Genomic DNA, 104120 nt, shown 5'->3' on the forward strand with positions numbered 1-104120 from the left:
ATGGTGAACTAGCACCTCTTGTATTATCCTGGATAGAGCTGGAACCCATTCTACTACGTGAAGTATCACAAGAATGGAAAAACAAGCACCACATGTGCTCACCAGCAAATTGGTACTAACTGATTAACACTTAGGTGCACACATGGAAGTAATATTCATCGGGTGCCGGGCAGGGGCAAGGGGGAGGAGGGGATGGGTAAATTCACAACTAATGGGTGAGGGGCACACTGGGGGGTGGGCACCCTTGTAGCTCTGGCTTAGGCGGTGCAAAGGCAATCTACGTAACCAAAATATTTGTACCCCCATAATATTCTGAAATTTAAAAAAAAAAAAAAGAAAAAAAAATTAGAACTAACTTCTAAGTGAACTCCCCAGGGCCTGACTAAATTATTCCCTTTCTGTAGACTCTCCAGCCATCTAAAATGGGAAAGTGGATTAAAACAAGGAAGAGGTTGTATTTGACACCCAGCAGAACGACCAGGATTTCGGTGGCTGACAGTGCGGAGTGCCAAGGATGCGGGGCTGCTGGGGCTGAGCCGGTTGCCGCCGCAGACAGCACTTCAGCAACGTCTCGTACAACTAAGGATGGACCCACTCCACAAAGCACCCATTTCACTCTCCGTATAAATCGGAGAGAAACTTTTACACTGACTTACGGGGATGTTCACTGCAATCTCAGCAAAAATTCAAAACAGCCTAGATGCCCATCAGGTGGAGAATAGATAAGTAAACTGTGGTCTTTTGCACAGTGGAATAGTATACAGCAGTGAAAATGAACAAACCGGAATGTGACTGTAGAATATGTTCCCACTTCTGAGAAGACAAAACTTGCTTGTGTGTGTGTGTGTGTGTGTGTGTGTGTGGTGTGTGTAGGCACAGAGGTCTGGAAGGACTCATACCAGGCTAATAGCAATAGCTACCTCCGAGGAAGGCATAGGATTTAGAGCGGATACATTTTAAACAGACTTGTGTTTTTCACTATGTAGCCTCCTCACCGTTGGGATTCTCCCAGAGGACTCTCTGTCACCAGAGGTCTGGATTGAGGGAGGCTGTGGCCATCAAAGTGTTCTAAAGTGAAGCTGGACCTCACTCCTCTGCCTAGCACCCTTTGTGGCTCCCCACTGCCCTTGGGTGAAAGTTTGAGCTCTTCAGTCTGACTTACAGAGCCTCTTTCCCTCCTGAATCCCACAATCCAACCACACCATGGCTCTTGGAATGGGCTATATGCTGGTATCTGGTCATTTCCCTTTGTGTTTCTTCTGTGTATGTTAAATTGATGCAAAACTGGCTCCAGTTTTGCACTCCTGCCCACAGCCATGCCCATTTGCAATGCAACTTTGTAATTCCTCCCACATCCCTTAAATCTGAGCTGGCTTTGTGACTTGCTTTGGCTAATGGAATATGGTGGGAGTGATGTTATGCCATGATGTTCGCGTTGCCGTGTGAACAAGCCCTACTGGCCCTGCTGGATGCTGAGAGGCCCATGGCCCAGTCTCCCTTGTCACCCAGCCAACAGAGGGCCAACCAGCCAGTCCCCAGCCAGCCCACCAGGTGACCACAGATGCTTGAATGAGCCCGGCCAAGATCGACCACACTTGGTCCAGAACAGCAGAACAGCTTGGCTGAGCCTCAGGGTAGTGAACAACAATAGGTGGTTTGTTGTTTTAAGCCATGAAGTTTCGGGGTTGTCACGGGGTACAAGCTAAATGATACCCTCGGCCCAGAAGGCCCCTCTGCCTTGCTTGTGCTCTGGGAGGGGAGCAGGGAGGACTGTGTCTGTCTCGTTCCTGGTGGTATATCCTGGGTGCCCAGCACAGCGCCTGGCACACAGTAGGTGCTCAATACCATTGCTGTGATGCTGTGGAAATTCCAGTGCCAGAGCCCAGCTTGGCCGAGTAGAGGGAGGCCTGGGAACCGTCTCCTGGAAGCTCGTGGAGCAGGGGATGAGACGAGGCAAGCAGGCAAATGGAAGCTGGCGCAAATGGGGCAGCAATTTTGATCACATTTGTGGGGCATTTCCAAGAATTGAGAAATAGAGAAACACTCAGCGATATAAACACTCCCATGAGCTTCATCGGAAGCTCTGCTCTCACGCTGTGCCAGGATAGAATTTTGCATTCAGAGGGAAGAAGTTCTAAAATGTGCTGTGTGATCTAAAAATTCCTCTAGAGGTTTGCCTTTTCACAGGGAAATGGTAATTCTGAGCGTCAGACTGCCGGAGAGAGGGCGGGCTGCTCCGTGTACTTCTGTGACTTTTTTACTGAGGCCTGCATGAAATGTAACTTCTGCTGAAAAACTTTTTTATTGTCATGGAACACTGACGAGGGTCCTCCTACACGGGAACTTTCTGACAGTTCTGAAGATTGTCGTGCTGAACTTTTCGAGGCCGTTATACGGTGTCTGCCTGGTGTGACTCCAGCCCTCGTAACATCAGGGCATTTGTGACTTTTCTTTCCCGACTTTAGGTCAATAAATGTATAAAGGGCAGGGTAGAAATAGTAACAGCTGCTACGTTCGATGTCCATGTAAATATTTTATATTCACTATTTTATTTATACATGAAGAAGCTGAAGTTCAGAGACGACCTGCACTTAGATCTTCCTGAGTTCAGACCCTGGGCTACAACCTAGAAACCCTCTATGTTAGTAAATAAATCAGCTGTAACTCCAAAATAACAAGTAGCTTAAATTAGAAACCATTTCCTCACAACACTTCAAGTATAAGTCATCTAGGGGTGAGGAGGCAGCATGGGAGAACCAGGCTCCTTCTCTCTTAATGCCTTGCTACTCTCTGTCCTCAGATTCTACCTCATGATCCAATATGGCTGCCGAAGCTCCGGTCACCATGACTACGTTCCAGCCGGCCAGAAGAAAAGAAGAGAGGAAGTGGAGGGCATTTCCATACTCTGAAATGCACCACCCAGCAACTGCACAAATCACTTCTGAGTACTCTCCAATGGCCAGATTTTAATGTCATACCACCACAGGTGCAAAGGAAGCTGAGTGATGCTGTGGGTTTTTTTCTTTTTCTTTTTATGTTCTTTTCTTTTCTTTTTTTTGAGACAGAGTCTCACTCTGTTGCCCTGAGTACAGTGCCCCGGTGTCAGCCTAGCTCACAGCAACCTCAAACTCCTCAAACACTCATCCTCCTGCCTCAGCCTCCCGAGTAGCCAGAACTACAGGCATGTGCCACAATGCCCAGCTAATTTTTCTATTCTTAGTAGAGATGGGGTCTCGCTCTTGCTCAGGCGGGTCTTGAACGCCTGAGCTCAAGCCATCCTCCCGCCTCAGCCTCCCAGAGTGCTAGGATTACAGGCGTGAGCCACCGTGCCCGGCCAAGAGATGCTGTCCTGTGCTGAGTAGCTAGGTGCCCGGCTGGAACTTACGGTGATATTACTAATAGAATGAAAGGAAATGAATACTGGGGACAGCTAGCATTTGCTTCCCCCTTTCCTGAGACCCCCTCACTATATCAATCTCCTTACATGTCCATCTCCCACCACACCAGGGGCTGCCTCCTTTGACCTTGGCTCGCACCGCTGGGAAGGGAACTCACATTGAACACCTAGCGTGCACAGCATTCTTCACACCACTCATCTCCTTAGTCCCTTTAGACAAGCCTACTAAGGGGGATGATTCTCCCCTTTACAGCTCAGGGGCCTGAAGCCTGAATAGCGGAGGGGCTGTATTCAAGGACTTGCCCTGAGGCCATGCAGGTAGGAAGGGCACCCGCTGTCTCCTTGGGGGCACCTTGCCTGTCAGGGGTGCATGACTGTCACTGGGATGAGACAGCTCTGTGGCCCTGAGGTAGCCCAGGTCACTGCCCAGAGACCTACCCCTCCAATTCATCTCCAAGTCTCAGTGCTTTGTGTCCTGGGGTTGGCTTTCTCAGGTTCGGCTGAATGCAGCTACAATTTGTGTACAACGTGCACTCCGTAAATCTGTTGGCTGCCTGGAGATGAGCTGGGGGACACCCTTTCTGCAGCGTAAGTCAACAGCACTTTCCCTTTATATATGGCAAGTGCCCAAGAAGTGGCTGTCAAATCATTTGTCAATGAAGGAGGTGAAGGGTTTTAAATTCCCCCCGGACATGAGGCTGGTGCAAACGTACCACCCCTCAGAGTACCATCTCTCAGACTGGGGTCTGGGAGGGCCCGGGCAAGCTGCTTGCAAGGCAGGACAGCTGAGAGACCACTGTCCCCCCTACTGCCACCCTGGACCAACACAGCAGCTTAAATGGAGGGTGAGACCTTTAGGACCACCCTAGGAACCCTCTCCCTCATGCCCCCCGTGTGGGAGGGAGGCCTGGCCCAGCCATGTCCCTGGCCATCACCAACTTAGAGTCCATCCCCTCTGGGCCAGTGTTGTTTCTGCCCACCCTGCCTCCTGCCCTCCTCCTTCTGGTAACAGCACCCAGGGTTTCCTCTGGAAACCTACCTCTCCCCACCCTCAGGTGCTTGGCTTATGTGAGGTTGACTCTATCTTGGGTTGCAGGGGTAAGCATGTGACCTAGGCACAGCCAGTCAGAGGACGAATCCCCATCCCAGCCATGGTAATAGGCTGTGGGGTGATCAGGTGACTCAGGCATGGCCAATCAGAGAATTAATCCCCATCTCAGGCTTGGCAATAGGCTTAAAGGTGATCAGGTGATCCAGGCCTGGCCAATAAGAGCCATACCTGGGACTTTTGCTGGAACTAACAGGAAGGGGAAGGCTGCTTTCTACAGGGCTTGCTGAAACTAGAACTGCTGGGGACCATTTCTGCCACCTCTTGGGAACAGTCGACCTGTGAATGAAGCCAACACAGAGAAAAGTGTGGCCAGCAAGGGAGAAACAGAGCTGATCACATCATCTGAGCACCTGCATCCAGCTGTGCCTGAAGCCCTGGGCTTTTTGTTTACGTGAGCCAAAAATGTCTCCCTTTTGCTTCAGCTCAGTTGAGTTGGATTTCCTATCACTTGAAACCAAAGTATCCTGACTGACATCACCTAGGGAGACAGAGCAAAGAGGGGCAATGACAGAGGTCCCATCTATTACCCGCCACAGCCCCACCAAGGCACAAGAGGGCATTCCATCTCAGGCTCCTGACCCCCTTCCCCACTTTGGAGATTGGGAGTAACTCTTGGAAGCTGTGTCTCCATCCTGTCCCCCTTGGGGATGGGGCCCCTGGTAAGGCCAGCTCTGAGCTGAGGCCTGGTAATGCCAAAGTCTCTCACCGTCTGCTGCGTACTAGGAAGTAGGCTGCCATTTAAAGTCCACAATGTCATCTAACCACCTTAAGATCAGTTTTAAGATTCCCTTTTTCAGATAAGGAGGATCAGAGAGGTGACAAAACTTTCTTGCAGTTTCACAGGTAACCTGTGTCTTTATGACTCCAATGTTGGGGCTTTTCCCAGTCCCAGGACTGCTCCCTCCACCTCCCCACCCCCAGGGGGCTCTGAGCTCCTTGACTCTGCCCATTGCCCAGTCCAGCCATCTCAGGGTCAGGGATCATGTGGAAGCTGCCAAGTTTAAATCCATCCTATGGATAAAGAGCTTGAGAGCAACAAAAACCACCACCATTAATTCCAATATAGGAGCTGAGCTTTTAATGCCCCAATTTGCCTTAGTCTCCAGGCAGAGCTGGGGAAAGCTAGAGCTTCCAGCTTTGCTTATGTGGAGAAGGAGGGGAAGTTACTGAGGCAGCTCAATTCTGATGCACCAGCATTCCAGCTGGCTTTTCAGAGCAGACTCTCCAGAATGGAGAATGGACTAGAGCTGTTGAAGATGGGCTCATCTGGCAAGGAAGCTGGAAACTGGGGTCCATGAGTATCCCCAGGGAAGGTGGGCCCAGCTGAATTTCCCACTCTTTGTTTGGAAGTGCTCTGAGACAAAGATGATATCAGGGACTCAGCTCTTCATTAAATGTGGACAGGTGAGCATGGCTTCTAGAAGTTCCATACTGGCCCAAAGATGCTGGGGTCTGGGTGCTGGGGCAAAAGAGCAGGTGGTTTCTAGAAGCTGAGAGAAAGGCCTGTCTCTTGATAGGCCACATTGGGAAGGGGAGGCACTGGGCCTGGTGCTCCACACTGGAGGTGAGACCCCAGGCCTTGGTCCCAGCCCCCAACTCTGGATGTGTTTTCAGGTCTGATGACTGTATTCTGAATTCCTGTGACTGTCCCTCCCTGCAGCCCAACCCCCAGCCCTGGGCTGGCCTTGATGCCTGGCTAATTCTTAAAAAACCTACTGTGGCTGGGTGAAGCCCCATTGTCTGAATGTTTGGGGCCTTGCCCAATCTCAAAATGGTCACTATCAAGAGGTGATGATCACAATAATTAACTATTATATCAATTGATATTGTTCATAACATCAACTACAATCTGTACAGCTCCTTACTATTTACAAAGTGCTTAAACACGCATGCACACACATGCATACACACACGCACAATCTCATTTGGTGTTTGCAGCAGCTGTGTCGGCAGGGCCAGGTATTTGGGATTCCCATTTTATGGGAGAAGAAAGCCCAGGATGGGAAAAACAACTGTTCTGGGTTATCAGCCAAGTATGAGTGCTGCTGCTAAGGGGGGTCTGAGGGGACAGACATTCTCCCTGTCTAGGCATTCCTTCATTCATTCTTCCATTCCTTCCTTCACCCATCTAGCATTTATTAAGCACCTACTGTGTGCCCCATTCTGTGCTAGACACTTATCCCTAAGCTGGGACACTTTTCCAGAGAGCAAGAGTTCTTGTGTTCCTGAGAGATGAGTTGGGGGGAGGAGGGGTACAGATCCCACCGGCCCCTGGGAACTTGGGACTCCAGACTGGGGGTCTTGGTGGATGTCCCTTCTCAGGCCATCCCTGTGGAGTGGGGAGCCTCATTTTCCTCTCATTGATTCTTTCTTAAAACAAAACAAAACAAAAATCTCAGGGAGCCAGTAAGACCGCGTTCCATCCAGGCGCCGCTCCTGCTGGGGTGGCAGTGTCTGGGGGTGGGGGAGGGGAGGGAGACTCCTACAGTCGGCCACACAGTCCTTGGCAGGGCTTAGGCCGGGGCCACCTGGCTGGTCTCCGTCTTGGAGGCGGTGGTGGAGGCCTCATCGTCACCCAGTGGGTTCTTGCCACAGCAGAGCGTGGTGATCATGCAGGTCCGGAACTGGAAGGCAAGGAGTATGAGTCACGGTCAGGCTCGACCCCACGGAGGTGGCAAACTAGCATGGCTGGCAAGATGCACCTCCGACTTCTCCCCTGCTCTGCCCCTCACAGCCTGCACCCCCTGTCAGTCTGGCTCTCTGGAGGGCACTTGCTAAGCTTGCATTCCCTATCCCCAGAGATGCCAGGGACTGAACACATGCAGCTGGGTCACCAACGACATTTCATGGTGCCCTCTGTGTGCCAAGGGTGACTGTAAATTATCTCCTTTAATCTAAGAGTGTGGGATTTTTTCCCTTTTATGGGTGAGTAAACTGAAGCCCAGAGAGGGGAATTGACTTGCTCGAGGCCACCCAGCTAGAAAATGGCAGAGCTCACCCCAGAAACCAGGTTCCCCCTGCCCCAAGTCATGGAGTCGAGTCTACAGAGAAACCCCTGGTCTTTGTTACAGGACTGCTTTGTCCCTTCATCCTGCAGATAAGACTTTTTAGCTCCTTGCTCAATTTTACAGCGCCTGGCACCAACCCCTTCCCAGGCTGGGGGCCATTTGACTTTTACAGCGGACTTCCGGAACCATCTGAACCTGTGTGTCTCACCGTTGAGTGAGCGTCTGAGCCACCCGGAGGGCATTAGAGCTGCAGTTCCTGGGGCCACCCTGATATTCTGATCCAGCAGGTCTAGGCAGGGCCCAGGAATCTGCATTTCTCAACAAGCTCCCCACCAAGGCTACTGACCCGTGAGCCCCGCCACCTGCAGCCCTGGTGGTGCCCCACTGCCCTGTCCCAGGCTTAGCTTGTCCTCGGCAGGCAGTGCCTGCAGCCTGGGAGACGTGGGCCCTCCCGCCCCCAGCAGGCACCTGCTTGTTCATCATGATATAGATGACAGGGTTGTAGATGGCGGCGCTCTTGGCAAAGAATGCCGGGAGGGTCATGAAGATGGGACCGAAGTTGGAGCCCTGGTGGGTGAAGATGTAGAACGCCACGCTAGCGTAGGGCACCCAGCAGATCAGGAAGGCGATGACCATGATGATGACCATGCGGGTGACCTCCTTCTCTGCCTTCTGTGTGGTGGCCGACTCCTGCTGCTGGGCGGCTGCCTGCAGGGACACAGGACTGGTGTCCAGACCACAGTTCCTTGGGGACAGGGGCTGGGGCTCAGCCCAGTGCGGGAGCTGTGGGTGCGCGTTGGGGACGGGACCCTCAGAGCCGCGCGGCTGCCCCCCGCCGTACCTCCTTGACCGTGAAGACCAGCTGCCCGTAGCAGAAGAAGATGACGAACATGGGGATGAAGAAGTGAACCACGAACATGTAGATGACAAAGGACTCGTTGTTGACCTCGGGCTTGAGCGTGTAGTAGTCGATCCCACACGAGCACTGCATGCCCTCGGGGATGTACCTGAGGTGAGGGTGCGTGGGAGGGTGAGGGAGGCCCCGCCTTCAAGGGACACCCCTGCCGTGTGGTTGGCCCCTCTCTGGGCCTCACATTCCCCCTCTGTGACAGATGATAAAATGTCCTCTGGGCTGGGAGTCTGAGGAGGGCATTGATGGAGATGCATCCTCATGCACGTGGCAGAAACCGTGCTGTGTTACTGTTTGTTTGGTGGCTGGGTCACCAGTGAGAGCACCCAGTCTCTCCCTGCAGTGCCCGCCCCGGCATCACCCCTTTCTTCTGCCACTGCTGACCTGCTCAGCACCTTTCTTCCTTCCTTCCTTTCTTTCTTTTTTTCAGACAGGGTCTCACTATGTTGCCCAGGCTGGTCTCAAACTCCTGGGCTCAAGCGATTCTCCCGCCTCAGCCTCCCGAGTAGCTGGGACTACAGGCATGTGCCACCACTCGGCTACTGCTCAGCTTTTCGTCACCAGACCTGCTGCCCTCTGGTGCCCCAGGCGGGCCCCAGGCCACTCAAGCAGGAGGGAAAAGGGGGCAAGGGACTGGGGGGCAGGAGGGAAAAGCCCCCACGCCCTGTTTGAGGCAGCCTGCACAAACCCGGGTCTTCCCAGTGATGGGGTACGAAAATTTTCTAGGACAAAGATAGACACACGGGGATGTTTGTGCAGCTCTGGAAGTAAGAGGCCCAGGCCGTGCAGTTAGGACGTTTCAGTGATTTCTGAGAATGGCGACGGGGACGGACCTCAGAAAACCCAGAGTGCCCACTGGCTGTGCTTACGGAGGACTGAACCAGGCCAGGCTGGAGAAGGTGGGGAAAGAGGGGAGAGCTTGGATTCAGCACGGGGTGAGAAGGGGACCCCAGGAAGACTGAAAGAGGAGGAAAGGGAGGAGTGAGTGGGGATTTTCCGGAAGCAGAGAAACATGGGGCCTTGGGAACCAGAGTCACCAGTCTGGTTGTCCAAACCACTGTCCCCACCTTGTCTCATCTCATTGGGAGACAATGGTGTGGAGGCTGGACGGGACCCAGTTCCCAGGGACCACAATGTCACCACCTGCACTAGGAAGGCTGGGCCTCCCCAGGTGCTGAGGTCCAAGGTCGGAGGGAGATGCCTGAGGCCCTGGACCAAAGAGGATTGGAATTTGGCCCTGGCTTAGTTGGGGATTAGGGGCACGCGGCCAAGGGGAAGGGTCGGGGCATCTTGGGCTCTCCTTGACGTGGGGGCCCAGGAGGTGGGACCAGCCCCATAGCAATATTAGGGCCTGTTTCCCTCCCCTTCTGTCCTAAACCCCTACCCTGGGAACGTTGCCTGAGTGGGCACTGGGGCCAGGGGACATCTGAGGTCAGTACCTGGAACCAGATAGCCCTGGGTTTGAATCCTGACTGGGGACCCTACAAAGGGTCCCTGGAGACCCTTGTCTTCTGCTCAATGCCATTACCTGGACCAGCCGACCAGAGGGGGCGCGGCACAGGCCAGCGCCATGATCCAGGTGAAGACGACGCCCATGATGGCGTGGTTCTCCCCGAAGCGGAAGTTGCTCATGGGCTTACACACCACCACGTACCGCTCGATGGCCAGGACCACCAAGGACCACAGGGCAATTTCACCTGCAAGGCAGTCGGCAGTCGGTCAACACACCACCCACCTGGACCCCACCGCCTGTCCTCCTGGATGGGGAGAGGGTGGCTGAGAAGGCGACCGGGAGTGGGACACGAGGGGGCCTTGAGGATGGAGAGGGCTTGGACGTTGAGAGGAGGAGGGAAGGGGCAGGGGCCACGTGCCGAGGGACAGTGAGCAGAGAAACTCCAAGGAATCGGGGAAGTTAGTTTGCGTAGAGCTCTGGGTTCGTGAGGGACCCTGGCATCAGATTGGGGGTCATGGCGGCACTGGGAGCCGCGCAGTCTCTGCAGAAGAACTCAGGCCTCACGGGCAACAGGCATTGTTCCTGTTGGAAGGAAGTGCGGAGGCGGCGGAAACCCAGAGCTGGAGTCCTTCCCCCTCCCTCCCCGGTAGGGAAATGAAATGACCCTCTTTTAGGGCCCATGAGGCGCCAGGCAGTTGTTTTGCCCAGAGGAGGGAGATGATGGGATTCACACATCTGCCCTGCTGCACCCTAAGAAATTCAACAGGGAGGGTGGCCACGTACTCAATCAACCGAGCTGTGACGTTTCTGAGAGTGAAAGGGGACACTACTAGTAATTATTCCTGGACGACAGTTGTAAACTAGGACTGACCGTGCAGAGGAATCATCACCTGTATGTGACACCCCCACCTTCTGGCCAGAGACTGGGTGGCCTGTGATCATTGGAGGTAACAAACACCCAGCCATGGCCAGAGAGTCCCTGAGCGTGGCGCGGAGGCAGCATCCAGGCCACCCGAGGGAGAGAGAAGACCAGGCCGGCAGAGAGGCTCTGGCTGTTGCTAAGCTGTCCCCATGCCCCAGCTGTCTCCTCCTGCGTCCCAGGGGTGACACCCCTGGATCTGAGCCAGGAGATCCGGGCTCTCATCCCTGCCCTGCTGCATCCTAAATGAGTCTCTTCCCTTCTCCCTGCCTCGGTCTTCTCATCTGCTGATGGGATCTATTACCCTGCAGCCCCGCAACCTCCATCAGTTTTCTAGTCGAAAGAGGAGAAAATATCTGGAAGCGTCTGTCAAAGCTGCAGATCGCCCCACAGGTCTAACGCCTCCCTACAACGGGGGTTGCTTCCTCCAGGGATGCGAGCCCCCAGCATGAACAGCACTCAACACATCGGAGAGGCCGGAGGGGCTCTCACGGTCAGGTGGTCTGGGAAGGGAGTCAAACAGTTGCTGGGGGGACGGGGCTCATTGCCCAGCGACTGGGAGACTGAGAAGCCGCCTCCCGCCTGGGCGCCCAGCCGGGGTCTGTCCCACCACGGCTGCTCAAGGGCAACAGAGGCTCGGGGTTCAGAACATGGCCTGAGGAGCCACATTGATGGGGATTCCAAACCCAGCTCTGCCCTCGTCCCCATGTGACCCCCAGCAAGGCCCTTGACTTCTCTGAGCCTCAGTTTCCCTGCTGTGAAATGAGACAAGAGCACCACTCTGAATGAGACCGATGCCCGCCCTCTGCAAACAGCAGTCTGGCCTGTCCCCACAAATAGTGACTGTTGACTGAATACGTGAGGGCTCTGGACAATGCCGATGGTAGGGAAGAGGAGGGGAAAAGGCCTCTCAGTCCCCACCCCCAGCCAGGGCCTGTCCCCAGACCCCTGCAGGCTCCCCGGCTCCTGTGCGCCCCCAACCTGCACCCCGGCTCGTACCGCCCAGTGTGGCAAAGAAGCCCTCCAAATTGCATCCTGTGGGCCCGAAGACGAAGTATCCGTGCAGAGAGGTGTAGAGGGTGGTGGTGAAGCCCCCGAAGACCATGAAGAGGTCGGCCACGGCCAGGTTGAGCAGGATGTAGTTGAGGGGCGTGCGCAGCTTCTTGTGCTGGACGGTGACGTAGAGCGTGAGGAAGTTGATGGGGAAGCCCAGCACGATGAGCATGAACATGTAGGCGGCCAGCATGGAGAACTGCCATGGCTCCGCCAGGTAGTACTGCGGGTACTCGAAGGGGCTGCGCACCACGCCCGTGGCGTTGGAGAAGGGCACGTAGAAGTTGGGGCCCTCTGTTCCGTTCATGGCTGCGGCCCCTGCGGCTGCCCCGAGGGCTGCTCCAACCCAAGAGCGCTGCCGAGGCCTGAGCTCAGCCTCCCAGGGCTCCGGCTGGACGACTCCCGGCTCTGACCCCCCCCAGACCCTTATAAAGTGACCTCCCCTCCCTAAGCTCCCGGCTGAATCAGCATCTGGGAGATTGGGGTGTCATAATCATATTAATCCCCACTGCGGCTACTGGGGGCCTAATTGGCTTCCAAGAGGGGCCAAGGTGACACCAGGCGGAAGCCTGGGGTCAGGGAGGGAGGTGTCAGGACCCTGGGAACGGGAAAGAGGGTGCCCCAGCTTGTCTGTCCCAAGGCCCCCCAGAATCCTCTGCCCAGCTCAGTCTGGGGCCTTGGCCTGGCATCGGGACCTGGGGCCTCCGTGCCATTTCCCACGGCCTACCACGAGCTGAGGTCAAGTCTGTTTCTGGACTGGACCGTGAGCGCCCAGTGGCCAGAGGCTCTCTGGTCATTGTTTCAGTCTCTCGTCCCTCACGCAGTGCCGTACCTATCCCCTCCCTCCCCAGGCCGCCACCAGCTCCCCTCGCCCGGCAGGAGCCCCGTGAGAGCAGGGCCGCACCTGCCAGCTTGGGTTCTCCGGTGCCAGACACACAGCCTGGCGCAGCCCGGGAGCTCCATCACGGTTTGTTGCATGGAACTGGAATCCACTCGCCCACTCGTTCATTAACATTCATGTGCAGGCCGCAGGGACACAGACGGGGAAAGAGACGGAGGAGCTCGGGGGCTGAGGAGGACGCAGATGTGGGAGAGGTCGACCCGCCCAGGGCAAGGCGTGTGGGAGGCCAGCCTGAGGACGCGGCCCAGGGAGGCAGGTCTGGGCCTCTGGGGAGGCGAGTGCTGTGCCAGATTTCTGGGCGGGGAAGCTCCCCCAGCAGGGACAGCTCTGATGGGTCCTCAATGCCAACCCCAGGAACCTGGCTTTATCCAGAAGGCAGTGGGCAGTGGCTTGGGCAGATCTTGGGGAGCAGAAACGTAACTTAAATTCCCCCAAAAATAGAGTGGAGGGAGGGAGGGCGGATGGAGGGGGCGACTGGAACAGGGAGGGGACAGAACCCCTCAGGGCTGGGGCCTGCAGTCTCAAGGGGTGGCTGGCCCTGGAGACAGGCCTGTTGGACGCTGCAGCAGGCAGGGCCCTGTCTGGGGGGTCCGCTCAGCCACGTGGGGCTCAGCTGCCCCACGGCAGGCAGCCCCGCGAGGGCTAGACCCGGGACAGCAGGGAGGAAAGGGTAGGAGCTTTGGGGGCAGGTGGCCTGGGGCAAATGGAGGCTCTACGCGGGCAGGTCCCCCCACCCTCAGCTGCACAAAGAGCAGGTCGACACCCCCAGGAAGGAAGTAGGGTAGCTGGGCTGGCCCAGGCCTGGGGGCGCTCGATGACAACCATCCAGCTACCACGTGTCTATCGAGCACCTGCTGTGTCCCAGACAAGGAGCTTGGTTCTGGGGGACACACAGGGGACAAGAAAGACCAAGCCTCTGCCCGCAAGAAGCCAGCATGTCTGGGGGTGTGGTGGGGGCCACAGCCAAAGAATGAAACAAATGACAACAGGGAAAGATCAGTGGTGACCTGCTCCCCACACGCTGCGTGCGGGAAGCCCGCTCTGAGGGGAAGCTTGAGCTGGGGACAGAGCGATGGGAGGAGGCTGTGGGGAAAGGCGTCCAGGCAGAGGGAACTGCAAGTGCAGAGGCCCTGAGGCTGGGGGAGGAGGCTGGCCAGCACGTCCCCGGCCCCAGGACCTGGGTCCCTAAGCTCTCTCTCGCCCAGTCTCTCTTCTCACCCGGATTCCCAGGTCTGTCTGCTCAGAGAAGCGCCCCTTCCCGCCAGCCCAGCTGGGCTGCAGGCCCTGCCTGTCCTGGGTGGTGTCAGGGTCTAGCAGGGCTTGGCACACGGGGGGTGCATGGGCTTGTGGGGTGCAGCCTCTCGCAGTTTAAGGCGCTTGGCGGGGATTAGGCCCAACGCTAATGAGGTCAAGGTGGAGGGTTTGATTCTGACGTGGCCCTGGTGGCCAGACGGGGGGGACGCACTGGATGCTCTGGGTCAGCGCCGCTCCGCCCGGGCCCCGCACAGCTCAGCAGCACCTCAGCGCCTTGCTTGTCACCTAGTGCTGTAACTGCTTGGGAGCTTAGTTGCGTTCTGTTCGTGTGTTTTGTGCCCATCTCCCAGGGGAGCCCCCGAGGGGGCCTGGGTCTGTCTGGAGCCCAGCGTGGTGCCTGGCGTGTAGTAGGAGCATCGTGAACGGTCTTCCCTGCACTGGAAGGCGCTGGGGTTTCTGTGTTTTGTTTACTGATGTATCCTCAGGGCCTGGCACATAGAAGGCACTCAAAGAATATTCGCTGAACGAGTGAGTGGGTGGATGGATCTAGATTATCTCAGTAAGTACCTCTTGCTGTCTCAGGTTCCTCCTCTGTGAGAGAGTTTCCCAATCCCAACCTCAGGGGGCACTAAGATCATTGAGGTGCTCAATATTCTGTAAAGTTTGACAGAAGATTTAAAAAAAAAAAATGGTCTTTATTCAGAGCAACAGGCACAAAGTGAACTGGAAAGGTCATTAGAAGTCACCTATGCTTGGCCGGGCTCTGTGGCTCACACCTGTAATTCCAGTGCTCTGGGAGGCCCAGGCAGGTGGATCATTTGAGCTCAGGAGTTCGAGACCAGCCTGAGCAAGAGTGAGACCCCGTCTCTATTTAAAAAAAAAAAAAAAAAGGAAAAATTTTTAAAAAAAGAAGTCAGCTACTCTGACCCTCCCTGCTACACCCATTTTGCAGATGGAAAGACTGAGGCCCAGAGCCGGCTGTGAGTCACCCAGGTCACGTTGCAGGTCAGAGACAGCCTGGGCCATAACCACACGGTCAACTGGGCTTGTGGGGTATCGCCCCCTACACAGGGGCAGCCAGCTCTCAGGAAAATCCACGCCACGAGAACAGCGTGGAAAGAAGGTTTAGCTGGGGAGGTGGGAAGGCCCCAGACTGAGTCGCAGGCCTGGGGGCGCAGTGGAAGCCCCGGGGGGAGAAGGTGGATTCCAGCAGCTCGTCCCACTGCCCCTCTCTGGGCCTCGGAGTGCTGGGCCCTGAAAGCCTGGGCGACTCACACACACCCGCAGGGCACACGGCCTGCCTCCCCCACAGCCCGGCTCTCGGCCCGGACCTTTCCGCTTAGCTTCCCTGTCCTCCCTCGTGGGCAAGGCCCCTCACACCTGCTTCCGCCCGGCTCCCCTCCCCGTGCCTCAGTTCCCCGCTCTGCAAGTGGGAATGACAGCAGTGCCTGCCTCGGCGGCTGCAGCAGTCCCCCTTAAGGACTCCTCTCTTCCCCAGTCTCCGTCGGGTCCCTGCCCGCACGCGTGTCCTAGGAGCGGCCTCCCCGGCTCCCGGCCACCAGGCCACCCATTGCGTTTGGTTGCTACGGGCTGCTGGGCACCGTCAGCGACGTCCCATTCGTCCTCTTACTGCCTGCCCCTCTCTGGAGCACAGGGCCGGCCTGATCACGGCGGCACCCGAGCTCGCAGCCCACGGTGCTCAGTAAACATTTGTCCACTGAGTGAACAACTCCTCTGACCCCTGTGAGGAGGGACCCATCCCCTCTGGTACCAAGGAATCTGCGGCTGAAAGGGTTGAGTTTCCTCAGCAGAGCCGGGGTTTGAACCCAGGTCTGGCTAGCACCCCCTCGTGTGCGGGGCAGCCAGAGAGGACCCACGGTGTGGGCGGTGACCAAGTCCAAGTGCGGGGGAGCTTCTGAGCCATTGCCCCCTCCAGCTCCCCCTCAGTTGGGGAAGAGCTGCGAGGAGCTGCAGGGGTGCGGACGGGGCCCTGGGGTCGGCTGTCTGAAGACAGGTGCAGCCATCTTGGAGCCCCTCTGGGAGCCCAGGTGCAGCTCTCACTGCCGCAGAGGATTAGGGGCTTAGCTGGCAGCGCACAAATAGCTCTTAAGCCTCCGCAGGAGCGGAGTTGCTGGGTCAGCAGCCTCCTCCTCCTCCTCCTCCTCCTTCCTTACCACCCCTCACCGGCTTAGCCCCACCTGGCTGCGTCACCAAGGCTACGTGTGGCCTTAGACAGAGCTGCAAATGTCAAGACAGAATAAGGGAAGGAGACAGACCAACCCTCCTTCCCTCCATCCCCCTTCCCTCTTACCCTAACGTTTGCCAAACTCCTTCCAAGCACGAGGCCCTGGGCCGGGCACTGACATGGATCCTACAGTCCCTGCCCTCCAGCAGCTCCCAGTCTCAGGGGCAGCAGACAGGGAAGAACTAAGAACAGTTGGAGATGGGAGTTTGCTCCCGGCCCTAGTGCCGGGGGAGCCCCAAGGAGCAGGAGGTGGACCAGGAGGCAGCTGGGAGGCTCCCCAGAGTGGCTGGCCTCGGAAACAGCCTTCCGGACAGGCAGCGGGGAAGGGCCAGCTGGGTGTGGAGGTGCTGGGGCCCCAGGGTGGCATGATGGGGACAGAGACCAGGCCTATGAATAGGGATGTGAGCTGGCTGGCAGTGTGGAGCCTCTGTGGGTGACAAGCAAGGAGAGGCGTGACCAGGTTTCCATCCTAGGAAAATGTTCCGGAGTCTGGGTGGAGGAGTGCCAGGGGTCCTGGGGCTGAGTGCCCCGCCCAGTGGTGGCCTCTGCTGAGGCCATCTGCCCAGCTCGCCTCTGCCATGGGCGCACCGACCCCAGCCAGGGAGAGACACGGCAGCAACCTTGGGGAAGAGGCGCCTGCCCACCTGTGCGGGAGCCGCAAGGAGCTCCTGGCTTCACAGCCTTGCCGAGGACAGATGGGAAACCGAGGCCCAAAGACACTCGCTGGCTGAGGCAGGACCAGCGTCAGGTCCACCGAAGGTTGCCAGTCCTCTTCTTCCTCCTCCAAGGATGTAGGCACAATGTTGAACACTTGGAGGCAGGATCAGGATCGAGTCCCAGCCTGAACCACCGCCAAACTGTGCAGCCCCCGGTGGTCGCTCGTCTCTCTGGGCCTGTCTCCTCTCAGTTAAATGGGCATCTCCATATCCCTGTGGTGCCTTCCTCGTCACGGGAGGGCTCGATGGGGTTCAGTCCCCTTGCCAGACTCAGACTGAGGCTGGCACCTCAGTGTCTGAGCAGGAGGGGGCCCTTTTGTACAGCTGTGGAAACTGAGCCTCAGCGAGAGCACCAGACTTCAGCAAGAGGCAGACCGGGTGGGGACGGGAGAGGGGCAGAACACGGTGCTCACAGGCACTTGGGTTAGCATGCCGCCTTGGCTCAGTGCCTATTTGGGAAGGAAAGAAAAGAGAACGTTGCCAAGCCTCAGTTTCATCATCTGCATGATGGGCAGCCTTGGAGGCTGCTGAGGACGAGACACGGTGAAGCGCGAAGTGCGTAGTGTGGGGCCGGGAACTCAGGAAGTGCTCCACGGAGTGGGCGCCACGGCCACACTCAGGCCTCCCGAGCTCAGCCCGCCCTGGGCAGCCAAGGGTGCTGCAGGCTCTGGCGGGCCCCTCCCCTGCCTCTAGCCAGGGACCATCTGATCTGTCACTGTGATTGACGGTTGGGGAGCTGGAGCTGTTTTCTTCTCCCGCTCCCCTCTTTTTCCCAGCCATATGCAAATGATTTCAGTTCAAGTAACGCGCTAATGGAAACCCTAACACATTAATAAATGTTTAGCGAGCGAGAGCATGCATGATCGAAGTAATTAGACACTCAGTGGAGGAGCTCTGTTGGCACAACTGTCTGGCTCCCTTTCTTCGTTTTCCTCCATCGTCTCCAAAGAGAGATGCCAACGGAGGCGGGGCGGAGAGGCTGGGCTGGGCTGGGGCAGGGTTCCTGGGCTCTGGCACTTTCCACCGGTGACCTCTGCAGCTGTTGCGCTCTCTGGGTCTCAGCATCCTTGTCCCCCCGTGGCACATCTGTCCCGCCCTGCCCACCTCACAGATGAGCTGTAAGGTACCCACACTGCATTGTGAGGGCTGGTTTTCAGTATGGCCGCGGACAGCCCAGTTCCCTTTCTCCCGCTTGTGTCTAGGGCTCTCTGGCTTTGCAGAAAGCCTCCATCAGGGAGGGCGTGGGCGAAGGGAGCAGGGCCTCCCCTGGGGACCCCAGGAAGCCCCCGCCCCAGCCGCACTGGCAGTCATGGCTCTTCCTTCACGGGGCTGCTGTGAGACCTGAGACCACACGTGAATGTGGCTGGCGCACAAAAAGTCCCCGATAAACGTGCATTTTCCTTCCCCAGCTTCCCACCTGCTGCCCCTCCCAGGCCCCCGAGCTGCTGGACTGGACACTGTTGGTGCCCAAGAGCTGGAGGGAAGGGGGAAAGCCTCGGTTGGGTTGGGGACCCTCTGCGGGGCTGGGGAAGGTGGCGGGAGGAGGGAGGCTCCGGAGCCCAGGGCAACAGCCCTCCCCTCGACCAGGTTACCACCCGGGAGTCTTTATTTCAACGTCTTCGCCATCTTCTTTGGAGCCAGGTATCTTCTTTTCTTAAGACGGATGCCCATTAAACCAAAATAAATAAACAAAAAAATACCCACTCTCCTACCCCTTCCCATATTGCCATTTCGATGAGATTAGATTTTAAGAGCACACAAATGTAATGTTCCTTTCGGATCAAATTAGAAACAGGTGCACTTTTGCATAAGGAAATTAAGTTGCAGACAATATGAAGATTTGCTAAAATGCAGACACTGATGAAAATAAGTAGCCCTTTTATTTGTCATTATTGAGGCAATCTGTTGGCAAAGTGTACGTGTTAACGGTCTGACAGATCTGTGGACTCCAGCAGGCTGCCACGAACAACTCGGAGCTGTTCTGCAACTAACAGATTTTTTTTCTTAGAAAAGATATGTACATTCCCTTCCCCATCTCCTGGTGCTATTTACAAGGCATGAAATGCCATAAATAGGAATTCCGTAGTTACACAAGGCCCCTCCCTAAAATGCAAACTTCATCTGGACAGAAGATACATTCTGACAGCTTAACTCTTTCTTCCCCTCCATAGCCCAGTGGACGCAAGGCGGCCGGAGGGAGCGCCGGCGGGCACGAGTCACGGGCCGGGGTCGTCGATGGGCCTGCGGCAGTAGGGGCAGCAGGTGTGCTGCAGCACCAGCAGCTCGTAGTCCTCCGAGTGGAACATCTGAGGAGAGATGGCCACGAGCCCTGAGCCCCCCGACGCTGCCACAGGGGAGGGCTTGGCAGTGAGGCGGGGCTTGAAACAAAGGGCCTGTCATGCCCTTGAGGGCGGGGGAGGGGAGGGGAGGGGAGGGGGTGCTGAGGCCCATTTTCTCCTGACTGAGGGTCAAAGGCACAGCACACTTGCCCGGCCCTCCTGGATTTGGGGCAGGTGCGGACAGCACAGGGCCAAGTGGAGTCCACTCCAGAAAGCACGTGGCATGCAGAGGGGCGAGGACAACCCAACCTTTTCCCCCAGCTCGGAGCCAAGGCCGTGGCCCTGCAGAGCTCACTTGTGCTGCTCCTCCCAGAGGCGTGGCCTCCGCAGAGGGACATCTGGGAAATGGACAAGCAGCAGAGAGAAACACGCGTGCGCTGCTGCGGCGGGCACTGTACCTGGAAGCAGGAGGGGCACATGGTGATGGAGGCGTCGGGCAGCAGCGAGCGGAAGTACTGCCACTGCAGGGGCGGCGGCCAGCGCTTGATGAGGACGTCCCGGCGGCTCATGGAGCGCAGCACCGACCGGCTCACCACCACGGGCACGAACTCCGAGCCACCCTGCTGCGGGGCCGGGAGGGAGGGAAGCAGGGCACAGGTGCCCTCACTCAGCCACGGTGACAAGTTTATGTGGATCACGATCCCAGGATCTTTGGGGGTGCCCTGGGAGGACTCCCTCACAGTGACAAGCTCCTCCTCATGCCAGAGAGGAAGCTGCCTCACCATCAGCACCCTTGGCCTCAGGGCAGCCCTGGCTCCCAACACCCCCCTCAGGCTGCCACATCTGGAAGTTTTGGCCAATCCTCCTTGGCCACAACCTGCAGCAGAGGGTCCCTGTGTGCACAGGAGAAAGGACCTGAGACTGCCCTCCCACAGGCCCCCGCAGCTGTCACTCAGGTGCCCTCACCTCAAAGCTCAGCTTTGCCGTGAACGGGTCATCGTCTCCCATGGAGTCCATGGTCTCATCCAGCCGCAGAGTCTGCGAATCTGTAGGGGTCTGGTCAGGGATGGAAACTGAGGCTGAGCAGGAAACAGGCCGCACCCTCCACCTAACGTGTTAAGACTCACGGGAGATCAGCCAGGCTTTGTGTCTCCCCACAGCTGTGGGGACAGTGGCAAGGCCTGTGGAATGGGTTTCTAGGTAGAGGAACGGAAGGGACACAGGCCAGGGAGGAGGTGGCCCCAGTGCCCAGGCTAGGGAGGGGACAGAAGGGAATCTGTGGGGCCCTGCTGCCCTCAGCCACCTCCCCACACAGGCCACACCGTGGCTCCTGTGGGCTGGCCGGCCAGAAGCCCCGTGCAGGCAGAGGCCTGCGAGCCACTGCGAGTGGGAGTAGAAATGATGGGCCCAGCCGCAAAGCGCGGCCAGCAAGCCCGACCTTCCTGCAAACACTCGGCAATCCCCACGTGGTCTGCAGGCACTCACGACGGCTCACAGGGCATGCTTCGCAGAGCAGAAGGGGCTGAGAACTCCAGCAGACCCCTAAGCCAGGTCAGACTAGGGTGCAGGCCCCTGGAAGCCACCCCTCTGTGGAGGACCTGATGTGACAAAGGCAGGCCCAGGAAGGGACACACCAGTGCCCACCCGGCCTGAGCATCTCATGGTGCTGCAGTCAGCCCACGTGGCAGGCACGAGTTTTGTGCTTCTGCAAACACAGCCACCTCTGCGCCTCACGGTGTGGACAGTGGCATCACCTGGGCGCCTGCTAGAAAGGCAGGCCCTCAGCCCCAGCAGGCCGGCGACCCAGCCGCTGGTGCTAACAAGGTCCCAGGAGATGCGCTGCCTGCGAGATGCCCCTCCCACATTCAGCCACAAGCTACAGTGTGAGCGCAGGACCCGGCCTGGACAACTACCACAGTCCCTACCACAGGCCAGAGGGACAAGCTGAGGTGTGCCCTGGGGCTTTTGCTGACACCGCTGGGAGAAGCGTCCGCTGTTTCCAGGGGTTGCGAGGCTGATGGGACGCAGGGTCAGCATTGCTGGTGGCCATCTCTGTCACCGTGTTGAGGGGGTGAGCGGGGTGGTGGTGCCCAAGAATGAAGCCACACTGAGGACAGCAGAGCCAAGAGAACCAGAGAAAGCCCCAGATGCACGGAGCGAGCACCTGGATCCGCCAGGCTGGGGCTACTGCTAGGCCTCCTCACACACCTTGGCTTGTCCAGCCTGAGTCACGGTTTCTGTCACTTGCATGCAGAAGCCACCTGACCAGGTGGTGAGAGCCACCAATACGGACATCATATACTGTGTTAGCCACTTATCAGCTGTGTGTGGCCAGGAGCCAGGGCGGGTGGGAGACCCTCACAGGAATGACGGACAGGGTAAGACCAAGGTGACATTCACCACTTCTGGGTCTGCAGACCCTAGCCAGCTCTCTGCCCATCTCTGGCCCCCGCCCCTGCCACCATGTGGGCTTCTCCAGTCTCTCTGAGGCCACAGGGCCAGGCTCAGCAGCAGCTACCACCCCCTGGGCTTGGCTCTCCTGCCTGCCGTGTTGCCCCCAGGCCCACTGCACAATGGCCAAGGGCACAGGATACTGTTGCTTGTGATTTCTTGCCATTTGTTCTCCCGCTTGGGTCTTGGCGCCTCCAGGTCAATGAGGGAGACAGCTTCTTCATCAGTGATCCCCTCCTCCAGGTAGAACTCAACCAGGTGCAGCACCTCTGGAGGGCACAGGGCACAGAGAGGGTGCTGAGGGGACTGGTGGCCAGGGAGGTGGGGTGACCACAGAGCTCCTTCTCCATCCCAGGCAGACTTCCCCCTCTCTGCGTGTGTGGTCTCTGCTGAGCTACTGGCGAGGGGCTTCTGACCCTTTGTCAACTTGAGAGCCCGTCTCAGCCTCCCAGCTGAATGCATGACCACGGGCCTCTATTCCTGGGGCATTTCATGACGCAAAGCCCTGCACCAGGTTCCAAGAAGTGAGTGCTTCAGGTTTGGGCAGCACTGGGTCCTATCTCTGGGGACACTAACAGTGACTCCGTGTGTCAGGCAGGGTGAGTGTCATACTGCCCCAATTTACAAACAAGGACATTCGGAGGGCTTTGGGCCTTGCCCAATGTCTTGTGGCCAGTAAGCAGTGGAGCGAGCCCAGCCGCCCCTGGCCACCTTAGCCACACGTGCAGGGACGCAGGGACTCACCATAGGAAGAGGCGGAGAAGACGAAGGGCTGGCGGCAGTTGATGCACACGTTGCCCAGGTTGTTCAGCAGTGGGTTGTTGGTGGAGCAGCGGTAGCACAAGGGCACCAGCTCCTACAGAAACAAGCACCACAGACTGCCCGAGGGACCAAACCAGGAGTGGGCACATGTCCGCCTCTCCCTCCTCCCCCTGAAAAGAGGAAAGGCCACCTGGGTGGGCAGGGAGGAGGCACTGGGCCTGGGCCCGGGGGGCTCTGTGCTGTGGTGAAGCAGGAGAAAGGCCTAAAGAAATATCCCAAGTCACCTGGGGCCCTCTTCACAGGCAGGGCTCTATTCTCCTGGCAGGAACAACAATAACCACTGCCACCAATTACCAGCCACTTACCATGCCCCAGGCACTGTGATAAAAGAGGGAAATCAAGGCTCAGAAAGATTGAGCATAGCGAGGAAATGGTGGGGCTGGGATTCGAATGCAAGTCTATCTGATGCCGAGTCCCTGCTCTGAGCTTAAAGGGGGGGACTGTGGGAAAGAGCAGCTGTGGGGTTGAACGACAGCAGGCTGGGGCACAGCACCCACTGCAGAGACCGAGGGGAGGATTTGCTGGAGAGCCATAACCTGGTTCCGGAAAGGAGGTGGGGAGGGCAGGGCCTCCTAGGTGAGGGTCAGCTCCGCAGTCAGGCCAGAGGTGCAGGCAGAGGCATCTGGGCACAGAGGTGTGGAGGGAGCCTAGGGGAGGGCTAGGCAGCAAGGGAGGCCAGGCTCAGGGGCTGGGGCTGTGAGCTGGAGCACAGCAGGCTGCGTGGAGAACAGAGGAGAGGGGAGGGAGGAGCAGGAGTTGGCCAACCAAGGCTTGGGCAGGGGTCGGGGGCACAGAGCCTTGAGAGAGCGTAGCCATCTTTCAAACAGAACCCAGGCCAGGCAAGAAGTCATCAGAAGACATCCCAAAAGGAGAGGAGGAGGAGGAGCCTCCTGCCCCAAAGGGGGCATGTCCTCACCTCGCTGTCGTGGAAGGGCTTGGAGCGGATGGTCAGGCTGCCCAGCTCGATGGACTTCTGGAATCTGGCAGGGATCTGCAGGCCCTGCAGCTTGTCGTAGGCATGCCGCGCCAGCTTGTAGGCACCCAAGGCCTTGCTCTGCTTGGCCAGGGTGAAGAGCGTGTTCCTGCCATCGACAGGGTTAAGGACAGCAAAGGCCAGCCCACCCCCAAGAGCTGGCACTGCCTATCCCTGGGGGGCCTTGTGGTGGTGCCAGCAGGGCACAGGAAGGAGCCTGAGGAATGCTCTGCTCATTTGTGAGATGTGAATGCATTTCTCAGCTAGCAAGGCCCAGGGATTTTTCCAGAGATAAACAGTGCAGTTTCCATTAATATTTTAACTTTGCTTAGGTTCTCTGGGCCTGCTGATGGCTCGTTTTGGATCAGGCCAAAATGGCTCTTCCTGCCTTGCTGAGCCTGCCAGCCAGGCGCTAGGACACCTGGCACCAAGTGCCCTCTGCTCCAGCCTTGCTGGGTGGGGCCTGGTCCCACACTGCCTGGGGAGCCACCCTCAGGCCCGGCTCACAGAGGCCCCTGGGCGCACAGCATTAGTCTCCCTGCACTTCACCAAGGGCCTGCTGGATGCTTTCTGGGCAGCGGCCTCACCTGTTCTCTAGGCCCCCCCACCCCCCTGAGCTCCTTGGCCTGAGGCTCTGATCGCAGGTCACCTCAGATGCTGCGCTCCCCTGCCTGGCTGGCCCTCCTGCAGTCCCTGCCCAGGGCTTCTGCACCGCGGCCCCCCAACTGCTCAGGGACTGTGTCAGGAGATATTTCCAGGTCCCCAGTGCATGGCACAGGGTGAGGCTCGGGGCAGGGATTTAATCAAACTCTGTCGACTTGAACAGGACTTGCTGGAAAGGCTGGGGACAGGTGCTGAGGCCCCACACGCACAGCCACGGCCGCCTGTCTGGGGCACAATGGACTGGCCAGTCGCAGGGGTCTGAGTCAGTGAAGGCACCTCTTGACTTCGGGGAGTTTGCCCTGAAATGGAAATGATGGGCCTGGAACCCTTTAGAGAGGCCAGCTGTCACCTACAGCACTGCTGGGCCCTCTCCTGGGAGGGGGTTTCCTTACAGAAAGAAGGTGGGGCTGGGGCTGGGAAGGGGCTGAGAGAACAGGGAGATTTAGAAGACGACAGGGATAATTATGTCACCTATGACTTTCAAGACCTTCAAGATTTTGGTCATTTCCTGGTAGTTTTGGGCCACATAGGCCCTTCAGCCCCTTCTCTGCTTCTTGCCCCTCAGTGGTCCTCACTGGCCAGAAGAGGAGAAACCACCCCCAGGCCAGTGTCCTGCGCCTCTCCAGCCCTCCCAGACACGTGCTCACTTCGCCTCCACCTCCGTGCCTTTCCACACGCTGGTCCTCCCCGGGGACGTCTGCTCTGCCATCTTCCCTGGCTGCCTCAGCCTGCAAGATGGACGTCTCCTCCTCCAGGCAGCTTCCCTGACCAGGGCCCCAGCCTCAGCCTCGTTCCACCCTCAAACACACCACACGTCCACTGAACCAGGCCCTGACCTGTGGCCTCCCCAACAAGACGGCAGCTTTGTGGCCTGGACCTGGTCCAGTGGGGCACAGCAGGTACTCTGCACACGTGGGCTGAACAAATGCTTCCCACTCCCCAACCTGAGCAAGGGCCCAAGATTCCAAGCCCGAAGGCCTGGTGCTTCCTCCATTTTGGTCAAACTCTCATCTGTGGATTCTGGAAGGGCTTGGGACAGTGTGCTGGCCAGAGACCCATTGCTGGGCTCAGCCCAGAGAGCCCTGAAAAACTAATCTTCTCTTGGCAGTGGCCCCTCAGCCTTGCTGGCTGAGCCACCTCTGCAGCAAAACAGCAGCGGGAGGACAGGCGTGCTCTCTTCCTGAGGGCTGCTGGAGAAAGGAAGGTCTGCCAGGAAAGTGCTCTGGAAAGAACTTCTTGGGGCCATTAGACAAGAGGAGTAGGACAGAGGGTGGGGTGAGAGAAAGGATACACTTTAGAGATGCCCAAGGGGGTGTCCTTGGTCAGGCTGTGCAGCAGGAACCTGGAGATGTTGAAAAGGGTTTCAGGAAGATGGAAACTGAACGGCTCCTCCTGCAGAGAGAGAACAGCAAACGGGCTGAATTCTCCAACTGAGCTGCTGCTGGCCCAGGCCAAAGGGTAGATACCAGTAACTTGGAGTTTACTCCAACAAAACAGTGGCTTTGTTTATTGAGCCATTACTGTGTGCTGGGTGCCATACAGCCACTATCTCATGTGGTCTTGTGGCATGCATTTTTTTTTTTTTTTTGAGACAGGGTCTCACTCTGTCACCCAGGCTAGAGTGCAGTGGCATCATCAGAGCTCACTGCAACCTCTAACTCCTGGGCTCAAGTGATCCTCCCTCCTACCTCAGCCTCCCAAGGACCTGGGACTACAGGCGCATACCACCACGCCCAGCTTGTGGTATGCATTTTTATCCTTGCGGTACTGATGAGGAGATTGACATCCAGAGATGATCTGTCCAAGTTACTGGCTGGAACAGAGCAGAGCTGGGATTCAAACCCAGATCTGATTCCAAAGCCCAAGCATGTCTTTCTCCCAAGCTGCACTGCCTCTGGGGTTGGTAGTGATCCTATGTCCCTGAGGTCAAGGTGCCTCCAATTAACTCTAAAAGGGAAGAGATATTATGCAATTTAGGACATGACCACTGATATAAGCCTGGCTTTAAATGGAGGCATTTGACCCTTTCCAGCATGAACATGAAATCACATGCCTGTTCTTTGCTGTCCAACAGCAGCCTGCCCAATGCACCACCATACACGCGCACATGTGGGGTTCCCCAACTGGTGATCCCTGTTTCCCTGGCACTGGCCCTCACAGGAGGCACTCAGCGCACATGAGTGGAATGAATTGGTCTTCTGCACCTAGAGGCTGCCAGAAGCTCTGCGCAGCAGACCATAGGGAATTTTCTATTAGGAGGGGACCATAAAGGTTAAAAACACCATTTTGGGCCGGGCATGGTGGCTCACGCCTGTAATCCTAGCACTCTGGGAGGCCAAGGCAGGAGGACTGCTTGAGCTCAGGAGTTTGAGATCAGCCTGAGCAAGAGCAAGACCCCATCTCTACTAAAAATAGAAAAATTAGCAGGACGTCATGGCGCGTGCCTGTAGTCCCAGCTACTTGGGAGGCTGAGGCAAAAGGATCACCTGAGCCCAGGAGTTTGAGGTTGCTGTGAGCTAGGCTGACACCATGGCACTCTAGCCTGGGCAACAGAGTGAGACTCTGTCTCAAAAAAAAAAAAGAATACCCTGTCTTGAAGGAGTCCGGCAGACTGTGCCAACTGAGACTGCTGATTTGTAACAAAGCTTTAGATGACGAGGGTTAAAATAGGCCAGCCACCCCTCCCCTTGTGAGCACTTAAATGGCAGTAAATGGACATTCCCTGAAGGGTCCTCCTAGGAGGCACTATCATCACTGAGCCACCAGGCCTTAGCCCCGTACTCCCTTGGTTCAGAGATGAGCACTTTCTCTTTGGTTCCTAAATTTCTATAGCCTCTATTAGCTCCAAGCACCCAAGAAAACCTGAGACCACATCCTTTTCAGGGTGAGAACCAGGATGAAGCCTGCCTCTGGTTCTACTGCACTAGATGTGGAGGCTGAGAAATGTCCAGAGAGAACAGGAGGAGGGGCATCCTCCAGCTCAGCGCCTCTCCTCTGGGAAAGACACCGTCATCCCAGGCAGGATCCAGCGCTCTCCTCTCCAGTCTTCCAGTCTGCGCTGCCAGGCCCTGATGCTGAACCCCACACTGCCACTCGCCTCCAGGCCTTCGCACAGCCTGTGACCTCTGCTAGGAATGCCCTTCCTCCTCCTCTTCCTCTTCACTTGCACATTCTTCCTGGTCTCCCTCCTCTTGGCTTAGGGGCCATCTCCTCCAGAAAGTCTCCTCACAGGCCTCTAGGCCTTCCCCTTGAAGGACTGCCCTGTTTGCTAGACTGTGAGTTCCTCTGGGTGGGGACAATGTAATGTCCACCACTGTGTCCCCAGGCCTCATCGCAGAGCAGGCATTTGTTGAATGAAAGAATGGGCCAATGAAGAAGACTCGGCTGGTATAAAGTCCCTCAGCTCCCAGCCCCACACAGGCCCAGGAGCAGAGCTCAGCTGTCAGAGAGAGGAGCCCCAGCCCTGTGCCTCCCTGTGTGGAGAGGATGAGGATGAGGAGCAGGGAGAGAGCTCAGAGACGGCAATGAGCACTGGGTTCCAGGGTGGCTTAGGCAAACTGAGGCTGAGCTGGGCCCTGACTTCCAAGCCTAAGTTGAGTCTGGACTCCTTTTGTGGTGGCTCCTCTCCAAGTGAGCACCTGATTAGAGACAAGGGACTCTGAGGGGGTCTCATCTCAGGGAAAGCAAATACCAAAAGGGAAGATGAGGTCCCTTGAGACCACCGACCATGCTGTGGGAAGAGAAGGAGCACAGGGCTAACCGCTGGCCTGGCAGAGCCCGTCAGAGGAGTCTTTCTTGCAAGACTTTCCCAAAAGGCAAAAAATGTGCCAAGAGGTCAGCACGGATTAGAGGGAAGAAAATGCCCAGGGTGGAAGGAAGGGCCTTTGAGAGGTCAAAAAACAGCGAGACGCTCCGCCTTCAGGGTGCAGCCGTGGAAACGTGGTGTAAGGCCGCCACCTGGGGCAGTAACAAGAATAACTGACACTGACCCAGGGCCACTCTGTGCCGGGCACTCTTCCAGGCGCTTTTCCAATATTGACTCATTTAACCCTCACCACAATCCCAGCAAATAGGTACTGTTATTATCCCCATTTTATAGAGAAGGAAACAGAAGTACAGAGAAGGTAAATGACTTGCCCAAGGTCACACGATGCAGCTGGGGTGTGAGGTCTCCTGAGTTCACCTTTTAAACAACATACCAGCCCACTTTCTCTAAATGAGAGGGGAGAGGGAGGGAACAGCTAAGAGCACAGGCTCTCGAGCCAGCCTGTTGGGATTCTAGTACTGGCTCTGCTACTTACTAGCTGTGAGACCTCCCTGTCAAGCACCTCAGTCTCCTCATCTGTAAAATGGAGATGACCACACTCACAGTATGGTTGAAAGGATGAAATGAGTTGATACAATAAAGCCCCTGGCACATTGCCTAATAGTAGTCAGTGATCAATACAGGCTGGCTATTGACACCTGCCCAGCTTATCAGCCAGCACAAGATAAGCTCACACTGCAGGAGCTTAATCATTTGTTGAGTGGCTGAGGAGACAAATAGGATGAAGAGGCTGTTGACAACCTGTCAACTGTTCCCCACTGCCACCAGAAAGATTTTAAAAGCCTTCATCAAAGGAATCAGGGAGTGACTAAAAAGAACTATTTGGGTCTCTGGAGATCAAGCCAATCCTCTTGTTTTATAGAGAAAGAAACTAAAGGCCAGAAAGAAAACAAACTGCTCAGGAGCATACACCATAACTGGGCCTTCGCCCTCCTAGAGGAGAAGCCCCCATGGAACTCCCACTCCCCTTGTCTGGCTAATCCAGAGTTTGCCCAAGTCATCAACGCCTGAACCAAGCAACTGGAAATACCCACTCCAGCTCTGGACTATAATTCAGAAGCCCATAGCTAGCTGCATGTCAGACAAGTAGATGATCAAGGAACACCAAACTTCTTCTCCCCAAAGGAGACTAGGATTCCTCAGCAGTCCACTGCCCAGTGGGTTACCCGCCCCCTTACCGTGTACCGCTGAATGGCATGGTAGCCGTGGTACAGCTCGGCCAAGTGCTGGAAGTGGTGGAACTTGCTGAGCATTGCATCCTTCTGGGCAGGATCTGCTGTGTGCAGAGGGGAGTGGGGCGAGAAGGGTGAAGACATGTCAAACGGTATCTGTGGCTGCCGACTGGCCACAGGAGGAAGGGTCAGGTGACGGCACTGTTGCCAGCACCGCTTCTTCTGCAACACAGGGCCTATGCCAGGGAGAGGAGCAAAAAGATGCAGTGATGGGGAAGGTATTCACTAGGAGCAGGGGCCATCCCAGGATGGTGAAGTCTCAGCTGGGCAGAGCACATGGCCAGGAAGAGTCTAAGAACATTTCTTTCAGGCTCTTCCAGATCTCACGCAACACTGTCCCAGGCCATTCCACTGGGGAAGCACCAGCTGCGAGAAGACACCCAGACATGCCACAAGAGCCTGGCAGGACTCGGGTGAGCAGACACCCACTTTATTCACACTCACCTCGTGCCTCTTCCCACTGCGCTGCTCCTTATCAGAGAAAAAAACCACCGTCCAGGACAGAAAAATGCCACCTTACACCTGGGCTTGACGGTTTTCAAACTAGAAGCACGGCTCCATGAGGCATGCTCCCAGCAATGTTATGAAGGAAGCAAGACAGAGGCACCCCCATGGTACAGATGGGCATGTGGAACCCAGAAGGACTGTGACTTGCTACAAGTAACCTTGTGGCCTCCATTCCAGTGTTTTCCCCACTCCTGCATGGGCCTGGTCCAGTGCAGAACAGCTCCCTGTCCCTCCTGCTTCCAGAACTCCATCAGTGCATGATGTGAAGTCTTGTGAAAGAAAGCAACACTGGGCCAGGCGCGGTGGCTCATGCCTGTGATCCTAGCACTCTGGGAGGCCGAGGCAGGAGGATCGCTTGAGCTCAGGAGTTTGAGACCAGCCTGAGCAAGAGCAAGATCCCATCTCTACTAAAAATAGAAAAATTAGCCAGACGTGGTGGCACATGCCTGTAATCCCAGCTACTTGGGAGGATGAGGCAGGAGAATCACTTGAGCCCAGGAGTTTGAGGTTGCTTCAGTGAGCTAGGCTGACCCCACGGCACTCTAGCCCAAATGACAGAGTGAGACTCTGTCTCAAAAAGAAAAAAAAAGCAACACTGAAACCATTTTTCTGCCTGGGATGAGTGGGAATCTGGAGTGTGTTATTGTAAAGCCATCTCTTGCTCATATTTTCATTTAATTAAATTTTTTTAAACCAGCACTCATCCAGGCCCAGCTATGGGCTCCCAGGTAGCAAGGAGAGATATGTTCTGAATTAGCAACACAGGCTGGACCTCCCAACCGTAACCCCAGGATGGCCCTCATACCATTCTTATACTTATGGGCAAACTGGAAAAAGATGACACACCAGATTAGGCCACTGCAAGACAGGCTTATGGACAATATACCCAATAAACAAGCTGAGGGCTTTAATTAAAATGTCCCAGCTCTTTTGATGTTTATCTTGGTGCCAGAGCAGAGCTGGGGAAAACAGTGGCCTGGCTGATGTTTACTTACCTTGAGCTATATCAAGGCACTGCATGGACAGCATCCAGTAGTAATAGGCGGCGTCACTGAACCTGCTCTCCACCACAGCATTGTGTGTGAGCTGCTCCAGCACCCTGACCGCTTCTCCCTGCCGCCCGGCCTTGTGGAATGCTGGAGTGGGAGGTACAAAAGCACATGCAATTCAGGGTGGGAGATAGGAGACAGGAGACAGGATAGAGTCCTGCGGGGCTTGTAGGAGACTGCTTTGGAAGTAGGACACTCATCTGCAGCACTTCGTTGCTGGGATGCCGCCTCTCAGGCCAAAGGCTATAAATAACCAAGGCTACGTCCTGAGAAAAATACAGTGAGATACACCACTTTTTGGCTGGGAAAAGACAACCAACTTTGGGAAGGCATGGCAGAAAGAAAAACCTGAGTGGTCAAAGTTCAGGGCAAAGTCTAGGGAGAAACTTGCTCATCTTCAGTGAGGTTTGCCCCCTGCTCTATTCCACGGCAAAGCTTTGTGACTCCTGAGGTGACACTAACAGGACTTGACACTTTATCAGGCTTGGAGGTTTACAACGTGCTTTTGCCAGACTTATGAGAAGGGAAAATTATTCCCTTTTTAAATGAGCAATGAAATGGGCTTTGCAAGGTGGAGGTAAAGTGTCACACCAAGGTCACAGAACCAAGCCCAACTAAACTGGGTGCTTTTTGATGACAACCTTGAAAGATCTGGCTTGCTTCTCAAAACCAAACATTTGTGAAAACAACTAAAAAAATTTCTCAATCGTTCCTACATCCATTTAGCAGAAATTTTCTCAGTACCTACTACATGGCCAGCCCCTCAGGATGTTGGGGCTGCTAGCAAGCACTCGTAGCTGTGACACTTGCCCACATGCAGGCATTCAGATGATCCAAATCCTCCGCCTTTAGCAAAGGAAAAGGTCTGGCCTTTGTTCCATTCTCATCTGCAATCTCTCGTCTGAGTACCAAGTTACTATGGTGATGGATTCTTGGAAGGGCAGACACAGACAGATGGATAGGTTGATGTGTTTTGCCCAAACATGCAGATACTTCAGCAACTGGGTGCTCTGGAAATGTTGAAGCAGTAGAGAACACACTGTCCTTCAATGGGGGCTTTTAGCTGAGGCGCTCCAACAGGAGACATTTGTTCTGCAGTGTGTCCGGTGGTGGCAACTGTCACCATATAGATGTGTAAATGACACGGTATTGAGTATGACACACCCAACTTCAATTAGAAGACTTCCTAACTAGGCAGTAAAACATAGAAGACTCAGGTTTCCCAGTCAGACAGATCCTGATCTAGTTCTGGCTCTGCTGCTTGCTAATCTGTGACTTTGCACGGCACATTTAGCCTCTTTGTCTCTGCAGGGCTATTGGCAAGATTCAAGGTTATGTAGGTTAAGTGCCCAGCCAGTGCCTGACATAGGGCAGTCAATTTTTTAAACTGTGATTAACATTATCAGTTAAAGCTCCATACTTGCTCTGCCTCCTATTTCAGATGGTGTCAGACCTCGTGTGCAGCCATTTTATCAGTAGAAATGCTGAGGAGCAGAGGTCACCTCATTTACCTGAGCCAGAAACAGAAACCGAGTTTCTATTCTCAGCAAAGGCAAGTGGAGGCAAGGCTGTGCCACACTCTTTGGCAGTCTCTACTTTTTGTCCTCGCTGTACCCTGGCTCCAATGACCTCTCTGCTACTTCCTAGCTATGGGACTTCAGGAAATCTCTTTACCTGTTTAACCCTCAGTTTTCTCATCTGCCAAATGGGAATAACAATAACGGTACCTATACAATAGGACTGTTACGAGGATTAAATCAGAAGATTCAGCGGACTGCACAGCACTTTGCTCAGTAACCACAGAGGCTCTGAGAGCAGACAGCACCCCCTAAGGTCCTGCAGCAAGTGAGTGATGGGCCACATGTGTGTGAGTCCAAAGCCCATGTTCTTTCCACTGGTCCACAGGTCCACCAAACACGTCACATCCCCAGGATGAAGTCACCTATCTTGGGACCTATGGATGGGAGCGGGCCTGGCAACCTTCTTAAAATGTGTGTCTTGGCAGTGCCTTGCCCTGCCCCTTCTGCGAGATGCCAGTCTGTGTGGCCTACCTTTCTGGGCTTCCTCAAAGCGATCGTTCTCTGCTAGCCACTGAGCATAGGGCACGTAGATGTCAACCTTAAACTCGGGATGCTTCTCACCCAAAGCGAAGGCCTGGAGGAAGGAGCAAACACAGTCTTAATAAAGCAGCCCCTGCAGCCCCCATGAAAACATGGCACTTGGCTGAATCCATTAGGGATGTCATATTTTGCCAACCTGACAGCTCAGAGGGGGAGAGCGCCTCCCTCCTCAACTACCCTCAGAAACGCAAAAACAAAGCAGCTCTTTGAAAACAAAAGGCAATTAACAGCAATATGCAAGCGACTGGATTCAATAACAACACAGTCTGTTTCTGGACCACAGAAGTGGCACAGAATCGGAAACATTTTATTTTGAGGGTTTGCGTGGGCTCCTGTAGCGCAGCAAGCAGATTTCTTTAATTGCAGGCGACACCTAAGGAAATAGAATTGACATTATCATCATCACTGCTTATTAGCTGTCAAAGATGACTGTGGGTTTGGTGCTGTGTGGGACCCAGGGCCTGTTTCACCTGAGCCCCAGAACCACCTGTCAGGCTGGGAGAACCAGAAACAAGCCACAGGAAGAAAGTTTGCCTGATGCACAGCCAGGACCGAGTGGTTTTAAGATGCTCTAATTTATGCTGCTTGAGAAATCTCCTGATAAATTTATCTTGCCATTATTGCCTCTGTCCCTGGCCCCACCTTCTCTCATCAGTGACCTTGTCACCTCACCAATTGGAGCTACCCAGAGTAAAGACAAGAGTCAGACAGCTCTTACCCAGAAAAGGCCTCACTATCACTCTGCAAAATAGACCACAATGGGTGGGTGGGGCAGGGTGAAGATCGTGTGCAAGGCCCCTAATCTAATCCTCCAGGGAATGGATTTCTCCCCCGGGAGCCAGGGAGCTGGAGGGTGAGAACTGAGCTGAAGAGGGGCCTCAGGCTGGCCGCCTCTCCCACAGGCCTGGCTGATTCTTCTCACCTGCCCCCACGCTAGAGGAGCCCAGGTTGGGGTGGGGCCAAAAATGGAGAAGAGCTGGCTCCTGAAATGGCTCTCACAGTCTGTATCTGAGAAGTATGGATGGCATTTTCTGCCAAAATGCTACCCAGCAGGTTTTAAATGTCACACAGGTAGGTGCATCTTCACATCAGAGATGTGTCTGAGCCTGTGGTGCTGGTCAGAGGCAGCTCAGACCAACAGCAGGCACTGAAGCTGTCATGTTAACACTCACATCCCTGGTATCTATCTGTTACGGGACTGGCACAGAGCTGGCAGTCGATAAAGATTTTCTGAATGAATGAAGGAATAAACAAATGGAAAGCTAGCATGGAAAGGCCCTCCAAGATACCCTGGTTCAGAGAATTGGAAGTTAAGTCTCCTGACTTCCAACGTTCATTCCATGATGAGAGCAGCTTCTCCCCATTCAAACTCCAAGAATCCCCTCTACTCACCTGTCTGTTTCCCAGGGCTCAGGTGGGGCCCCCAACCCATGAGGTGTGTTTTCCCCTCACCTCATCCCAGCGCTGAGTCTCCACGTGCAGCTGCACCAAGGACTTTAGGTCTCCAATCTTCAGGTAGGTCTCGGCAGCATAGCCAGAGTTATCCAGCTTCTTGAAGTAGTCAGCACACAGCAGCAGAGGCTCACGTTCAGCCTTGTCCAGCCTACGGGCGATGTCGATCAACCTGGAGGGGTAGGAAGGGCAGGGAGGAGAGAGACCACTGTGAATGGGCCTGATGGAAGGAAGTGGTGGGGGGACTTTGGATCTTCCAAGGGCAGGCTCTATGTCCATTCATTCTGCTGTCTCCAATGCTAATAGAGTGCCATGGCCCCTGGAAGATGCTTAATGGGTGGTTATTAAATGAGTGAATACATACTCCAGAAATATTGCCAGGGACCAGGAGAGGAAGGCTCTAAAAGATACTGTTGCCACCTTATATCTTTCACAGGAGTTACCAATCTATCCACAGCAGGATCTGGGGACAGAAACAACTGTTTACTTATCCCTACCAGGTACAAAGATGGCGCCATGAGCTTCCTCATGTGTGACCTCACTGAATCTTCACTACCTGAAGAGGCAGGTACTATTATTTCCATTTACAGATGAGAAGACTGAAGTCTAGCGGGGAAGGTGAAACATCCAGCCCAAGACTCCACAGCCAGGAAGTGGCAGAGTGCTCTTTCCGCCACCGTTTCAGTAATTCTCACAGGAAAGCAGAGGCCAAGGCGTGAGAATTCTTCAATGGCTGGCCCTCTAGAGGAAGAGGCACGTGCGGGGCCTGCTCTGAGCTCTGGAAGAAAGGCCTGCAGGAAGTCTTGACTGTATCCTCCTCCTGGCCAAGGTGCTGACCGCAGTGAGGAGCCACAGGGACCAGCTGGCTCACCACTTCTTCTCAGTGGTGACCAGCCTCCCACTGCTCATGGGGACATGAGGCCTGGATAGAATGTGCTTGTTCCCTCTGGTCAGGCTGGGGTTTGGAGTAAAACCAGCTCTCCCAGGAGAAGAGATTTTACCCAGACTGCTCTTTGTGAGAAAGGAAGGGGAAGCAGCTGTAGCAGATCCCTGCCTCAGAGACAGAGCAGCACAGGGAGGCCTGTCAGTCTGCACTTGGAATAATGGCAACTAAAAATAATACTGCTCAGCAGAGAAGGACACATTTTTAGGGAAAGGTGGCACAGGCAGCTCCTTGGAACCTTAGAAACCCTCCACCCATCAAACCAAATGTTCCTGGAGGAGAGGCACCTTTAACAGCCAGACCTGGAAAAGGGACTGATCATGCTAATGTCTCTTTCTTGAACTAGTTAAGTATCCCTAGGGTAACCTGATACATAGCACTTACAAATCAAAGTGACATATGAAAAACCGGAGGAGAGAATGGGGAGGCCCTAAATCTGCCTGGCTCTTTTTTGTATCACCTCCTTTGTGAAAACAATGCTGGGGGCAAAATCTATGCCTCCATCTTTAAGAAACTTTATTCTTAGACAAGAGAAAGATGGGGTGACAGGTCACCCACCAAGGTCCCTTTGTGAGGGACCCACACACAAACCACATGGTAGGGCTCAAGGGGGCAACCTGATCATTAACCAGCCCCTCCCCCTCCTCAGGTCCTGGTTGGGCCACTGCTACCTGTGGACCACAATGTTGCTTCCAGAACAACCCACAGCATTTAGGGCACAGCATTTAGCCAACTTCAGGAGCCCCTCCCATCCTCTCTTCCTTTGCCAGCTGCGGCAGCACGTGAGCGTACATGCGCATGCACACACACACACACACACGCACACACACGCACGAGCATGTGTGAGAGCATGAAACGCACTGTTTCTGACTGTGGGAGGACAAAGCTTTCCTGGGGAAGTCTGCTACACTGAGTCCCAACCCGAATCCCTCGTGCCTCCATGCAGCCCCACCCCTAGCCCGTTCCTCTCCCTCTGTTCTGGACTTTGGCGAATGACATTACCGACCAGCAGGTGCAGAGCTCAGAATCAGCCTGCCTGCCCCATGCCCCGGATGGATCCCTCAGTTCTAGCTCCTCTAACTTCTCGCTCCCTTCTGGTCTACTGCCCTCGCCAGTTATCTGGTCTCCTTCCTCTAGTTTTCCTCCATTCTACCCCTTCCTGCCCGAGGAGGGTCAGACTGCACAGCCCCAGCCATAGGTCCTCTCTCCCTGTGGAGGATTCGGGTTGGGACTCAGTGTAGCAGACCTCCCAGGAGCGCTTTGTCCTCCCTCGGTCAGAGACATGCGTTTCATGCTCACACACATGCACAAATTTGAACACTTCGGTTTCGATCTGAGGCCCTCCCGGTGTGGCCAGCCCAGTTCCCCTTGCCTGCAGCCCCCGCACTCTCCCCTTCCCACACACCTTTTATTCCAGCCAGAGCCAGCTGGCTCTGTTTGTGCTGTTCCCCCTGCCTGAACACCCTTTCCCTTTCTATCAATCATCTCTGCCCCTTGCAATGCTTCAGGTCCCCTTCATGCAAAGACTAACTCCTAAGAGAAGACATCCGTGGTTCTTCCCATGGGAATTCTCCTTTCCTCACGTTCTTGGAACTTTTCTTGTTCTTTTTTGGTACCTACCATTATACTATTAACGGCATTGAAATCACCCAGATCAGAGCCTAAACCTCAGCCTCAGCACTTCCTGGCTGTTTGAACTTCTGTGATCACTTGTCCCTTGACCCTCGGTTTCCTCATTTGCAAGAAGGGCTGGAAACACCATCCCAGAGGGTGCGGGGAAAGAACCAAACGCCTGCAAGATTATCGTAGCACCTGGCTTGTGGCGAGCACTCAGCACGTGGCAGCTCTGACTTGGGGTGTCTGCCTCTCCTCAGTACCCACCGCCCTTTCCCCCAGGGACTCGATAAGCTCCACAAAGGCAGCGACTGCCTTCTTCAATCTCTGTGCTCCCAAAGAACCTAGTCACCATCACATTTGATTAGATATTTAGAGAAACAGTATTTTTTCCCTTGTCAGTCAAAACCAAGAGTTGACATGACATGACACGCTGCCAAATGCTCCTTGAGGCAGGGACTGAAACCTACATGTCAACCCAGCCATGGCTGCCACTGATCTCGATGGCCTTGACATGCTCTCCTGCTGAGATGTACATCTCCACAGCAGCTTTGGGCTCATTGATATTTCTGGCCCAGTCAGCCTGTTTGGTGATTAGCATCTTTGTTTCTTTGGGGTCTCCAGATCCAAGGAAATCCTGAGGAAGCACAACAAACAAAAACACTCCGGATTAGAACTTCCTGTGCCAGCATTACGTCAGGCTGCTGAGAGCCGGAGCAAGGAAGGGCTCTATTTGGCTGAAGCAGGCAATCAGGATGCAGGCAGGAGCCCAGCCCTGTGTGGCTGAGTGGGGGGCAGTCCCAGGTGTCCAGGAGGAGTGATTATGGACTGCCCCACAGGTGTTCTTGGGGGATACTGGGACAGTGTCAAGGACTATGGCTCTCAATGTTTCCTTCCCTTCCCTTCAGCTAAACACTTTCCAGACACTTTAGAACTCTGCAGTGTAGAGGGTTTATGACTGGGTTACTTTGTGTGTGTGTCTCGCTGATATAGCTTCATATATATGTGACTTTTCCTAAATAGTGGCTAGACAACTGGTTGCACAATTTCAAATATTCATACCTAGGATCTTTGTTCAGATGGGGCTGAGCATGTGGTCCCCTAAACTCACACAAACAAAATGATTTCAAGATTTCCTAGTTAGCCCGCTGTGCCCTTCCTCAACCACCACCACACTGGAAGATTCTGTTTTCTGAAATGTTTCGCTGCCTGAATTTAGGGAATCATTCCAACTAGCTTTGCCTCAGGTATTTGCCTAGGACAGATAACAAGCAAAACTCGCTTTGGTTAATTAATTCTCAACTGAATGGTATGGGGTCCTGTTTTGAGGTCAGGTCTGCAGGGTGGACCTGATCCAACAGTGTACAGCAGGAGGCCATGGGGGGATCTGAGGCAGGAGAAGGGGTCCAGGAGAGAATCCGTGGAGGAAGAGAGGCCTGTGGTCCCAGAGGCTCAGGGGTCAGGCTGCAGAGCCTGTGTTCCTTCCACTACCACAGGGGGCCTCTGAAAGGTCAAGCTTCCCTGGGTTGGCCCTAGAGTGTGTGGTAAACAATCTCAGAAAATCACCTCTTTTCAGGATAAAGTTGTCCCAAATCTACATGTGGGAGTTTGCCATAGTTGAGGCAGCACTGGTGCTGACATTTTAAAAGGTGGGGATTTCAGAAAGGGAAATTGAGAGTGCTTCCAGCCCAGATCTGCATTACGAGTAAGAAGCGGTTTGTCTTAGGAATAATGTATCCTGCAGAGAGTGCTCTGTGTCAACCTCACAAAGTATAAAAAAAGCACTCCTTTCCCCACGATTAATACTCATTTGTCAGGAAAGTACAGTCAACATATGCTAAAAACCCACTTGAACAATTAGCTCACTTTTTTTTCCACTTGCTTTCAGGGTAATTGTGGAGCTTCTAAAATCATATATTAGGTCGGGCTAAGACAGCCAAGCATTTTAAGAAGGGGAAGAAGGGACATTGTTTACCCTGAAGCTAGGGTCCCAGTAAAACACACGCATGCCTCAGCCAGCCTTTGGTTCCCTCTGGAGTTCGCAAAGGGGAAGGGGCTTAGAATGTAGCCACTGACTATGCCTAGTTCGGGCCTTTACAGACACACCCTTTACCCTTGGCAGCTACTACAGGCACTCTTTATGCCAACACAAAGCTGGAAACTGCCTACCTGGTTGGTTAAATGAGGTTGCAGCTGGGGGAAACAAGCATCATAAGATAACAGAAATAGCCTTCAAAAGGACTTCAGCGAGTGCTCAGTGGACTAGGGACGACTGTAGTAAGAAGGATCAGAGGCTAAGGAGGAGCCATAAATTTGGGTCCTCACCCCAGGGAGACCATTCAGGCACGTGGGTCACAGGCTTGAAGGAGCTTCCTTCAGCCCCGCAGTCCAGCTCAGGGAGCTCTCACTTAATTGAAACTGAGTCTAAATGGTTCCTTCAAGACTCAACAAACTGGGTTTTCAAAGGCTTTTTGGTTCCATGAAGCTAATTTACACGTTATCTGGGGGATATGGCAAAGACTTTGTCCTGAAGTGGACAGAAAGAGGCTGTGCTGAGTGATGAATGAGACTAAACAGTGTTCTCATGCTTGGTGATTTTGATAAGGACATACTACATAAGAGTTAAGAGCATTATAATTCCCTTTATCACCATATAAACATGTCACTTATCCGGAAAGCATACAATTTATTTGTACGTGGGAATGTAATTTAAAATTTTTCTGAAAACCAGATTGAATCTTGGGAAGCAATTTTCAAGTAAACAAAAACATGCCACGTTAATAAGCACTGGATCTCCCCCACCCCCCAACATAATGTGTATGTACACATTTTCTCAACCTCAGACTACCGGGCGGGGGATGGGAAGAGGGATTGAAACAGAACCAACCTACTTGGAATTACGATCAAAAACTAAAACCAAAAACAAGTCCCAGAGTATTTACCTTCATAGAGAGACAGACCAGATGGAGTGTGTAAATGGGCTGCTTTTCTGGGTGGGAGACTGTGGGTGCATGAAGCCCACCTGAAGTGTCAGGAGGGGCCTCAGAGCAGAGGCAGGAGTGGGGCCAGCCAGGGAGAAGTCTGAAGAACATCCACTCCGTGGTCATGCTTGGCCCCTCTCATTTTCCTAATCTTTCTATAACTTGGCATTTGTAAAGGGTTTTCCCATAAATTATTCTGTGCAATTCTCAGAACTAAACTGAACTGTCGCTATGTCACCCTCTGAGGAGGAAACGGAGGCTTAGCAAAGTGAAAAGCCTTTCCCCAGGTCACCTGTCCCACAGGAGGGACCGAGATTCACACCAGCTCTCTGCATGCCAAGGCAAGGCATTTTCTAGCGCACCACCATGCCTACTTGGGGAGGCTTCAGGGGTTCTAGGAAGTGCCGTTGGTCGCAAAGGACAACCAGATCCAGCTGTTCCTGATGCCTAAATTCTACCTAGGAATTTGATCCTTCAGTTAAAGGTTTTGTCTCCAGTTAAAATTTTATCCCCAGAAAGAGAGATGTACTGATTTAGGTGTTCTCACTATCAATGTATTAAGAAATCTTGTACGTGTTTGTGGTGGGAGCATGGTGGAGGGTAAGAAAGACAAAGAGGAAAGTGTAGAAGGAACCTGAGGTACCCTAGATCTGAGGTATGGCGTGAAGGAGGAGCAAGGTAGAAAGACAGGCTGGGGCCCAGGGGCTTGTGCAGGTACTGATGAACAATAATTTCCGGGCCCCATCACAGGGAGCCACACACAACCTGCAGCCCTGGGATCTAACAGATGGTAGAAGATCACAACCATCTTTGAGAACAGAAGAGCAGGAAAAAATGGGGAAGATTTTCCATCTTGAACTTGAGAGCTAGATAATTACCATTAATAGCCACTAATTGGTTGTGGCTGATGACTCACTTAATAACATTCTGAGAGCCTCTTCTGACACTACCGGGAAAGGCAGGTTAACAAAGGCACCTCTGTGGAAAGAACCTCCTTGCTCGATGCACCCAAGGCTCTTTTAACCTTGCATTAGGCTGAATTGCAAATGTCTTCACTGTCTGGGCTACTCAGTGTAACTCATTCTCACACAAGCCATCAGGAACCTGGTCCAGGAAGCTCTTCTTCCACATGTACCTTTAAAGGCCCAGATACCTGGGGGACTAACCTTAATGGGGACCCTCCAAATGCAAGAGGGAATCTCTACCACCACCCACCGAGACCACATGGGAGCGACCCTGCACCTGCAGGGGTGGTATGAGGCACACTGCGCTAACACCTGGCTGGAGTGAACCCATCGTGTGGTTGGTAGCATATCGATTCTTGGTGGCTCTTGACAAGGTTTGAGAGAATTTGTGGGAAACAGCCCTGAAGCCGTGAGCCCTCAACACTGAATGAAGGGATACACTGGTAAGGACTCACAGCCCACGTAGCTCTGTTACTAACAAAGGTATGAACTGTCATACTGTGTCCCTTTGGTATCAGCCTTAAAGGTCATTTTTGGGTCAGATTCAACCAGTGGCAATAGATGGTTCCTCTGTTTACCAATTTGCTCACACCCTTTCCAAAGCCATTGCTATTTTTCATCTGCACCACCTCTTGGGGCAAACAACTTGGACACTGACTCCAAATGGCAGCCTGGGCCTGGGATGTGGGGTTTACCTTGGCATACTCAAACATGCAGAGGTCAGTGTACATGTCGAGTGCGAGGTTCTCGTGCCCACTCCTCTTGTACAGTTTGGCGGCCTCATGGAACTTCCCCTGGTAGGAAAACACATCTGCCAGAAACAGGTCATTGTTGGTTTCTCCCCGCTTCTTCCTCTCCTGGAAAAATTAGAAGCACAGGAAATGGCCTCTGCAGCCATGGGCAGGAAGCAGCCTTTACAAAGTTTCGATGTTGCTATTTCAAGTTAAGCCCATGGGCCTTCCTATTGGAACCTACGCTTGGCTCCTGAGCTGTTATGTCTCTCACCTAGGTTTCTGGTGGGAATGCTTGACAACAAAAGCAGATTTTTTTTTTCCAGACAAATGAAGATCAAAAAAAGATGCAAACCTTTGTTTGTTTAATGGAAATTCCTCAGGGCTGCTTTCCTGTATATTCTTCTAAGGCTAAAACTGGATAGTTTGGATTGTGTGTGCTGCCAACTCGTTGGTGACCCCTAAGGTCGTCCCAAGACCTCCCAAATCTGCAGGCTTGGTTTGGCAGAGTTGTGACCATGATGATGACAGACAAAGAGAAATTTTAGGGCTTCTGCCCAAGATGGGAGCCAATTAAATAGGATACCAAGTCTTTCCATGTTCCTATTTCTTTCTTCCTTCCTTTTTTTTTTTTTTAAAGACAGGGTTTTGCTATGTTGCCCAGGCTGGTATCAAACTCCTGGGCTCAAGCAATCATCCCGCCTCAGCCTCCTGAGTAGCCTGCACCGTGTGCCTGGCTCGTTCCTATTTCTAAAGAGAAGGTAAGAAATACCACACACTGAACATCTACTAGGTGCTAGGTATATACTTTGTACAAAAGTATGGACTCTGTTCCTTTCAATGACCCTCAGCATTGGTATTACCACCCAAGTGTTACAGCAAAGGAAGCTGAGATTCAAGGAGAGGGACAGGTTAAGGTCAGATGGAGCTGGCATTTTGACTCAGTCTGTCTGACTGCAGATGCTCTTTGTATCACATAATACTACCTTCTGAAGCAAGCGATGGTCCCAAACAACACAGCTGTGTGCATACACACACACACACACACACACGTAGAGGCTTAACAGTGCGGAGAATAAAGAGAAGTACCATGCATGCTCCTTCCTCCTGTGTTAGGGAACAGTCATTAGTCTGCAGCTCAAGTATTTGTAAACACTCAATAGCACCAATCCCTCATCCCCAGCAGTTTCCTTTTGCTTGTTTTCCAGCAAGTGTACCACAGTGGAAGATGAGACATTGACTCAAACTCCTAGACAAGCTGGTGAAAGTTTTAACAGCTGGAGGCAACATGCCTCCCCACTGACAGAAATAATTTTTTTAAAAACCTATACATAGTTCAGGCAATCAGACAAATTAACTCCTAATAGCTGGAAATAAATTAAAATCTTGCAGTGAGATAAAAAAAAAAAATAGGTTTTCCTAGGGCATGAAATTTAGGCCATATCTATTCTGGACCACATAATATCACCATGTCAATAAAAATGACCTGTGTGTGTCCAGTAGGTACATATCAATATTTTCCTCTTGTTACCAGTACAGAAACATCTCACCTATCCAAAAGGAACTACTGAGGAACCTCAGTTCTCTGGAATAATGCTCAACACCTAGCAGCATGCAACTAAGGCCTCAGAGTGGTCAAAGACACCTTACTTTTTTCAAAAGACAATCTTACAAGTTTACTGTTTTAAACGATTTCCCAGCTTATATAGAAGAGGCAGACACTGTGAACTTAGTAAGACACAAGAAATGGCAAGTCTTGGTCTTCAGAGACACCAGTTACTTTTTTATACAGAAAAATTACGTTCCGTGGCTTCAGATTAAGACCCCTAGATCCAGGACAGTTGATTTATAAATGCCAGCCCTAATAGTAAGCAGCACTGGACATTACAGATAGATGGCTTCAAACAAGCCCTTTGCCACGCAGGTAAGTAACAGAAGATACAGACGCTCCTTAGGCCATGCTTGGGAAGGTAGTGGGTGGGGAGCAGGTGCACGGCCTAGAGAGCATGAGCTTAGGAAACAGACAGACTGGGTCTGAATCACAGTCGAGCTTTTGGCTGTGGCCCCTTGGGCATGTCACACAGCCTCTCTGGGCCTTAGTTTCCTCCTCCACCAAATAGGGATACCAATGCCTGACTCATTAAGTTCTTATGAGGCTTTGGAACAGAGTACCACTGATCTTGCATGAGGCACAGAGCAGACTCCACACATGGCAGCTATTGTTAGGCTTAGCAGGCTGTGAGCTCTTGCAGACCTCTCTTCTACTCAGCTCTCTGCCCACTGGGCTCAGCACATGGGTTGGCCCACAAAAGGTGTTTATTATGTTGAACTGAATTAGAGGGACAAGACATTTGCTGCTTTCCTCACTGTTCCCATCTGGGAATTAAAATGTATCTCACATTCCCATAGCCTCACAATAAATCTGTTCAGGAGAAAAAATATGTATGCCTTTTTACAGAGGAGTCAGACAGCACTGAGATACACAGAAATTAAGAACAGTGTCTACCAGCACCCAGCACGTGGTGCACCCAGAACCAGCTCCTCCGGCCCGCCCAGGCCTATCTGGATATGGCTGACAAGGGGGCTGCTCCGGAGCTCCAGGGCACTCTGTGCAGTCTGCAGACCTCTCTCCCCAGGGCCATTTCTGGGGGTGGCACATGGGTCATGTGCATGTGGGAAACACCTCCTACACTGCCGGATTACTGGGGTCTGAGAGCATGGTAAGCAGCTAACCGCCACCACAAAGATGCGCCAGTCACTGAGAACCTACTTAATCCTCACAGCAATCCCACGAGGTAGGTCTGATCCCATTTCACAGACAAGAAACCAAAGCTCAGAGAGATTAGGAACCCATCTGCTTCACCCACCTACCAAGCAACAGACTGCACTCCCTGCTCTAGGGCACTTCTTCCCCTACGTGGCCACTCTGCCCCTCAGAGCAAGGCTGTGGCCCAGGTGCCCAGACACCAGTGGGCTTATTCACATGTCCGCAGGGTTCTTGCCTGCTAGAAGGGCTCCCTGTAAATGACTGATACCAAGTCGGTGCTTTCTGGAGAAGGGAAGAATACTTCATCTTTTACCTCAATGCTGGTGATGAGCTCTAAATATCGGAGGTCTTGTACTCTGGTGAAGGCCTACAGGGGAAGAAATAAAGAATAAAATCAGCTGCCTTCGTGGCTTCAAAAGTGGGTGATTGGCTGGGGGTAGGAAGTCAAGCTCTAGAAAGTGAGCTGGTAAGGAGAGACTAAAAAGCAAGCATTAATCATCTTGTGTTTGGGAGGGTTATACCACCCAGTGAGGCATGGCTTTATCCATAGGATTAGACCATAAAAAGAACAGCAAAGAAGCCCTGGTTGCATCAATCATTTTGGGATTAGGTAAAACAAAACTATGACACTGCAATGTGTAATGGTGCCTCCTTGGAAGACTATCCAAAGAAAATTGAGCTGGTCTGACACTCTGGGGCAGCGACATCAGAGCAGGAGTGGGTAAGATGTACCGGCTGATAAGAAACTGCATGCACATCTTGGTGACTGAGATGGAAAGCAAGAGACAGCTATGTTACCCAAAGGTGCCATAAACACCGGGCACCCAGAGCCCATGGTCTCAGCACAGAGCGAAAGGAGGAGGGGAAAGCTGAGAAGGAATAAAAATGGTTTCTGAAAGGAGGGGGGAGGTAGGGGATGAATCACTCCAAGTCCCTGGAAGGCAAACTCTTGGACTCACAGTAAAGCCAGGGACTTTAACTCATGAACTGCTAGAAGTTTCTGAGGAACAGGAAGACTGATGTTAGCTAAACTTCATTTGCTGCTTTCAGATTCTGCAGGGGTTTAGAAGAATGCAACCTACCACATCAGGCTGATCTTCATTTTGCTGTCAACATTTCTACTTAGCCAGTGCTTCTCTACATTGTCCCATTGGAAATGGGCTGACACACGCCTAGAGGAGGCATCAGCTCCATGAGCCCTTAAAATTTAAAATACAGAGAAACTTTGGCCACTTGCAGCCTCTAGTTAGCTGCATGACATGGTCTCTCCTAAAAAGACTTGGGGAAATGAGCAAGTCATCCGGCCTCTGGCTGCCTCACAGATGACCACAATGTGACTTCATCTTTTCATCCCTCAAGGCCAAACATCCTCTCAAAGGCTGGGGACCCAGAGATGAATAAGACTTGGCCCCTGTCCCCCTCCCCAATTCAGAGGCTCACATTCTAAAAAGGGAAGCAGGCAGATTAAACATATCATTAAATCTCCCTGAGCTAAGAACTATACAAGTACGAACCAGATATCCTTGAGAACATAGATTAGCCATCTGAGCACAGGCAGTGACAGAAGGCAGGGTTAAATAAGGTATCACAGAGTAGGAACCTGGCAAATGGGTTTTTTTGGAAAGGAATTTGTAGAAAAGGGCAAGGTAGGCATCACATGAGCAAAGGCACAAAGGACTAAGAGCACCTGTGTTCCATGCTGAAGGTCTGATACGTTATCTTCTAAATCTGGGTTTCCTTAAAGCACTACGAGAGGGAAATCTGAAATGCCCAGCAAAGTGGCAGTGAGGGAAAGAAGGAGCGTTCTAGGCCTCAGTCCTGGCTCTGAGGCTTTCCATCGAGGGAGCCCTGAACCCACTTCTTCCCTGCTTCCAGGATTCAGCCATCTTCTTTGTGGAAAGGGGCAAGCTAGTGACATGCTCTCCAAGGGTCTTTCTAGTTCTGCTGTGCTGGATTCTAGGATTTACCCAACGAAAAATCTGTTTCTGAGTTCCTTCCGCCTGACACATTCTGCAGAGTCAGGGTGCCTGGTCAGAGTGGTCGGAGTCACAGGGCCTGTGAATAACCTCAGCAGAGGGAAATACGGGAACAGGGAAGCATCTGCAGCTCTGCTCAGGACAGTGGTCTGTGGGCTAAGCAGCTCTCCTCTGCCATCTAGTGGGGACGCTGGTCTATTGCTAGGAACCACCCTTTACAAGCACGTGCGCCAGAGTGGCACGGCTGAGAAAGAAAGGGATTTGGGATTTGCGAAAAATAGCCAAGTTCTAGTCTATGGTCAAAATCCTGTGGCTTTTTCAAAACATCGTGTAGTACATGTGCAAATACATACAGTATACAATTATTTTTTAATTAAAATAAACATATAAAAAAATCTTGTGGCTTTAATACAATCATTTCTATTTTCAGGGAGTGTTTTGGGGATCCAGGACAGGAGGGTGAATAAATGGAGAGTAATTCCAGTTTAGTTTTTGCCCATTCAAACGTTTGCTGAGCACTGAACCTGTCTAAGGCACTGTGCTAGGCAATGTAGGGTGACACTAAGACCAGGTACGTGTTTAGTTCCTGGGTGTAAGGAGGTGACAATCTAGACTAGAGGGAAGACTTTTAATTTCACTCCACGCTAAAAACAGACAAAACATACTCTGGAAATCCTTTGTTATTCTTCATCCCTGCTGGCATTCCTGGGTGGGGCAGGAGAGAGAAGCTCCCTCCAGGGAGATGCTTCTTCTCTCCTGAATTCTGAAAGCCCTCCTCTATTGCCACTTTCCTACACTTAGTAGATCTAAAAATATAATACAGATAATTATCATATAACAAAAATGTTCCTTGTTTTAATAATGGCTAGCAATTGCATAGCCACTCCAAGTTTTAAATTCCCCTTTATGTCTCAGATAAGCTTACTGACCCTGTGGGGGTGTTTTCACCATCCCCATTTTAGAAATGGGAGGACTGGGGCTCAGAGAGAAGTGGCTTGCCTGAGGTCGCAGAGCCCCTTACATAGCACAGCTGGTTCTCAACCAGGCTTCTGAATCCTAGTGTGGTCCAATCTACCCTCTTTTCACGCCTACAAGCCTTGACTTAGCAAGAGGCGGGCATCACATACTTCTTTGCAACTCCTTCAGTTCAGCCCAGTAGTATGGACAAAATGAGAATCTCATTAATTGACTGGGAAGGCAAGGAGGCAAAGGAGGGGAGAGGGGGCTGGAAGCCATTCCTTCATTCACCTCAGTCAGGTTCTAGATGGAAATGCAACTCAGAAATACACCTGGGCTTCTTCCAATGTGAGGAAAGGGGTCAAATGGTTTCAGCCATTTCTCTAGCTTTAACAGAGCAAACCAGGGAATGACACAACGAGTCAAGTCCTTGAATTGTGCCATGAAGGTATGTGGGAAGGGACCCACATTGCTGTGAGAATCAGAGAGCTTGACCATCTCTTCCATCACTCTTAGCAGAGTGCTAAGAAAAACAGTATTGCCTAATAAATGGCCTAATGATTACACCAATAAAAGCTACCATTTACTGACTGCATATTATGTGCCAGGCTTTTAGCTAGGTGCTTTACATAAGTAATAGTAATAAGAGTGACAGCCAGAATCTATCAGACATTATTCCTATGCAGGCTTTACAGTCATTATCCCATTAGACCCTCCCAACTTTGTGAGTATGGGGCCTACTGTCGCCCCAACGCTATAGAGAAGCAATCTTGGAAAGGTTCTTACCTGCCCAGGCTCATAGCGAGGACGTGGCTAAGCTGAGATCTACACCCAGGTCAGTGTAACTCCAGAGCCCGTTACGGTCTGCTTCTGCCTCTCCATGTCACCTGCATTCCCTTCTGCCTCCTCCAGGGACCCTCCAAGGACCAAATTCCAACTCATGTGGACTAGACGCTTACCTTCTTTGCTGTTTCAAACTCTAATCCCTCTAGAGCTTCCATGGCCAGCTCACGCCAATCAGCGTCTGTCACGCCTAAGCAAGCAATCTGGTAGGCTTCTTTGTACATTTTCCTATCCAGGTACTGGTACATCGGAGCAGACTGCAGGATTTCATCAAAAGGAAAAAAGAAGACTGTTTTCAGAGCAATGGAAAGGGGCAGTCATACAGAGCCTGCCTCCAGATGTGTGCGATGATGTCATTGCACGTGCCTGCAGAATAGCACCCTCGCAGCCTCTTCCAGCCCACCTCGCGGTGCCTTCCATTCTGCCGCCCCTCACAGCTGAGCCACAGGGCTCCCCAGAACAAACTTCCTGCCCATCTTCCCCTCTTTCCCACCTCCAGGCCTCTTTCTACCACAGGATGTCACCCTCCCCTGAAATGCCTCTGCCCCTCCCTACTCTCTGGAAAATACCTATTTGGCTTTGAAGGCCCTGCTAAAATGTCATCTCTTCTGGAAAGCCTCCCCTGACCCCTCAAGCTCCCACGCCAATGGAAGGAGTCTGAGCTTCCTCTGCCCTTCGTCCAGATCCCGGATGGTGCTGTAATTTCACGCTGTCTCCCCGATAAGACCATCTTCAACCTGTGGGCAGTGGTGGGGTTATACTTACCTCCCTCAGCAGGCCCTTGGTCTATGTTTGCTGAAGGAATGAATGAGTTACTGGGAGGAAAGGGTCTGGGGTGGCCTCTTTTTAGAGGGACTGAGTCCAAGAAAGGTAAGAGATTTGTTCCAGGTTACCCAGGAAGGCTCTAGAGACAAGTCTCCTAGCTCCTTGGTGCTGGAGACTAACTCCCTCCTACAAGATAGGGTTGCCTTGCTGTGAGTATCTGTGAATGGTTTCTAATAATTTCCCTTTTTTAGGTTTATAAAGCGATTTTGTATTTGTCCCAACAGCCCTGTATAGTAGGCATTATTACTCCCTGATTATAGCCCAGGAGATGCAGACTCATGGAGGACCACCGACAAGGACGCATACCTGGCAAATAGGAAACGTGAGGCTGGAGCCAGAGGCAACTTGACTCCAGGTTCTGTGCCCCTTCCTGCCTCATGTGCATTCATATGTGTGTGTATGTGTGCACACGTGTGTGTGGGAACAAGTCTGAGTTGAGCCGGGACCGCTTTAGCAATGAAAGTCCTTGCCCTGATTTTAGGCTAGTCAGTGTGCTTCAGGGACCCGCATCTGTCCTGGATTCCTGGGCAGTAGAGCTCAATCAGCCAGTACTTCTGTGCTAATGGTTCCCAAATGTGAACGGGAAGTGCTGTTTTTGGCATTTGGGTCCTTTACCTTTGAAATTTCTAGTCCCATTTTTTAGCTTCAGAGTTGAAGGAAAATTTTTTTAACAGCTGGTCTTCCCTGACAGCACGATATGGCTGCCCCAGAGTGCTTTTCTTTCCTCTCGGGCCATCCCTCCCTCCTTCCCGCCCCTTACGGGGGCAGCAGGGCATGAACTGGGGAGCAGTTGAGCTAGAACCCAGGCCTGGCTCAGCCACATCCTAGCTGAGTGACTTTGGGGTCAATCCATTAACTTCTGTTTAGAGGCCCTGCCCAGCTCAGGCTACTATGGGCAGACGAGAGGAACGCTGAAAACGACAAAGCGACGGGCCAACAGCAAGCACGATCATTCCCTCCACTGTGTTTTCTCAGCACCAGCTCCTCATCTTCTCCTGGGCTCTCCAGACTTGTTCCCACCCACCTTCCCCTCCGTCTGAAACACCTTCCCTGCCTCTCTCTGTCTCTCAGACTCCAGATCAAGTTTCACCACCTCCTGGAAGCTTTCTCAGAGCCCCCACATACAACGAGCTTTCCTTTCTAAACTCCTTTAGTAAGTACGTCCTGTTCCAACTTAGTTCTGTTTTGTGGTTTTTGCCTGTCAGTAATAATAAGAAATAGGAATTGGGCCAGACAAAACCTGAAAGATGGGTATCCATTTCACAGAAAAGAAAATGAGGCCCTAAATAGTGAAAGGAGCTGCTTAAGTTACCACTGGTGTAGGTGGCAGAATGAGGACACCAAGCCGGTGCTTCTTCCCCTAAACTGCACAACTTCTCTCTGTGCTGAATGCCCCATGAGAGTGGGAGAGGCACTCAGACAGGCACATCCAAATTGAGCATATGACAGAGGGTTAACATTTGGACTTGCCTGGGAGGCAAAACTGAGTGGGAGTTTTAAAAATATACTAACTGAACAAATACTCTTTGAGCTATACTTTATCTCGTTGTTGCATTCCAAATATGAAGTCACCACCACCCTGAGAAGCCCTACTAGGGCTTGCTGCCCTACTTGGCAGCCCTGACAAACCAGTTCTTGCACAAGATGATGTAAATTTCGAAAGGAAACCAAAATTCCCAAGAGTGGATCTGATGCCTTCCCCCTCCTCTCTGGGCCAAAACCGCAGGATGGCTGGAGGCAAGGCGACAGATCAACAGCCTTTGTCTGGAGACTGCCTTTCCTAACCCTTGGCAGTTCTGACTCGCTGTGTCAGCAGGACAGCCTTGGTGCAGTCAAGGGAGACTTTGGCCCCTCTGGCTCCTCTTGGCCGACCAAAGTCAGGGAGCAGCAAACTGCACTGATTTTTGAGGTCAGGATGGCAATCTTGGGAGAAAACCTTTCAATAAGCATAGCCTGTTTGGCACGAATGAAGAAAAGTGGGTTTCTGGTGGATGTGGTGTGTGGGTTTGGGATGGAGGCAGACAAGGACGGCAAGGACACACAGTCCACAAGGGGCTGTCTGTGCCTCTCCTCCTGCTGCCACTGCTACCCACCTCACTCCCTTCTTTCTCTTGCTTTCTCCCTTTTTCTTTTTCCTCAGATCTGAATTCCACTAACATTTCTTGAATATCTGCTCTGTGTCAGGTACTGATGGTGGGCACTTCTCCCATAATTCCTGCAGTAATGAGTAACAAGTGTTTCGTTGACTTACAAGAAGAAGTGGACTCTAGTCTGAAGGCGAGTTGCGTGGAGGGAGTGTAGACTGAGAGAGCCTAGTGGAAGGAAAACCTGGAAATAGGTTTAAAATCTTTCAAATGTACATAGGCTTTGACCCAGCAATTTCACTTCTAGGAATTTATACCAAGGAGCTAAGTTGGGATAGATGAAAGATGCCTACTATTTATAATAGCAAAAAAGCCATAAATAACAAAAATGTCTGACAGTAGGTGCTAGTTGAGTAAGTTGTAGAACAACCATATGATAGGATAAAATGTAGGAATGAAATATAATCCTGGTGGGGGCAGGGGCAATAGGGAGTGGGGTGTGGTTATAAAAGGCAGCACAATACCAGGGACCTGGTGGTGTTGCAAGTGTTTAGTGTCTTGACTGCGGTGGTACATTACACAAACCTACACAAGTGATAAAACTGTACTAGAGTATGGCAAACTATTATCATTGGGGGAAACTGGGCTAAGTATGTAAGGGATCTCTGTATTATTTCTTACAACTATATGTGAGTCTACATTCATCTTAATATTTTATAAATGCTGAAGAAGAATATTCATTGACCTGGAACCATGTTTCCAGTAGACTGCTGAGTGAAAAAAGCCAGATTAGTAGTTTAGAGCCAACAATTCATAAAAAGTCATGGGTCTGCTATATCTAAATGTTAGGTTAAATTAGAAGATAACAATAAAGAAAGATGATTAAAAGCCTCTCCTGGACACATACAACTTACCAAGATTGAACCAAGAAGAAATAGAAAACCTAAACAAACGAATAACAAGTAACAAGATTGAATCAGTAATAAGAAGTCTTCCAACAAAGAAAAGTCCAATGGCTTCACAGCTGAACTCTAACGAACCTTTAAAGAAGAATTAATACCAATTCTTCTCAAAACTATTCCAAAAAATTGAAGCAGAGGAAATTCTTCCTAACTCATTCTGTGAGGCAAGCATAACCCTAACAACCAAAACCAGACAAGGACACAACAAAAAAGAAAACTATAGGCCAATATACCTGATGAAGATAGATGCAAAAATCTTCAACAAAATACTAGCAAACCAAATCCAACAACACATCAAAAAGATAATACATCGTGAGCAAGTGGTATTTACCCCAGGAATGCAAGGATGGTTCAACATATGCAAATCTATAAACATCATATATCACATCAATAGAATGAGAGACAAAAACCATATGATCATCGCTTCTTGGCCTTTTGGCTAAGATCAAGTGTAGTATCTGTTCTTATCAGTTTAATATCAGATACATCCTCTACCCAAGGATAATACATTAAATGGATTTTTGGAGCAGGGAGATGGAATAGGAGCTTGCTCTGTCCACTCCACACATTGACCTGGTATTGTAGTACTTCCAGGAACGGTACATCCCCTCAGGGCACCAAAACTGGGTGCTCAAAAAGCAGACTTCTCCAGGCCATGGATTTTAATATTAAAAAAAAAAAGGTATCATCATCTCAACAGATGCAGAAAAAGCTTTTGATAAAATTTAACATCCCTTCATGAATAAAAACTCTTAATAAATTAGGTATAGAAGGAAAGTATCTCAACATAATAAAGGCCATATATGATAAATGCACAGCTAACATCTTACTGAATAGGAAAAAGCTGAAAGCTTTTCCTTTAAGAACTGGAACAAGACAAAGATGTCCACTCTCATTACTCCTATTCAACATAGTACTGGAAGTCCTAGCCAGAGAAATCAGGCAAAAGAAAGAAATAAAGGGTTTCCAAATTTTAAAGGAAGAAGTCAAATTGTTCCTATTTGCAGATAACATGATCTTATATACAGAAAAACCTAAAGATTCTAGCAAAAAACTTTTAGAACTGACAAACTAATTCAGTAAAGTTGCAGGATACAAAATTAATGTACAAAAATCAGTAGCATTTCTATACATGGACAACTAGCTGAAAAAGAAATCAAGAAGGTGATCCTATCTGTAATAGCTACCAAAAAAAAAAATAAACCAGGATCACTGAGTAACCTTTGGAACTCAATCTCTTTGACTCTCGAGTATCTATCTATAAAATGGGGTTCATATATGTACTGTCTTCCTGAGAGTGTAGCTGTGAGGTTAAAATTAAATGAATGTGAAAATGTATTCACAATCATAAAACACAAGACAAATGTGTGCCATTATTGTAATAATTCTCTATGCATATGTAGCAAATATATTAGAAAAATAAGTGGCATTCCTTTTTATTATATTCAAGTTGCTTCACTTTATAGAAAGCTGGAATTAAAACCATTTTTTTTGTTCTAAAAAAAATAAAATAAGGCTGGGCGCGGTGGCTCACGCCTGTAATCCTAGCACTCTGGGAGGCCGAGGTGGGCGGATCGTTTGAGCTCAGGAGTTCGAGACCAGCCTGAGCAAGAGCGAGACCCCATCTCTACTAAAAATAGAAAGAAACTATATGGACAGCTAAAAATATATATAGAAAAAATTAGCCGGACATGGTGGTGCATGCCTGTAGTCCCAGCTACTCGGGAGGCTGAGACAGGAGGATCGCTCGAGCTCAGGAGTTTGAGGTTGCTGTGAGCTAGGCTGATGCCACGGCACTCACTCTAGCCTGGGCAACAGAGTGAAACTCTGTCTCAAAAAAAAAAAAAAAATAAATAAACCAGGAATAAATTTAATCAAGGAGGTGAAAGACCTCTACAAAGAAAACTACAAAACATTGATGAGAGAAACTGAAGAGAATACAAACACATGGAAAGACATCTCATGCTCATGGATCGGAAGAATTAATATTGTTAAAATGACAATACTGGCCGGGCGCGGTGGCTCACACCTGTAATCCTAGCACTCTGGGAGGCCGAGGCGGGTAGATTGTTTGAGCTCAGGGGTTCGAGATCAGCCTGAGCAAGAGCAAGACCCTGTCTCCACTAAAAAAATACAAAGAAATTAGCTGGACAACTAAAAATATATATATAAAAATTAGCCAGGCATGGTGGCACGTGCCTGTAGTCCCAGCTACTTGGGAGGCTGAGGCAGTTGGATTGCTTGAGCCCAGGAGTTCAAGGTTGCTGTGAGCTAGGCTGACGCCACGGCACTCTAGACCGGGCAACAGAGTGAGACTCTGTCTCAAAAAAAAAAAAAAAAAATACATACATGTACCAGAATTCAATTTGTATCCCCTAATTCTATTAAAATTTTTAAAAGCGGAAAAAAAATACCTCAAAAGCACATGCAGCAATAGCAAAAATAAACAAATGAGATTATATCAAACTAAAAAGTTTCTGCACAGCAAAGGAAATAATCAACAGAGTGAAAAGACAACCTAAAGAATGGAATAAAATATGTGCAAACTACTCATCCAACAGGGAATTAATACCCAGAATATACAAGGAACTGAAACATCTCAACAGCAAAATCAAAACAAAACAAAACAAAAAAACACAAGAACAGCAACAACAACCTGATTAAGGGGCAAATGATCTGAACACACATTTCTCAAAAGAACACATACAAATGGCCAAAAAATATATGAAAAAATGCTCAACATCACCAATCATCAGGGAAATACAAATCAAAAGCACAATGAGGTATCCTTTCACTCCAGTTAGGATGGTTATTATCAAAAAGACAAAAAATAACAGATGCTGGCAAGGATATAGAGAAAAGGGAACTCTTATACACTGTTGGTGGGAGCATAAACTAGTATATTTCCTGTGGAGAACAGTGTAGAGGTTCCTCAAAAACTACAAACAGAACTACCATATGATCCAGCAATCCCCCTACTGGGAATTTATCCAAAGGAAAGGAAATCATTATATTGAAGAGACATCTATACCCCCATGTTTACTGTAGCACTATCCACAACAGCCAAGATATGGGATCAACCTAGGTGTCCAACAACAGATAAACAGGTAAAGCAAATGTGGTGTATATACACCATGGAATAGTATTCAGCCATAAAAAAGAATGAGATCCTTTTATTCACGGCAATATGGACAGAACTGGAGGACCTTATGTTAAGTGAAATAAGCCAGGAACAGAAAGTTAAACACCACATGTTCTCACTCATATGTGGAATCTAAAAAAAGTTGATCTCATAGAAGTAAAAAACAGAGGACACTAGAGGCTGGGAAGGGTAGGGGGAAGGGAGAGATAAGGAGAGATTTGTTAAATGATACAAAACTACAGGTAGATAGGAGGAAGAAGTTCTAGTGTTCTATATCACTGTAAGATGACTACAGTTAACAATAATATATTATGTAGTTTCAAGTAGCTAGGAGGATATTGAATGTTCCCAATACAAAGTAAAGAGAAATGTTTGAGATGATAGATATGCTAATTACCCTGATCTGATGACTATACATTGTATGTATTGAAACATCACTATGTACCTCATGAATACGTACAATTATACTTGTCAATTAAAAATTTAAAAATAAATTTTAAAAGTAAAAGTCTCTTGTTTACAGTCCACATACAGTGAAGTAGCATAAATCTGAGGTTTCATTTATCTATATTTATATAGTTAAAAGTCATAAAACAATATTTCCAGTATGATTCTACTTTTGTTTAAAAATGTTTACATAAATCACGTGCTCATAATTATATATTATGCATATATCATATATATGTATAGAAAAGGTCTGGGTGGATATATATATGTTTAAGAGTGATTCTTTCCTGAGGATGGGATTCTGAGTGCTAAAGTTTCTCCTAGGTGCTTGTCCCTGTTTTATGACAGTTCTACCATAAGCAGCACTCACTCCGGGGGCAGACAGGCACCTGGGACAGGTATGATCAGGCCAGCCCCCACTTGGGTTGCCCATCTCTGCTCTCCTGTCTATCCTCTCTGTGGCTCCATACTCCAGCCTCCCATTTCTGTTCTGCCTTCTCCTAGTTCAGGGGACTTGTGCAGAGATCTAAGCTCCCTTTTTGGCTCATAGACCTTAGCCCCCACACCCCACCCCACTCATTCCCTCTCTCCCTCCCTCTCTCATGCACATATGCACACACACACCACCACCACACACGAGCTCGTGTGCACACCCTGCTGGACTCCCAGCTTTGTTGGCTTGCTCCACTCTGCGCCATGCATGGCTCTCAGTAATACACATTCTGCTGACAACACTGCATATCCCTCCCTGTCCTTACCCAGGAAGGGTGATCAGAAAGAAAGGGAGGCTCAGCGAGGATTAGCTGTTTGCCCAAAGACACAAGCTGCATGGGGTGGAGACAGGGCTTCAAGTTCCAAGTCCTGCCTTCCACGATATTTCACAGCTGCCACTCCTCTCTCCTCCCTCTTTCTCACTGCCTCCTCCTCAGTGCACCAGCGAGGGCCCCGTTTTCCTGTTCTTGTTTGCCCTGCCACTGCTGAGAGTAAACAGGTGCCCTGGGTTACCTGTGGCACCTCCACGGCTGACATGGAGAAGACGTGGAGGCAGAAGATCTTGGAGCCGTTGTAGCCGACCACAAAGCCCTGCAGCTTCTGCTGGTGCACGGGGAAGGTGCTAGCTTTGATGTTGAGGTAGCCTCCTCCCGAGAAGCAGAGCATGTCCTCACACTGGGTGTTCCAGGCCACGCTGTTGGCGTTTGGTTCCTGAGGGACAGGGATGGTAAGGATCCTGAAGGAACCACCCTGGGCTCTGGCACCACCTCCATATTTCAGTCAAATACCCTTTGTAAAGACTGAATCCCACTAAACTGCTAACAGTGGGATGGAGGGAAATGGAGGAAAGGGGGACCACAAAGAAATAGATAGAGGTAAGCTCCTCTGTGCACTTGCATACTGTTGGAATTTCTGAATAAGCAAGCATTACTTTTGAAAAAAAGTTATTCTCCCCAAATATTATTGATCCCTACATGGTAAGCGGAAAATCAGCAAAGCAGGATTCTACATCTATTAAAAGATAAATATAAATCTGTACACACGGAAGGTTTAAAAGGATTTATTCCAAAGGATTAACAGTGATTATTTTCTGAGTGGGTGGAACTGTGGAATTAGAAAATAAATCTTTTTATTTTCTTCAGTTTTTGTTTGCCTGAATTTTTCTGTGTGTCATGAACATCTTTTATATAATAAGAAAAAGAACAGTGAGTTATTTTTAAAATTAGAAAATAATACACTGTTTCTGCATGTACAATTCACACATTGTAAAAATACAGTCACCCTGGGTGGCACCCCCACACACCTATTCTTAGTTTTCTGCTCAGCCCTGGAGCCCCAGGGAGGGGCAGATGCTCATACCTTTCTGCTTAGAATCTTTTACAATGTCAGAATCTTTTACAATGAGCATAGACTACTTTTATAATGACAAAAAAACAATATAGCTTTTTCATTTGTTGGGGGCAGGGGCAGCTGAGAAGAGAAAAAGGCAGTAGGCAATGTTGCAACTGGGAATGTCAATGTCCTGGCAAGGCCTGAGACTTACCTTCTGATATGGTTTGGATATTTGGCCCTTCCAAATCTCATGTTGAAATTTGATCCCCCGTGTTGAATGTGGGGCCTGGTGGGAGGTGTTGAGTCATGGTGGCAGACCCCTCCTGATTGGCTTGGTGCCCTCCCCACGATAAGGAGTAAGCTCTCACTTTATTAGTTCAGTTATTTAAAAGAGCCTGGCACACCCTCTTTCCTTTCTTTTCACTTCCTCTCTCATGTGATGCGCCTGCTCCCCCTTCGCCTTCCACCTTGATTGGAAGCTCCCTGAAGCCCTCGCCAGGAGCAGACGCTGACGCCACACTTCTCCAGTCTACAGAACCATGAGCCAAATAAACCTCTTTTCTTTATAAACTACCCAGCCTCAGGTATGGACTAATATAACTTCCCTAGCCTACTTTAGAGGCATCAGTGGGGATGGGGAGGGCGCACACCCTTCCACTCTATGGTTCTAGGCTCAGACACAGATTCACAACTGGGGCCTGCTAACCTACCTTACAGGTCTGCGGTGGGGGTAGTGTTGAGGCTGGGGAAAAGGAAAGTAATATTTAGGGCCCGATTTTGTGCCAAGCACTGAGCTAGGTACTATGGTATGTTGTTTATTTCTGTAGCAATTCTGTGAGGGGGCAATTACTAGTTTCATTTCAGAGATAAGGAGAAATTAAGGCTCAGAGAAGTTTACTAACTTGCTTAAGATCACACAGTAAGTGATGTAGGCCCAACTTGAGCGCAGGTCAGTCTGAAGGCTGTGCTCTTTCTCTCCCCTAAACCACTCTACTTCCTCAGTGACATGAACAAGTTGATATTAACTGGAAGTTACCTCTGAGCTAGTGGTCGCCAGGTAATCCCTTCTAACTGGCTAAGGCAACTCTTTGCCCTACAGATTCCACTGCTCTGGACAAGGAGCCCTGTTAGGTGGACCTAAATCTGCCCATAACATTGGGAAACCCTGCAGGGGCCAAGGAAACCAGTCATGAGAGGTTCCAGCTTTGGGGGAAACTCACTTCAGGCAAACCAGCCCTGACCACTTACAAAGCCCTAAAGAGGCAAAGAACAGCCCAGTCCAGCAGAAAACCAACAAGGCACCGGGCATGGAGCCTCTGGGCTTTTCTTCTCCAGTGACGCACTTCCTCCAGCCACAGGAACGAATGATGTGTAAACAATGCCTATACCCAAAAAGATCCAAACAGTTCATAGTTTGCTGGCTCCTATAGCATCCCTGTGAAATAAGCAGAACGGCAGACTTCCCCTCCGCCCCATTCTTTTCTTTCTTTCAGGTGGCAAAACTGATCCTGTTTCCTTACTGTACCTTAGGTCACGCACAGAAACACGCAGGCCTCTAGTAGGTGAGGTGCAGACTTCTTCAAAAGCAGCAGCATCACCACCACATCAATCCATATACTGAGAACCCACAACATGCTCCGCTTAGATTTAGTATTATCTGATTCATTGCTCACAGTAAACATGTAAGAAAGGTGTTACTTGCCAGGAAGGAAACCAAAGTTCACAGAGGCTGGCGGGGGCCCTGCAGCTCATGGGTACACGGGAGAAGGAGCAGGCTGTGGCCTGGGGCCTCTTGGACTCTGCACCTATGCTTGGCCCCTACACCTCACTGCTCCTCCCAGAGACCTGCCTGGGCAAGAGAAGGGGTGCCTCTGCAGGGAAGAGAAGGGTTTCTAATCAAAGGACCACATCCTTGGGCACGCTCAGGGACTTCACCTGAAAAAGCAGCTCCTTGCTGTGGATGTCATACACCAGGCATGTGTCGTTTTCATCTACCACAGCCAGCTTGTTACGGGAGGCACTCATGTCCAAGCAGCGCACGGCTGTGGCCTGCTTCAGCAGGACGATAGCAAAGAGATTGTCCACAAAGATCTTCAGGATCTGCCGAAATTTCAGAGAAAAAAGTGAGTCACCATGGCAACAAGGCCCTGGAACACCATCAGGCTGTTGGAATCCCATGTGTTCTACAAGAACAACTACTAATTTCACCAGAAGCTCTATGCAGAGAAAAGGACTCATCAAAAGAAAAACAGGGGGAAGGGGTGGTGGCTTATCCTTAGAAGACCAGAAGTGTGGTTCATCAGAGGGCACCAAAGCAATGACGGGCCTGAGATGGGCCAAATTCACTACAGCATCTGTTTGGACTAGGGATTTGACATTACCCAAACTGCAGGGTTAGGAGATACCATCCTAATAAAGATCTGAGCCACAAACTAACACAGGAAAAGGCTACTATAGACACTGATATGACATCTGGTATAAAATAATAATGATGTTGCTGCTGATAATCATAGCTACTATTTATTGCTATCCCTGTTTTTTTGTGGGTTTTGGAGGGTTTTTTGAGACAGGGTCTTGCTCTGTCACCCGGGCTAGAGTGCAGTGGCATCATTATAACTCACTGCAACCTCAAACTCCTGGGCTCAAGTGATCCTCCTGCCTCAGCCTCCCGAGTAGCTGGGACTACAGGCATGCGCCACCACACCTGGCTTAATTTTTCTATTTTTAGGAGAGACCGGGTCTCACTCAGGTTGGTCTCGCTCTCTTTTTTTTTTTCAATTTCATTTTTTAGAGATACGGTTTTGCTATGCTGCCAAGGCTGGAGTACAATGGTTAGTCACAGGTGTAATCACAGCACACTGCAGCCTTGAATTCGTAGGTTCAAGCAATCCTCCTGGCTCAGCCTCCTGAGTAGCTGGGACTACAGGTGCACACCACCATGCCCAGCTTTGATATCTCTGTTTTTGAGAGCCCTATGAAACATGTGCTATTATCCTCATTTGTAAAACCTCAGCCTCAGAGAGGTGAAGTGACCTGCCCAGGACCCCAAAGAACGTGACCCCAGGCTGACCTCACCCCAAAGTCCATGCTCCCAGCGTCACATGGGAAGTGAGAGCTGACTGGGAGAAAGCAGCAGGCCCTCCCTCCCCTTTGGTATTGCTGCTTGATTGCTCCACTGATCTCATGCTCTGTGACTTTCGTCCCAAGCAAAGACCTGACAAGCCTCAGCCACAAGCCATCTGCTACACAGCTTGGCTCTCAGGCTAATGCAGTTATATTTTCACATTCAAATTTCCATGTGGCCCACTTAGAACTTTTATTTTGAGCAAAGAACACACACACAGAGAGAGAAATCTGTTTAACTTTGTGTAACCTAGATTTCTGACATCTATTTGACCAAAGGGTTCATTTTTCTTATAGCATCTACTAACATCCTGAGGACCCAGCATTCTCTAGGATACACGCTAGCACACACTATGTTCATCCACTTACTGCCCTAGTAGGGATCTGACCTAAGTAATGATCTCTGCCTCCCCCCTTAGCAATCCACTAAAGCTGCATCTCTAACAAACCTCCCCCATATTGAAGAACCATAAGCCCACTAATCCACTCTATGTGCAGCCCAAGAGGCTGCAGTTCAACTCTGCCAGAATGTGAGTATGCTATGAGTCCGAGAGCCACTGTGACTTTGGCCTGGAGCTGTCCTCATAAAAATAAATTCAGTGCTGCCCTCCAATGCACCCATGGAGGGGAGAAGCCTTTTTCCTGTCCAGGGAACCCCTCTCATGGTCACCACCAGACGGGCCAACTGCATCTGTGTGCAAATACTCAGGCTGACGGGAGACATGCAGGAGTGCTCACCTGCCCATTCTTCAGGCCCACTAACAGACCTTCTCTTCCAGGAGGGCCACCAATCACCTTAATGTAACGAATGAGAGACTCCATCTGCCACTCTCGCTCCTTCACTCCATTGAAGGACAGGCACTGCAGCCGTTTCTCCTAGGAAACAAACCCAGCTCTGCATGGACATTCAACAGAATAAGTGCACCCAGCCCTCCCAAGGAGGTCTTCCTTGATCTGAAGGGAGAAAAATACTGGCACATTCTGTATCTGTCTAACCCCATCTAGTCCCATGGTTGGCACAGTTAAACCTTCATGCAAGTCTTCCCCATGGAGCCCAATTCAGCCTCAGATCTTCAATGCAGACCTCCATCCAGATGGCCGTGGCCAGAGACAGCACCCAAAAGTTCACCTATTTGCCACACCTATCCTGTGACTTGGAGTACTCCTAAACTGCTTGAAGTTACAGACTTTTAAAGAGATTTTAATAGTATTTTATACTATAGTGATTCCTAAAGGACTTCTTCTATTATATCATTTCTAATAGGCCTATGTAAAACAAAATCCACCTCTACTTCCAAGAAAGATGGATGCTAGGCTTCTCTCAAAGTCTTTCCAAACTTCTCTTGGCATCGACCTAGACAGTTTCTAGAAATCTAAGTTGAGAAAATTTTTTCCATGAAAAAAATCTCTTAGGAAGTAAACTTCCTTGACTATTACTGAGTTGATATAAATTTTATGTATATATGCTAATCAAAAAAACCCGTCTTCATTTTGTGAATTATGTAATCCCAGTATGACAAAATGCTCTGCAATACAAAAAAATATTCTCCAGTTTATGGCCCATGGCTTTCTAATAGAGTCTGATTCATCTAGATGCCAGTAAAATCAAAGCCGACAAACAGCCACTGAGTCTGATGAAAAGGGACTTGTTTTCCAGTGACCAGTTTTAAAACTGTGAGGTGGATACCATATTCTTACGGGGAGTATGGAGTGAATTCAGCCTGCCCCCTCCAACATACTGCTGCCCACCTGGCAGAGGATGATGTGATTGGCACACACCACCAGGAGGTTGCATTCGAACTTCTTGACAATCTTCTCCTTTACCCGGTAATGCATGTCTGATGAGTCATCTGAATACAACTCATATATGAGGATTTTCTCTGGCAGTTGGATAGCTAATCGATTTTTGTAGATGGCAATTTTCTTGACAAGGTCTTTGCATTTAATCCGAACTGTCAAAGAAAAAAAAAATCCAGCTCTAGCAAGAGGTTGCTAAGTAAGATAGAAGGTAGAGAAATTAAAAGCTATCATTTACTTAATGCTACTGGCAATTAAAGTGAGACACTCTCATTAAAAAAAATCTTTATAGAGTATCCAATGTGTACAATCAACTCTGCTGAGCACTGAGATCCAAAGTCATATGGAATACAATCTTTATGGTCCAAAGCTGACAACTGAGTATGGGAAATAAAGCACTTCATGCCACCATCACTTGGTGAATATAAATCTAAACTCCTCTGCACAGCACTAATGGCCCCTGACAATCAGGACCCTGAAAGTGACTGACTTTATCACTGGCCATTCCCCACCCACCTCCTTGACAGTAGGTAATGGCATGGATCCTGGAGGGTGGCCTTTTGACTGAATCCAAATTTTATAGAAGAAATCCTTTTAATCAAGGGATTTGTTCTGTGAAGTTTGAATTCGGTTGAGGGGCTGCACTTGGGGATCTAGAGGGCCATATGTGGCTTTGAGGCCACAGGTTCCCCCACCCTTTGACTGACTCTATACTCTCACTACAGACCAGGTAGAGAAAACGTCCCAGAAGGGATACTGCAGTGCTGCCCAAGTGGCTCCACCCCCACCATCAGAGCCGGCATCTTCACAGGTGCTTCCAGATGGGATCAAAGGACGCCCATGTGAATCTGCAAGGCAACCTCCAACCTGGATCCCTATGTTAAGGTACCCAGCAAGTACACTGTGGCCAGTACATCTGGATATGAACATACTGAAATAAATGGATTCTTAGCCTATTTAACTAGCTCAGCTACTTAGGCAGACCCTGGGGGAGACTGAGGTTAGAGCTTGAACTGACTATGCTAGGCCTGGAACCCAGCTCTTCTGACCGAGCCTCTGCTGACTCATGGCTCCTGCTTATCTCTGGCAGAAGGATCCACCAGGAAGCAAGTGGAGACTGGGCTGAGAGAGAAGCACCCCAGAGTGACTCTGACCACAAGGGATAAAGCTCCACAAAGACCCATGCAGGTCAACCACCTTGCTTCTGACTTGTCATAAGTCATCTTCCCTTACCTTACTCAGGGAGTACATGTACCCCTTCAAACTATTTGTGAAATTTTGAATTGGTGCTTTTTTTTGGTTTTTTTGAGAGAGGGTTTATTGCTTTTGTAAGATCCTCAAAGAGATCAACAGCCTCCCTGCTCCCACCATAAAAACCAAGACCAAGTGGCTATCATGTTTTCAGAAGACCAAGGAGAAACATTTCCTGTCATTTTAAGTGCCCTGTCACCAGCTAGCTCTCTCAACCTACCCCTTCCCATGTCTGGCAGGCAGAGGAGCCCTACTTGCCTCTTACCTTTCTGCTCAGTGATCAGGTGCTGCACAATGACATCGGTCATACTATCCCTGTAGGCATACCGGTTCTTGTAGAGCCCATGGACTGTGCTGAAAATAAGCTGGTAGAAGGAAATGGTGCCATCCTGGCAGCCTACCACCTGCAGAGTAAGAGAGTCGTCAATTCCCAGTTGTCTGCGGAGAGTCTACCCCTCCCATTTGTCAGGAGCAAATGCCAATGATTTGACTAGCTAAGCATGGCTGATGCTCATCGCAATGAATGAACTTCCTTTCCTTACCACATAGTTGGATTCGGGTTTCACTTTACACGTCCACACCCAGGAGTTCTGCTCCCCAACAGTCCCAAGCCGCACTCCATCCTTGGTGAAAAGAGATACTTGCTTGTCTGACCCCCCCAGCAAGATGTACTCCCCTTTACTAAAGTAGCTGATGCAGCAGGGGTCAAAATTCAGTGACCGATCCTTCCCAATCTAAGGAAAGAGAACACATACCAAGGAAAAAATCATTTCTGAATCCACAATAATCTCAAAACAATTAAGGGCTTTTCTCACCAACTTTAATGGTGGCAGCTGGGAAGACAGCAGAGAGCTGGCCAGCCTTATCTCCTATGTCATTCCATCACGGACATGAGCCTCTCTGCCTCTGGATCATCCTGTTCCTCCAGACCTCCACACAGCTGAATCCTTGACCCCTAGAGTCAGCAGCATCTCCCCTAGTCCCACCAAATTGCTCCAGGAGTGTGCCTCAGCTGCTCAACCAACCTGGAGGCTGGGATGGTCACACCCCCATAGGCCCTCCTCTGCACATAGCTCTTGCTGTGCTTCAGTGGGTCCCCTCAGCTTCTCTTTTCTATCATTTTAAAAAGTATTTTACAAAGCTGAGTTTATTCAGTTTAAAACACTGCCCTTTATTCTGCAACTATTCCCATCCTACTTCTCCTTATAACGACTTCTTAAAGATATCATTTACATACCATAAAATTCATCCATTTAAAGTGTATAATTCAGGGGCTTTCACTATAGTCACAGAGTTGTGTAATCATCTAATTCCAGAACACTTCCATTACCCAAAAAGAAACTCCATACCTGGTTAGTAGTCTATCCCAATTCCTCCCTCACTTCATCTCTGCAACCACTAACCTACTTTCTGTCTCTACAGATTTGCCTATTCTGAGCATTTCATATAAATGAAATCATATACTATGTGGCCTTTTGTGTCTGGTTCATCCATGTTGTAGCATGTACCAGTACTTACTTCCTTTTCATTGCTGAGTAATACTCCATTGTATGATATACCACATTTTACTTATCCATTCAGCAGGTGATGGACATTTGGGTTGCTTGTACTTTTGGCTGTCATGAATAATGCTGCTGTGAATATTCACGTACAAGTTTTTGTATGGACATATATATGTTTTCATTTCCCTTGAGCATATACCTAGAAATGGAACTGCTGGGTCATATAGTAACTTTATGTTTAACCTTTTGTGGAACTGCTATATTTTTTTAAAGTGACCGTGCCATGCCATATTCACACTAGCAGTGTAGGAGGATTCCAATTTCTCTATCCTACTGGGTGTAAAGTGGTATCTCATTGTGGTTTTGATTTGCATTTCTCTGATGGCTAATGATGTTGAGCATCATTTCATGTGCTATTGGCCACAGAAAAATGCCTATTCAGATCTTTTGCTCATTTTTCAATTGGATTATTTGTTGTTTTATTATTGCATTGTAATAGTTCTTTATTCTAGATAAAAATTTTCTCCGATTCTGTGTACTATCTTTTCACTTTCTTGATGGTGTTTCCTCGGCTTTTAGAATGAAGGTCAAACTCCTGAGCTCAGCCCCCAAGATGCTTTTCTTAGCCAAAAGGAACTCCGTGCAGTTTCCCATGTGGACCATGCTCTTTCAGGCCTCCATATCCTCACAGGTGCTATTCTCCACAGCATCCCCAGCCCCAGCTGGGAGTGCTCTTTTCCTCTCCTTCTCTGCCAGTACCATCTCCTCTAGGAAACATCCCCAAACTCCCACTCACTCCATGTTCCCACAGCCCCTGTGCTCGCCTCTCCTATGGCACTTCTCTCACTGCCTATAGAGTTAATTTCAGGTCTTCTGCACTAAAGCTCAAGCTCCTTATTGCCACTAGAGTTTTTTTTGCTGCACATGAGGATGTCTTTTGTGAATAAAAAGACTATCTATGATTAGCATTATTAAACTAATATTCAATTTATTAAAGAACTAACTCTATGAACCTTGTTTCTCCTTAAGATTTTAAGTTCAATTTACAAATATTTTCCTATTTATAAATCTAGTAAAAGTGAACAGCCAATTGACTTTGACCATTTAATGAATTCAATTTTAAACAGATCATAAAATCCCTTAAATATTCAGTCCCATTCACAACTTAGTTAATTCCCCTAAACTAATTTAAACTGCAATTACAAGTTTCATATATTCAATTTTCCTTTCCTTTTTAGGAATTTCAAATGCCTAGCAGCCAAAACTTTCCCTAGCAATTATACAATGCTGGTAAATCTAATAAGAAAACTAAAAAAAATCTCATGAGTCATGATGTGGAAGGCTGGCAGCTACTGGTAATGGTTCAGTGGTTCCTATTGGACCAACCCTCCTGTGGGTAACAACCATAAACTCTGCACCAACTATAAGTAACTACCACCTGAGGCAACCAGAAGCAGGCGGAAACTGAAGACACATGCACGTTAGGAAGAAGGGAACAGAAATAGGTGAACTTATTTTTTTAAATGGCTTTTTGCCTGAGGGCATGCCTCATCAGCACCGTGCTGGGTGAGTACAGAATTTGGAAGATGACAGTAGCTGGGAGGTGGGAAATCCCAGAAAAGAGAGGTGGAGTGGGAGCCTAAGTTCTGCACATAAACCTTGCTGGATATCTGGAAACCCTTGAACTATACCCTGCGACACAGGTACCAAGCAGCCTCGCTAAGGTTAAAGAATTGCACAGACATGTCTGCCCGCCACTGGAAACATGGAGTTTGAATTCTGAGTCCAGCAAAGTAAACTGCCTGCTTAAACACACACACACACACACACACACACACACACATCTTCAGAGGGACATGATACCATTCTCAATGCCCAGAGTACAATCTAAAATTCAAAAAGCATCTCCAGAGAAAGGGACAGTTAAAAAAAAATTCAAAAAGCAGGAAAATGTGAACCATATTCAAGAGAAAAGACAATTAATGGAGACTGATCCAAGATGAACCAGATGTTAGAATTATCAGATAACAATTTTAAAACAGCCATTATAACTGCTTAACTATGGTTAAGCATATAAAGGAAAAAAATGAATGAACCAATATGAAAAAAGAACCAAATGGAAATTCTAGAATAGAAAAATGCAATAACTGAAATACAAATTCACTGGCTGGGCTTAATATAAATATTAGAGATTGCAGAAAAGTGAATGAAGTTGAATACTAAGCAATACAAATCCTCCAATCTGAAGATCAGAGGGAAAAAAAAGTGAAAAATGAACAGGACCTCAGTGCCCTGGAGAACAATATCAAAAACTCTACCATAAGTATAACTGGAGTCCCAAAAAGAAAGGAGAGAATGGGGAAAACGTTTTTGAAGAAGTAATGGCCAAAATTTTTCCATATTTGGTGAAAGACATAAAGATATAAATATATAGATTCAAAATACTCAGTGGACCCCAAGCAGAAAAATGCAATGAATTGCTTAAACATTCCAATATTGCTTAGGAACTTAATAAAAAATTCTTACATCTTTACATTTAAAATCAAGACCATAAAATTAGTTATTCAATTTTCAATTATAATTTTTAAATGATCATCATAAGACTAATCTTTTTTTTTTTTTTTTTTTTTTTTTGCGACAGGGTCTTACTCTTTTGCCCGGGCTACAGTGCCGTGGCATCAGCCTAGCTCACAGCAACCTCAAACTCCTGGGCTCAAGCAATCCTCCTGCCTCAGCCTCCTGAGTAGCTGGGATTGCAGGCATGCGCCACCAGGCCCAGCTAATTTTTTCTATATATTTTTAGTTGTCCAGCTAATCTTTCTATTTTTTTTAGTAGAGACGGGGTCTCGCTCTTGCTTAGGCTGGTCTCAAACTCCTGAGCTCAAATGATCTGCCTGCCTCGGCTTCCTAGAATGTTAGGATTATAGGTGTGAGCCACCGCGCCCGGCCATAACACTAATCTTATAGATATTCTAATACATATTCTGGCAACATTCTGCCTGGGTTCCAAACCAGGGTTGGCCACAGACTAAACTATATGCCCTTAACCAAATTACTGAACCTCTCTGTGCCCCAATTTTCTTACATGTAAAGTGGTGATGATAGTAGTACCTACCTTGGAGGGTTGTTATAAGGATTAAAAGAGTAAATCCTCGTAAAGAGTTTATACAATGCCTGGAACTCAGTAAGTGTAGCTGTTATTATTAAGCCAGATCCTCTTAAATATTAAACACTTGAAAGGCCAAAAATACACAAATTATTCCTAAGCTTAACACAAAAGCATGAGATTGATTTACTTCATTATCCTATACTTAATTCTAAATATTCCCAGAGTTAAAAGACACTTACCCACCAAGGAAACAATTTACTTTCCCAAATTGGAGTTACCCTCTCAGCAGACTGAGGTTGTTTATCATTCAAAATCTTTGGGCCACTGCATGAGCTCTGGGGCTGCATACATGGAAGATATTTCCCATGGCCCTCACCACCACATTGGGCTCTTTTTCATTGGTCACTATAGCAACAAGATCCCAATCCCTTCCAGTGTCGTGTGGTTATTTATTGCCAGAAGTCTCTAATACCCACACTTAGTGCCTGGTACACAGTAGGAGTGTCAATAAATATTTGTTGAATGATGATATACACTCATTAAGTGGATGAATAGATAGGGCCAGGGAAACTAGATGCCAGTTAATTAAAATGAGGATTTTGGGAAATCAGCCATTGAGAAACTCAGAAAACACTTCATTATCTACTATGTTTATTTTTTCTTTACTCAACTACAACAGAAACGACCAATGATAAGGCAGGGTAGAAGAAATGACTCCAAAGCTGATCTACACATACCTGAAACCCCTCCTTCTAGTATGACATATTTTGAGGAGTAAGGATGCTGTAACGTGAAAGGCTGTATTTTGTACTTGCTTAGCTGTAGGATGTAAATGTGCCCATCACCTTCACTCTAATCCTTGGCATTTCCTGCCTACTAACAGGTAATCCTACCACCACGCTCTCTGTATTGTAATCCACCTTCCACAGAAACAAGGAATTTTTCTGAAACAGGAATCTGACCCTGTCATCTATGGCTCCTGAATACTTAAAGTATATGATGTTCAAACTCCTTATTCACACTATTCAGGTCCTTTACTATCATATCCCCATCTTCCTCTCCAGCTCCATCTTCACAGGGTTTTGTAAGAATTAAATGAGATAAAGCATGCAAAACACTGAGTACAGTACTTGGTAACATGGTAAATGCTCAAAAAGCAAGAACTAACAATGATAATGTATAATTAATAATAATACAATCCCAGAAAGTAAAAATATACAACAGGCATGACTGCAACTGGGTTTGTACAAGGCTACATACCTGTTTTCCACTCAGCTGGTAGAAGGAAAGTTTCTGTCCCCAGTCAGCTACAGCCATGATGTCATTATGTTCCTCTCTAATCAACAGAAGACAAAAGAAGTTATGAGGGGTCATGGCCTGCTGATGAGTATAGCCCTAAGGGTTTAACAAACAACAGGAAAAAGAAAACCCTGCCCGGCTGTCAGGTTGCCAAATGTTATACAGCTTTAATAAGGCCAAAAGCTGTAATTTGGCCCAACCCATCAATCAGTCCAGTAGGATGAAGCAGAGAGGCAGCCCTCCTGGGATCTGCTATTTCAGTGAATCCCTTGCCATGAGCTTATGGTGCTGGGACCCTGCCACAGCTGAAGAAGATAAACCCCTTCTTTCAGCACTTCCTGGGGAGCAACACTAAGAAAGAGCAAGGCTGTAGATCCAGGTGTGCTACTCTTTTACTACAAAATGTGAGGAGACGGTAGAGAAACATATCACTTGCAGGGGGAAGGCATGGAATGTCTGATTTTTTGATGGACAGAAGGGAAACTTTCTTGTTTTTCATTAAGAGGGAAAATTAGCACCTAAAACTAGGTTCTCTTGCAGGTAGGGTCCTCGCACAGGTGAAATGGTTTCTGATTGAATCTAATAGAAAACAGTAGTGGGCTCTCTGAAGAACAACTGTCTTTGAATCTGAGAAGCTACGGGGATCAGTGCCTTGGGGCTGGGACTGTAGGACTCGCATACAGGAGAGACTACCTCAGTTTGAGGCTGGGGAGCAGGCGACCTAGGAATCTAGTTCAAGAGAAAGGCGTTCCCAGCGTTGCACCTAACGTTGCCTCTTCTTTATTAATTCCAGCTTTTCTGAACCAGAGTCTCTTTTTTTGTTTGTTTTTGTTTGTTTGTTTCTTGTCTCTAGCTAGAGACAGGCTCTCACTGTGCTCAGGCTGGTGTCAAACCCCTGAGCTGCGCTATCCTTCTGCCTCGGCCTCCCAGAAAGCTAGGATTATAGGCGAGAGCCACACATGGTGCAGTTTTGTTTGTAAAACGCAGCCAAGCGTGGCAAAGTGACAGATGTCATAGGCACTAATTCATAACTAAGGGAAAAGAGAAAAAGAGAGAGGGATGTTAACAGGAAGGGGCCTGCAGATAAACTGTGTGACTGGCATTGAAGTCCAAACACAATCCAGGAGCCCAGCCCACAGTGGGCCCTCTTGGGGAAGCCGCATATGGCTCTGAGCTGGGGTTTAATTCTATGTACTGGATTGGTGGGTTTCAATCTCTTTTTTTCTCCTGGGGCAGTGGGACTCTTTACCAAACAAAAACTCATGTTGAACCATCAAAGGTGCTTCTCTGGTTGAAGCACAGATGGGAACTTGAAGCCCACGCCTCACACCTCCTCCTTTCATGACCCTGGGGTGGAGTTCTTCCAAGGAGCCTCAGGGTACGATAGAATACAGTTTGGAAAGTCCCAAGCTACTATTACCCAATCGAAATATCCTGGCTACGTGCAGAGCTTTCCCCACTCCACACAGCCCATGTTTTCCCTACAGGTAATTTTTTGTTATTGTTGTTGTTAAAGATAGGGTCTTGCCATGTTGCCCAAGCTGGACTGCTGGACTTCAGACTTGAACTCCTGGGCTCAAGTGATCCTCCCACGTCAACTTCCTAAGTAGCTTGGACTATAGGCATGTACCCAAATCCTTGATTGAAGAGAAAAAAGGATTTGAGTGTGAAGATTGTAGGTAAGGTAAGGGCTTCCTCTCTGATATGTGTCCTAGCAAATGCAAGGTAAGGTACAGTGTGGGAACAGACTAAGAAACATGCCCAGTAATAGAGGAAGTATTAAAAGAATTATGGGCCATGCACACAAGGGCATACTTATTCAGGCATTTAAAATCATGTTTTTTGGCCGGGCACAGTGGCTCACACCTGTAATCCTAGCACTCTGGGAGGCCGAGGTGGGCAGATCGTTTGAGCTCAGGAGTTCAAGACCAGCCTGAGCAAGAGCGAGGCCCCCGTCTCTACTAAAAAAATAGAAAGAAATTAGCTGGACAACTAAAAATATATATAGAAAAACTTAGCCGACATGGTGGCACATGCCTGTAGTCCCAGCTACTCAGGAGGCTGAGGCAGGAGGATTGCTCGAGCCCAGGAGTTTGAGGTTGCTGTGAGCTAGGCTGATGCCATGGCACTCTAGCCCGGGTAACAGAGTAAGACTTTGTCTCAAAAAAAAAAAAAAAAATCATGTTTTTCAAAGGATTTCTAATGTTACTGGGAAGAGTTCACTCTATGATGATAAGTGAAGAAAAGAAAAGCAGGATATGATTTAGCTAATTATATGAACACACTAAAAGACTGAGGGGAAAAGGGAAATACACTTAAATGCTAATAGTGGTTTCCTCAGGGGATGGTGTTTTTGGTTTTTTTTTTAACATTTTTTTTTTTTTGAGACAGAGTCTCACTCTGTTGCCCGAGCTAGAGTGAGTGCCGTGGCGTCAGTCTAGCTCACAGCAACCTCAAACTCCTGGGCTTAAGCGATCCTACTGCCTCAGCCTCCCGAGTAGCTGGGACTACAGGCATGCGCTACCATGCCCGGCTAATTTTTTGTATATATATATTTTAGTTGTCCATATAATTTCTTTCTATTTTTAGTAGAGACGGGGTCTCACTCTTGCTCAGGCTGGTCTTGAACTCCTGACCTCGAGCGATCCACCCGCCTCGGCCTCCCAGAGTGCTAGGATTACAGGCGTGAGCCACCGCGCCCGGCCAGGGGGTGGTGTTTTACAGAAAAGCTGAACTTTCTCCTTTAGACTTTTCAGTATTTCCTATAGTTTCTCACAGGATCACTTTATAACCCACACACAAGTGTTAAGGGTATGTTCCCCTTTGTTGGAGGAGCTTTCACCCACAAGTCCCCTGGCCCCTGCACTGCTCCCCTTGGCCAAGGAGCTTAAGGTCAGCATCTGCCCCAGCAGGTCTGCGAGGGGCCTGGCCCTTTACAAGGAGGGTTCTTGCTCCTTGGGACACACTCACGAGTTGTCGTCCCTGGGACTGTCGTCCTCTTCCTCTGGCTCTTCCTCCTCTGCCTCACTACCCTGACTACTGTATACTGTTGACTTCAGAGTGGAAGGGATTTCCTGAAAATATTTGTTGACAATGACTTCCTCGGCATCCTCGTTCTCTCTGTTCATCCAGAAATTCTCCCACCGGCTGTAGACAGTAAGTGGTTGTTCAAAATCACGTTGCCTAAAACTACACTAAAGCTATAATTTCAAAATCTGTCAAGGAGCCCCTGAACCCTACCCGGAGGAGGATAGCCACCAAGTACACTGGGCTTCCTGCTTCTCATGAATTAAAAATGGTAGCCTGAAGCCACAAAGTCATCTGTGGCCACAAAATCAAACAGCAAGAACTCTGGGATAGGCTAATGGCCTTTGATGGCATTAGACATTCATGGTACAGCCTGAGCTGTACAAAATTAATTCAGGAAGAAGCCTAACAATGTGGTGTAGGAAAGGCAATGGAATTAAACAACCTTCTAAATCAAGGAGACAGCCACCTGTACAATGACATTGGACCAGTAAACAACTAAGTCCTTTACCTTCAGAGGATTCTGTGGGGAATACTGATGGTTTAATGATAACACAGGATTACACAAAGAGCATATAAAGCTATTAGTCTACCCTCAAAGTCACATGGGCATAGAAAGGAAAGTGTGAATAAGGTTTGAGAAGGTAGATGCCAATTTTTTGTGGACTTCTAGACTTTAGGGACATTTGTAGACTTAATTTTCACTTTTTCACAAGGGCAGAAAAAAGGCTCAGGAAAAAGCTGTTTATTACCAGGTGGATACATATTCTGCCCAGACTGGGAAGGAAGAACTAAAAAAGGAAAAAGACAAAAATAAAGCTACAGCAAAAAGGCTCAGCTATTAATTCATAAGGAAATGGCCCTCCTGTGTTGCTCACACATTACACACAAACACACACACACTTTGGGCGGGCCTAGATAGCTCATCTGTTTAGCTCAATCCTTGGGATTCATTCCAAAACTCAAGATAGGCTCTTAAAAAATTCCATACAAATAGAACAGGTTCCAAAACAGACCATTCAAGTGGAGTGAGAAGCCTTTGAATGCAAGGAGACCTTAGAAGAGAGAAAACCCTTCTTCATGATAGTGTTTGTCCTTAAAGAAGGGCAGCTGTAAGAGTACCTTGAAGGGTTCCAGGAGATGGACCATATTGGGGAGAGGGAGCCCCCTGGCCGCTCAATCTTCACTTTCTCCTCGCCACTTTTGTTCCGAATGCTGATGATCCCATTGAACATGCCCAGAGCCAGGTACTGACCATCATTTGTCCAGCTGTGCACACAACCAACAAAGGGCATGGGGAGAGGGAAAGGACCACACAGAAGGTAAAACTAGTGAGTATGATGCCTTGGTTTGAAATAAAGTCTAATGAGGCAGCAACAATGGAACTATGGTTTCATCATTGCCAGTCCTGACATAAAATCAGAAGACCAAACTTAAAATCCCACTTATTTTTGGAGTCAATAGTGACAAGTGAGGGCAGCAGTACCTTTTTTTGAGCTCCCACAACTCTCTGTACATACTTCCATGATAGCCCTGAGCTTGCGCCTGCATCTCTGGGCCAGCCCCCACTCCTCACTGTACATTTCATCCCCCACCACTTCAAGAGCATCTTAAGAACAGACTCTGTCTTAGTGTATTCCCAGCCTCTAGGGTAGGGCTTGATATGTAGTAGGTACTCAACAGATGTTGAATGAAGCTGAACAGCAAGAATAGCTGCCATTTTTAGAGTGTCTATCGTACACCAGGTGTTGTGCTGCATGCTTTACACTCAATAGTTTGTGTGCATTTCACAACAACCTGATCAAGTCAGTATTCTTATCTCCATTTGTCAGATGAGGAACCTGAGGCTCCAGCTCAGAGAGATTTAATAACTTTCCCAAGGTCACAAAACCTGTCAGCAATAGAATCTGGATTTTAATCCAGGTCTAGCATCAGAGCCTGTGCTTTCTCCCCTGCACATGCCGCCTGTACAATGACAGTCTCACATTCCCAGAGAGCCTCCATTCAGTACAGCTACATGTTGAGGAAGCTTGTTGCTAGATAACTGCATGAAGGCAACTTGAAGTTCTCTTTTGCCTAATGATCAAAGGCACAGGTCTTTCCCATAAAGAACAAAAAAGGAAACAGTTTTCCTTTTTAACACAAGACCTTTTCTATTGTGTGAAACAACTGGATTTTGAGAGTCTGGAAGAGGAAGGAACATAAAGCCTGTCTTCAGAGCTAAACTTCAGAGCTACACTTCACTTACCTGCAGCAGGTGATCTTGCTGCTTGCTTTGTGCTTGGAGACAGACTTTTGTTCATGAGACCACAATCCTTCAATGCACAATAATATAAAATAAAACGGGTTGGTTGAAACACTACTCAGCAATAAAAAGGAACAAACTATTAATATATACAACTTAGATAGATCCCCAGGGCTTTATGCTGAGTGAAAAGAATCAATCTCAAAAAGTCATATACTGTATGATTCCATTTATATAACATTTTTGAATGACAAAAGTATAGAAACGGAGAACAGATTCGTGGTTATCAGGGGTTGGGGATAAGGAGATAAGAAGGGTGGGTGTGATGACAAGAGGTATCTGTGTGGTGATGGAATAGTTCTGTGTTGTGCTGGTGGTAATCTACATATGTGATAAAATGACAGAACCATATATACATTCTTTGCTAGTTCCAGTTTTCTGGTTTTGTTATTGTACAATAGGTACGTAAGATGTATCCATTGGGGAAAACTGGATGAAAAATACAGGAGACCTCTCTGCTTTATACTATTTTTGCAACTTACTGTGAATCTATAATTCTTTCAAAAGAAAAGAAAAAAAGAAAAAAGAAAAAAAAGAAGATAGATTGGTAAAATTCTAGCCAACTTTTCAGGAATTTAACTCTCAAAAACAATGACAGTTTCACTTTGTCACTATGAAATTGCAACCAAAATACAACTAGCATTTAAAGTAATGATACTCTCTGAAAATCTAGTTTCCTCTCTCAGGCCTCACCTGCAACACATGACCCTGAGCTGTACCGTGTCCATGGCACACTGGTTGCCTAAGGCTTGTGCCCTCCTACCCCAGATGCCCTGGCTCAGTGCTCCACAGCAACAAGTGTATGTCTAGACAAAATAAGCAAGTTCTACTCTTTGCTGAGCCATGAAGCATGATCAAAAAGGTAGCTCTAGTGCACAAATATATTTATATAGCCAAGTGCAACATCGGGCAAGTTATATTTCCCCTGGTCCAGAATGCCTCCCTAGACATTTCAACCTGTGCACATGTTATCTGTGCTCCACGGAGCTGCCTAGAGCCTCCAGCTGGAGGAAACCCCTTCCTCCTGGGCCTCCTTCAGCAATGCAATCGCCTGGACTTGGTCTAAGCCCTAGTTCCACCATTTTCTGGTTATGTGACCTCCAGTGAGTCACTGAATTGCCCCAAACCCCAGTTCTTTCTCATCACTAGGGTGGGAAAGAGAATAATACCTGACCTAGGGGTTGTCACAGAGCACAAATAGGAATTCATTTTTAACCCATAGCACAGTGCCTAGCATATTGCAAGCATTCAACAAATATTATTACTTAATATAATATTATATTTTTACAAATCCTACCTCCTCCCAAGACCACAAGCTCCTTGACAGCAGGGGTTCTATTTTGTCTTTTTAATCCTCTAATGTAAGCACACAGACTAGTACTTCTGATGAAGAAAATGCTAAATTTTTAAAATAAATGACAGTCCTTTCTCCATTTATTCATATAATGTTCTTTCAATTACATTCTCTATTTTGAACCTCAGAACTATATCAATGTGATAGACAAGGTAGGTAGCAGGTTCCTTTTAGATAAGGAAGCTGAAATACTGAGAGGGACTAGGTCTCGGACTCCTTGTCTAACAGCTATTCCATTGTACCCACTATCTCTCAGCAAGGAAGACAGAACTGATGGAGCTGAAAATCAGAACCAACCTTTAATGCAGATAACCTACAAGCCTCTGCCCATTTCACTCCCTCCCTCCCTCAACAGACATCTTACTAACACCTCCTCTGTGCCAGCACCATGCCAGTGCCATGAATGGGGCCACGATGAACTCCTCAAGGTGTTCAGCCCCTCAGGGAGAACAGTAATGATGACTGTTGTGCAAGAAGTAGTTGAAACAGTGAAGAATTTCACAGATACATGGATGTGGATCAACACAAAGTTGGGGACAACTGAACTGTCCCTGCAAGGTTGAGTCAGGGAAGACTTCCCAGAGGCAGCAACACAAAGTTACACCTGTTGCCCTCCCATACTTCTTACCATTTCCTTCTCTGGGGCCTTTCTTGTTGTCTCTGATGTCTTATCAGAGTCAAGGTCATTATTCACTGTCTTGGTTTCTACACACTCTAAAGAATAACTGTCAGCCTCCCCTCAGCCTTTGAATATAGATTAGTAGTATTAACTCTCTCAGGACAAAATCACCGCATTCTGGACAGATTTCAGCATTTTTAGCCTAGATTTTCAGTTATTCCAAGACAGGACATCAAGAATCAGAACCTACCAAAGTCATTGGAGGAACAAGATGCCAGTTGGTGGGTAACAGGATTGTAGGAGACACACTGTATAGAATCATTGTGCCTGGGAAGTAAACAACTGTAGATTATTATGCAGCAAACCACAAATGTCTGAGTGGCTACAACTGAAGATTTTAAGGATGAGCCCATAGCCTCTTACTATACACCACACGCTCTTCGGCAAGTGACCAACGAAAAGCACAGGGACTAATTTTCCTTCTCCTGAATTGCCCCTCACCTACCATTTTCATTACCACCCATCATCCTGGCCCAGCTTTAATGCCGCCTCCTGTCATATAGACAGAAAGTAAAATGGTGGCTGCCAGGGGCTGGTCAGGAGAGAGGAAAGGGGAGTTAGTGTTTAAAAGCTATAGAGTTTTAACTTTACAAAATAAAAAGAGTTTTGGCGATTGGTTGCACAATATAAACATACTTAACACGACTGAACTGTAAATTTTACAAATGGTTAAGATGATAAATTGTACGTTATGTATATTTTACCACAATTTAAAAGAAAAGAAGTTGGGCATGGTGGATTATGCCTGTAATCCTAGCACTCTGGGAGGCCAAGGCAGGAGGATTGCTAGACATCAGGAGTCCGAGACCAGCCTGAGCAAAAGCAAAACCTTGTCTCTACGAAAAATAGAAAAATCAGCCAGGCATGGTGACACACACCTATTGTCCCAGCTACTCTGGAGACTGAGGCAGGAGACTTGCTTGAACCCAAGAGTTTGAGGTTACAGTGAGCTATGATGACACCACTGCACTCTAGCTAGGGTGACAAAGCGAGACCCTGTCTCAAATAGGGAAAAAGAAAAGGCAAAGAAAAGAAAAAAAATTGTTCATTGAGTACCTGTTATGGACCAGGCATTGCACTAGGTACCAGGGACATAAGAGTGAGCAAAAAACAGATACAGTGTCCACCCTCATGGTGTTTACAGTCTGGTAGGCAATGTTGATCAATCACCAGAATAAATGCAAAACTAGAAATGTAAGAAATGCCACAAAGGAGACTCACCTGAGTCTAGAGGGACAGGAAAGGCTTTGCAGAAAAAGCAACGTCTAAGTCTGAGATCTGCAGGGTAAGTAGGGGCTAACTAGTGGAGGAACAAGGTAAGAACATGAGCAGGGCCCCTACAGTGAGAGAAGGCCTGGAGCACACTGACCCCAAGTTTCTGGCTTTTGACATTGGGTGGATATAAGGCCATTCCCTGAGACAGGGACATTGGAAGAGGACAGGTTGGAAGTGGGTGGTATCTGTGATGTCAGATTAACTGAGATGAGCTATACGAAAATACTTAGCCCAGTGCTGTACTGGCTAACCTAGTAAGTGCCCAAGAAATATTCATTCACTTATTCACTACCCAACTTTCCTAGACACCATCCCCACCCCCAATAACATAATTTCAAGTTCAACTTCAAAGAAAAAAGTTTTTCCTTACATCTTTTCTTATTCTTTCTTTCTTTCTCCCCCCCGCCCCCCCCGGAGATAAGGTCTCACTCTGTTGCCCGGGCTAGTGGCATCAGAGTGCAATGGCATCATAACTCACTGCAGCCTCAAACTCCCAGACCCAAGTAATCCTCCTGGCTCAGCCTCCTGAGTAGCTGGAATTACAAGTGTGTGCCACCACTCACAGCTAATTGTTAAATATTTTGTAGAAATGGGGTCTCACTATGTTACTCAAACTGGTCTGAAACTCCTGGCCTCAAGTGATCCTCCTGCCTCAGCCTCCCAGTGCTAGGATTACAGGAATGAGCCAGTCAGTATGCCTGGCCCCCTAACATCTTTTCTCAGGGGCTTTTGCTACAATTAGTAAGAGTCAAACTAACAATACTATACACCTAAATGGTTACTTACGTGTACTTCAGAATGCCTTCCAGTTTTGATGTCCAGATAATAACACTTTTGTCAGCTGATCCAGAAGCAAAGCGCTGACCTAAAAGTGTTTTTAAAAAGAAAATTCTCACATTTATTTTAAAAAGCATTTCCCAGAAAGAATTTCTTAGAAAACTAGTTCTTTAAGGTACCTAATAAGTGTCAGCTTCCTCTCTACTACTTCTTATCAGTCCTGGGAGGCAGTACTCTGGAATCAAGATGTTTGGGTTCCAAACCTGCTCTGTCTGGCACCGAGTAAACAAAGATGTATTGAGGGCCTACTACATGCAGGAATCACGGTCCATGCTAAGGATCAAGTAATGACTAAAACCCATATGATCCCTACTTTCATGAAGTTTAGTCTAGTGGAGGAAATAGGTGTTAAATTAAATTAATCCAATACAAATACAACGTGGTAAGAAAAGACATGGATCCTATGAAAGAATAAGGTGGACCTAACTTACTTTTTTATTTAAATTTTTATTTTATTTGATAAATAATTATATGTATTGATGAGGTACAATGTGATGTTTGGTATATGTACACATTGTAGAATGATTATATTAAGCTAATTAACATATCTATCACCTCAGATACTTGTCTTTTTATAGTGAGAACATTTAAAATCTATTCTTTCAGCATCTTTGAAATATACACTATTATTAACTATGATCATTATGCTGTGCAATAGATCTCAAAAACCTACTGCTCCTGTCTGACTGAAACTTTGTACCCTTTGGTCAATATCTCCTAGGGGACCTAATTAGATGAGGGAAAGCTTCTCTGAGGATGAGGTTCTTCCATGGATACCTAAATGATGGGCAGAGCTTAGGCAGGTGCAAAGAGAGGAAGGAGTAAGACCCATTCACGTGGACAGAACAGACGTGCAAAGGCCCTGAAGCAGGAAAATCCCAGCATGTTTGAGGGGCCAAGAAGCAGCCAGTATGGAAAAGAGATGGGTGGCAGAAGGATCTCTAGGGGCTTCAGGGTCACAGTAGAGATCTTGCTCTCTATCACAGAGCAACGGAAAGCCAAAGAAAGGCTTTAAACAGGAGAATGACAGATCAGATTTCCATTTTCACACTACGTAGCCTTTATGAAAGAATGGGCTGGAGAGAGGCAACACATACCAAGTACTTGCTTATTAATTATATTGTTACAGGTTTATAAGCATTAGAAAGAAGATCAGGGTATCACGGCAGCAAACAATAGGAAGCCTTCACCTACACTGGTGAGAGATGAAGATTAAGAGGTAAGCACGGGCCAGATTTTGTACCTTGTTAAGGATTTTTAGACTTTATTCTTAGGGCCAGTCACTGCTCTCTGAGCCTCAAATGTTTTCATCTGAAACACAGAGCCATAATAATACCTTCCTCAGAGGCTCTTTGTGAGAGTCAACTAAGGTAATATCTGCAAAATACTTTTCACAGTGGCTGAAACATTAGGTAGCAGTGTAAGCCATAGGACATTGCTACAAATATTAAACAAATGGAAGCTGCTCTTACTTATTATTTCTGTCACTCCTCTCTCATGCTGGCAGACAGCAGGTGATGAAAAGTATGGGCTCTGGACTCAGAGTCTCTCGGTCAGAATTCCTAGTGATTTCACTGACCAGCAGCACGACCTGGAACATGCTACTGAGTATCTCTACGCTTTCATTGCCTCATTTAAACAATGGAAACAATAATAGTACTTATCTCATAGTTGATGTGAAAAGTAAATGAGAGTATGTGTGTATATGTGTGTGTGTGCGTGTGTGTGTGTGTATATATACACACACGCACACACACACAGTTGACCCTCGAACACCACAAGTCTGAACTGCGCAGGTTCAGATTTTCTTCTGCCTCTGCCACCCCTGAGACAGCAAGACCAACCCCTCCTCTTCCTCCTCCCCTCAGCCCATTCAACATGAAGACAATGAGGATGAAGACCTTTATAAAGATCCACTTTCACTTAATGAATAGTAAATGTATTTTCTCCTCCTTATGATTTTCTTAACATTTTCTTTTCTCTAGCTTACTTTATTGAAAGAATACAGTATACAAAACATATAACATACACAATATGCATTAGTCAATTGTTTATGTTATCAATGAGGCTTCTGTTCAACAGTTGGCTATTAGTAGTTAAGTTTTGGGTGAGTCAAAAGTTATACACAGATATTCAACTGCGCGGGGGGTCAGCACCCCTAGCCCCCATGTTGTTCAGTAGTCAACTGTATATATTGTTTAGAACTGTGCCTGGAATAGAATCAATGCTTTAAAAAATTAGCTATTATTACATAGTAATTCTTCATATTATTTTATATTGTTTTTCTTGAGTAAAAAAACTATGTCTTACCCACTTTTGTATCATGGTTGCTTATTAAATACTTACTGAACTTAAGGAGGAAATCAGAAATAAGCAGACTTAAAGAACAAAACCATAATTCAATGTATCTCAGTTTTCAGGTCTACGGGGAAAAGATCAGTTTAGATGAATTATAAGACTTCCTAATCATCACGTAAGTGTCATGAAGAGAGAGCATGGTATACTAGAAAGAACGGGGGCTCTGCAGTCAGAGGATCTGGGTCAGGCCCAGGTTGGCCACTGTCACCTGTAATTACCGCAAGCCTGTTTTCTCATCTGTGAGAAGAGATAAGAGTCCCCTCACTACCTGCTTCAGAGGATTCTTGGGAAGATCAAATGAGATGCGAATGTTGGGACTCTGCGAAATGCTGTGCAGAAGCCACTGCTGGCGGGTGGCACTCTGACTTCCTTCAGTGCCCTATTGGTGTTGCAGGTCAAAGAGCCCCTCTATGCTTATGAACTCCAGAGGCCCAGCAGCCCTTATGTACCTACTGGGCCCCGTAGTAGGTCCTGGACTGGCCTGACCCAAGTTCCTCAAAGGCCACTATGATAAAACAGAAACAGTTCAGCTTTTCAGGCTCCCTCCTCACAGGTCTCCCCACCCCATTGCTGTGAACTTGAATGCAAACGCACACATAAAATGTGACTACCATGGCGTAACACATCTGACAGGGAAGCAAGACATTAGTGTTATCTTTGAGCCAACTGCTACATGACCTTAGCAAGTCAATTGATTTCTCTAGGTCTTCATGTATGTTTCAAGTAAAGAGATTGGGCTAAATCAGACTAAAACTACATGCATGAAATTTTACATCTACACAAATTATGTGCATTTTTCTAGAGAGGGGTCTGTAGCTTTCATCTGATTCTCAAAGAAGTCTGTCATCCAAAAGAAGTTAAAAACCTGAGGCCTGAATAATCTCCAAGATTCCTTCAGGCACGATAACATTCAGACTCTGTGACTTCTCAGCAGTGGCCACAGAGTGTTATCTCTAATCCTATAACCACCTGACACATGAGAAAACTGAGACTCAGAGAGACTCAATAATCAGCTCAAATCCACAGAACTTGTGGTATTGGGCTAGAGTTGGAACTCAGACTGTCTCACTTCAAAACCCATGTTCTTCCCACTAATTCCACACTGTGGAATAGCATGGATTCATTTTTAACTCTCAATTTCATGCACTCATTCTCTGACCACCACCTCCCCTCCTTCCCAACACACCTGGTGCCCCAACTGCAATAATCCTTCAATCTCATCAGAACCTACTACTTCTCCATTGTGGTTTTCTCTCCCCTCATTACTCAGTCAATATTTCAAGGTCAATGTATGTAATAACTCCTTTGTATATACCCTCTGCTCCTCCCACTTTACCTTCAGACTGCTTGCAAAACCACCTCTGGATAAATCCACCTCTTCCACCCCTTTATCTATGCAGCTCTCAAAGTGGCTAGAGAAAAAGACATAATCATACCAACTGATCTCACTTTCGATTCATGATTACAACCTTCAAGTGGGTCCTTCATGTCACCAGTGGTCTCACTATATCTCCTGGGTCTATTCAATTCTCCCACTGTCCTAGGCAGTGATTTTACACTTTTTCCTTTCTTCTCAACTCATGAATACCTCCTTCCCCATCCTCACTCTCAGTTGATGTTGCTTCCTACTTCACTGAAAAAATGGAATTTCCATTAGACTCCTGCAACCACACTGCCCACCTGCTGGCCTCTGCAGCTCCTACCATACCCCTATCTAAAGCAAATACCCACCTATGCCCTAGATCCCATCTCCTCTTGCCCACTCAACAACTTTGATCCAGCAATTCTTTCCCCTCTCTCCTACATCATCAACTTTTCTCAGCTACAACATGTCCAAAACTGAACTACTTATCTTCCACTATAAGCTTTCTCTCCTACAGCCCTTTCCATCTCAGTGAGGGGCAACTCTGACCTTTCAGTCACGCAGGTCAAAAACCTTGGAGTCATCCTTGTCTCCTCCTTCTTCAAACCCCATATCCAGTCTGTCCAGCAATCCTATTGGCTCTACCTCTCAATATAACCAGAATCTGACCACTTCTCACCACTTCCTCTGCCCCTACTAAGTCTGAGCTACCATCACCCCTTGCCTGGATGACGCTTCCTTACTCATCTCCCTGCCCTAACCCTCACCTCTTGCAGGCTGTTTCTAACACAGAAGCTAGAGGAATCTTTCTATTTTTATTTTTTTGTTTGTTTTTTTGAGACAGAGTCTCACTCTGTCACCCAGGCTGGAGTGCAGTGGTGCGATCATAGCTCATTGTAGCCTTGAACTCCTGGGCTCAAGGGAACCTCCCACCTCAGCCTCCCAAAAAGCTGGAACTACAGGCACACACCACCACATCTGGCTATTTTTTTATTTTTTATTTTTTGTAGACATGGGGGTTTCACCATGTTGCCCAGGCTGGTCTCGAACTCCTGGCCTCAAGCAACCCCCTGCCTTGGCCTCCCAAAGTGCTGGGATTACAGGCATGAGCCACCATGCTGTCCCAGAAGGAAAAGATCCTTTTAATTTATAAATCAAATCAGATCCCTCCTCTGCTGAGAACCTTTCAGTGTTCCCTATTTTCACTGAGAACCACAGCCAAAGTCCTTATGATGGCCCACATGATCTGGCTACCCACGTCTGTTACCTCTTTATCCTCACACCCTACAACTCCTCCTGATTCTCTCTGCCCGGGCTCCTAGTAGGCACTCTCCCACCTGAGGGCCTCTGCAATGGCTCTTCCCTCTGCAAGGAGCTCTCTTCCCCCAGATGCCCACTGCCAGAATCTCACTGCCCCTGACTTCAGGTCTTTGCTCACCTGTCCCATCTCAATGACCCACCCTCACTACCCTACTCAATACCGCACCCAACCCCTTGTCCCTCCCCAGCACTCTCAAACCCCATTATTCTGCTCTACTTTTTCTTCTTCTGTAATACTTGTCGCCTTCCAGCATACTGCTTAATTTACCTATTTACTATGTTTACTGTATCTTTCCCCATATCTCTTCCTCTCTCACTCCTCCCCCTGCTCCACCATATAGAACATAGTAGCCCCATAAGGGGAGGGACCTTTGTCTGTTTTTTCTCTGATGTATCTCAAGCACATTGAACAGTACCTGGCACACAGATGGCCCTCAATAAATACCTGTTGAACTGAATGGTTGAATTGAAGTCTGAACAACTTCACTATCTTCTGAACCTGCAAGCTGTATTTTGGCTTACTAAAAATAATTAAAGAGTGGCTAAAGAGAAAAATGAACAGCTATGAGGCCATCACAAACACTGGCAACTCAGAACTGCCTCTTACCATCCTTCGCATATGCCACACAGTACACAGTGTCTTTGTGTCCCTTGAGGGGCTGAAGTAAGGTGCCATCAGATGTGTCATAAACCTGGCACAAAACACACAAAAGTACAGATTATCCACGTGATACCTATTAGTCAGGATTCCTGCAGCGTTGTTATTGCTCTTTTTGCTTTTATAACAAAACATTTGTCAATATTCTAAATTCATATCAAATATAAATAGCACTGCAAAACCAGAGAGAACATGACTTTAAGTTGGGTAACCAAGAAGTGGAGGTCCCAATTCTATGCACTACATGAACAGGAACAGACCATTAATCCTCGAGAATCAAAGGTTTGATTACTTATTCCATGGAAATTCTCTACAAACTTCACTCATTCTCATATGAATTTGGATATATGACCAATCTAGGCAGGCCCTCCTAAATAAAACCAGAACATACAAAGAGCCAGCTACCACATGATTAAATTTTAGTGCTAGCCCACTCCCTGATATCAACATCATAGAGAGATGTTTCATATATGCTACCAAGAGTTTAAAAGTCACAGACCTGAACTCTGGGTGCAAGGAGGAGGCAGTGTTATAAAACATCTGTAATGTGGGTTTAGGATATGTGATAGCTGTGTAACATCCATCAGTATGTGGAGATTTAAAAAACACACCATCTGAGAAATCAAGGCGAAATTTTCCAAAACGGATAGAGTGTTGGAGAAGATAACCTATGAAGAAATACTAAAAGGATTTGGATTGTTTACCCTGGAGAGAAGCAGTCTGTGGAACAATTTAACCATGGTTTTAAGATTATGCAGTTACCATACAGAGAATGGAGATCAGTCAGTCTGCATATCTAGAGACAACAGAGAACAGGAAGTGGATTTACGCAGCAGGAAGGAGAGATCATACAAAGGTTTTTAGGTCAAACAAAGAGTTCTCTGAAAATTACTTTTATACACTGGGATAGGTTCCAGAGGGACCTTATGTTCTTTGAAAATATGAAAAATGGCACAGTATCCATATGGAATTGTTTAGGTAGGCCAATGCCTAAAAGTTGGGGTCAGGCTAACTGACTTTTCATGAAGGGAGTGCCTTCAATCCTGTTGCTTGAATTTTTCTAGGGACAAAATGTGAACTGACACTAGCCCAGTTTTAAAGGCATTTTGATTAATTGTTTTTAATTCTTTCATGGGTGTCTCAAAGTAAAAAGGGAAAGATTAATGACTCCAAAGAAGGTACCGTTCACAGGTTCCTATCTGATAGTTTACTTACCTGTTTTAAATAGCCCTTTTCCTTCCCTATTAAAAAGTAATGACTAGTTTTCCGCCCTTGCCTTTTTTATCTCAAAAAAAAAAAAAGGAGTCAAATTTCAGAGAGCTTACAAGAGGAAGGTGGAAAAAAAAGCACTTAAAAAGGAAACTCAGAAAAAATCCTACCAGTAATCTGTTTCCTGCAGCCAAAATCAGTTGACTTCCATCGGGCTTAAATGCGAGGTCATATATACTAAACAGGAGACAAGACAAAAAGACAATTAGGAACCAAAGAAATGAGGTCTGCTAATGGCCAGGAAAGCAAACTTCCATTGTGAAACACCAAGTATGTATTGAGGAGAAAAATAATGGCTAAGAATTGCATTTGATTGCAAATTCCATTCAACTACCACACCCTGGCAGCCCATTCAATCAAGATCCACTGGTCAATTAGCTCTTGGTCCCAATTTCCTCTTGTCCAGAAGCCAGAGGCCAGAAATGATTCAAAGGGTCAACAGTTGAGGGCACTAACTCTTCTAATAATACCATAAAGTCTAGACAACCTGAGAGAATGTGTGAGGGCCAGTAAACCCACACAGATACTTACTGAGTGCCTCTTAGGTGACAGGTACCGACAACTATGAGTAGATCATAGTCCCTCCCTGCCCTCAAGGAAATCACCATCCAGTGGGAAGGTAAGAATCGGAAACATTCACAAAGAACTACCATAAGTCATCAATTCTAAGGCATACATTTTTTCACATTTTATCATCTCTAAGGTTGGGATGCATCTTATAATCCATGATGTGTCTAACTGGTAGCATTTTTTGCTTTCTTATTGATAATGCAAAATAATGGTATTTTATAATCAATGACCTCCCAGATTGGGTGAAATATAGAATATTGTGACAAAGGCTTTAAGAGATACACTAAAACATTTATTACAGTCCTCAAAGGAGGACTGTTTTTAATGTCAGGATGAGGCAGAAAAAGAAGGATGAGAGAGCCTGAGTGCAGCCATTTTGGCCGACACCAGACCCTAATAACCCTGAACAAGGAAGTCGCCAGCAAGTCAGCCACCCAGGACCACCCAAGGATGGACAAATTACTAAATTTACATACAGTTTGCCTTACAAACTATTTGTTTGTGCTTACATTTCTTTTCTTTCTTTTTTTTTTTTTTTTGAGACACAGTCTTACTCCATCACCCGGTGGTATCAGCCTAGCTCACAGCAACCTCAAACTCCTGGACTCAAGTAATCCTTCACCTCCACCTTCCAGAAGGCTAGGATTACAGGTGTGAGCGACCATGCCCGGCCTGTGCTTACATACGTTTCTATGACAGCAGTTTAGACTAACCTTTATGGTCTGACCTCAGAACGATGCTGATCACGTATGGGATTTTTGGACACATAAAAACGTTACCATTGCTCCATAAGGTGCCCCTCTCCTGCTCAGGAAAAGACCCCTACTCTGTCCGTGGAGTAGGATCTGTTGTCTGTCTCTCTCTCGATAAACTTTCCTGTAGCTAGTTGGCTTGATATTGAATTCTTTCCAGTGTGAAGCTAAGAACCCATTTGGCAAGTTCAGAGGACTTTCTTCCCTTCATTGGCACACCCCCGCATCATTTTGATTTGAGGAAAGGATCAGAAAAAGCTTCAGAAAGAAAACAATATTTTAAAAAGGTAGGACTTTTGAGACATGTAAGAGGAGATTGGGTAGGTAGGTACCACATTTCAGGCAGAGAAAATAGAATAAGCAAAGACACAAAGGTGGGGAATAGCAAGTAATCCAAATAATCTAATTTGACTAAAACATTTGGCTATGTGTAGGGAGAGAGAATGCTAGAAAAACAGGTTGGAGACATATTACAAAGATTCCTGAATGCCCCAGGCTGAGGATGTCATTGGTTCAGATGATTCTGGTAAGAAGGTGTCAAGACAGCACTGTCAAAGCAGCCTGCTGAAAAAGTTTAGCATGGATAAACTCACCTAGTACTTGCTAGTAATCTAAAAATACACGCTCAGTGACAGTACTTGGAGCCCTTACCCCAGCACTGTGCTGAGCTCTTCAAATGCACTATTTTATTTCATCCTCACAATAATTCTGTGAGGTAGAAATTATTACTCCAGTTTATAGATAAGGACACCAGGGCTCAGATTTCCATCAAATACCTCACCCAACATCACACAACGGGCAAGTGAAAGGGCCAGGATTTCAACTCAGGTCTGACTCTAGAATCTGTGCTCTTAACCACTATGCTATGATGCCTTCTACTCCCTATCTGTTAGCCTTAATACTTGAATAAAAATAACAGTAGCTAACATTTATTTAACACATTGATTCTGTGTGTGCCAGGTACAGTTTAAATGCTTTATATGTATTATTCAACCTCAAAACAACCCTATTTTGCAGATGAGAAAATTAAGGCACAAAGAAGTTAAATAACTTGCCTGAAATAAAACTGCTACTGAGTGGAGGTGGAGCCAGGATTCAAACCCAGGCAGTCTGGCTCCGAAGACCATGATCTAACCATTATACTCTGCGGCCTTCATTATCATTATTAGCATAAGTCACAGTAGACAAAATAACTAGCAATAGTTTTCACCCCTTATCAACAGCAATGAAAAAAAAGGGTATTATCTACCTACTCAAGGAAGGCATTACATGAAGAATTCAGAAGTTTTTTTGTATAGGCTCTATTGACCTCAGAAGCTTCCTTTAATAAAAACCCTTCACAATTATTCAACAGTTAAGCATTGTTAAAGAGTGTAAACTTACACTACCTAATTTGATCCTTCAGACAACATAACGCAGGAGAAAGGACAGGCACCACTGCACCATTTTTAACAATGAGGAAACTAAAGAAGAAACAGGCAAGTTGTTTGTCCCCGCCACACAGCTGGCTGATGAAGAAACTGGAACAAGGTGATTGTCACATCCTTCCTAGCTGGGCATCCTTCTGGACAAAAGCAAACTCAGGCCCTGAGTTCTTCAGCTGCCTCACCGTTATGTGGTAACAGACCTGGGCCTTCCTTATTTCTTATGCTTTCTTTCTCTGAGCCTGGGGGCAATTTCCTTGGCACAATTCACATTCTGAGAAGCAGGGTGGTAGAGTGAAAAGTAGAGGGTAACTGGAGCCAGAAAGCTGACCTCCTATCTCACCTCTCGTTCTTACCTACAAAACAAGCACAGAGAGGTGCCCTCTCACCTCACAGGGTACACAAGCCAGTCTTACACAAAGCACCTGCACCTGTGGATTGCTATGATGGTGTGTTAGATATGGGAGGGGGTCTGTACCTCTCATCTCTAGTCATCCTTGGTTATGTGGCTTCCTGTCTGCCATGTACACAGATGAGCTCATCAAAGTGGTTCCTGTGTGGCTTCTTCTTCATAAGGGTCATTTGGGGTTGAATTATCAGAAAATCATTTCTGAGTGTCCTATCTGGGCCAAGCCTGGACTACTAATAGCATCCTCTCAGATGTTAAAATTCATTTTATGTGAATTTCTTGAAATTTATCTTCCTAAAATATAGCACATATGTCTGATTTGCCCAATCTAAACTCTTACTGTACTTAGAATCAGTAGAGTTCAGCAGGGCATGGTGGCTCTTGCCTGTAATCCTAGCATTTTTCGAGGCCAAGGTGGGAGGGTTGCTTGAGGCCAGGAGTTCAAGGCAATGTATTGAGACCTCAGGCCTTGTCTCTATAAAAAAGCAGAAAAATTAGTTGGGCGTAGTGGCGCATACCTGTAGTTCCAGCTACTTGGGAGGCTGAGACAGGAAGATCACTTAAGCCCAGGAGTTTGAGGTTGCAATGAGTTATGATGGCACCACTGTACTCTAGCCTGGGCAACAGAGTGAGACCATGTCTCAAAAAAAACAACAACAACAACAACAACAACAACAAAAACCAATCTGTACAGTTCAGTTTAACTCTGAATTAAAATATATAATCTTTTATATTTTACATTGTTTTAGATACTATCTCGTCCCTTTAATTATAGTCATGTGCAATTCAAGGGCAATGACCATGTTTTATACATTTGTGGCCACACAGTGCACAGCACTGTCCTAGGCACATAATAAATATAATTGATAAACTGACAAGATTTTATCTTGAATCCTCAGACTTTAATTACATTATGAGATCATAGATACTCAGAATTGGAAAGGACTCTAGACCTCATTTTGCAGCCCAACTCCCCCACCAGGGCAAGAATTCTCTACAGATAGCCATCTAGCCTCTGCTTGAATACTCCAGGGCTGGGGAGCTCACTCATCCGAAGGCAGTCCGTTCTACTGTAGGATGATTTTCTGTCTCCATCTGCTCCCTTTTATCAAAAAGATAAATTGTCAAAAAAAATTCCATTGCAGAGAGATAGCAGGTGAGTCCTGCAAATTGCCCTCTGCCTATCCTGCACCCACCCCACTGTAAACTGAAGTCCCAAAGTGTCTCTCCAAAGCCTGCACAATCTGACCCAGCCCACTTACTTGCTTTGTAATCTTATACAAATTACGTCATCTCATTAAATCTTAATTTCTTCATTTATAAATGAGGTAAAAATTCCAACTGCACAGGTTTTTGGAGATTAAACAGATAATGTGTGCAAATACATCTGTCCTCAGTACTCAATAAATACTGGCTGGTATGAATGGAGAGTTATAGCCGATGGTAGCCTGATTGGAATAAGGTGTGCTGGCCTAATAAAGCATCATGGTTGAGATGAACCTGGAGCAGTGCATTTAAGGGAGAAAATGAGGGAGTTCACAGAATAAGAGAGCATTTGGGAAGGATCTTTGAGTAGGAAAACTGAATTTTTGGCTGAGCTGAAAAGTATAAATTTAAATGTTTCAAGCCTGGGGGAAGAGGATGAGGAGGACAATCTAGCAAAATGGACAATTTGACATGGAAGGTCATTGGGAATCACTCTAGGTTTAAGAGAAGTAGAGTAACAGGATGACAAACAGCAGGTCTTGAAAAAGAGAGTTCCTACTGCTAAACCTTTGTTAGACTGGAAGCAAAAGAGCAGATCAGGAGACAATGGCTGATTCAGTTGTGGAGGACTAATCTTTGATATCTGGGATTTTTTTTTAGTTCTACTATCTACTTTTTATGGTTCTTTGTTTTGTTTGTCTCATTCTGGGCTATCAGCTGGCTTATCTAACAGCCACTGGGACTGCTGGTCTATGGAACCCCTACACCCCTTTAGTGTTTCAAACCTGTAATGGGCCAGAAACCAGATCACTGATCTTCATTCATCATTCATTCACTCACTTCTTCATTCTTTCATGACTACATCAATCCATCAAATAGTAACAATAACTGCTAACTTGACTAGGCTCTGGAAAAATTTGGAAATGAATAAGACATAACCATTTCCTACAAAAGGGTTTATAGACTTCTGGGATAAACAAATTAAAAAATAACTCTTACACTCGACAGACTCTAAGTACTACAAGAGAGGAATGAACAAAATTCTGTGCCAGGGGTTGAAAACAGAGCAAATCAGGCTGCATTTGGCCAGCAAATGTTTTATTTGGCCCGCATGGTGTTTTATTTTGTTTTGTCAGATTAGGTGCCAATATGTAAAAATTAGGACATTTCAGATAAAAACCCAGATTAATAGCTTCTAGTAAAAATAGGAAGATCTGAGCATACTAGGCCAAATTCCTGCATGGTGGTAATTGGCAGGAGCTGAGCAGCAGCTGCCCCTTTTAGGCAGAGCATGAGCTCTCCAGTTTGCCACACTCCTTGCCACCCTCTATTACTCTCTCACGTTGAAGCCAAATATTCAATTGCCAGTTATCACCAGCTTGTGCTATGGGCACTTTTATAATAGAGTTAAAAGAAAAGTAAAATGAGTTTTTTTTTTTACTCAAATCTCTCTTAAAAGTAAAAATGAAAGATACACCAGTAGGGCTATGTGTTTCAAGAAAAGTGGGACATAGGAGAATGTTCCTAGGGAAAACAGACAATTCCTTGTTTTAAGATGCAAATAAACATTTCCCATTTATGTTACCTGCCTGACTCCTGCAAACATTTGAGTTTCCCACCTCTGTAACACAGGGGAAAAATTAACGTTAGTGGCTGAGAGCACTGGCTTTGGAGTGAGAACACCTGACCTTGAAAGCTGGCTCCACCACTCACTTGCTGTGTGACCTTGGCAAATTATCTCCCCTCTCGGTGCTTCAGTTTCTCATATGTAAAATAGAGGTAATCATAGTACCTACCCCAGAGGGTTGTTGTGATGAGACAATGAAATAAAAAACATGAAGTTCTCAGCAAGTGCCTAGCACATGGCAAAGCATTAGCTATCACTAATGCAGAGGACAAAAGAGAGAGGAACCATCTCCAACCTGAGCTTAAATGATGTTTAGGATTTCAATCGGAAGAGATGAGGAAAGAAGGCACGCTTTATGCAGACAAAGGCCTCAGAAAAGACAGAAAACAAATGGCAAGTATCCTGTCCCAGTGGCCAAAATCGAGACTTCATAACGAAGCTGAAAAGATCATGTAGGAAGATTTTGAAAGTCAGGCTGAGAACTAGCCAATAAGTCAGTATTTCCCAAAATGTACCATTGTATGATTAACTTAGGTGATAAAAATGGAATAGGACATCAAATAACATTCAATCATACGGTGAGGAAGTCATTCTCCGAATCTTTTTCAAACATTTTATGGAATTTTTTTTTTTTTTTTTAAACAGAGTCTCACTGTGTCACCCCAGGTAGAGGGCAGTGGCGTTATCATACCTCACTGCAACCTCAACCTCCTGGACTCAAGCGAGCCTCTTGCCTCGGCCTCACTAGTAGCGGGGACTACAGGCATGCTGCCGCCATGCCTGGCTAATTTTTCTATTTTTAGTAGATACGGGGTCTCGCTCTTGCTCAGGCTGGTCTCGAACTCCTGGCCTCAAGCAATCCTCCCGCCTCGGCCTCCCAAAGTGCTAGGATTATAGGCGTGAGCCACCGCGCCGGCCCATTCTTTTCCAGACTTTTTAACTTAGAGAAAATCTTGCTTTGATGCTCATTTTAAGCACCTCTCTGACCATACTTGCCAATGTCCAGTTTTAGAGACAGTAGACCTCAGGTGTAAAGGCTCCGCCGCAACAGTATCTAGCTACAACTTACTAACACTGTTTCTCCCTGCTTTAACTTCTACAATTAGCTTGCATTTACACAGCCAACGATACCGATTTTCATAAATGGAGAAATGAAGTTTCCACGTAAAATGTAAAATCATATTTAAGCGAAAATAAGTGAGACAATTTAGGGAAAAACGTCAAGTAAACAAGAGTATGGGTAATAAGTAGACGTGGCAAAAAAAAACTGTTTCAGAAACACTGTGGTGGGTACAAGAGGCGGCCAGGACGGATTTTGAGTAAGGGAGCGACAAGACCAGACCATGATTACGTACAGAACCACCTCAACAGGCCACTTCACGCGTGGCTCTTCCCTTTGCCCCCTCTCCAACCCGCAGACATCTCTCCACCCGCCACGGGCCAGGACGGCGACCGGCAGCCTCCCAGGCCTGGGGTTCCCGCCTCAGCACAGGCCGCAGGCCCGTTGCCCCTGGCAACCATGGTGGTTCGCGCAGAGACTCCCGCCATCCCCGCCGGGGCTCAGCCTCCCGCTCCTCTCGGACTGCCCCGCTCCTCACCACTGCTCAACTTTATCTCTCCAAGTCAACACGGCTCTCATCGCGGCTTCGCTCTCGCCTCCGGCCCCTCCTCCTAGCCTCAGCAATAGGCTCCACTCTGCGGGCCACTTTGGCTACCTGCGCTACCCCTGGCAACGCACATGCGCAGCGAGCAAAGCTCGAGCGCGCCTATCTCTGAATGCGCATGCCTAAAAGGGAAGGCGAGAAAAGAAACACAAGGGGAAGACGGACCAGGAGCCCAGAAAGCGCAAGCGCAACTAGGGCGCGCGATTGGTCTGAGCGGGCGGCGCTCCTTCCCCGACAATGGATTTGATTGGTGGAACGTGGAAATGGCGGCGGTGGCCGAGGGGGCGGCCGGAAAGCATCAGCGGGGGTCTGGCGGATTTTCACAGCCTTCAGAGTTTCAGCCCAGCGCTCTAAGCCGAGAAAATTTTCACGTTTTACCCGGCTCCATACCCAGTGCGTTGCACCGTTCGGCTCGTTGCTGCAGCCAGAGTCTGCTTGATGGGCACGGCTGGGATGAAGAGTCCGAGCCTCGGGGACGGCGGAGCTGCCCCCGCGGTCACCGCTAGTGAGCTCCTAAGCCCAGACCGTCAGTGTGACCTCTGGTAAGTTATTTTCCCCTTTGGGGCCTCAGTTTTACCACCTGTAAAATGGGATCAGGGGAGTAGCTGTTGTGTGGACCTTTCTAACCTTCGACAGAGGGTCAACAGAGACCTCGAGGTCCGCAGGTTTAGTTACTAGGAGCTGGGGGTGGAGCTCAGGTACTCTTCCTATGGGTTCGGCCCTGAGAAGCGCCCCGACTTCCCAACCCGAAGTGATTAGGGGGCTGGGAGGAGCAGGGAGGTTTTGTAGTGGAAGGAGAGCTCTGCTTGGGTTGGAAGATCCTAGGAAGACCTTGGAGGAGATGGCTAAGGGGCGCCCCAGAAATGAGAAGTAACAGGGGACGCTACAGTCATTTCTTGAGTACATGTGTATGTGTTATATGAGGCTAAGATGATTTTCCTACTTTTTTTCAAAATTTAATCCTCAGAGCTACCTTAAGAGGTGTTACCTTCTTTTTACAGAAGAAATGAGACTGAGGGGTTAAGTAACCTGCTCTTGGACATACAGCTAGGAAATGGCAGAGCTGGGATTTCAGATCACTCTGTTGACTTTAGAGTTTGTGCTGATTTCACCAAGTTTCAGTTTCCTTATCTCTAAAATTGGAAGCTATATCATTTTATAAGATCCATCCAGCACCCCAAATTGTTTAACCCCAAATTATTCAGAAGACCTTGATTCTAATTCTATTCAGTCACTAGTTCTTGCTTAGTTTCCCTATTATAGAAAAGAAGTTGGATTAGATAATCTCTCTAGACCCATCAGCCTTTTAAAATGTGTAATTTAGTAATTGAGATGCATTTTACTGAAGTTTTTCAGTAATAGTATGAGAGGGGAAGTAATAGACCGAGATTTGGTAGACTTGGGTTCTGGTATCACTTCTGCAAGTAACTTAACCTTTCTTTTTTTTTTTTTTTTTTTTTTTTTGTTGAGACAGAGTCTCACTTTGTTGCCCAGGCTAGAGTGAGTGCCGTGGCGTCAGCTTAGCTCACAGCAACCTCAGACTCCTCGGCTTAAGCGATCCTACTGCCTCAGCCTCCCGAGTAGCTGGGACTACAGGCATGCGCCACTATGCCCGGCTAATTTTTTCTATATAGATTTTTAGTTGTCCATATAATGTCTTTCCATTTTTTAGTAGAGACGGGGTCTCGCTCAGGCTGGTCTCGAACTCCTGACCTTGGGCAATCCACCCGCCTCGGCCTCCCAGAGTGCTAGGATTACAGGCGTGAGCCACCGCGCCTGGCCTAACTTAACCTTTCTGTCACTCAATTTTATCAATAAAATGAAAGTAAACCTTTATCCTACCTACCTCACAAGGTTATCATAAGGATCAAGAATGAAGGAGTTTTGAAAATTCTATCAGAAATTATTTACCTTTTGGCGGGTTACAACATCTCATGAAAGTGATAGACACTTTCCCCTAGAAAAGTGCACAAATATGTAAAATTTTTATCTCACTTATTTGCAAAGAAGGGGAGGTGACTCACTGACTTAGTTAAGCATTTCTTATTGATCCCAGGTTAAGAGCTCAGCTGTTGGTTCATATTCTCAAGTTGATGCTAAGTGTCACCAGAAATCTGTATAACAGCCCTGTTTAATGATTAACTAAAAAAGTTTCTAGCCTGAGCTTTTCATTGTACAAAGATATCCAGTGCTTTTTAAGTCATATTGTAGAACAGGAAGCTGTTGGAGGACAGATTCCCATTGCACAAGACTGGTCCATACTGACTTTAATCTCCCTCTGAATAATCCATGTAGTTCTTGCACTGTCATGGATTGAAATTGAATAAGCAGTGGAAAATGTATTTTAAATGAGTTAACCAGTTAAATTTTGTTTTTCCAGCGAGGAAGATGTTGCTGTGGGATTGGAAAGAGTAGGAGAAGATGAGAAACAAATGACGATAAAAAGGAGCAGTGAGCGTAATCCCCTGCTACAAGAACCCATTGCTTCTGCTCAGTTTGGTGGTACTGCAGTGACAGAATGCCATAAGTCTGTCCCATGTGGATGGGAAAGAGTTGTGAAGCAAAGCTTATCTGGGAAAACAGCAGGAAGATTTAATGTATACTTTATCAGGTAAGCATGCAAGGTGATAAAGGTAGGATAGTCAAATAATTTCATCTAGACAGGTAGTGGAAAAGCATAGCAGAAATCTTGGCCTATCTATATTTTTATCATAAAACCATTATAGATTCTATTCCTTCAATGTCACTGGTTAATCATATCAAGTTATTTGGGGCCAGTTGCACATATTTTGTCCCTACCACTGTGAATGGTTAATGGGGAGGTTGCACTTAAGTTATATTTTTAAATGTATACTCTCATAGAAGAAACCATTTAAAAGTGCCATTTATCACTCTTTTATTTTTAAATGACAGATGCCCATGGCAACATTTGGAAATTATTAGTTAGAAATCTGAAATGTGGTCTAATTCTTTTTAAAAGTCACTTATATTTACTAGCAATACATTTCCTTTAATATCATTTTCTAGCCCACAAGGACAGAAGTTCAGATCCAAAACTTCACTTGCTAATTATCTTCACAAAAATGGAGAGACTTCCCTGAAGCCAGATGATTTTGATTTTACTGTAGTTTCTAAAAGGGGCATCAAATCAAGATGTAAAGACTACGGCATGGCAGCTCTGACATCCCAACTGCAAAACGAAAGTAAAAATTCTAACTGGAACCTCAGGACACGAAGCAGGTTCAAAAAAGATGTGTTTCCCCTGCCGAATAGTAGTTTGGAGTTGCAAGACAGCAGAGGACTACCTAACTTTAGTTCCACTCATTTGCCTTTGGAAGAAGGTGAAGGTATTAATGATGTTAACTTCAGAAAGCTGAGAAAGCCCAAAGGAAAGGTGACTATTTTGAAAGAAATCCCAATTAAGAAAACTAAAAAAGGGTGCAGAAAGAGTCTTTCAGGTTCCACTCAAAGTAATAGAAAAAGAGAATCCATGTGTACGAAAGCAGATGCTAAAAATGAGCCTGTTGCCCAGGAAGGTCAGCTTGATAGAACATTCTGCATTTCTGACGCCAGAGCAAGCAACGAGACCCTCAATGTGACCAGTGAAGAGAAGAACCTTATAAAAGAAAAATCATTGAGTTCAGGATCAAATTTTGGTTTTGAACAAATAACTTCTGGCACCATAAACAAATTACATTCGACCAAAGAAGCGGAACACGATGAGAAGTATGAGGATACCTTTTCAGAATCTGAAGAAATCAGAACAAAAGTAGAAGTTGGGGAAAGGAAGGAACATTTGCATATTGACATTTTAAAATGTGGCTCTGAAATGGACAACTGCTCACCAACCAAGAAAGGCTTTACTTCTGAGAAAATATTTCAAGGTATACCATACCTGAAAGCACTATTAAACATTATGTGATAAGGAGTTTGTACTCCCACGTCTCGTATTTCATGCCTGTATGTGGTAAAGATGTGGGAATAGAGCCAAGAAATAGGGCCAAATACCAGATACCTTGTCTGGCTGATTTTGGGGCCTTTTCCTGTGACAGAAAATCAGCTGGCTACGGTCGTGATGCCCACCAAAGGAGGGTTGTGCTGCGAACAGCTGCCATCATCTCCCTGGTGCAACAGCTGGGACTCTTCCTCAGCATTGCCTTCCCTTCTTTCTATCCTCTTTCCAGCCAGTAAAAATTAAAAGGGTTCACTTGTGAAAAATTTGGGGAAGACTCTGTTTATACATAAACCAGTTGAGAATAGTTGGTGTCTTCTCTTCGCACCCCTCCTGTTACTTACTACTAATGTGTGACTTCCAATTTAATTTCGTATATATCATAGTCATTTCTATCTTCTGTTATAATGTAATGCTTCTCTAAAATGCTTTAGAGCTCTAAATAATTCAAAAGTGTAATCACATAGTTCATCTATTATTTGTAATATGCTCTTAATACAGAATTCAGAGCTTAGCAGTTTTGCCTTTATGATACCTCAGTGAATAAGAGATAAAAAGGAGACCTTTTTAGCAGACCTGTATTAGTTATTCATTATGCCATTGTGGTATAATGAATAACTCCTTTTAAAGAAAAATAGTAATGTTACTTAAAATCCTGTGGGAAAACAGCCTGTACAGATTTGTGGAGCAGAGGATTAGGCTCAATTCCTGCTCTCAACCCTACTCATGATTTTATGTCTTTTCTGTGCCTGGAATTTCTCTGCCTTTAACAGCAAATAGCCATATATACCTAGGAACTGTATAAGAACTCTACAAGTGTGTCCTTTAAAGACTTTGAGCTTCTTAAAGAAAACTTTCAGGTTTATGTAGATTTATTGCTAGCATAATGGGCAAATTAATATTAAAAACATTCTTTTGTGACCAAGATGGATATATCCTATACTTAAAGAAATCTAGTTTTCATCATAAGATGAAGTATCCTTAGGTTATTAGGTGCCTAATCGAATAGTGAAAACCTCCCTTTGCAGCTGGGCACTGTGGCTCACGCTTATAATCCTAGCACTTTAGGAGGCCGAGGTGGGAGGATCACCTGCTCCCAGGAGTACAAGGCTTCAGTGAGCTGTGATCATGCCCCTGCACTCCTGTTTGGGCGACAGAGCGAGACCCTGTTTCTTAGGGGGAAGAAAAAAAAAACCTCCCATTGGCTTAGCTAGAAGTTGCCAAATAAACTAGTAATAAAGGAGACTAGTTAGTAATTAGAAGAATCTACAGATAAAGTTATCAAATAACTAGTGAAAGCAGGTTCCTTTGTTCTCTTTCTTATTCTCTCCTGGGCTTTACCAATTCAAACTAGATAGCAAAAATCATTAGACTAATGTAATGTTTTTGGAGACCCGGATAGTTGTCCCAGTCTTAGTTAATCCCAGTATCATTTTTGGATGGTTGCTTAATTTTGAAGCTTTAGTTTCTCCCTCTGTAAAAGGGAGGTAATAACCCTCACTAGTCCTGTTTTTTGCATCAAGAATATTGTAAGGTAAAATGAGAAGTGAAAAAGATAGCTTCATGCTATAGAGATACAAAGTATTATTAACCGATATTCAAATTTAGAGGCTGTGGCTAAAGGGAGTGTTAAATGTGATGATTTTAGAAATTTGAAAAGTCTGAACACTGGTTCCCAGTAGACAGAGCTTCCCAAGTGGGTAGTGCTCTTAGGTGTTCCTGGGTTCAAATCTTATGTGTTTCTGCAGGTTCTGTTTTATCTATATCCCTTTTTTGGTAAGTATAAAAGTGTTCACTGTAGAAATTTGGGAAAATATAGAAAATTAAAGAAAAAAGAAAAATTATCACTCAGCAATGGCCGTTATATCATTTTGGCTTATTTCATTGTTAATCGGTATTATGTTTTTATTTATATATATTTCCTCTTGTTTATAAAATTGGGATTATATGTAGAATCTTGCTTTTCTCATTTAGAAGTTAATGTCATGAGAAAATATTCATGATATAGTCTAAAAATATTTTAATGACCACATTGTACAAATGTGTCACAATTTAAAATCCATACTGTTTTTAATTTTTCAATACTATGAACTCTGAATATAAATCATAAAGAACTAGTATAACACAGTGGTTAAAGGCATTTACTCAGGAGCCAAACTGCCTGAATTTGAAATTTAGCTCTGACACCTAGTAGCTGTGTGGCCCTGGACAAGTTACTTAGCTTCTCTGTGCCTCAGTTTCCTTATCTGTATAATGGAGATAAAATAGTACCAAGCTCATAGGTCATTTGTAGAATAATTATAATTGGTTAATTTTTCTAAAGGGCTTAGAGTAGTGACTGGCATGCTTTATAATAGTAGAGGTATTATTATTATTTGCATCCCTGAATATTTCCTTAAGCTAAACCATAGATTCTATAAACCGTGTTCACTTTTCCTTTGCAGAAGACACCATCCCACGAACACAAATAGAAAAAAGGAAAACAAGCCAATATTTTTCCAGCAAATATAACAAAGAAGGTATCCCTTTCCCAATCAGAACAACAGATTTTATGTCTGTTTTGGGTGTTCAGCTCTGATGCAGTATGTTTGTTTAGCCCTTAGCCCCCCACGACGCAAAGCCTTTAAGAAATGGACACCTCCTCGGTCACCTTTCAATCTCATTCAAGAAACACTTTTTCATGATCCATGGAAGCTCCTCATTGCAACTATATTTCTCAATCGGACCTCAGGTTTGTGGATTATTTTCATCTTTCTCTTAGTGGAGACAGTGTGGTAAGAAGAAGGCATTGAATTGATTAGGAGGCCCAGGTCCTACTCCGTTTCAAGTCTGATATTCAAATTTGGAGGCTACACCTAAAGAGAGTATTAAATGTGATTTTAGAAATTTGACAAGTCTGATAATACTGGTTCCCAGTAGCATGACCTTGGGTAAGGACTTCTCCTTTCTGCCCTCAAACTCTTCACCTGTGAGAAAGACTAGATTATATACAATAGCCTTTTTAGAAAGTTAGACTAGATTAAGAGACAGATTTTCATTTCATTTATTTTCTACTTCCAAATAAGTTTTGGTCATCAGTGAAAATCAGTTAACATTTCTCCTGTCATGTGTATATAAAAGCATCTCTTTTTCATTGAATGTACCTTGCGTTCTATATGCTTCTACTCTAGTTATCTGGTGATCTGATTATTTAAAAACTAATATCAGGCCAGGCATGGTGGCCCACGCCTATAATTCCAGCACTTTGGGAGACTGAGGCGAAGGGGTTAGAGGTTATAGTGAGCTATGATCATACCACTGCACTCCAGCCTGGGCAACAGAGCGAGACCCTGTCTCTTAAAAAAAAAAACAAAAAAAAAACTAATATCATGCAAGGCCAGGTTTCAGGATAATTTTGACTGTTAGTCAAATAGATTAACAGTGTTGGTGTTTGACTTTGAAAGTGGTTGCTGATTTCAGGTAATGGCTTCTCATCAGTGCTTAAAAAAATAAACCCTGTGGATGAGATTTCTAGATTTCTACCTGAACCTGAAATCAGCCCATCTGAAGACATGTGATCATACAGTTACTTTTATTTCCCAGGAAAAATGGCAATACCTGTACTTTGGAAGTTTCTGGAGAAGTACCCTTCAGCCGAGGTAGCAAGGACTGCAGACTGGAAAGACGTGTCAGAACTTCTTAAACCTCTTGGTCTCTATGATCTTCGAGCAAAAACCATTATCAAGTTCTCAGGTACTTTCCCATATACCCAAAGGAAAAAACAAATTGCACCTATTTAAGAGAGCCACACCTTAAACTTTAATGTCCTCAGATGCTGTATTAATGGAGGTTATTCAGCTCAAGCTGAATATAAAAACAATCTTCTTACCCCAAACCGCAGTCACCCACTAACACAGGCAATAAATGTTTGCCCTGCACTGAGTCAGGCCACGTGAGCATAACTAGGGGAAGAAGTCAGTGATGCAGAAAGCCCAGTCCTTGACCTCAAGGACATTACCTCTGTCTAGTTAGCACAGCACAAAATAGTGTTTAGGAAGTGGCAGATGATAAGGATGCTGCAGGAATTCAAAAAGAGGCACAGTCACAACTGGAGTGGTTAGGGACTTTCCTGTCCCTTTCTGCAATTCTCTCGATCCTGCCCCATCACCACACATGTAGGGAAGGTGTCCTTCTAGAGGCTGACCTGATATGTAGGATGTTGTATTCTTCAGACGAGTATCTGACCAAGCAGTGGAAGTATCCGATTGAACTGCACGGGATTGGTAAATACGGCAATGACTCGTACCGAATTTTTTGCATCAATGAATGGAAGCAGGTGAGGCCCTCTCCCCACCGTAACATGTTCAGCACATCTGGTCTCTGAAGCAAATGAAGTTCATCATTACAGCTGAAACTATTTATTGAGCACCAGTGCTGTCACAGCCCCAACCAATTTTGTTCCCAGCTTGAGAGGCAGAGGGTGACATAGGTTATTTGGCAGCAGGGAGAGGATCCGTAGACACTCTCAAGGCCACAAAGGCCTGTTGGCATGGCCTCTGACTGACCTCATCACTTCGGACCCTGTTCCTGCCATTCCACATTCATCTACTGTCTCTAAGCCTGACATGGTTTTCCTCCCTGTCAAAAGTCCACCACTAAAGGCAAGCAGGCAGGTTTGGGCTTGGAGTATATGTCTGTTGGGTTTGTCCTAGAGGTCTCAGACTGCTTTTGTGGTAACTGGGTCCTACTTCAGTGGCCTGTTCTCTCGAACATGCCCAGCCCACGGCATCCTGGTGGCATCCTGGCAGCTAGGGGGTGGCCGGCCTGGTACAGTGCCCTCTCAGCTTGTGACTCACCCTACAGCGTTCAGCCAATAGGTCTGGCCAAGTGTGAGATGAAGGACACAGTGCTGTCCCTGCTCCATCGGAGCAATCCATTGTGACCTGAACAATCCATTTAACCTCTCAGAGTCTGTAACCTCTTACTGGAAAATGAGGTATTAATATTTGACTCCCGTCACCACTCCAGACTCCAGGTTGTGGTGAAGATCAGTACCAAACTGGAAAGTATTTTAAACAGTATTGCTTTAATATAAGTTATAATTTAAAACATTTTTAAATCCCTTTAGGTTAAAGGTTATAATTTTTCAGTATATTATCATAATGCATTGTTCTCCAGCAAACCTTTAAGAAGCCAATTTTAAAAAATGTTATTTCTGACTAACTTATATAAGGGCTCCGTATCCTAATGTGTTGTATTTCTTCCAGGTGCACCCTGAAGACCACAAGTTAAATAAATATCATGACTGGCTTTGGGAAAATCATGAAAAATTAAGTCTGTCTTAAAACTCCTTGAAGTTTTCAAACTTGTCTTTTATGCATTGCTTTGCACTTCAGTTCTTAAGAGCTCCCATTAAGCACAACCAGCCGTCTTTCCAGCCATATGGATTTTAATTAGCCTGACTAGATGCCCAGTTGTGTATCTTGTTGATGTGTGTGCCACTGGTGGATCTTTGTGACTGAATGTGCTAGAACATATTTTGAGATTTTTTTAAAAAATAAATTGTTGACAATAATCCTAAAAATGTATGACTTTTCTAATAATGAAGTATGATGAGAAAATGAAAAACACTTTTCTAAACTATTGGTAATACAAAGCAAATTTCTAACCCCACCAGAGGAAAGATGAGACTTTCTGTTCTCTGTTTATAGGAGATGCTATTACACAATAGTTATATGAAGAAGCAATCAAAAAGTTTGCAGCCAAACATGTCATAAAAGGTTTTACAGAGTGCATTAGGCAGTTAAATAATAAAAATATTTTTATTAAAAAAAAGGCTAACCCCCAAAGACAAATAAGATTACTTTGTCATCGTATGTGGCTGATGACTACACATCGGTTCCTAGGAATTGTGGATCTGATCCCAGCATCTGTTTAATAACCTAATGTGAGTATCTGCTTGCCGCTCGGTTCAGCTCACTGGCTTCTGGCTCATGCCTTTTACCCTGATTCCTTTGTGAAAACTCATCTCAGCTTCCAATTGGAGGGTGGGACCTTTTAAGTTTTATGCTATTTTTGTTACAGGTACTTTAATATTATAGTTCAAATACTGAAACATTTACTTTAGAAAGAACTTACCAAACAAAAAATGTTAAATTATTAAGTCTCAATTACGAATCACCATTTTAAGGTATAACTTGAAAAATTAAATTGATTGAATAAATGAAAATAAATCAATTGTTTGGGCAGCTGCCTTTGCTGTAGGCTGGTGTGTAGCCAGAATCAGGCTGCGGTGTGATGCAGGGTTAGTTGGTTGCTTCCACTTTAGTGAACAAGTGTCAGTTTTTAGAAAGGGTTGGATTTTGACCAGAGAACCATTATACTGCCACACCTTCCCCTCCCCAAGGCAAACATCTGCTGCATCGGATCACACTTTCATTTAACAGACATCGAAGTAGCATTCACAAAGTGCAAAGCCCTGAGCTGGGGAGGGACACAAAGATGAAAGGCTCTATAGAGAACCTCACAGGGAGAGAGAGGCACACACAATAATGGAAGGGAATAAAAGGGGTAAAGTGTAGGAGTAAAACACCCAAACATGGCAGCGAA

The 104120-nt window shown here is 47.5% G+C and overlaps 3 protein-coding genes and 1 non-coding gene across 15 annotated transcripts; 2 read left to right on the plus strand and 2 right to left on the minus strand.

Moving 5' to 3' along the window:
* Positions 1-7021: 7021 nt before the first annotated feature.
* On the minus strand, positions 7022-12158 carry RHO (rhodopsin). Its single transcript, XM_069484393.1, has 5 exons — positions 11798-12158; positions 9955-10123; positions 8358-8523; positions 7985-8224; positions 7022-7132 (listed from the first exon to the last, which is right to left on the minus strand). The coding sequence occupies exons 1-5, from the start codon at positions 12156-12158 to the stop codon at positions 7022-7024; spliced, it is 1047 nt and encodes a 348-aa protein (XP_069340494.1).
* A 6723-nt stretch (positions 12159-18881) lies between these two features.
* On the minus strand, positions 18882-93611 carry IFT122 (intraflagellar transport 122). Of its 11 annotated transcripts, none has more exons than XM_069484396.1 (30): positions 93515-93611; positions 86039-86105; positions 84609-84693; positions 78910-78988; positions 77039-77115; positions 74759-74825; positions 73633-73779; positions 72454-72630; positions 69445-69520; positions 64116-64307; positions 63839-63977; positions 62275-62477; positions 61264-61401; positions 59338-59502; positions 56584-56781; positions 48235-48375; positions 44656-44709; positions 41540-41701; positions 37369-37535; positions 34342-34513; positions 32821-32923; positions 30716-30856; positions 29160-29254; positions 25447-25547; positions 23436-23601; positions 22442-22553; positions 21841-21966; positions 20213-20292; positions 19705-19869; positions 18882-19273 (listed from the first exon to the last, which is right to left on the minus strand). In XM_069484396.1, the coding sequence occupies exons 1-30, from the start codon at positions 93553-93555 to the stop codon at positions 19184-19186; spliced, it is 3726 nt and encodes a 1241-aa protein (XP_069340497.1). In that variant the 5' UTR covers positions 93556-93611; the 3' UTR covers positions 18882-19183. The 11 variants fall into 11 exon arrangements, with proteins under 11 accessions (XP_069340497.1, XP_069340495.1, XP_069340500.1 ...); XM_069484394.1 differs by having other exon boundaries at positions 29160-29257; XM_069484399.1 differs by lacking the exon at positions 72454-72630.
* Positions 52409-52599, plus strand: LOC138393322 (U2 spliceosomal RNA). The gene has a single exon (XR_011235147.1). It is a non-coding gene; the product is annotated as a U2 spliceosomal RNA (small nuclear RNA).
* A 259-nt stretch (positions 93612-93870) lies between the features above and the next one.
* MBD4 (methyl-CpG binding domain 4, DNA glycosylase) lies at positions 93871-103026 on the plus strand. Of its 2 annotated transcripts, XM_069484406.1 has the most exons (8): positions 93871-94122; positions 95961-96191; positions 96608-97464; positions 99977-100051; positions 100129-100263; positions 101115-101264; positions 101744-101847; positions 102779-103026. In XM_069484406.1, exons 1-8 carry the CDS (start codon positions 94019-94021, stop codon positions 102854-102856), a joined length of 1734 nt encoding a protein of 577 aa, XP_069340507.1. In that variant the 5' UTR covers positions 93871-94018; the 3' UTR covers positions 102857-103026. The 2 variants fall into 2 exon arrangements, with proteins under 2 accessions (XP_069340507.1, XP_069340508.1); XM_069484407.1 differs by lacking the exon at positions 96608-97464 and having other exon boundaries at positions 95961-96103.
* Positions 103027-104120: the final 1094 nt, after the last annotated feature.

This window comes from Eulemur rufifrons, chromosome 10 (assembly GCF_041146395.1).
Source record: "Eulemur rufifrons isolate Redbay chromosome 10, OSU_ERuf_1, whole genome shotgun sequence".
In the NCBI taxonomy this organism is placed as follows: domain Eukaryota; kingdom Metazoa; phylum Chordata; class Mammalia; order Primates; family Lemuridae; genus Eulemur; species Eulemur rufifrons.

Bases quoted from the DNA above. Each gene is read 5' to 3' on its own strand.
- MBD4 (XM_069484406.1), top strand. From the start codon at position 94,019: ATGGGCACGGCTGGGATGAAGAGTCCGAGCCTCGGGGACGGCGGAGCT. The intron at 97,465-99,976 runs GTATACCATACC...TTTCCTTTGCAG, and splicing joins TTCTGAGAAAATATTTCAAG to AAGACACCATCCCACGAACA. The intron at 100,052-100,128 runs GTATCCCTTTCC...ATGTTTGTTTAG, and splicing joins CAGCAAATATAACAAAGAAG to CCCTTAGCCCCCCACGACGC.
- RHO (XM_069484393.1), bottom strand. From the start codon at position 12,158: ATGAACGGAACAGAGGGCCCCAACTTCTACGTGCCCTTCTCCAACGCC. The intron at 8,225-8,357 runs GTACGGCGGGGG...GTGTCCCTGCAG, and splicing joins TGGTCTTCACGGTCAAGGAG to GCAGCCGCCCAGCAGCAGGA. The intron at 7,133-7,984 runs GTGCCTGCTGGG...CTTGCCTTCCAG, and splicing joins ATATCATGATGAACAAGCAG to TTCCGGACCTGCATGATCAC.
- IFT122 (XM_069484394.1), bottom strand. From the start codon at position 93,555: ATGAGAGCCGTGTTGACTTGGAGAGATAAAGTTGAGCAGTG. The intron at 63,978-64,115 runs GTAAGGAAAGGA...CTTACTCTGCAG, and splicing joins AACCCGAATCCAACTATGTG to GTGGTAGGCTGCCAGGATGG. The intron at 59,503-61,263 runs GTGAGCACTCCT...AAATTTCGGCAG, and splicing joins TGGGCCTGAAGAATGGGCAG to ATCCTGAAGATCTTTGTGGA.